This window comes from Mytilus trossulus, chromosome 2 (genome assembly GCF_036588685.1).
Source record: "Mytilus trossulus isolate FHL-02 chromosome 2, PNRI_Mtr1.1.1.hap1, whole genome shotgun sequence".
Classification (NCBI taxonomy): Eukaryota; Metazoa; Mollusca; class Bivalvia; order Mytilida; family Mytilidae; genus Mytilus; species Mytilus trossulus.
In genome coordinates this window covers 84,338,471-84,463,759 of record NC_086374.1, presented here as the reverse complement: position 1 = coordinate 84,463,759, position 125,289 = coordinate 84,338,471, and the positions used below count along the sequence as shown (strand labels likewise).

General features: G+C 33.2%; 5 protein-coding genes across 12 annotated transcripts; 1 reads left to right on the top strand and 4 right to left on the bottom strand.

Moving 5' to 3' along the window:
* Positions 1–23,108: 23,108 nt before the first annotated feature.
* LOC134706039 (monocarboxylate transporter 5-like) lies at positions 23,109–23,882 on the bottom strand. The gene has a single exon (XM_063564748.1). It carries the CDS (start codon positions 23,832–23,834, stop codon positions 23,109–23,111), a length of 726 nt encoding a protein of 241 aa, XP_063420818.1. The 5' UTR covers positions 23,835–23,882.
* Positions 23,883–38,886: 15,004 nt separating this feature from the next.
* On the bottom strand, positions 38,887–45,784 carry LOC134706038 (monocarboxylate transporter 14-like). Its single transcript, XM_063564747.1, has 6 exons — positions 44,695–45,784; positions 43,870–43,986; positions 42,084–42,227; positions 41,505–41,772; positions 40,006–40,763; positions 38,887–39,043 (listed from the first exon to the last, which is right to left on the bottom strand). The coding sequence occupies exons 1-6, from the start codon at positions 45,782–45,784 to the stop codon at positions 38,907–38,909; spliced, it is 2,514 nt and encodes an 837-aa protein (XP_063420817.1). The 3' UTR covers positions 38,887–38,906.
* A 6,383-nt stretch (positions 45,785–52,167) lies between these two features.
* Positions 52,168–93,936, bottom strand: LOC134708198 (L-proline trans-4-hydroxylase-like). 3 transcript variants are annotated; one of them, XM_063568543.1, is made up of 10 exons: positions 93,886–93,936; positions 65,105–65,143; positions 64,510–64,591; positions 58,582–58,663; positions 57,354–57,464; positions 56,688–56,779; positions 54,468–54,558; positions 53,958–54,087; positions 52,968–53,125; positions 52,168–52,626 (listed from the first exon to the last, which is right to left on the bottom strand). In XM_063568543.1, the coding sequence occupies exons 2-10, from the start codon at positions 65,133–65,135 to the stop codon at positions 52,498–52,500; spliced, it is 906 nt and encodes a 301-aa protein (XP_063424613.1). In that variant the 5' UTR covers positions 65,136–65,143; positions 93,886–93,936; the 3' UTR covers positions 52,168–52,497. The 3 variants fall into 3 exon arrangements, with proteins under 3 accessions (XP_063424613.1, XP_063424611.1, XP_063424612.1); XM_063568541.1 differs by lacking the exon at positions 93,886–93,936 and adding an exon at positions 67,055–67,098; XM_063568542.1 differs by lacking the exon at positions 93,886–93,936 and adding an exon at positions 66,989–67,072.
* On the top strand, positions 70,178–108,984 carry LOC134708197 (mucin-2-like). The gene is made up of 22 exons (XM_063568540.1): positions 70,178–70,284; positions 70,860–70,942; positions 71,927–72,208; positions 72,705–73,019; positions 73,961–74,245; positions 74,790–75,104; positions 76,259–76,570; positions 77,053–77,364; positions 77,747–78,058; positions 78,547–78,858; positions 79,245–79,556; positions 80,008–80,319; positions 80,790–81,101; positions 82,399–82,731; positions 83,098–83,409; positions 86,909–87,217; positions 88,070–88,381; positions 89,437–89,751; positions 90,154–90,438; positions 91,452–91,576; positions 99,563–99,699; positions 108,013–108,984. The coding sequence occupies exons 2-22, from the start codon at positions 70,861–70,863 to the stop codon at positions 108,395–108,397; spliced, it is 5,976 nt and encodes a 1,991-aa protein (XP_063424610.1). The 5' UTR covers positions 70,178–70,284; position 70,860; the 3' UTR covers positions 108,398–108,984.
* LOC134708196 (uncharacterized) lies at positions 100,678–107,635 on the bottom strand. 6 transcript variants are annotated; one of them, XR_010105815.1, is made up of 3 exons: positions 107,435–107,635; positions 106,060–106,310; positions 100,678–101,115 (listed from the first exon to the last, which is right to left on the bottom strand). XR_010105815.1 is itself a non-coding variant. In XM_063568538.1 (3 exons), the coding sequence occupies exons 2-3, from the start codon at positions 106,304–106,306 to the stop codon at positions 102,108–102,110; spliced, it is 855 nt and encodes a 284-aa protein (XP_063424608.1). In that variant the 5' UTR covers positions 106,307–106,310; positions 107,435–107,635; the 3' UTR covers positions 102,073–102,107. The 6 variants fall into 6 exon arrangements, 5 of the variants coding, with proteins under 5 accessions (XP_063424608.1, XP_063424609.1, XP_063424605.1 ...); XM_063568538.1 differs by lacking the exon at positions 100,678–101,115 and adding an exon at positions 102,073–102,715; XM_063568539.1 differs by lacking the exon at positions 100,678–101,115 and adding an exon at positions 102,073–102,706.
* Positions 108,985–125,289: the final 16,305 nt, after the last annotated feature.

The following is a 125,289-nucleotide window of genomic DNA, read 5'->3' as shown; positions in this document are numbered from 1 at the left end:
TATACTCTATCCTGATCGTTCCTTCTGTGAACTTCATGCAAATGACCGTAAATGATGATTCGGATAAATGACTTGAAAACGGTTCAAGTTGAGAGAAGCTGTTTATTTTGAATTCTCGTACTTAGAACACCAGACCATTTTCAAGAAACAACATCTCTTGTTCTTAATTTTGCCCGATTGAGACCCATTAATTTACTCTGAAAATTCCGGCGTTGGACGTTTGCGCTTTTTCATAGGACATTTGCGCTTATTTTTAGGACACTTGCGCTTCAAATCATAGGATATTTGCGCTTTTTAAAAAAGGACATTTGCGCTTTTAACATAGGACATTTGCGCTTTTGCAATATTTGATTTTTATGACGATCTTGCTCTTTAAACCGGGCCGAAAATTCTGCATAAACTGAATGCAAAACAATAGATAAATAGTTAGGGGATTTATTTCAAAGCAGATATAAATTTGTCCCATCTTATTTTGTTTCTTGCTAGTCAGAGTTTCTTCAACTTTGTCAGAGGTAAGACAGGATGCTCAGATTGAAACACATCCCAGGATACCTATATTATTTGGTAGAATTAGTATTAAGCTATCATTCCGTTAATCACCAGGTAGTCATTACAAATCATCTACCTTAAGCCTAAAATGTCACTAATAGAAATACAAAAACAATCGCCTTAGCTTTCACTAAGATTTATTATCAGCCAAAAACAAACAACAGGGAAAAGATGTAAACAAATGGAAAGTGGAAGGTAAATAAGTATTGTTATCTATTGTTTTCATAAACTGAACCCAAAACCGGAAACTTTACTCCCGAAACTAAAATATGGAAATATTAACATTTCTTGACATACGGATGCTGTCAAACTGTTGTGGTTTTCCGTTTTTTTATCGTATTTTTAGGAAAGTTGACACTAAAGTGGTTTAAGCAGCTTGCTACATGGTCTTTTTATGGATATTATAAAAATAAAGATGATAAGAAGAAAATTCTATGAACTTCGACATGTCATCCTTAAAAATACTTGACTTGAATATACAGATAATATATATGGAGATTGGCTTTAATTCTCTTGTTTCCTAAATCATTCTATTGGAGATGGTTTTGATAACGGCAAATGAACTGGCGACCTGTATTACTAGTGAAAATAGCAGTCTTTAAGTCATCTCTCTAGATACCAGCTAGTTGTTGTTCTTGTATAGCATTCCCAATATTCGCAATAATCGAAGAAACGATGGATTATTAAATTTTTGCAATTTTTTAGATTGTGCAAAGACTAGTATAGAAAGATAGAAATATAAGTAACTTTCTTTCCCTTTCTGTGTAGTTCAACTCTTATGTCATATTAATCTGACAGCGAGAAAAAGATACTGTTTTTTGAACGAATGTTCTAGTTGTTCGTGTGTTTTCTTATCTTCAAATAGGCTTTGTGGTTTTACACTAGTAATTTTGGGGCCCTTTATAGCTTGTTGTTCGGTGTGAGCCAAGGCTCCGTGTTGAAGGCCGTACTTTAACCTATAATGGTTTACTTTTTAAATTGTTATTTGGATGGAGAGTTGTCTCATTGACACTCACACCACATCTTCCTATATCTATTTGTACCATGCAAAATTAGCGATTTGCAATTTTATGATTTTTTATATTTTAAAAGTCGTAGTCCTATGATTAGAACTACAGAGAACAACCCTTATAATCTCGCCTATCGTAGCAAGACTGAAAAAAATATGTACCAAAAATGGTATCTGCTACTGTATTACAATAGTTATCAAAGGTACCAGGATTATAATTTAGTACGCCATACGCGCGTTTCGTCTACATGAGACTCATCGGTGACGCTCATATCAAAACAGTTATATGTACACATTCCTGTGCAAGATAAAACTATTTGACTGGTACCAATCTTGCGTGACCCTGAAGACTTGACCGACCACTAAGTGTGTATTGAGCAGGAACAATACAAGTTTAGAGGCCATATTGTGTCAAAATTGAAATTTGACACGCGTAACAAGATCATTATGAACTGATAAATAATTTCTGGATTTGTATTTTTCTTCATGATCAACTCATAATTTAACCCAGTCAACAGGTTTGACAACTACATTGACCCTCTGATATTGTGTAAAGATGTGATCTTATTTGACCGGTCTTGCTTACTGACAAATATTTCTCAAAATACCGTATGCTTAACATTGAAAGTTTGAATAGATTGAATATATTATAACAGTAACAATGCCTTTCCACGACAGTCTTCGATATATTTTTTAAATCAGCATGTACGAAATGTTACATGACCTTTTACCCTTTTTGTGAGATGCGTATTTAATTGATTGGTTAATGTCACAATTCAAAAGACTCGAAACTGATATATCATTCATAATTTAAAGTTGATCGTTCAAACAGACAAATGGTTTATAAAAGATATCGCGTATAGATGAAAATACTATAAAAAATACTTTCGACCATCATTTTAACATGCAAATTAGTTAATGTAACAAGTTGGTCACCTTTTGGCATTGGTAAAAAGCAAATACCCTTTATAAATAAATCATAGTTCAAATTATACTGGCATGGAATTTGGTTTCGGCTACTCGCTTGTTTATGCAAACGATCAACTTTGACATGTATGTATGAGGAATAAAACAGAAGCCACATTTTTACAGAATTCAACCATTACAAATTTCAAGACATTATCATTGTTGATTCTCACTTTCAGGGATTTTATTTACAATCACTGGGAATACTAAACAAAGGATTTTATGTTATATAGTGTTAATCCTTTCTTTATTAGTTATTTCAAAGATAACGGAAAAGAAAAGTCCACATATCTTAGTGGACAAACATTACTTTCTCTGCCATGTTTACAAGTAATATCCTCTCATTTATAAACAGTCGTGGCAACGTAAGAAAAATAACAAACAAATAAACATAATTACCTACATTCAAATATTTACACAGTCAACAAATCAAAATGTTCCAAAATTACAAAAAGCTTTTATTATGTAAGTTTCCATACCAATATTTGCATATACGTCTTCAATTCACTACCGATTTTCTAACGTATAGTTGAAGCCATAATTTTGTCTTCTTTGAACCGTTTACCTTAATTTTTGTCTTTGATATTTTATATCTGCATGCTTTCTGTACCAGGGAACACGCTAGCCCATGGCAGTAATCGAATTTTAATTTTATTGCTTGTTTAAAACCAAAATGGACATTAAAAAGCTATAAAATCGTTAACATTACACCATTAAAAGCATATTTGTAATTATAATCTTTAGGGGAAAAGTATGGTTTATCGTATCAAGATAATTTATCTCGAAATAAGTGTAAAACATACATTTTTATTATTATTATAAACTATATAATCTTAATGGATGTTTATGGGAAGGGATTCGGGTGACCGCATTAAATATACTATCTCAAAATAAAATGATCGCACCTAGAATTATATTCAGATTTAAAAAGAAAGCTTGTATATAATCTAAATCTATATATGTAAAACTGTGTATCTGACCCTTTATTACTAGAAAGAATATCCAGTATATTAAACTTGCAATACATTTTAGTCCTACATAGAGCTCTAGTAAATCATTCTGGTGTAAATTGTTTACACATATAAATATAGCATAATTGGCTTTATTGCATCTCCACTAATCACGCGACATACATTTAAGGAGTTAGAGCGCAGACTGGTCAAAGCAGGTGATTTTGTCCTGGCTGCATTTAATTTCCAACTGCATAAACATTTAACACCGACTTAAAAAGTAAAAACAGTAAATGAAAAAAAATATGGAAGTTAATGTACTGACAAAAAGAGCATAATTCCAAAATGACCTTTAACATTTCGACCCATATAAAGATGCGCCACAAGGCCTTCTCTCTATATAATTTTATATGCATGTATATATATATTTACAGTGTATGCACTTATATGTTTACAGTTAGGGTAACATACTTGTGAGAGAGCGGTCTATATGATATTCCATTACTTTAATGTTCTATATATTGGTCTCTCGTGGAGAGTTGTCTCATTGGCAATCATGTGACATCTTTAATATACAATACATACTGTATATTTCCAGAAAGCTTGTATCGTGAATATGCATATGAAACAGGTCCTGAGTATTCTATATTAAATTGTCAGCAGAGGAGAGTTAATATCATATACGCCAAAGCCGCCCTTGATTGAGCTCTTTCTGAATTCAAATTTTGTAAATGGACTCAAAAAAAGAAGAAAAGAGACTTGTAGGATGTCTACGCATTTCTAACAGAACAATCAGCATGCGTGAGAGTTGACAGAAACGAAGTACCCAAAATATGAACATTTGAACACCCGGTTTACGATTTATTAGAAAACACTCAGACACATATAAACGTGTAACATGAGGTCAAATATACAATACAATATATGCAAACAACATGACAGAAGAACGATTAAACATATTTAAATCAAAATATACAGCTCATTAGAACCAAACAGTGTGAATGATTATAAAGAAAAAGATATACAATATATATGGATCGATATGACATAAATCAAAGAAATACATTAACTTTTCTGATGAACAATGATAGCTTTTTGTATAGTTCAGTATTACAATAAGAGAGTAAACCTTCAAACTTGATAATGCTCGGGTGAGCTGTGTAGTACGTAGGTATGTACTTGTTTCTTAATAAAACAATATTTTCATTTTTACATATAAACAAAATATGGAATTCATCTCCAATACCATTTGTACATAAGTTACATGTTCTTTCTTCCCTTGGGATATTGAACCAACGACCAGTTTCTATAGGTAAATGTAAATTAGATGTACGCAGTTTGGTTAACCACGTTCGATTAAACTCACTAAGTCTCAATAAGTAATTTTCCAAACAAAACTGTTTTTTGAATATCGAATAAAAAAGGCCACGGGAGGAATTTTGTATATCACTATACCACTTTTGTATAAACTGATCACATAAAATTTGCTTCACAACAATTTTATCACAAAATGCATACTGGTTTTTAAAAATGTAACTCATCCCAACTTCATCAAAAATAGTTTCTACATATTTAATCCATTTGAAGGTATATTTAGTTTTACTTTGTAAGGATAACATCAGTTGATATAAAATACTACTTAGTTTAGTATCATTCTGTACAAGTCTTGCCCAGAATGATACCATTCTAAGTTTAACTTTAATTTCGAGGGGAAATCTCCCAAGCTCACCTAAAACCATAAAATTTGGCGTAGTGTTCCTTACTTTGAGTACTCTTTTACAAAACTTCAAATGGATTTGCTCAATAGTTTTGAGGTTTTCGTATCCCCAGATTTCTGAACCATACAATAAAATTGGTTCTATCATCGAATCAAAAAGCTTTAATTGGATATCAACAGGTATAGACTCATTTCTGATAAGTTTATAAACACAAAACATTGCCTTTTCTGCTTGTTCTACAAGTTTTTTCTTGGTCTCAATAAATGTACCATTATATTTAAATATAACACCTAGGTAAGGATATGTATCTACAATATCAAGAATTTGACCTTGTAATGTAAAACTTAAATTGTGGTTTACTTTTCTTTTAGAAAAGATGATAACCTTGGTTTTATTTACATTTACTTGTAGTTTCCACAATGAACAATAAGACTGAAATACATCAAGTGCTTTTTGTAAACTATCTTTACTCTCTGCTAAGATAACTGTGTCATCAGCATATAATACAATGAAAATTTTATAAAAAATATGTAATTCACTTTCAAGTTTTTCTTTAACTAATTCTAAGGGAAGTCCATCAAGCTGACAAAAATAGTCTTCAAGATCATTTAAAAAGATCGAGAAGAGAAAAGGCGATAAATTCTCCCCCTGTCTAACACCTGTTAGACATGGAAAGAATTCTGACTGAGAGTCATTAAATTGAACACAAGACTTAATGCCACTGTACATATTATACACAACTTTAAAACATTTCCCTTTGATTTCACTTTTTTGTAATTTTTTCCACAGCCCTGTACGCCAAACAGTATCGAATGCCTTTCTAAAATCCACAAATGTACAAAAGAGTTTCTTCCCAAAAGAAAAATACAGTTCAATAAGTGCATGTAATACAAAAATATTATCTTGTGTAGAATATCCCTTACGGAATCCAGTCTGGTTCTCAGATATAATATTCAGTTCATTAGAAAAAATATTCAGTCTAGTATTAATAATGCATGTGAAGAGTTTCCCAAGGCAACTGATGAGCGTAATTGCTCTATAGTTATCAGGATCAATTTTACAACCCTTGTTTTTGAAAACTGGTTTAATAATACCAGAAGTCCAATTTTCAGGTATAATACCTGTATTCAAAATAATATTGAACAATTTACAATAGATAGATACTAGACTAGGAGGCGAATGTTTCAAATATTCGTTCAAAATTTTGTCCAAGCCCGGTGCTTTATTGTTTTTTAAGCCTTTTATAGCTTCACTAACTTCTAGTTCAGTTATGACTCCGTTTAAGATCTCATCACAAATTGGATTATTACAAACATCGTTTATATCAAAGTCCTCATCTTCAACATCACCGACATGGTCACCAGCGTTTAATTTTTTGAAATATTCATAAAATAGTTCAATATCTATATCTGGATTTTCTTTTCGCCTACTAGAATATTTATGTAATGTTTTCCAGAATGCTTTAGTGTCCGATCTAGATAAAGACCTAAGCTCTCTGGAACATTTCTCAGAGTGATCTTTGAAATTTGTGTTCAGAACCTTTCGGTATTCCTTTGCTATTTTATTCATGGAGTCTTTATTTTCAGTTGTCTTGCGTTTTGAGTAAGAATCCCTGGCTTTGTGAAATTCATTACGTTTTATCTTACAGTCATTATTAAACCACGGTTTAAAATCACTTCGTTTTTCTTGCTTTCTTTTTCTCGAACCAAAGACAGAAGATGCGGTATTCATCAATGAGCTACCAACATCATGCAATATACCGTTAATCTGTTCAGGCGTGACATCGTCGATATTTACATGATCGAGTACACCGTTCACCTGTTGTAATACTTGATCTGTGTCATCACTGAGCATCTGTTCAAAATCGGGTGCCTTTTGAGGGTTCCATTTGATGTAAGTATTACCTTTATTATTATTTTGTTCTGTCTTTAGTGCCACTGTAGGTGCACTGTCAATCGAAAAATGTAATCGACAATGCACATCAGAGAACATGGGATTGAATTCAATTACTTCAAAATCTACAATTTCATCAAATAAATGCGGAGATACAATTAAATAATCAACGAGGCTTGCATCTTTGCAAGTAGTTTTACCAATACATTTGTCTTTACCAATACGACCATTTGCAATACAAATTGAACATCGTTTACATAGTTCCACAAGTTTTTTACCATATTTATTGACACGTGTATTGTCTAAACTAAATCTTTCAGTAGGAATACCTTTTTCTGTCATAAGATTATATAACATAAAATTTTGATCGTTTGTCACTTCATTATCAATGTTTAGAATCTCAAATAAGTGTTCATCTATTTCAACAATGTCACTTAATTTTCTAGTTCTTGAATTAAAATCGCCGACCAAAGCAACTTTTTCAGTATGTTTTGAAAATTTTAACAGTTCTTCTTCCACTTCGGTGAAGGCTTCATCTGATGAATATTTAGAAAATTCAGGTGGAATATATAAACAACCAAGTAAAACAGAAGAATTCAAATTATGCAGTTGTATAGGGTCTTTAAAAATTTCAACCCATAGAACAAATTCTGACTCTGATTTTAAAAATTTCAAAAATGTTGACAAACTTTTTTTATAAATAATTATTATACCACCGGACTTTTTGTTACATTTTTTTCTGTGTTTGGCTACAAAAGTATAATCATCTGGTAAATTCAAATGGTCAAGTTCATCAGTTTTAGACTCTACAAAAATTGAGATATCATATTGTTTGATAAGCAGTTCAAAATCAGGGTTCAACAATTTCGACTTAATTCCACATACATTTAGAAAAGTAACTTTGAGTTGATTACAATTGTCAGTAGAATGACCTTTATTTTTGTCTGATGTGTTGTACTAACTTTCATTATTCGGGCGCACCGGTTGTCCAGGTATTGTGTAATTCTCTTGATGAGGATGAAATTCGTTATAGAGCTGGCCGTCGACATATAGCTTATCATAAACAAGTTTGACTTTCTTCTTCTGACGTTGAAATTCTTTAAGCTTCGGTATGAGTTGCTTACGTCTCTCGTAAATTTCTCGTGGGTACTGTTGATACACTGAAAATTCATGTTTATTTTTCAATTTCTCGACTGCAGCTTTTCTCACTCTTTCGTGGTCATTATAGGATGTGAAACGCGCAATTATACTTCTATGTTTTCCATCCTGTCGTTCACCGAGTCTGTGTACATTTTGAAAGGAGACATTATTTGAATCAGCAATACCCAGCTCGTAATTAAGAAAATCACGTAGTACATTTTCGGTGTTTTCTGCATACCCATGAACATTTGGAATACCAGCAAAAATTAAATTGTATTTCATTGAGTGGGTTTTGAGTTCTAGAAGTCTTTCGGAAATTTCGTAGTTTTCCCTTTCAAGACCCATATTATTTTGTTCTAACTGTCTGACCCTTTCTTCAATATTATGGTGATGCTGTTCTTCATTTTGTAGTATTTTGGATTGGTTTTGTTGAACTGTTTTAATGTTTTCGATTTCTGTTTTCATTGAAGAGATATTTCTTTCGAAATTTCCAAGCCTGGCATCTAACACATCTAACATATCTAACTTTGCTAACCTTTGATTTAATGTCATTTCAAGTCGTTGGATACGTTGGTTGGTGTCATTGATATTATTGAATATCATTTGTTGTGAAAGGTGTGCTGGGATGTCTGATGGTAAAGGTGGAGGTGGAGGTAAAAAGTTTGGCGTCAATATTTGCTGTGGTGGACCGTTTGGTAAACCCGGGAGGGGGGTGCTCTGTAACATCGGCCTGCTCGGACATTGTAGTGGAATGTTTGGACTACATGTAAACGTTTGGTCTTTAGAACTCATTTGAATATTGTTAGTGTTTTCTGGTTGATCAATATATGATCCGTGAAGTGATTCGTGTGCTTGAGTGAGAACATCTGAAATGTTTTGATTTTGAGTCGCCATTTTGGACGCGGCTTTGTTTGGTGGGGTCAAACCTGTTTTCGATGAATTATTCCTATTGCGTTTGTTTCCCATCAAAATGAATTAATGTCAATCATCTGATCATATCTCTGATCGATTTGCACAACTATAATGTCAAGAACCACATTTAAATACACTAATATTACTTTTGTGTCGGAGCAAATTTTCTTACGTCGTGTTCATTCCGTCATGTTTTTTTTTTAAATAAAATAAATTTAATAATACGTACAAACAGAGCTATATCACAAAAAGGGGTATAAAAAACTTAGATTTTTAAAAAAGTTTATTCAGGAAAATGGATATCAATTAAAAAGATATCAGCTTTACAGGCTTGTGCATTTTATGAAAATATAGCAGCTGCTTTCTATATTCTTAAAATGACCAATATGAAAAATAGTTTAAGTTAATGATGGACACCTAATTAAAGCTAATGAGGCGTCAGTAATAATAGGTTGGCAAAGCATGACGCGTGTAAAACATATTTTTATCATCATTAAAATGTGATAAATATTTGTGATAAGAATGATAAGACATATATTTGACTGCCATTGACAAAAGAAAATGTAGCTTTACATTCAAACCTAGGGGTAGGATCAACAGATAGTAACAAGTAAAAGGACATTACCAAACCATGCTGTGTGATTCGCTCATTTAATTATAGTATATGTTTTATGAATAATAGTTCTTGAGTTATCTAATATTTGGGATTGTGATTATGAAAGATACTAGTAGGCATTATATTCATTATTTCCGGGTTTACATACTTTCGGACAAATAAAATGACTAAATATTGTTACTGCTTTTCACAAGTTGAGTTATATCAGTTTTATAAACCTCCCCCTTTATTCTATTCTTTAAACAGAATAATAAGCAACCCTCATATTTTTTTTTATTTCTGATAAATCCTGCTCTCTTTCTCCTACCTCCTGCTGGTTTCACACTTGTTTTATCGCGCCACATATGCATTGGTCAGTAGAAAAGCTTGTCTGGTTGTCGATATTATTATGAGGCCATTTGATAATTTGAAATTGGTTTTGATGGCGTATTTAAAAAAAAAGTAAATTCGGATTTAATCTTAAATGGTTTAGACTGGGGACGATTTAGTGCTCGACATATTTTGAGCTGTCTGTTTGTAATTTTTCAAGCTGATCTCTAGATTATTTTGTCAACATATATTTTTTATGCTGTAAGATCATTCCAAAATCGCCCGAACGAGAGCATTCAGTCGTTAACTTTGTTGTTACAAAGGAGTAAAATATCTTATATATATAACCTTAAATTGTTGTTCTTGAATTAAACCTGGAGTGAACTCTAGTTTATCTTTATTTTATAAGAATTTACTCAAAAAATTAAATGCGTGCAAATGTAACAATTCATGCGCTCAAAAAAGATATTCAAAATTATCAGTGTTTCTTGTTGTAAATTTTAGGTATTTATTATATTTACAGAAATTTTCATACATAAACAAATGTGGTGACAATTCTTGTGGAATGAATGTTGTTGTGCGCGTGTTTATCAAGACACTTCTAATATTCTATTTACATACTTTACAGTTTTATTACTCGACTATATATGAGGGGGGATAGGAGGGGTCTTGATCTCGAAATCCCGGACTTAAAAAAACGAAATCCCGAGGTCCCGAATTTAAATAAAGTAAATCCCGACGTCCCGAAATCCGAAAAAAAAAGGATTCCCGGTTCCCAAAAGCGTACATCCCGAAATCCCGAGCTTAATAACATGTACCCGATCCCGGATTCCCGATAATGGTCCTATATCCCCCCTCATATATGAAGTGCATACTAGATTGAAACTTTAAATTCCCTTTTTCTATTCTCATTTTTATTCTAACTGATTCCAGCTCAGAAGAGTAGAGAGACGACACAGTAAATTGATAAAGAAACTGAAACAGTTGAAGAAAATATATATCTGTAATTGAATAGATGAGAGATACATGTCAGGCCAAAACCGTCTTTAATATGTAACTACATCAATTAGACTGAATCTCTTCAGAACGCATCGAAAGTAGTGCCATGCCTTCAATACCACAGCGTGTCAGATTTTAATATTCATTGAAAAAAACCGCTTGTTTTCAGTGTCTTTAATGATTTTTGTACAAATTGTAAACAAAGGGAGACAAGTCCATGTTTATTTTAATCGAATTTATTTGAGTGGAGTTGTCTTCCTTAAAAAGTCCATTCTATACTTTTTTTGCTTAAATGTATCAAATCGATTAAATACATATCTATTATCAACCAAAGTTTACATTCTTTTATATTACATTAATAAAAGATAATAATACTTAATTTTAAAAGCGATTGAAAAAAGATTTGTGAATATAAAATTATTTAATAACCATGTTTGGAGTTTTTTAAAAATTGAACCCGTGCCATTTCAACCCATTCATTCTTTGGTACTCCGGTTTCCTCCGAAACCAACCAATCTTAATTGACTAATATTTGAAGTTCACTAGTTAAAATTAACTAGTTTCTATGTATCACTAAAGACAAACGCTCCGTTCAACATCATGCACAGCTATCATATCAGAAATGTTCCTAGATAGAATATCCAACATCCACGTAATCTCCGTATTTGGCCCATTTTTTTGGAATTTTGGGTCATCAATGCTCTTCATCTATGTTCGGCTTTCATTACGAATTGGACCTGAGTCACTAATGTGTCCTATGAAGACGAAACACGCGTCTGGCGTATCAAATTATGAGCCTGTTATCTTTAATAAAATTGAGAATTGAAATCTTTAATAACTATTAGCATGTCGTAATGTCCTATTGTTATGTTTATTTGTGTATTTCTGTGTCCTCTCATTTATTAGTAATGTAGTCCTGTCATATAATGTTGTCATTTTAGTGTTATATTTAACATTGCAATACAAGTGGAAGGTTTGGCTACCCCGGCACATAACCAGGTTCAACCCACCAGTTTTACCGGCTTAAAATGTACTGTACCAAATCCGGAAAATGGCAATCATTATCTTATAGTTCGGCATTGTCGTTTTATTTTTGGTTGCACTGTAGTGTTTCTGTTGTTTCGTTGTTTTCCTCTTATATTTGATGTGTTTCCCTCAGTTTTAGTTTGTAACGCGGAATTTTTTCTCTCAATCGGTTTAGGATTTTCGAAAGCGGTATACTATTGTTGCCTTTATACTAATAAAATTGAGAATGGAAATGGGGAATGTATCAAAGAGACAACAACCCGACCATAGAAAAAAACCCAGCGGAAGGTAAGTAGACATACGATGCAAACGTCGAATATTTCTCATCGCATAAATATGCAAATACAAGTCCAATTTATAGCATAACACAATAAACTAGCGATGTAGCATTAAGGATATCTCGCTGTAGAAAGAAGGCTCACAATACTTCTGCCGATAAGCCATTATACTGTGCTACATTCTAAAATGATAAAATCTTATATAAATATAAGAAGATATGGTATGAGTGCCAATGAGAAAAATAGGACTCGCTATTAAGTGTTGTGAAATTTTCATCAAGCATTAATTGTCACTGTTATTATTTCATATTTTCTCGGTATATTCAGAGACATATATACAACGCATTTCCGGTATATTGTAATTACAAATTATATCACTACTGTTTACTGCTGTATACGCGATTATGTCTCCATGCATAATATGATATTCTAGCTGCTAGGGACAATGTTCTTTAATACCACTGTATAATTCTATAAAATTTTTAGTACATCTAACATGTTAGCAAAATTGATGAAATTTCGCCCATTTGCTGCAGATCTGATCAAATTAGAAAGCACTGTTCATTTCCATCATCTTGTTTATCTTGCGTGCATAAACTGTTTGACTCGGAACTTCGAAACCGAATTTATAAAGGAGTAGGTCCAGTAAGACCCCTTTTTGGCGCCAAAATATAGCAGTTTTACAAAATTGTTAAAATGTTAACTTTAAGTTATTTAATTGATTCTGCGACATAAATATGAGCTGTTTTTGCCAATACAATGCACATATTTCCGGTACTAGCACCAACTAGTCATGCTAAATTCCTGAAATCTTCATAATTCTTGCATTTTAGTTAAATTTTAGATGGTTTCTGTGTAAAACGAAAGTGGCCGCATTCGTGTTCATCCTAAATATTGAAATGTAAGTTGTATTTGATGATAATACCTAACATATAAAGGTTAAGGATGAACACGGATGCGGCTACTTTCATTTTTGACGAAAACCATATAAAAAGTGACATTTTTCGAGCATATTTGGTAGAATTTTCATATTTAAGCTTGAATCGGAACGTTTTTAATGACTAAATAAGTTAAAATCTTTCACATAAATTTATTGAATCGAATGTTTATAAAAAGTGGTCAAAATCTTTCGTCGGATGAATCTGACATTTGAGGTCAAAATCGGTTTCTACCGGACCTACTCATTTGGTTTGATGTTTTTTTTTGTGCGTATCAAACTGTAAGTGTAAAAAAAACTCATAAAAAATACCACTATACCAGGCTTGCAATTTAGGACGCCTGACGAGCGCTTCGTTTATATAACACTCATCAGTGGCGCTTAATCAAATAAAAGTGGAAGGCCAACACTTTAGGAGAAAATATGGAATGCAATAAAAGTCAACGTGAAATTTGTTTTAACTCGTTGAAAATGCTCTTTCTTTTAGGTATATTTATAAAGAAAGACGAGTTAAAGTAGCAGGAAAACATTGTATTTTTTTTAACAAAGAAATCTACCTTAAACATTTAATGGTCCAAAGACACATTTTTCATCCTTTGACAAATACATACCCTTGTGTGAACAGTTATAACTTGCTGTTTCGTACACTCAGCTCAATTCATTCGTAACTAGTTCATTAAATAAGAACAAACTGCAGCTCAATTCATTCGTAACTAGTTCATGAAATATGAACAAACTACAGCTAAATTCATTCGTAACTAGTTCAAGAAACAGGAACAAACTGCAGCTCAATTCATTCGTAACTAGTTCCTGAAATAGGAACAAACTACAGCTCAATTCATTCGTAACTAGTTCATGAAATAGGAACAAACTACAGCATAATTCATTCGTAACTAGTTCATGAAATAGGAACAAACTACAGCTCATTTCATTCGTAACTAGTTCATGAAATAGGAACAAACTACAGCTCAATTCATTCGTAACTAGTTCATGAAATAAGAACAAACTACAGCTCAATTCATTCGTAACTAGTTCATGAAATAGGAACAAACTACAGCTCAATTTATTCGTAACTAGTTCATGAAATAGGAACAAACTACAGCTCAATTCATTCGTAACTAGTTCATGAAATAGGAACAAACTACAGCTCAATTCATTCGTAACTAGTTCATGAAATAGGAACTAACTACAGCTAAATTCATTCGTAACTAGTTCATGAAATAGGAACAAACTAAAGCTCAATTTATTCGTAACTAGTTCATGAAATAGGAACAAACTACAGCTCAATTCATTCGTAACTAGTTCATGAAATAGGAACAAACTACAGCTCAATTCATTCGTAACTAGTTCATGAAATAGGAACTAACTACAGCTAAATTCATTCGTAACTAGTTCATGAAATAGGAACAAACTAAAGCTCAATTTATTCGTAACTAGTTCATGAAATAGGAACAAACTAAAGCTCAATTCATTCGTAACTAGTTCATGAAATAAGAACAAACTAAAGCTCAGTTTATTCGTAACTAGTTCATGAAATAGGAACAAACTACAGCTAAATTCATTCGTAACTAGTTCATGAAATAAGAACAAACTACAGCTCAATTCATTCGTAACTAGTTCATGAAATAGGACCAAACTACAGCTCAATTCATTCGTTACTAGTTCATGAAATAAGAACAAACTACAGCTAAATTCATTCGTAACTAGTTCATGAAATAGGAACTAACTACAGCTCAATTCATTCGTAACTAGTTCATGAAATAAGAACAAACTAAAGCTCAATTCATTCGTAACTAGTTCATGAAATATGAACAAACTACAGCTAAATTCATTCGTAACTAGTTCATGAAATAGGAACAAACTAAAGCTCAATTTATTCGTAACTAGTTCATGAAATAGGAACAAACTACAGCTCAATTTATTCGTAACTAGTTCATGAAATAAGAACAAACTAAAGCTCAGTTTATTCGTAACTAGTTCATGAAATAGGAACAAACTACAGCTAAATTCATTCGTAACTAGTTCATGAAATAGGAACTAACTACAGCTCAATTCATTCGTAACTAGTTCATGAAATAAGAACAAACTAAAGCTCAATTTATTCGTAACTAGTTCATGAAATAGGAACAAACTACAGCTCAATTCATTCGTAACTAGTTCATGAAATAAGAACAAACTAAAGCCCAGTTTATTCGTAACTAGTTCATGAAATAGGAACAAACTACAGCTCAATTCATTCGTAACTAGTTCATAAAATAAGAACAAACTACAGCTCAATTCATTCGTAACTAGTTCATGAAATAGGACCAAACTACAGCTCAATTCATTCGTAACTAGTTCATGAAATAGGACCAAACTACAGCTCAATTTATTCGTAACTAGTTCATGAAATAGGAACAAACTACAGCTCAATTCATTCGTAACTAGTTCATGAAATTGGAACAAACTACAGCTCAATTCATTCGTAACTAGTTCATGAAATTGGAACAAACTACAGCTCAATTCATTCGTAACTAGTTCATGAAATAAGAACAAACTACAGCTCAATTCATTCGTAACTAGTTCATGAAATAGGAACAAACTACAGCTCAATTCATTCGTAACTAGTTCATGAAATAGGAACAAACTACAGCTCAATTCATTCGTAACTAGTTCATGAAATTGGAACAAACTACAGCTCAATTCATTCGTAACTAGTTCATGAAATAGGAACAAACTACAGCTCAATTCATTCGTAAATAGTTCATGAAATAGGAACAAACTACAGCTCAATTTATTCGTAACTAGTTCATGAAATAGGAACAAACTACAGCTCAATTTATTCGTAACTAGTTCATGAAATAGGAACAAACTACAGCTCAATTCATTCGTAACTAGTTCATGAAATAGGAACAAACTACAGCTAAATTCATTCGTAACTAGTTCATGAAATAGGAACTAACTACAGCTCAATTCATTCGTAACTAGTTCATGAAATAAGAACAAACTAAAGCTCAATTTATTCGTAACTAGTTCATGAAATAGGAACAAACTACAGCTCAATTCATTCGTAACTAGTTCATGAAATAAGAACAAACTAAAGCCCAGTTTATTCGTAACTAGTTCATGAAATAGGAACAAACTACAGCTCAATTCATTCGTAACTAGTTCATAAAATAAGAACAAACTACAGCTCAATTCATTCGTAACTAGTTCATGAAATAGGACCAAACTACAGCTCAATTCATTCGTAACTAGTTCATGAAATAGGACCAAACTACAGCTCAATTTATTCGTAACTAGTTCATGAAATAGGAACAAACTACAGCTCAATTCATTCGTAACTAGTTCATGAAATTGGAACAAACTACAGCTCAATTCATTCGTAACTAGTTCATGAAATTGGAACAAACTACAGCTCAATTCATTCGTAACTAGTTCATGAAATAAGAACAAACTACAGCTCAATTCATTCGTAACTAGTTCATGAAATAGGAACAAACTACAGCTCAATTCATTCGTAACTAGTTCATGAAATAGGAACAAACTACAGCTCAATTCATTCGTAACTAGTTCATGAAATTGGAACAAACTACAGCTCAATTCATTCGTAACTAGTTCATGAAATAGGACCAAACTACAGCTCAATTCATTCGTAACTAGTTCATGAAATAGGACCAAACTACAGCTCAATTTATTCGTAACTAGTTCATGAAATAGGAACAAACTACAGCTCAATTCATTCGTAACTAGTTCATGAAATTGGAACAAACTACAGCTCAATTCATTCGTAACTAGTTCATGAAATTGGAACAAACTACAGCTCAATTCATTAGTAACTAGTTCATGAAATAAGAACAAACTACAGCTCAATTCATTCGTAACTAGTTCATGAAATAGGAACAAACTACAGCTCAATTCATTCGTAACTAGTTCATGAAATAGGAACAAACTACAGCTCAATTCATTCGTAACTAGTTCATGAAATTGGAACAAACTACAGCTCAATTCATTCGTAACTAGTTCATGAAATAGGAACAAACTACAGCTCAATTCATTCGTAACTAGTTCATGAAATAGGAACAAACTACAGCTCAATTCATTCGTAACTAGTTCATGAAATTGGAACAAACTACAGCTCAATTCATTCGTAACTAGTTCATGAAATTGGAACAAACTACAGCTCAATTCATTCGTTACTAGTTCATGAAATAAGAACAAACCACAGCTTCATATAGGGCATAGACACTTTACATTTTCAATACTGTATGCTGATCTCTTACTGTTATTTGTTTTGTTAGGTTTCTGTCCAATTGAGGCATTTTCTACTTTTTTCCCATATATTCAAGTTTCTTGACACAAACTATTCAGTCTAAAAACATTTTGTTCTTGTAACCCAATCCAACTTAGTAGTATTCAATAACCTATGTTTTGTTTTTTGTATCGTCTTAAACTGTTTTTTTATTTGCTGTGAGACAAAATGTTCTAGTTTTATGGATAGCATCCTAGTATGGTGTCATGATGGTTTTGTATGTTCTTTCCATTCAAAACCAAACAAATCATGACAACAAAAACTGCAACTTCTAAAGACCGCATTTTATTTTCAATTCAAAAATACATAAACAAGGACGTAAACCTTTTGGAAACAATATTTCCGACAATTATTTAGTCATGATAGTATTTTGTAGTATATTGTCGAAGAGGCTGGTACCTATAGTTAGCGTTATATCTGGTATTCCCGTCTTGACTTTAGGAAATGTATAATGTTAGACACAAGAAGAACACACGATCCAAGTAAAACAGCGATTCCACCAAAATAAAATGCATAGTCGTACGTGCCATTCAAATCCTTTAAGAGCCCTGGAAAAAATACAGAATGAAAAGATATATAGATTGTATTCATTGTGTATATGCATTGGTCGATTAACAGTCCTTGCAGCATCGTGAGAAGTTTAAATGATCACAAACGGACAACGGCACCACATTTTATCAAACGTTCACATGGCCATTTCGTCATCTTATATCAAAGGCTAAAATGCGACTTTGTGCAGTTTTTTTCTACGTTGACCGACCGAGAGTTGAACAAGTGAAAGCTTTTAATCTTGTAAAATCATCTTAATGACATCTGTTTAATGACGAAAAAAATGGTATACGATGTATTTCTTAAAAAAACAAGAGGCTCCAAGGAGCCTGTGTCGCTCACCTTGGTCTATGTGAATATTAAACAAAGGACACAGATTGATTTATGACACAATTATGTTTTGGTTATGGGGATATGTTTGTATATTTTACTTTTCTAAACATTCTTGCTGCTTACAATTATCTATATATCTATAATGAACTTGGCCCAATAGATTCAGTGGAAAATGTGAGTGAAAATTTACAAATTTTATGAAAATTGTTAAAAATTGACTAAAAAGGGCAATGATTTCCTAGGGGTCAATTGACCATTTTGGTCATGCTGACTTATTTTTAGGTCTTACTTTGCTGTACATTATTGCTGTTTACAGTTAATCTCTATCTATAGTAATATTCAAGATAGTAACCAAAAACAGCAAAGTTTCCTTAAAATTACCAATTCAGGGACAGAAACCTAACAACAGGGTTTCTGATTCATCTGAAAATTTAAGGGCAGATAGATCTGGACCTGATATACAATTTTACCCCCATGTCAGATTTGCTCTAAATGCTTTGGTTTTTGAGTTTTAAGCCAAAAACTGCATTTTACCCCTATGTTCTATTTTTACACCATGTCAGATTTGCTCTAAATGCTTTGGTTTTTGAGTTATTCAGGGTTTCTGATTCATCTGAAAATTTAAGGGCAGATAGATCTGGACCTGATATACAATTTTACCCCCATGTCAGATTTGCTCTAAATGCTTTGGTTTTTGAGTTTTAAGCCAAAAACTGCATTTTACCCCTATGTGCTATTTTTAGCCGTGGCTGCCATCTTGGTTGGTATGCCCGGTCACCGGACACAATTTTAAAACTAAATACCCCAATGATGATTGTGGCTAAGTTTGTTTTAATTTGTCCCAGTAGTTTCAGAGGAGAAGATTTTGCTAAAAGATTACTAAGATTTACGTGCAATTGTTAAAACATTGACTATAAAGGGCAATAACTCCGTAGGGGATCAATTGACCATTTTGGTAATGTTGAATTATTTGTAAATCTTACTTTGCTGAACATTTTTGCTGTTACAGTTTATCTTTCTATAATGGTATTCAAGATAATAACCAAAAACAGCAAAATTTCCTTAAAATTACCAATTCAGGGGCAGCAACCTAACAACAGAATGTCTGATTTATTTGAAAATTTCAGGGCAGATAGATCTTGACCTGATAAACACCTTTACCGCTGTCAGATTTGCTCTAAATGCTTTATTTTTTTAGTTATTAGCCAAAAACTGCATTTTACCCCCATGTTCTATTTTTAGCCGTGGCGGCCATCTTGATTGATATGCCGGGTCACCGGACGAAATTTTTAAACTAGATACCCCAATGATAATTGTGGCTAAGTTTGGTTAAATTTGGCCCAGTAATTTTAGAGAAGATTTTTGCAAAAGTTTACGGACAACGGACGCCAAGTGATGAGAAAAGCTCACTTGGCCCTTTGGACCAGGTGAGATAAAAACGAGCATTACATTGTTACTGGGCAAAGGGAGTTATTATACTAGTTTAAGATAAGATATTTTGACTGACTAACTAATTTTAGAACAATGTCCATTATGTCCCCTATTTGTTGTCGGACATAATCAAGAACCATCAAAATATTTGTGTAGTTTACATGTCTTGGGTGATCTGTGTCGTTGGGTTAATTAGGAGATAACTGTATTGTATTTTAAGCTCCGACGGCATCAATTGGGGATTTGATGGTCGCAAATTAAGTTTACTGGCGACGCGTTAGCGGAGACAGTAAACGGGTATTTGCGACCATCAAATCCAAAATTGATGCCGTCGGAGCTTAAAATACAATATTGTTATCTCCATTCTAATGAAACTGACAGAAAACAACGTTAAAACATGTATATAAAATCTGTCATATGCCGTCTGCGCTTGCGCGTACGTCCCATAACATCAATTGTCAATTGATGCCATGTAAGAAAGTGACGTTATCCAATCAAAATGAACGTTACAAATGTTGTTGCATTAGAATGTCTTATTGACGCATACAAAATATGTCATCTTGTTCTTATTTAGTCTTAAAAAGTTGAAACACCGTTTCAATATACTTCTATCTGTTTGTGGTGCGACCATGTAAACATTATAACGTTATAGAATAATAAAACTGAGTATACTAGTATATGATAACTTTATTAATAGACTATTTATTTTAGACTTATAAAAAAGGCAGTGGCTTTTCGTCCGGCTAGCCGGACAAATAGTCAACAATGTCTATTCATCCGGCAATCCGGACAAATAGCATTTTTACGGTTTTTCGATATTTGTCCGGCCAAAAATATAATGATGAAGATAGGTATGAACAAGCTGAAGATATAGCATCGTGTTTTGAAGGTTTTAAATAAAGCACGAGTTGTTTTAAAATAATTATATTGTCTAACATCGTTTTATGAAAAAGAACTCATTCTAATAAAAAAAACAAGAGGCTCTCAAGAGCCTGAATCGCTCACCTTAATTTTTTTGGTTTAATCTCTTATCAATGATTATTTTGGCTTTTCAATTTATTTCAATTTTCTTTGAATCGTCCTATTTTCTTTAAAAGCAAAAAAAAATCATGTTCTCCTATGTTCTATTTTAGCCATAGGAGCTATGTTTCTTGACATACAAGGAAATAAAATATAAAATTTATACTAGATACTCTGAAACTCATTTAGCCTAAGTTTGGCTGAAATTGATACAGCAGTTTCAAAGGAGAAGATTTTTTAAAGTAAGTCAACATGATGAACAAATTGTGAAAAAAAGTCGTTAAAGGGCAATTACTCCTTAAGGGGTCAATTGACAATTTTGGTCAATGGACTTATTTGTAGATCTTACTTTGCTTTACATTTTTGCTATTAACAGTTTATCTGTATCTATAATAATATTCAAGATAATAACCAAAAACTGCAAAATTTCTTTAAAATCATCAATTCAGGGGCATTATACCTGAAAAACCAGTTACCCAATTCGGGTGAAAATTTCAGGACAGGTAGACCTTGACCTAATAAAAACTTTAACTTCTTGTCTTATTTGCTCTAAATGCTGGAGTTTTTTTTTTAGATATAAGCCAAAAACTGCATTTTACCCTGTGTTCTATTTTTAGCCATGACGGCCATGTTTTTTGACGAAATAGAAAATAAAACCCAAGTTTTTTTTTTACACCCTACTGATCATTCAGTTGAAGTTTGGTTGAATTTGGTTGAGTAGTTTTAGAGGAGAAGATTTTTTAAAGTTAGCAAATATGATGAACAAATTGTGAAAAATTGTCATTAAAGGACAATAACCCCATAAGGGGTCAATTGACAATTTTAATCATATTAACTTATTTGTAGATCTTACTTTGCTGATCATTTTTGATGTTTACAGTTTATCTTTATCTATAATAATATTCAAGATAATGACCAAAAACTGCAAAATTTCCTAAAAATTACCAATTAAGTGGCAGCAATCCAACAATGGGTAGTTTGATTCATCTGAAAATTTTAGAGCTGATAGATCTTGACCTAATGAACATTTTTACTCCTTGTCAGATTTGCTCTAAATGCTTTCGTTTTTGAGATATAAGCCAAAACTGCATTTGATGTTCTATGTTTAGCAATGGCGACCATGTTTGTTGATAGATCAAAACTTCGGATACAGTTTATTAACTAGATACCCTAAGGAACATTTAGTTAAAGTTGGGAAGTATTTGGCCTAGTAGTGTCAGAGGAGAAGATTCTTGAAATAGTTTACGACGACAGACGACGGACGACGGCGGACGCCAAGTGATGGCATAAGCTCACTTGGCCCTTCGGGCCAGGTGAGCTAAAAACGGACGAGTAGACACTCCGTATAAACAGAGGCTCTAAAGAGCCTGTGTCGCTCACCTTGGTCTAGACTATGTCAATATTCAACAAAGGACGCAAATGGATTCATGACAAAAATGTGTTTTGGTGACGGTGATGTGTTTGTTCTTCTTACTTTACTGAACATTCTTGCTGCTTACAATTATTTCTATCTATAATGAACTTGGCCCAGTAGTTTTAGTGGAAAATGTTAGTAAAAATTAACAAATTTTATGAAAATTGTTATAAATTGACCACAAAGGACAATAACTCCTTGGGGGTCAATTGACCATTTTGGTCATGTTGACTTATTTTTAGGTCTTACTTTGCTGTACATTTAAATATTGCTGTTTACAGTGTATCTCTTTCTATAATAATATTCAAGATAATAACAAAAAACAGCAAAATTTCCTTTAAAATTAGCAATTCAGGGGCAGAAACCTAACAACAGGTTGTCCGATCCATTTACAAATTTCAGGGCAGATAGATCTTGACCTGATTAACAATTTTACTCAGTCAGATTTGCTCTAAATGCTTTGGTTTTTGAGTTATAAGCCAAAAACTGCATTTCACCCCTATGTTCTATTTTTAGCCATGGCGGCCATCTTGGTTTGTTGGCTGGGTCACGCCACACATTTTTAAACTAGATACCCAAAAGATGATTGTGGCAAAGTTTGGTTTACTTTGGCCCAGTAGTTTCAGAGGAGAAGATTTTTGTAAAAGTTAACGACGACGGACGACAGACGACAGACGACGGACGACGGACGACGGACGACAAGTGATGAGAAAAGCTCACTTGGCCCTGTTGGCCAGGTGAGCTAAAAATGAGTAAAGGAAAGAAAAATCATGAAATGTTTGGATACATACCTGAAAGTGGAGGACCAATAAAAACACCAATGCCCTGAAAAAACAGAACTAGACCAAAAGATTTGGACAAATTCTCAACACCAAGAAGATCCACGATGATAACAGACTTCTGGGAGACGTACATCCCTATGATAGATCCGTACACAGCACAAGCTACGGCTAGCTGTGGGAAAGTTGTTACTGATGGAATAATCAATGAAACAACACCCATGAAAATGATTAGAACATTGTATAAGTAAATACGATATGGTTTCATAAACTTCCGGTCAAAGAGGAAACCTGCGAATAGTCTACCAATGCCATCCGATACACCCGTCACAACTAGTGTGTACGCGGCTTCAAATTCACTTGTTCCTATCTGTATAGCAAAGGCAGGAAGGAACACCATACCAGAAGAGAAAGCTAATGTAAATAGTAAAATTGCAACACAAAATGCACTGTATCTTAGATCTTTCAAAAGAGATAAGTCAAATAACTTAGTTTTGGTCTTAGTTTTACAGGAATCGCGCTGAAATAAGAATACAGACGATGCACGGCGAAGCATAGAAACAACAGATTTTCTACTGGTCAGTTTACGTTTGTTTTCTGAAACTGAAATAACAATGTCAACGTCATTAAGAAGTTGTGGTTTTATTGCATTTTGTTGTTTTTGGATAGCATCTGTAGTTAGATCTGTCTTTGTTAACTGCTCTGAATCCGACATGATTCGATTTTGATTTCTAGAGACACTATTGACAGCAATTTTACCTTCTCTTTTCCTGAAATAATAAAATTTCGAATATCATTATGAGCTCGTTTTAACACCAAGCATATACACAGGTCTAAATAACAAAGTACAATAATAAACAAAAAATACCAAGACGTTGCATAAATTTGTATATGGTAACCAAGCTTACTCCGCCACGGTGTCCCGGGTATACAGACGGGCGAATTAACTACGAAATTAAAACGTTAAAGTAGATTAATCAATCCCAGTATTTTGGTGGGGTTAATGTTGCTTACCTCTTTTAGTTTTCTATGTTGTGTCTTGTGTACTATTGTTTGTTTTTCTGTATTTTTTGTAGCAATGGCTTTGTCAGTTTTTTTTCTATCTATGAGTTTGAATATACCTCTAGTATCTTTAACCCCTCTTTGATTACAAATAACTCAGAAATAATTTTGTCTCCTCAATTCATAATTATGCACTGGCTAATGTAAACCAGGAAATTTGACTTATGCATCTATAACACCTTAACACATCATTATCGCGTGAAGCCAAGACTATATAGTTTTAACAATATATAACCTGTTGTTATACTCTGTAATACGTCGGTGAAGAGATATTGGTCTCATCAGAGCTCCACAAACGATTATTTCAACCGATGCTGCTGCTGCCATGATTAAAGCACCTAAATATCCGTAGTATGTAAATGATGCCTCTAGTAAAAGTGGTATGGCAAAAGTTCCAAGACCAACACCTGATGTAGCTAGTCCAAAAGCTGTACCAAGCTTTTTGTGAAAATATGCGCTCACAATAACAACAGCGGGAGAATATGCCATTGCCTGTCCTAAACCTATAGTAGTAATTATAAGCCATTTATTACTATACGTTTTTTTAGAAATATCATTGGCATCTTCATTTTCAGTAGATAAACTGTTTATTTAAGTATAACATTTTGAATTACTAGTATAGAAATCGTATGTTTGTCTGCCCAATGCATATGAGACAATATCTGAAAAAGTATAGTTTTTGGCAATCAGAAAAAACAAAACAAAATTCTTTAGACCCGGTATTTTAAAAGCACAAATCGAAGAACACACATTGGGGATCTAGGAACTGTTGTCTGTAACTCAAACAATTGTTTAAAAGGAAACAATGGCAATTTTAAAAAAGAGTACAAAAAAAATCCAGTTACCAAAGTGAATCAATTTTAAAAAGTTTCTAATGGGAATAAGTTTAAGACACTATTTGTGGTTTACTAGTATATCCTACAATAGTTTATCAAATGCCAATTATTGATTTTAGCATTTGCAATACAAAAGGTTTAGAAATATACTTAAATATAGTCAGATATGTCGGTAACATGAAATAATCTTGGGTAACAGGACAACGGTTACAGGGCAGAGTTGGTAACAGAAAGGATTTTCTGCTTTATTTTAAAGTTTAAGAAACATTTGTCATTTTCGATTGGTCACAATTGGAAGATAACAGCAAAAAATGTCATTTATCCTTTGAAACTGTATTTGCAAGATGAATAATCTACCTAGGTATGAAAAATTCTAAAATAAATTCCTTTCTGTTACTATCTACTATACTAGAATTGCATTGATGTTCTCTGCTGTTATCAAAAGCAAAAAAACTATTTTTTTATTCAATATACTGTGTATTATTTTGAAATGTATTTGATATGGTGGTGATAACTTATATCAAATGAAATGGTTGGCATATAGTAGATTAACTTTTCGATTCTTCAGTGAAATTGTCTTGAACATCCTTCCTGTTACTGATGATGGTTATGCTGTTACTTTTTATCAGGTAACATGACCGAACGTAACAGAAAGGAATTACGGGATAGTTTTTGTCCTTTGTATCACATTAAATGTAAGTGTATTTCCTGTGACATATAAATTTTAAAAAGATGATATAAAAACACACTTAATGTTGTGGTGCACATTTAAAAATATTCTCAGAAAGTGTAAGAAAAGGCCATAACAGGATAGAACACCAATAAGATCAATAAGTATTTTTCTATAAATTCTTACCTTGGATGGGCTTGGATTTTCAAACCTGGCCGCCTTTCCAACTATTTCTTTGTACTAATACATTCAGGAAATGATGCTCTTCACAATACATAATGGGAAAATAACTCTTAGTCTTGTAAACGTTTCCACAGGTAAAAAAAAACACCGTGTGGTAACAGGGTTCATTCAACCTACGCCAACATTTTGAAATTTAGGTATAAAATTGTGTTAAAAAATGTTGGCATAGGTTGAATAATTTTTTACATATTAAGTGTTATAAAAACATAAATTAATTAGGGGCTAATCAATCTACAACCAGTTTAAAGCTAGCGTTAAAGTATACTCAATATATAATTTCTTTTACAAGTACTAGTGCAAATGTAGGTATTTGTGTGTGTTGAGGATCTCTATTTCTTAAAGGATTTAGTTTAAAATTAATATAAAGAAATAATAATTTATATAAAATAGATTCCTTCAAATACTATAAGTTACATAGTGTGCAAGTGACCTAATACGGTATATATGGGTTCAGTAAATTCAATATGCGGTGAGAGTGAAGCTCGAATACTCATATTCAATTTACTGACACCAGAGATTTGTATAATACTATACAAATCTTTGCTGACCCAATATATATCGTATTAGGTCACTAGCACCTTATGTTACGAATTTATCTTACTGACTATCTTAACGTGCGAAATTTAGACCTACCAAAATGAGCAAGTCTTCAATATTGTTACATTAAGAAACTAATTCCATTGAGTCTCTAGGACCAGTTTCATAAAACTATGTCAGAAGTAAGACATGTCTTAGGATTGTTTTACGGCATATGCTAGTCCTTAATGGGTTTCACAAAGCGGTCCTAAATTTTGACATCTTTTAAAGTTGGTCACACAAAGTAAGGACTACACATGAGGTTTATCATGATGGTCTTAGGATAGTCACAAGATATTTTATATGAATTACACTTATTTCGGATGATGGAGTTCCAAATGAGAGACACAAAATTTTACCATAAATTTCACAACTCAATATAATGAATAAAAACAAACACAGAGGACTTTATTTCTAAACTTAATCGAAGTAGATACATGGTGCACTGTCCCACTTGAAAGTTGATGTCTACTAAATGAACCAAAACATCTGTTTGGTTTATATTTATTTTAAATTTTATATTGCCAAAATAATTTGATAAAAGTTTCTGTTGAAGTATTGTATATTTGTAAATTTTGTTGCTTGTTTAAAGTATGATGCTTCATATCAAATACAAAAAAATAAAGAACAAAAATTATCATAAAAATTTGCACAAATGAAATAGCTTTTTCTCTTTTTTCTGAAGTATTGTTATATTTAAGTGTTTAATTTTAGAAATTTAGTCATTTTTTTTATAATAATTTAAAATTTATTTTAACACAATTTTACTAGTATCAAGGGTTCAAATTCTAGCTTACAATTTTTGTCTTATTAGAATTTTATAAATAATTCCAGTTTTAATGACACATGTTTACAAATAATTTATTTCCAAAAAGTAATATTTAATGCTTAAATATACTGACTGTATTTTACCTTTCATTAATTGATAATTGTTATAACAACACCTATTGTATTTTGTTTGTAGGCATAGGTTGAATATATTTTTATCAAATGTTGGCATAGGTTGAAGACACCGGTAACAGTAGGGAAATCACCCCTGGGGACAATTTTTTTTTCTCTTAAAATTTGCAAAATTTTATTACATGCTATAGTTATAATATGAAAAGAAAAATAAGGGGCAAGTTTATTATATAATACATCATATATGTGAGAATCGGACGCCTGTTTAATTAATTTGGATATTATTTGAATGATTTAGTTTTCAAAAAAAACACAGGGGACAACATGATTTTAGGGGGGGGGGTGGGGTAGAACATTTAAATTACAATATTTTATCGGAAGAAATATAAGAATGAGTGTTTAATTGACAGGGGTTGGTGCATTATATAATTTAGTTTACACTGAAACTTAAAATTTTCAAAAAAGATGGTTGAATAGTAAAATAATTGCTGGTGAAGTGGGGGACATGGAAACTAGACTTTTTCAGATATTGTCTCATATATATGTTCCGGACCATATGATTATCTGGACCATACGCGTATGGTCATGACCATATGGGTATATACTCATATAGTCCGACCATACGCGTATGGTCGGGGTAATCAATACTTTTAAATTCTTCATTAGGTGTTACCCTTCTGATGTTACGTCACTAAAATGTCATTTTATTAAACATTAAAAAAACGTATAAAAAAAACAGTTTCACACAGTTAATATTTCTTACTATTTGTAAGTACAATTATAAGAAGATGTCAAAAACAAATGAACATATTGTAAAAGGAATTTAATTGATTAAAGTAAAATATTAAAAGTGTATGTTTCTTTATTTTTTTCTATTCCTTATTTCTATACTTTTGTTTTAGTCTTAAAGATAACATTTAAGAGCCATGAACTAGCTACTACCTTTATCTAATTTGATCTGTAATATTCATTTTACGATATTGGAGATCTAGAGTTTCTCAAAAACATTGTAGACACATCGGAATTGTCCGAGTCGATATCACTGCACGCAGCCAAAACAAGCAATCACAGAAAAGCTACATGTATGGTACCGTGAGAATCTCATTCTAAGTATAAAAAAGCATACACGAATACACTTAGCGATGAAAACTAAGATCAACTGACTGTGGCATCAATATTTAATGTTTATGTAGCTTTTGAAATGTAAAATTAATACGTTTTATTTCTATTGTATATTTGAAAAAATACCTATATGGTCCAAATACTCATATGGTCCGGCCCGTTAATAACCAAACGAGTATAATACTCATATGGTCCGACCATACGCGTACGGTCCGACCATACGCGTACGGTCGGACCATACGCGTATGGTCGGACCATATGCGTATACTCATATGGTCATGACCATACGCGTATGGTCCAAATACTCATATGGTCCGGAACATATATAATGCGGCGTCAGCCTCACTTGACACTGCATTTCTGATCTTAACACTTTTCGACTTCGCATTTGAATTGGCTGTCAAACTATTCTAATTTTAGTGCCTCTGATAAATCTTGTGTCGACGAAGTCTGGTGTACCAAGTCATAAGCCTGTTGTCTTTTATGAGTATTACTAACTGTTTTCTCAAAATATAAGTCATGACTTATTCCGATAATAAAAAGATTTATCATCCTACAGACAAAGTCTAAAATGATCCGAAACTCTAAACAAATAAATACATAAAATGGGAAAATTTCAATCATAATTTTTTAATAAACAATAAAGTCCATTTATGTAAATATCAAATATTACCTCCAATCACACCGTAACTCACAAATAGAAAGTATATGTTTGGTGCAAACCCGGAAATTATTAAGGCAAACGCCAGAATTAGTCCACTCCAAACAACCACGGATCGGAATGAGAATCTATGACACATAACACTTACGACAGGACCTACAACAACAGATATTGAGTGTATTTATTTATATGGGTCAAAACAAGCATGGACAATTTAGATACTAGTATATGGATCAAAACAAGCATTGACAAGTTATTTATATGGTCAAAACAAACATCGACTTGCTAGATAAATGAGTAAAACTCATTGACAATTACATGTATTAGTCAAAGCAAGCATTGCATAGTAAGAGTCTAAGAAAAAATGTCTAACTCTAGATATTCATATGAGTAAAAACCAGCATTGATAATTAGTCATGATATGGGTTAAATCATCATTGATAGGTTAGTAATGTTTGAAACAACTAGGATCGATTAGTTAGTCATATGGATCAAGACAAATTTGACTAGATAGGTGTATTGTTCAAAACAAGAAGTATTTAAGATCAAAATCAAAGCAAACATTGGCTAGTTAGAAATATTGGTTACCAAAACATTGAATACTGTCATATACAGGTAAAACAAGCATTTACTAGCTAGTTATATAAGCCAAAAAACAGTGCATACACTAGTTAGTTTTCTGGGTCAAAACAAGTATTGAATGGTAACAAATAAGAAACAAAACACGCATTGATTAGTAAGTGTCAATGTTCAAAACAAGCATTGACTTCTTTGTAATATGTATCAAAACAAGCATTGGCTTCTTTGTTATATGTATTAAAACAAGCATTGACTTCTTTGTAATATGTATCAAAACAAGCATTGACTTCTTTGTAATATGTATCAAAACAAGCATTGACTTCTTTGTACTATGTATCAAAACAAGCATTGAGAAGTTAAAAAATTCAGGTCAAAACAATCAAGCATTTGGTAGTCATATTTATCAAAACGTTAAAACAAACAATGACTATATAGTATGAGAAAATACAAGTACTGATAAGCAAGAAATAAGCGTCAAAACAAGCATTGACTAGAACGCAATTCGAGTAAAACAGGCATTGAATATTTGGCAGTAAGGATCATAACAAGCATTAACAAGTTAGCAGTAAAACTTCGAATTGAGCGATTTGAAAAAAAGAGAGGAAAATGAAGGTCAACCAGAAACAGTTTGTCTGAAACTTGATTTAAAACGATTCGATTATACAAATTTGACACAAAATAAAAGATATTTCACAAAAAACAAAAGGATATAAGATAATGTAAAAACATACGCACATTTGCATGTTGGAAGTAAAAATATGTAAAACATTGAAAAAGTAATTAATTCAAAATGCTTTTATCAGGCATAGATTACCTTAGCCGTATTTGGCACAACTTTTGGAATTTAGGTCCTCAAAGCTCTTCAACTTTTTACTTGTTTGGCTTTATAAATATCTTGATATGAGCGTCACTGATGAGTCTTATGTAGATTAAACGCACTTCTGGCGTACTAAATTTTATAATCCTGGACTTTTGATAACTATATTCATATCATGTGTCCTTTTTAATATAATAGGTATTTTCGCAAGCTATACATGAAGAATTTGTTGCAATCGGAAAATTTGTATATTCTAGCAATCACAAGAACATCATTTGCAGTTTATTCTACTAAGGTTGCAGGTCTACAAAGTAAGGATACAACTGAAAAATAATGATTCAATTTTTAAAAGAAAAGATGGTACCCAGGCTGTAACTGCAGCTGGTGTCTTGTGGGTAATAAATCTACTAATCTAAAGAAAGTCGTAATCCACTTGATATGGATGGTACCGAGGCTGTAACTACAGCTGGTGTATTGTGGGTAATAAATCTACTAACCTAAAGAAAGTCGTAATCCACTTGATATGGATGGTATCCAGGCTGTAACTGCAGCTGGTGTCTTATGGGTAATAAATCTACTAACCTAAAGAAAGTCATAATCCACTAGATATAGATGGTACCCAGGCTGTAACTACAGCTGGTGTATTGTGGGTAATAAATCTACTAACCTAAAGAAAGTCGTAATCCACTAGATATAGATGGTACCCAGGCTGTAACTGCAGCTGGTGTCTTGAACTTCTCCTCAAATTTTAGATACAGTATACCTCCCGATCTATCAAAGCCTCCTGCCAAACAGATATGGTATAGAACCCATTATTAGTTTCAGAATAAGTCTAGTAATACTTCAAACAAAGTAGTTCTGAAGTATAACTGTAGCTTTGCCAATACATTATATGTGTGTAATTTTGGTATCAAATGACATAAAATATATCAAAGAAAAAAAGTAGGTCATGTTTGTCAAGTTACTGTTATTTTACTACTCAACAACCTGAAACCATGCAGTCAGGAATTATAAGCAATCAAGGGTATGTTATTTTGTTTAAGCACAGACGTCAGGATACGGTATGTATATATGCCTTACACGAAACTACTGTCACTTTATCTGAACAGAAGACAAAATATCTATGAACTGTTGAAATTTCATAATTTACCATAGAAAACTAAGTTTGATAATTTAGTAGTTTTATTCCTTTCACCAAAACAAAAATCTTAAACAATAAAAATGAATCTCGTTAAGAATTGTTAGTTACAGTGTACATGTATTATGCTAACGCTCTGTAGACATTAGTATACTAATAAGCTGTTATTTAACTACACCATCTCTTTTTCGTTTTTAAGTAAATGTGTCGATATACTATAATAGTTATCAAAAGTACCAGGATTATAATTTAGTACGCCAGACGCACGTTTCGTCTACATAAGACTCATCAGTGACGCTCATATCAAAATAGTGATAAAGCCAAACAAGTACAAAGTTGAAGAGCATTGAGAATCCAAACTTCCAAAAGCATCAATAATCACACAATTTAACTTTTTGAGTAGATGGTTGTACCATGTAATCTTTTATACTTCATTCATTATATTGAGGCATTCTACTGCAATTATTGAAATATTATTTACCAATGATAACATGGATCATCAAACTGCTCAAAACAATGAACCAGCCCCAGCCTCCATCCTGAGCCCCATCTACATTTGTGATAGTCTCTTCAAGACCATCATCTGCAAATTTATCTGACTTTTCCTTTAACTCTTGTTCTCTTTTCATTACTGTATTGAAGTATAAGTTACATTCATCCGCTGGAAGTTGAATAACTATATCTTTGTCTTTCCTTTTGGGAACAACCTGTAAAACGTATTCGGTGTTTTCTTCTTTCCCTTCGGGAACAACCTGTAAAACAGATTCTGTGTCTTCTTCTTTCCTTTCGGGAACAACATGTAAAACAGATTCGGTGTCTTCCCCCTTCCTTTTGGAAACAACCTGTAAAACAGATGCGGTGTCTTCTTCTTTCCTTTCGGGGACAACCTGTAAAACAGATTCAGTATCTTTTTCTTCCTTTTCCGGTATAGACGTTTGCACAGATTTAGTTATCTGTAATTCAGTATTCAGTGTATCTTTTTTCTGTGAATCCTGTCCATCTACTTCTGTTTGTTCATGGTAAGCTATGTTGTTGACCTCTCTGGTGTCAGATGTAGTTATAACTCCATGGTTTTCATGTGAGGAGTCGGCACTTTCTGTTACAGAATGGACCACATGCGTTTCAGAACAGTTTACAGATATTTCCGTCATAGAGGTGATCAGATTTGCTTGTCCCTCTCGGTCTACAGTGGTCACTGTGGGTTCCGTCCTAGAAGTGACAGGGTGTGCCTGTCCCTCTTGATGTTCTTGAAGCACTGTTGGTTCCGTCTTAGAATTAACACGGTGTGTCTTTCCCTCTGGGTGTTCTGGAATCACTGTGGGTTCCGTCTTAGAAGTGATCGCATATGTTTGTTCCTCTGAGTCGACAGTGGTCACTGATGTTTCGTTATCTGTAAAGGCTTCATTCACACAACCTTTTGAGTCCTTATTACTCATGTTGACTTTAAGTTGTTGTACTGTTTTATCTGTGATGAAAAAGATTTAAAGGCTAAGGAAATAAAAGCGGTTAAAAAATATGTTGCAACAATTTTGAGTCAAAACACTAATCAGGGATGTTGGATGTTTACACCTCTCAATAAAAAAGGGGGAGGTGGAAGGATAATCAAATCAAAAACCGAAGGACGAAGATAACCAGACATGACTTATATTGATGAAAATGCTGTGAGTTTTCACAATGATTTGGTACACCAAAAGTTTTATTATCATACAATGTACTGTAAACCATACACAACCCTTTAATTCATGGGAAAATACGATGGTTCAAATTTGTATACAGAAACCGAGTCCTTGTGTTACCGATTTGTCATCAACTAAATAGAACGTCAGATGGAGTTTCAGAATATGGAACACTAAGTATTTAATTTTGAGACCTTTTTAGTGAGAAATTCTTAGAAAATCCAGAAAATCGAATGGTGGAAATAACCTCTTCATACTACGAAGAACCATTACATTTCATCATGTTTACTTTTCAAAATTCTGCCCTAATAAAAATCGAACGTTTGTCAAATTTTACAAACTAATATAAAATTAAGTTATAGCAGTGTAGATATTAAAGCAATTATAATACAATGTCGGAAAAATCTTACCTTATTGTTATCGGTTCACCTTAAAACTACCTTATATATTATATGCAAATAATGAAGTCATGTCGTGGTGCTGCATTAAACAGTCTGACGAAATAAACGTTATTAGCTTGACTTTTCCTGATCATATTGTGATACAAGAATGACGTAATACAAAGATAATGACGCTATAATGAATTAACTTAAAAGAGCAAAAACATGACAAACTAGAGGCTCTAAAGAGTCTGTGTCGCTCACCTTGGTCTATGTGAATAATTAACAAAGGATGCAGATGTATTCATGACAAAATTGTGTTTTGGTGATGGTGATGTGTTTGTGCATCTTTCTTTACTGAACATTCTTGATGCTTATAATTATCTCTATCTATAATGAACTTGGCCTAGTAGTTTCAGTGGAAAATGATAGTAAAAATTTTACAAATTTTATGAAAATTGTTAAAAATTGACTATAAAGGACAATAACTCCTTAGGAGGTCAATTACAAATTTTGGTCATGTTGACTTATTTGTAAATCTTACTTTGCTGAACATTATTGCTGTTTACAGTTTATCTTTCTCTATAATTAAAATATTCAAGACAATAACAAAAAAGAGCAAAATTTCCTTAAAACTACCAATTCAGGGGCAGCAATCCAACAACGGGTTGTCCGATCATCTGAAAATCTGAGGGCAGATAGATGTTGACCTGATAAACAATTTAACCCCCTGTCAGATTTGGTCTAAATGCTTTGGTTTTTGAGTTATAAGCCAAAAACTGCATTTTACCCCTATGTTCTATTTTTAGCCGTAGCGGCCATCTTGTAGGTTGGTTGGCCCGATTACGCCACACATTTTTTAAACTAGATACCCTAATGATGATTGTGGCCAAGTTTGGTTTGATTTGATCCAGTAGTTTCAAAGGAGAAGATTTTTGTAAAAGATTACTTATATTTACGAAAAATGGTTTAAAATTGACTATAAACTCCTAAAGGGGGTCAACTGATCATTTTGGTCTTTTTGACTTATTTGGAAATCTTACTGTGCTGAACATTATTGCTGTTAACAGTTGATCTCTATCTCTATTAATATTTAAAATAATAGCCAAAAAACAGTATAATTTCCTTTAAATTACCAATTCAGGGGTAGCAACCCAACAACCAGATGCCGATTCGTCTGAAAATTCCAGGGCAGATAGATCTTTACCTGACAAACAATTTCACACCTGTCAGATTTGCTCTTTTTGCTTTGGTTTCAGAGTTATAAGCCAAAATCTACATTTTACCCCTATGTTCTATTTTTAGCCATGGCGGCCATCTTGGTTGGTTGGCCGGGTCATTTGACTCAGTAGTTTCAGAGGAGAAAATTTTGTAAAAGCTAACGCCGGACGACGACGACGGACGACAAACGACAGACGACGGACGCCGGACGACGGACGGAAAGTGGGCCAGGTGAGCTGAAAAGGGGGAGGACAGCTAGCATACCAACGAAAGGGAATGCAAGATTTATTGTACATGTAATTCAGGTTAACAAGAGTAACTCAAAGAGTCACCAATCATTGGGATAGCCATTTACCAGTTCCAATGTCACTTGATTTGTCTTTATACTCTGTGCTCAGCCAATGTAAAAGTATAAACTTACCTGTAAATCCAATTAAGAAAAATATAAAATCGGCGCAAATGAAAATAAAGGATCTAAAGAGCCTGTGTCGCTCACCTTGGTCTATGTGGATATTAAACAAAGGAAGCAGATGGATTCATGACAAAATTGTGTTTTGGTGATGGTGATGTGTTTGTACATCTTATTTTTCTAAACATTCTTGCTGCTTACAATTATCTCTATCAATATTGAACTTGGCCCAGTAGTTTCAATGGAAAATGTTAGTAAAAATTAATAAATTTTATAAAATTGTTAAAAATTGACTATAAAGGACAATAACTCCTTAGAGGGTCAATTGACCATTTCGATAATTTGACTTATTTGTAAATCTTACTTTTCTGAACATAATTGCTGTTTACAGTTTATCTCTATCTATAATAATATTCAGGATAATAACCAAAAAGAGCAAAATTTCCTTCAAATTACCAATTCAGGGGCAGCAACCCAACAAAGGGTTGTCGGATTCATCTGAAAATTTCAGGGCAGATAGATGTTGACCTGATCAACAATTATCCATCATGTCAGATTTGCTCTAAATGCTTTGGTTTTTGAGTTATAAGCCAAAAAACTGCATTCTACCACTATGTTATATTTTTAGCCGTGGCGGCCATCTTGTTTGATTGGCCGGGTCATCGAACACGTTTTTTTTAAATTAGATACCCCGAATGGTGATGGTGGCCATGTTTGAAATCATTTGGCCCAGTAGTTTCAGAGGAGAAGATTTTTGTAACAGATTACTAAGATATACGAAAAACGGTTACAAATTGACTATAAAGGGCAATAACTCCAAAATCGGTCAACTCACCATTTCGTTCATGTCGACTTATTTATTAGTAAATCTTACTCTGTGGAACCATCGCGGACGTGTCGTTGCTGTATAGTGACCACTCGAAATATTTTTTTGGACATTTTGCGCGACAGTGACACGACAACTATTGTTTATCTTCCAAGACAAATCGTACGATCTGTTGTGACCGGGTCGGATTTCGAAACATGTGTTACAGTAGTAAAAGATATTAAGTAAGGGGATGAAATTGCTAGATTAAAAGGTAATAAAATTTCACATTAAGAAGTGATTTGATCCAGTTAAAAAAGGCAAAAAATTAGTATGTCTGATACTGTTAAACTGAATTATAGGACCATTTACCGTCACATTATTCATACTTTGAGTTAGAGCCAGAAGACTTTTCCATAATTATTTTGATATTATTGGTTTCAAAAGTAGTACACTACACTTTTAACACATTTTTGAGTTAGAGCAGCTTAAATTTGTTTAAATGTCAAGTAATTGTCATAAAAAAATGCGCTCTGAAAAATAATTCTGATCTCGGGTCTACTGCTAGATTATTAGTATAGAAATACTACAGATTAAACATATGATGGAACGGAAGAGGACTTTCAGTTGACTTCAGGATCAGGTCTTTCATTTCAAGGAATACGATAGGTAAGTCCGTAATATAGCTTGACGAATACAAAGGTGATACTATAACTAAACGATTATAGACGAACAACTAGATAATGACATAGGTAAACGGTTATTGTCGAATAACTAGATAATGACATAGGTAAACGGTTATAGACGAACAACTAGATAATGACATAGGTAAACGGTTATTGTCGAAGAACTAAATAATGACATAGGTAAACGATTATAGACAAATAACTAGATAATGACATAGGTAAACGGTTATAGACGAACAACTAGATAATGACATAGGTAAACGGTTATTGTCGAAGAACTAAATAATGACATAGGTAAACGATTATAGACAAATAACTAGATATTGACATATGTAAACGGTTATAGACGAACAACTAGATAATGACATAGGTAAACGGTTATTGTCGAATAACTAAATAATGACATAGGTAAACGATTATAGACAAATAACTAGATAATGACATAGGTAAACGGATATTGTCGAATAAATAGATGATGACATAGGTAAACGATTATAGACGAACAACAATGACAGTTGGTAATGACATAGCTAGACAATTATAGACAAATAACAAGGCAATGCCATAGCTAGACGAATAACAATAAATAAACTCATCATAGATACCAGGACTAAATTTAGTATAAACGCCAGACCTGCGTTTTGTCTACTAAAACTAATCAGTGACGCTCGAATCCAAAACAGTTTAAAATGCCAAATAAAGTACGAAGTTGAAGAGCATTGAGAACCAAAATTTCTATAAGTTTTGCCAAAGACAGCTAAGTTAATCTATGCCTGAGGTAGAAAAGCCTTAGCATTTCAAAAAATTCAAAATTTGTAAACATTAAATTTATAAATATAACCATATCAATGACAATTCATATCAGCACAAAAAGTGCTGACTACTGGGCTTGTGATACCCTCGGGAAAGAAATCTTAACCAGCAGTGGCATCGACCCAGTGGTTGTTAATAAACTCATCATAGATACCAGGACTAAATTTAGTATATATGCCAGACGGGCGTTTCGTCTACTAAAGACTCATCAGTGACGCTCGAATCCAAAAAGGTTTAAAGTGCCAAATAAAGTAAGAATTTGAAGAGCATTAATGGTCACACTTAGACGAATACCATGGTCATAATATAGTTAGACAAATAACAAGGTGATTCTACAGCTAGACAAATAACAAGGCGATACTATATCTAGACGGTTATAGACAAAAAACTGGAAATAATATAACTCGACGAATAACAAGATAATAATAAAGCTAGATTAATACAAATATAGTAATGTAGCCAACAACACGAATAACAATGCAAAGACACAGCTAGTCAATACCAATGTAATGGCATAGCTAGACGAATAACAATCTACTAACTTAGCTATACAAATAACAATGTACTAACTTAGCTATACAAATAACAATGTAAAGACACAACTAGAAAAATGACAATGAAATGTCATAGCTGACAAATAACAATGTAATGAAATAGCTAGACGAACAACAAGATAATGACATAGATAGACAAACAACAAGATAATGAAAAAGCTAGACGAACAACAAGGTAGAAACATAGCAAGACGAACAACAAGGTAAAGACATAGCTAGGCGAACAACAAGATAATGACAAAGCTAGACGAACAACAAGATATTGACATAGCTAGACGAACAACAAGATAATGACATAGCTAGACGAACAACAAGATAATGACATAGCTAGACGAACAACAAGATAATGACATAGCTAGACGAACAACAAGGTAGAAACATAGCAAGACAAATAACTAGAAATAGAATTTCCTAGTTGTATGGATACCATCATAAGGAGTCATTATAATTTTCTCATTTCATTCAAAACAAACCAAAACATGAAAACAGAAACTGCAACATCTGACACATTTTATTCTTCATTTGTTAAAAATACAAAAACTAGGATTTAAGCAAATTTGGAAAAATATTCTGACAATTGTTTAGTCATGATAGTATTTTGTAGTATATTGGTGAAGAGGCTGGTACCCATAGTTAGCGTTATATCTGGTATTCCTGTCTTGACTTTAGGAAATGTATAATGTTAGACACAAGAAGAACACACGATCCAAGTAAAACAGCGATTCCACCAAAATAAAATGCATAGTCGTACGTGCCATTCAAATCTTTTAAGAGCCCTGAAAAACAAATTTAGAATGAAAAAGATCTATAAATTGTGTACACTCCGAGTGTAAATGCATTGTTCAATTAAAAAAAAACGAAATAGATATTAACAGATTCGCAATACATACCCCGAATAACAACCACAGCAGCAATCGCAATAATATTTTGCTTTTCATAGACATAGAAATACAGTTACAACAGGACATACGGTCACTGTTTGACCACCAATTAAGAAAATTGGCGAATGTGATAATCCTGATACGACCTATCGTGGTTAATTTCCGTGTTATTTAGTCTCTTGTGGAGAGTTATTTCATTTTTTTAAATATATATCTAAAGGTATTTTACATGTAAACACACAACAGTAATAAAAAACCTTGGGAACAAAACGTTAATACCCATTAAGGTGGTACCTTACACTTTCACTAAAATTAATTTGGCTCGTTTAATTTTCATAAAAAGTATTTACTTTGACCCTTTGACAAAAATATAAAAATTTCAAAAAATTTGAACCAACCATTTTATCAGAAAACTTACACTGGTTATTTAGCAGTTTGACAAACACTAGTTATGATCATTGAGAAGCTTAATATTGCCCTCACATTGCAACGTACTTACAACGTTTAGCTGATTTTACAGAGTTATCTCCATGTAGTGTTAGGTACCACTTTAAATCCCCAATTTGTTGTCAGACATAACCAAGTAGTTCTAGCAAACTATTCGTGTGGTTTATATGTATTGGGTTAGTGTCTTAATGACTCATACCAAATATATCATCTTGATCGTATTTAGTCTAAAAAATTGGAAACTGCGGTTCAATAAACTTTCATCCCGAGTGATGCGACCATGTATACATTATATCGTTATATAATTGTAAAACTAAAAGTATGATAACTAAGCCTTAATAGATTATTCGTTTTAGACTTATCAAATATGAGTAAAGGAAAGAGAAATTATGAAATGTTTGGATACATACCTGAAAGTGGAGGACCAATAAAATCACCAATACCCTGAAAGAACAGAACTAAACCAAAAGATTTGGACAAATTCTCAATACCAAGAAGATCCACGATGATAACAGACTTCTGGGAGACGTACATCCCTATGGTAAATCCATATATAGCACAAGCTACAGCGAGCTGTTGGAAAGTTGTTACTGACGGTATAATCAATGATACAACACCCATGAAAGCGATTAGAACATTGTATATGTAAATGCGATATGGTTTCATAAACTTCCGGTCAAAGAGGAAACCTGCTAATAGTCTACCAATTCCATCCGATACACCCGACACAACTACTGTGTACGCGGCTTCAAATTCACTTGTTCCTATCTGTAGAGCAAAGGCAGGAAGAAACACCATACCAGAAGAGAACGCTAATGTAAATAGTAAAATTGCAACACAAAATGCGCTATATCTTAGATCTTTCAAAAGAGAAAAGTCAAAGAACTTAGTTTTGGTCTTTGTTTTACTGGAATCACGCTGAAATAAGAATAAAGACGATGCACGGCGAAGCATAGAAACAACGGATTTTCTACTGGTCAGTTTACGTTTGTTTTCTGAAACTGAAATAACAATGTCGACGTCATTAAGAAGTTGTGGTTTTATTGCATTTTGACGTTTTCGGCTAGCATCTGTAGTTAGCTCTGTCTTTGTTGACTGCTCTGAATCCGACATGATTCGATTCTGATTTGCAGAGAAACTGCTGACCGATATTATATCTTGCCTTTTCCTGAAATAGTAAAACACTCGAATAACACTAAATAACGGAGACAGTTATAAACAAAAAATACATTTTGACATCAGACTCGGACTTCTTTTGAACTGAATTTTGATGTGCGTATTGTTATGCGTTTACTTTTCTACATTGGCTAGAGATATATGGGGAGGGTTGATATCTCATAAACATGGTTAAACCCACCGCATTTTTGCGCCTGTCCCAAGTAAGGAGCCTCTAGCCTTTGTTAGTCTTGTTTTATTTTTATTTTTAGTTTTTTTTTGTACAATTTGGAGTTTAATAAGGCGCTCATTATCACTGAACTAGTATATATATTTGTTATGGGACCAGCTTAAGGACGCCTTAAGGTGCTGGCATTTCTCGCTGCATTGAAGACTTGTTGTTGACCTTCTGCTGTTGTCTGTTCTATGGTAGGGTTGTTGTCCCTTTGATACATTCCCATTTTATTCTCAATTTTTTTGCATAAAGTTGTATATGGTAGCCAATCTTACGTCGAGATAGTGTCCCTGGTATACAGACGGGCGTATACAGATAGTGTTGAAAGTCTAACTAACCTTAGTCATATGCAACTACGAAATTCAAATGCAAAAGACAATTGATTATTTCAGAAAGAATGATGTTTCCTCAATTCATATTTATGTAGGGCAAATGTAAGACACAGGACTTATACATCTTTAACACCTAAACACACCATTATCGCGTGAAGCCAAGACTATGTAGTAAACAATATATTACTTGTTGTTATACTCTGTAATGCGTCTGTGAAGAGATATTGGTCTCATCAGAGCTCCACAAACAATTATTTCAAACGATGCTGCTGCTGCCATAATTAAAGCTCCTAAATATCCATAGTACGTGAAAGAGGCCTCTAGTAAAAGTGGTATGGCAAAAGTTCCAAGACCAACACCTGATGTAGCTAGTCCAATAGCTGTACCAAGCTTTTTGTGAAAATATGCACTTACAATAACAACAGCGGGAGAATATGCCATTGCCTGTCCTAAACCTATAGTAATAATGAGACATTTATTATAACATGTATTTATAGAAATATCATTGGCATGTTCATTTTCAGTAAATAAACATAGTATTTTGAATTACTAGTATAAAAGAAATCGTTTAAAATATTTTATTAGTATTGTCAACTGTTTTCTCAATATATAAGTTATGAATAATTCCGATATTAAAAGATTGATCATAATACGGACAAAGTCTAAAATGACTCGAAACTATAAACAAATACATAAAATAGGGAAATTTCAATCATATTTTTTTTTATCATCAATAAAGCCCATTTCTTATAAATGTTAATATTACCTCCAATCACACCGTAACTCACAAATAGAACGTATATGTTTGGTGCAAATCCTGAAATTATTAAGGCAAAAGTCAGAATAAGTCCACTCCAAATAACCACGGATCGGAATGAGAATCTATGACACATAACACTTACGACAGGACCTACAACAACATATATTGAGTGGTTAGTATATATAGTTGATGGAAAGAAGTAATACGTTTTAAAAGTTTTAAAACAAGCAATGACAAGTAAATTATTAGTTTGTGGGTCATAACAAACATTAGCAAGTTACTTATATAATCCAAAACAGGCATTGACATGAAAGTTATATGGACCAAAACATGCATTTACAAGTAAGTTATACGAATCAAAACACACATTAGCAAGTTACTTATACGGTTCAAAACAATCATTGACTTGTAAGTTAATGGGTTAAAACAAGCATTGACAATTAAGATATATGGATCAAAACAAGCGTTGAAAAGTAAGTTATATGGATTAAAACAAGCATTGACTTGATAGTTTTATGGGTCAAAGCAATTTTTGACTTGTTCCTTATGTATCAAAACAGGCATTTCAAAATTAGTTATGTGGATCGAACAAGTCTTGACTTATTAATTATATGCATAAAACAAGCATTGATAAGTAAGTTATATTGGTGAAAACAAGCATTGTCATGTTAGTTACATGGATCAAAACAAACATTAACTTGTTAGTTATATGGGTAAAAACATTGACAATTTATTTATATGGGTAAAAACAAGCATGCACAATTTAGATATATGGATCAAAACAAGCATTGGCAGGTTATTTATATGGTCAAAACAAACATCAACTTGCTAGTTATATGGGTAAAAAATCATTGAAAATTAGGTATATGAGATAAAGCAAGCATTGACTAGCAAAAGTCTAAGAAAAAATGTCTTACTCTAGATATTCATATGAGTCAAACAGTCAAAACCAGCATTGATAATTAGTCATGATATGGGTCAAATCATCATTGATAAGTTAGTAATGTTTGTCAAAACTAGGATCGATTAGTTAGTCATATGGATGAATACAAATTTGAATAGTTATTTTTATGGTTCAAAACAAGCAGTGATTATGAAGTATTTAAGATCAAAATCAAAGCACGCATTGACTATATAGCTAGTTGATCAAACTAAACATGAAGAATTTGTTGCAAACGGAAAACTTGTATATTCTAGCAATCAAAAGAACATCATTTGTAGTTTATTCTATTATACCCTACAGTTGTATGTATATATAGTAAGGATACAACTGTTATATCAGTAAAATATAGTCAAGATTTTACGTTTATCAATAGACAACAAAATGGAAAAATAATGATTCAATTTTAAAACGAAATGAATGGGCACATTCATTGATAACTCTCTAGTTATCAACCACATGTTGTATTGTGATCATATGATTATACGATATTATTTGGTGAGTTTACCAACCTAAGGTAAGTCGTAATCCCCTTGATATGGATGGTACCCAGGCTGTAACTATAGCTGGTGTCTTGTGGGTAATGATTCTACTAACCTAGAATAAGTCGTAATCCACTTGATATGGATGGTACACAGGCTGTAACTACAGCTGGTGTCTTGTGGGTAATAATTCTATCAACATAAGGTAATTCGTAATCGACTTGATATGGATGGTACACAGGCTGTAACTACAGCTGGTGTCTTGTTGGTTATAAGTCTACCAACCTAAGGTAATTCGTAACCCACTTGATATGGATGGTACCCAGGCTGTAACTACAGCTGGTGTCTTGTGGGTAATAATTTAACTTACCTAAAGAAAGTCGTAATCCACCAGATATAGATGGTACCCAGGCTGTAACTGCAGCTGGTGTCTTGAACTTCTCCTCAAATTTTAGATACAGTATACCTCCCGATCTATCTAAGCCTCCTGCCAAACAGATATGGTATAGAACCCATTATTAGTGCTCAGAATATAAGTATATTAATACTTCAAACAAAGGAGTTCTGAAGCATAGCTATAGCTTTGCCAATAAATTAAGTGTGTGTAATTTTGGTATCAAATGACATAAAATATATCAAAGAAAAAAAGGAGGTCATATTTGTCAAGTTACTTTTATCAGAAGTTCCTGTTATTGTACTACTCAACAACCTGGAACCATGCAGTCAGGAATTATAAGCAATCAAGGGTATGTTAATTTTATTTTAGCACAGAAGCCAGGATACGATATATATATATATATATATAGGTCTGACACGAAACTACTGTCACTTTATCTGAACTGAAGACAAAATATCTATGAACTTTTGAAATTTCATAATTAACCATAGAAAACTACGTTTGATGATTCAGTAGATTTATTCCTTATACCAAAACAAAAATGTTAAACAATAAAAATGCACCTCGTTCAGAATTGTAAGTTAAATGTATTATGATAACGCTATGTAGACATTAGTATACTAATAAGCTGTTATTCAACTACACCATCTCTTTTTAAGTAGATTTGTCGATGTAATATAAAAGCATCAATAACCACACAGTTTAACTTTTTGAGTAGATTGCTGTCCCATGTAATCTCTTGTATTTCCTTTTCAAAAAGAAGAGGCATTCTACTGCAGTTATTGAAATATTACTTACCAATGATAACATGGATCATCAAACTGCTCAAAACAATGAACCAGCCCCATCCCCCATCCTGAGCCCCGTCTACATTTGTGACAGTCTCTTCAAGACCATCATCTGCAAATTTATCTGACTTTTCCTTTAACTCTTGTTCTCTTTTCATTTCTGTATTGAAGTATAAGTTACATTCATCCGCTGGAAGTTGAATAACTATATCTTTGTCTTTCCATTTGGGAACAACATGTAAAACATATTCGGTGTCTTCTTCTTTCCTTTCGGGAACAACCTGTAAAACAGATTCGGCGTCTTCTCCCTTCCTTTCGGAAACAACCTGTAAAACAGATTCGGTGTCTTCTTCTTTCCTTTCGGGGATAACCTGTAAAACAGATTCAGTATCTTTTTTTTCCTTTTCCGGTATAGACGTTTGCACAGATTTAGTTATCTGCAATTCAGCATTCAGTGTATCTTTTTTCTGTGAATCCTGTCCATCTACCTCTGTTTGTTCATGGTAAGCTATGTTGTTGACCTCTCTGGTGTCAGATGTAGTTATAACTCCACGGTTTTCATGTGACGAGTCGGTACTTTCTGTTACAGAATGAACCACAGGCGTTTCAGAACAGTTTACAGATATATCCGTCATAGAAGTGATCTGATTTGTTTGTCCCTCTCGGTCTAAAGTTATCACTGTGGGTTCCGTCCTAGAACTGACTGGATGTGCCTGTCCCTCTGAGTGTTCTGGAATCACTGTTGGTTCCGTCTGAGAAACGACAGGGTGTGCCTGTCCCTCTGAGTGTTCTTGAATCACTGTGGGTTCCGTCTGAGAAGTGACAGGGTGTGCCTGTCCCTCTGAGTGTTCTTGAATCACTGTGGGTTCCGTCTGGGAAATGACAGGGTGTGCCTGTCCCTCTGGGTGTTCTGGAATCACTGTGGGTTCCATATTAAAAATGACAGGGTGTGCCTGTCCCTCTGAGTGTTCTGGAATCACTGTGGGTTCCGTCTTAGAAGTGATCGGATATGTTGGTTCCTCTGAGTCTACAGTGGTCATTGCTGTTTTGTTATCTGTAAATGCTTCATTCACACAACCTTCTGAGTCCTTATTAGTCATGTTGACTTTAAGTTGTTGCACTGTTTGATCTGTGATATTAAAAGGCTAAGGAAATAAAGCGGTTAAAAAATACAAATAATTTTGAGTCAAAACACTAATCAGGGATGTTATATGTTTACTCCTCTCAATAAAACAAAAAAAGGAGGGTGGGGGTGGAAGGATAATCAAATTAAAAACGAAAGTCGACGATAACCATACATGACTTATACTGAGGAAAATCCTGTGCGTATTCATAAACATTTGGTACACCAAAAGTTTTATTATCATGCAATGTATTGTAAAAAGTAAAATCACAAAATTACTAAACTTAGAGGAAAATCAATTTGGAAAGTCCATAATCACACGGCAAAATCAGATAACAAAACGCACCAAAATCGAATGGACAAGAACTGTCATATTCCTGACTTGATTAACCATATACAACCCTTTAATTCATGGGAAAATACGATGGTTAAAATTTGTATGCAGAAACCGAGTCATTGTGCCACCGATTTCTCATCAACTAAATAGAACGTCCGGTGGAGTTTCAAAATATGGAGTACAAAGTATTTAATTTTGAGTACTGTTTAGTGAGAAATTTTTAGAAAATCCAGAAAATCGAATGGTGGAAATCACCTCGTCATACTACGAAAAACCATTACATTTCATCATGTTTACTTTTCAAAATTCTGGCTAATAAAAATTGAACGATTGTCAAATTTCACAAACTAATATAAAATTTAGTTATAAATATGGAAGTAATTAAAATACAATGTCAGAAAGATCTTACCTATTGTAATCGGTTCACCTTAAAACTACCTTATATATATATATGCAAATGATAAAGTCATGTCGTGGTGCTGCATTAAACAGTCTTGCAAAATACACATTATTAGATCATAGTGTGATACAAGAATGATGTAATACAAAGATAATGACACTATAATGAATTAACTAAAAAGAGCAAGAAGATGACAAAAAGGGGGAGGATAGCTAACATACCAACGAAAGGGAATGGAAGATGTATTGTACATGTTATTCAAGTTAACAGGAGTAACTCAAAGAGTCACCATGCAATCACTTCATCATTAATCACAAAAAGTATGTGCACAAAAAAGGAAGGAACAGCGCATATGTAACTTTATGAAAGATATATAATTTGAGATGGGACGTAGAAGAGTAGACGGCCCCTTGAAACTTCTGGTTTTAAACTCATAATGTAAAAAAACAACAGGCACAACCTTTTTGCGATGTCTGTTGTGTAAAAGGGTATAATATATTTGCGATCATTTGTTTGACACATCTTTTGTTTTGCCTGTTTTTATGGGTTCGCGATATATTTGTGATCTTTTTTTATTTGACAAATCTTTCGTTGTGTTGGTGTTTATATGTTCACGATAAATTTGTGATATTTTTGTTTGACACATCTTTTGTTTTGTTTGTTGTTTATATGCCACGATATATGTGTGATCTTTTTTGTTTTGAACATCTTTTGTTGTGTCTGTTGTTTATATGCCACGATATGTTTGTGATCTTTTTTGTTTGACACATCTTTTGTTGTGTCTGTTGTTTATATGTCCACGATATGTTGGTTGTCATGTATATGTGGTTGACAAATCTTTTGTACTATCTGTTATTTTAATGTGGTTGGCAAATCGTTTGTACTATCTGTAGTTTTATGTATTTGACATGTCTTTTGCAGGATCTGTTGTCTGTATGTGTAATGACACATCTTTTGTACTATCTGTTGTTTCAAGTGGTTGACTCATCTTTTGTACTATCTGTTGTTTATTGTGTTAAACACATCTTTTGTATCATTTGTTGTTTCAAGTGGTTGACTCATCTTTTGTACTATCTGTTGTTTTAAGTGATTGACCCATCTTTTGTTCTAGCTGTTTATTTACGTGTTTGACACATCTTTAATCTATTCAATTGTTGATATTTTATTTGTTTGACACATCATTGTATTATCTGTTGTTTTTGGATGTTGACAAATCTTTTGTCATATCTGTTGTTGTTATGTGTTTGATATCTTTTATATTATATGTTGTGTTTTATGTGTTTGACACATCTTCTGTACTTTATATTGTTATATGTGGTAGACACAGCGTTTATACTATCTCTTGTTTATTGTGTTTAACACATATTTTGTATTATCTGTTGTTTCATGCAGTTGACACATCTTTGGTGTTATGTGTTGTTTTTATGTGGTTGACACATCCTTTGTAGTTGTACTATCTGGTGTTCATTGAGGTTGACACATATTTTGTATTATTATTGTTTTATGTGATTGACACATGTTTGTAGTATCTGTTGTTCATTGAGGTTGACACATCTTTTATACTATGTTGTTTTATGTGTTTGACATATCTTTTGCTGGATCTGTTATCTGTATGTGTTTGACACATTTTTAGCTCACCTGGCCCGAAGGGCCAAGTGAGCTATTCTCATCACTTGGCGTCCGGCGTCCGGCGTCGTCCGTCGTCGTCGTCGTCCGTCGTCGTCCTGCGTTAACTTTTACAAAAATCTTCTCCTCTGAAACTACTAGGCCAAATTTAACCAAACTTGGCCACAATCATCTTTGGGGTATCTAGTTTAAAAATTGTGTCCGGTGACCCCGCCAACTAACCAAGATGGCCGCCATGGCTATAAATAGAACATAGGGGTAAAATGCAGTTTTTGGCTTATAACTCAAAAACCAAAGCATTTAGGGCAAATCTGACATTGGGTAATATTGTAAATCAGATTAAGATCTATCTGCCCTGAAATTTTCAGATGAATCTGACATTCCGTTGTTAGGTTGCTGCCCCTGAATTGGTAATTTTAAGGAAATTTTGTTGTTTTTGGTTATTATCTTGAATATTATTTCAGATAGAGATAAACTGTAAAAGCAATAATGTTCAGCAAAGTAAGATCTACAAATAAGTCAACATGACCAAAATGATCAGTTGACCACTTTAGGAGTTATTGCCCTTTATAGTCAATTTTTAACCATTTTTCGTAAATCTTAGTAATCTTTTAGAAAAATCTTCTCCTCTGAAACTGCTGGGCCAAATTATTTGAAACTTGGCCACAATCATCATTGGGGTATCTAGTTTAAAAATTGTGTCCGGTGACCCCGCCAACTAACCAAGATGACCGCCATGGCTATAAATAGAACATAGGGGTAAAATGCAGTTTTTGGCTTATAACTAAAAAACCAAAGCATTTAGAGCAAATCTAACATTGGGTAAAATTGTTAATCAGGTGAAGATTTATCTGCCCTGAAATTATCAGATGAATTGGACAACCTGTTTTTGGGTTGCGGCCCCTGAATTGGTAATTTTAAGGAAATTTTGCTGTTTTTGGTTATTATATTGAATATTATTATAGATATAGGTAAACTGTAAACAGCAATAATGTTCAGCAAGGTCAGATTTACAAATAAGTCAACATGACCAAAATGGTCAGTTGACCTCTTTAGGAGTTATTGCCCTTTAAAGTAAATTTTTAACCATTTTTCGTAAATTTTATATATCTTTTACTAAAATCTTCTTCTCTGAAACTGCTGTGCCAAATTGATCCAAACTTGGCCACAATCATCTTTGGGGTTTCTTGTTTAAAAAATGTGTCTGGTGACCTGGCCATCAAACCAAGATGGCCGCCACGGCTAAAAATAGAACATAGGGGTAAAATGCAGTTTTGGCTTATAACTCAAAAACCAAATAATTTAGAGAAAATCTGACATGAAGTAAAATTGTTAATCAGGTCAAGATCTATCTGCCCTGAAATTTTCAGATGAATTGGACAACCTGTTTTTGGGTTGCAGCCCCTGAATTGGTAATTTTAAGGAAATTTTGCTGTTTTTGGTTATTATATTGAATATTATTATAGATATAGGTAAACTCTAAACAGCAATAATGTTCAGCAAAGTAAGATCTACAAATAAGTCAACATGAACGAAATGGTCAATTGACCCCTGTAGGAGTTATTGACCTTTGTAGTCAATTTTCAATCTGCTTCCTTTGTTTAATATTCACATAGACCAAGGTGAGCGACACAGGCTCTTTAGAGTCTCTAGTTTGTATTATCTGTTGTTAAATGTGGTTGGCACATCTTTTGTATTATGCTTTTTATGTGATTGACACGTTTGTAGTGTGTGTTGTTCATTGAGGTTGACACATCCTTTATAATATGTTGTTTTATGTGTTTGATACGTCTTTTGCAAGATCTGTTGTCTGTATGCTTTTGAAATATCTTTTGTAGTATCTGTTGTTTTATGTGTTGGGCACATCTTTTTTTTTATTATATGTCGTTTACATGTGTTTGACACATTTTTGGTATTATCTGTTGATTTTATGCAATTGACATACCTTTTGTAGTATCTGTTGTTTTATGTTTGACATCTCTTTTGTAATTTCTATTATTTTATATTTGTTTGACACTAACATATTTTGTACTAACTGTTGTTTTATTTGTATGACACATCTTTTGTACTATCTGTTGTCTTAAACGGTTGACACGTCTTTTGTTTTTGCTGTTGTTTTTTGTGTTTGACACATCTTTTGTATTATCTGTTGTGTTTTATGTGGTTGACACATCTTGTGTATTATCTGTTGTTTTTATGTGGTTGATAATCTTTTGTAATATCTGTTTTATTATAAGGTTGACACATCTTTGTACCATGTTGTTTTTATGTGATCCACTATATGTTGCTTTTATGTGGTTGATACTTCTTTTGTATTATGTTGTTTAATGTGATTGACACATGTTTGGTAGTATCTGTTGTTCGTTGAGGTTGACACATCTTTTATACTTTGTTGTTATATGTGTTTGACATGTCTTTTGCAGGATCTATTGTCTGTATATGGTTGACACATCTTTTGTACTATCTTGTGTGTAAGTGTTTGACACATGATTTGTATTATCTGTTGTTTTTAAGAGTGGTTGACACATCTTTTGTTCTATGTTGTTTTTATGTGTTTGACACAATTTTGGTATTATCTGTTGTTTAATGTGGTTGATACATTGTTCTGTACTATCTGTTGTTTATTGTGATTGACATATCTTTTGTTTTATATGTGTTTCTGTTGACACACCTTTTGTACTATCTGTTTTTTCAAATGTTTTTGCGGTTTTGATGTGGTTGACAGTACCAGGTATTTAGATAGAGCAAAATTGTTTCAATTTTTAGCACATTGACTTGTGAAACAATTTTGTTTCTCAATAAATTCATAGAACCACATCATTAATAAAGAAAAACTTATAAAAATATTATCACTATAAATTTATTGCACATAACATTATGACACATTGTATCTTTATAAAATCACTAACAATATAAAACACATTAAAAATTAAGAAAGTATCAAATATATAATAAAATAAGAATCATATTTTGACTCATAATTACTTGTTTGTTTTAATATTTAAGGCAAATATACTCATCCTATTGAAAAAGTTAGCATATAAATCAAACCCTGTTCTCTCAGTTTTCTTTATATGGCTAAGTCTGTTTTTGCAATAGCAAACCCATATACCTATTTATAATAATATAGGAGTCCCATAAAGCCATCACATACTAAATACATTTTGATAAAATATTCTCTTTTGAGACATTATTGATTTAAAATATATACATATGATTGAATGAAAAAAGTCTAAACAAATGACAGCACAAATATGATCCAGTCCAAATTCGCTAAACAGGATTTTATGTGTAAAATGACACTCTGGTTTTTTTAGAATTAACAGTGCACTGCCCAGTAATTTTAAATAGCACCTTGGAATTCGAAAAAGTACTGTTTCCCTGAACATTTTAGCACTAAATTTATTAAACAGTCTATAAAAAAACTATATTCTTAAAAGTTCAATCGACTTGGAAAGTATACATTAGAATTGTTAAAAAAATAAATGATGAATTTATTGAAATTTGATTGCTAGTGTTTGAGAAGCATCCATTTATTTTATTGCGACTGTCCTCAGTATAAATAGGATACCATCATTCAGAGTACAATTTTTTTCTGAACACCATTGTAATGCATGTATTAGCTGTGAACTTCATTCATAACATTGATGACAATGAACAATATTGTGAAAATTGTATTGGAATAATGCAGAAGGAAAAGAAGATATGGTCCACATAATGTTTAAGTACATGTATCAGGTGTGAGACTAGCTTTCACCTAAAATTTATGGATTAATGTGTTTATGAGCATGGAATGTCATTACCCAGACAGACATACAATCTTATTCCTATTTACATGTTGTATTCCTACAAAACTTGTTCGAAAGGATACAAAAAAAGTAAAAATTCAAGTTTATATATAATTAAGGAATGACGGTCAAATTTTTTCTGTCTATAAAGAAATAACAAAAAAAAATGTGGTGCACACTGAATAACGCGCGTAGCAGGTTATTTCACAGTGTGCACCACATTTTGTATGTTATTTCGAATAGACTGACAAAATATTACAGTTATTTCTTATAATTCAATTCTAAATTCCATTTTAAACTGGCGTAATTCATGAAAAAACATTGATGACAAAATTGTGTCTATGATATGATAAACAAAACGACGTCAGCCAATCAGAAGACGCATTACATCCAAAATTAAAATTATATATTTATGTACAAAAACAGTTACCTCTATGTTAAAAGATTTATTACCACTTTTGTCAAATTAAACTTATTAACCCCTACAGTACAACCTTAATGTCTATGTCCCACTATTTAATTAAACAATCAGCACATTTCTATGCCTTTGTAGCATTGGTTGGTCTAGATAAGTCAGCTTTCACAGTTTTATCTTCTGTTGGATCTAAGAAATCTTTTCCACTAAAGTCTGTTTCATTTGTACATTCCAAGATAGCAGAGTTAGGTACCTACATAAAACAAAAAGGAAATTTTAAAATTTAATATGAATTTATTTTAATTGGTGTGATACCATTTTTTTTGTGGATTTTCTACAGGCTCTGTTGAACCACAAAATCAAATATCTACAAAAAGACAATTTTTCACCAATCCATTATGTAAAACGAATCCACATTGAATTATGATTCTCTGATGTTTACTAATTGATATTGCTTATGGTATCCCAACTGCTCAATATCAATAATCCATGATAAATTCAGTTTATAGAAATTACATATCTTGGAGTTCAATTCCAGAATATGTATTAGAAGCCAGACTATTAAATTATGTACCAGACTTAATTTTTACTTACTTTTTCCAGTTTTGTGTATCTCGGGAATGGAGCTGCTAAACTTTCTACCGGATCATTGGTGGCCATGTTGTAGGCCATTATAAAGGCCCAGCGTCTGTTTGGACTATCATTTGGATCACTGCAGTGGAGAACATTTGAATGAAAAAATAAGGCATCACCTAAAACCAAATAACAACATAAAAATGTGATCTTCATAATTTGAATATATCCGTTTTATTTTTAGCAATTCAACATTTCATTGTTCAATATGATGTTCATCCTGTATTTATATTTAAATTCGGATTTAAAACTTCAATTAAAGTTTATTCATTTTTGGGGTTAAAAGATGATTGCCAGCAGCATGTGGGTATGTGTCATGTGTGTGTCTCTTTAACATGAATACACATATACTCACTGTTTACAAAAATTATACACAACAAATATTTCAGTTTATGACAAGATGATATCGACAATGCATTATATTTTGCTCTTTTTACTTTTCATGGTAAAATCTATAAAATTGAGAATGGAAATGGGGAATGTGTCAAAGAGACAACAACCCGACCAAATAAAAAAACCTTTAAGTAACAAGACAACCAAAAACAATATGTGCAAACCCATGCATTATCTGGATTTCTTCTATTAAATTCAATGACTGAATTCATCAATGAAGTAAATTTAAAATGAAATTAGGTTCATGTTTTTGTACAAGTTTCATTTTGACATCATAAATGTAAGATTCATGCAAAACCAATTTAAGATACCGTATAGGGGGTTATTTTCGCGGGGTGTAAATTTTCGCTTATTTTCGCGGATAGAACAAAATCGCCAAAATAAATTCCGCCAATTTAAAAGTGTACATGCAAAGGTAAAAATAAATGTTAAAAATGTTGAATCCGCTAAAATAATAACCGCCAAAATATTTCGTAAACCTTAATCAATGAAAATCGCGAAATTTTACACCCGTGAAAATAACCCGCTATACGGTAAGCTTTTAAAAAGACATCAAACCTGCTTCCATTTCCACATAGTGTTTTGGCAGTTTTTGTTCTAGTTGTTTGACACGTTCTAAATCAGCCCCAGTTTGACCAGCAACCATACCATGTTCTATACGCCCACAGACATGAGATCCTGGTAAAATCTTAAATAAAAACCATACTATTTAAAAATATGCAAGATACCAAATCATGGTAAAACCTAGTACAAAGATTATACTTATAAATCATACAGCAACAGACATGGGCAATCATGCTAATCTAAAATGAGACTATTAAATTAGGCTGTTCAATGACTTATCCATTGATGCCCTATATCAAAAAGTAATGACTTTTATTTTTGAAAAATTGCTCTAAGTTAAGATGAATCAATTTTTTTACAGTTTATTTGTGCTTATGTTCACAGACAGGAAACTATGTGTCATTGTGTATAGATTCAGACTTGGAAGCTACTATGTCTCCTTTAGTTTGAGAGCCAAGTGCTTAAGGAAAGTAATTCAAATATTTCTAAAACATCAATTGGTACCTGAAGACAGCCATTTGATTTATTACATCTGTCAACTGGAATAAATACACTGAGAGCATCTGGATATAGTAGTCCATTCTTGTACCAGTATCTATAAAATTAATAGGTATAGAATAAATACACTGAGAGCATCCTGATACAGTAATCCATTCTTGTACCAGTATCTACAAAATAAATAGGTATAGAATAAATACACTGAGAGCATCCTGATACAGTAATCCATTCTTGTACCAGTATCTATAAAATAAATAGGTATAGAATAAATACACTGAGAGCATCCTGATACAGTAATCCATTCTTGTACCAGTATCTATAAAATAAATAGGTATAGAATAAATACACTGAGAGCATCTGGATACAGTAGTCCATTCTTGTACCAGTATCTATAGAATAAATAGTTATAGAATAAATACACTGAGAGCATCTGGATACAGTAGTCCATTCTTGTACCAGTATCTATAAAATAAATAGGTATAGAATAAATACACTGAGAGCATCTGGATACAGTGGTCCATTCTTGTACCAGTATCTATAAAATAAATAGGTATAGAATAAATACACTGAGAGCATCCAGATATAGTAGTCCATTCTTGTACCAGTATCTACAAAATAAATAGGCATGGAATAAATACACTGAGAGCATCTGGATTCAGTAGTCCATTCTTGTACCAGTATCTACAAAATAAATAGGTATAGAATAAATACACTGTGAGCATCTGGATACAGTAATCCTTTCTTGTACCAGTATCTACAAAATAAATAGGTATAGAATAAATACACTGTGAGCATCTGGATACAGTAATCCTTTCTTGTGCCAGTATCTATAAAATAAATAGGTATAGAATAAATACACTGAGAGCATCTGGATACAGTAGTCCATTCTTGTACCAGTATCTACAAAATAAATAGGCATGGAATAAATACACTGAGAGCATCTGGATACAGTAGTCCATTCTTGTACCAGTATCTACAAAATAAATAGGTATAGAATAAATACACTGAAAGCATCTGGATACAGTAGTCCATTCTTGTACCAGTATCTACAAAATAAATAGGTATAGAATAAATACACTGAGAGCATCCTGATACAGTAGTCCATTCTTGTACCAGTATCTATAAAATAAATAGGTATAGAATAAATACACTGAGAGCATCTGGATACAGTGGTCCATTCTTGTACCAGTATCTATAAAATAAATAGGTATAGAATAAATACACTGAGAGCATCCAGATATAGTAGTCCATTCTTGTACCAGTATCTACAAAATAAATAGGCATGGAATAAATACACTGAGAGCATCTGGATTCAGTAGTCCATTCTTGTACCAGTATCTACAAAATAAATAGGTATAGAATAAATACACTGTGAGCATCTGGATACAGTAATCCTTTCTTGTACCAGTATCTACAAAATAAATAGGTATAGAATAAATACACTGAGAGCATCCTGATACAGTAGTCCATTCTTGTACCAGTATCTATAAAATAAATAGATATAGAATAAATACACTGAGAGCATCTGGATACAGTGGTCCATTCTTGTACCAGTATCTATAAAATAAATAGGTATAGAATAAATACACTGAGAGCATCCTGATACAGTGGTCCATTCTTGTACCAGTATCTATAAAATAAATAGATATAGAATAAATACACTGAGAGCATCTGGATACAGTGGTCCATTCTTGTACCAGTATCTATAAAATAAATAGATATAGAATAAATACACTGAGAGCATCCTGATACAGTAGTCCATTCTTGTACCAGTATCTATAAAATAAATAGGTATAGAATAAATACACTGAGAGCATCCTGATACAGTAATCCATTCTTGTACCAGTATCTATAAAATAAATAGGTATAGAATAAATACACTGAGAGCATCCGGATACAGTAGTCCATTCTGGACCAGTATCTACAAAATAAAATACATTGAGAGGATCTAATACTTGAAAATGTAAAGACAATGATGTCACACATCAACAAAGTATCATTGTGAGTGATGTCCATATTTTATGTGTAAATATAGTTTTACTAATTCTCTCATTTTATTTCATTTTCTCAACAACAACAACAAAAACATATGGGGAAGAAAAATTGATGATATATAACAAAATTTTGTTTTACTGACTTCATCAGCTCAAATAGCAGGACGTTTGATATTCTTTCTTATAATGTCAGTATTTACAACAAATATGATATAATTCTATATAAATTCACCCGTAATCCTGATGCCACTCTTGTCTGCCTCCAACCATTGGATCTTTCATCACTACTTTAGAACTATAGTGGTAAACCTCTCCTCCTAAAAGCTGTCAATATAAATACATTTATACTGTGGATTCATTATTATTCGTTGGATACCAATTTTTGTGGATTTCGTGGGCACAGTTAAACCACGAAATTTAATGTTCAACGAATGATAAATTTTCTATAGGTTTGTATGCAGACTTCAGCAAAACCACGAAATTAAATATCCCAAATATGCAAGTTTTCCTTAATCCACGAAAATTGGTACCCACGAAAAATAAATGAATCCACAGTAATATAAAATAAAATACCAACGAACAGACCAAATGACACAACTTTAGGCCACTGTACAGACTTCAACAATGAGATAAAATTTAAAAGTTGTAGTACCAATTTAGATGTTGCTTTCAGCACATACTGTAATTAAATCATCAGATAGAATTTCCTATATATTTATAAGAATTAAGTTTAAGATTAAGAAATATGAATTGCAGGTGATCACAAAAGCACTTATAGGAAAAGTTCCCTTGAAGCATTTAAGGATATGTTGTTTCACTTAGGGGTCTATTTTCATTATACACTGAAAAGATATAACAATTGATTCCAACAATTTTACATCCATATTTGAGGTCTTACTTTTTCTGAAGTAGTAACAACTTTTTCACATCGACAGATCATTCCTGTAACATCACTCCCTGGGGCTCGCCACAAAACCATTCTGGGCATTCTACCAGAAGCATCAGGTATCTGAAATATAAGTTCAATGCAAATTGATAAACAAATTGTTTTTCTTGTTGAGGATAGACAACCATAATACATCTGGTCTAAGATTGACTTCTTTAAAAAGTGTAATCAAAGCATCATCCTTAATGAGGGGGGATAGTACCTTTATCAGGACTCCGGGATCGGGTGTTTTCAAGCTCAGGATTTCGGGATTGACCCTTTCGGGATCCGGGAATAATTTTTTTCTGATTTCGGGACATCTGGATTTACTTTATTTAAATTCGGGACCTCGGGATTTCGTGTTTTTAAGCCTGGGATTTCGGGATCAGGACCCTTCCTTTCCTCCCTCCTTAATGTGAGCAAGTCAATCTTACTTGATCAAAGCACAAGAATGGAAATTTTTACATTAAATCTTTTTTTTAAAAGGCCTTTGATCCAATTTGTTGTTGGAAGCTATCTTTTCCAGTATTGAAAGGGATATGCATGCAACTTGGTTAAAAAGTCTCTTACTTTGAAGAACTTATTCTGCAGACTGATATTTAAATGAAGAAAGAATTGTAAATGACATACCACTAGATGTTAAGCAACCAACAATCAATCAGTCATGTAAAGGTCATTAATTGCTATTGAATTGTCACCTAAAGTATATGTGTTGAAAAAGAGTCTTCAAGCAGGCTGAATTATTTATCAATAAACCAAGTTTTATTGTTGTGTTTGCGTTTTGTTATTTGATTTTGCCATGTGATTATGGACTTTCCGAAATTGATTTTCCTCTAAGTTCAGTATTTTTGTGATTTTACTTTTTGCATGTTCTTCATATAGTTTTTTTTTAATTTTTAAAGTTAATAGTCAGCAATGCATAGATTGTATTCATGTTAATTTATCAATATATTGTTAGAACTCTTGTCGTGCTTTGTTAAAAAAAAAAACCTTGATTATAGGGAGATAACTCCAAATAATTATAAGGATTCCATTATATACAATTATATATGATTGTCTTTTGATAACTTAAATATATGGTGTCATTTAATTTTGAAAAACTTATATGGACCTCCCCTAGCTGGTGAGTAAATATAAGTTTTTGTATATTAGTGTTTATGACTGAAACCATCAGTTTTTATATTCAAAATTCAGAACCTACCCCATATCCATGCTTCTTTATCATGTCTGTATTCTCCAGGACATTTCTTACTTTTTTAAGTTCTTCTGGACTTAGCAAACCTCTGTAATTATAGAATAACGCAACATTTATCAATTTCTAAAATTTTATCCTCACTTTTTTCGTTTTATATTAATATAACTTTTGTTTAAAACATCAGGAAAATACATAGTAATTTTAGTGAAAACCAAGTTATCTGCCTACCATTAGGAAGAAAGAAATATCCCCCAAAAAGTCAATTTCATATAATTTAATGTATAAAAATGTGAGTTTAGTCCAAGCCAATCATACAGACCTTCTTTTTCTTTACAGAATTACATGAATTTGAGCAAAAGTTGTCATATGAAAACAATAAAATTAATTCATAGGGTCATCAATTGAAAAAATTAAAGAGCAAACAAGAATACATTGAGTTATTTCCCCTTTCCTTCAGTTTGTAATTTTCCCCTGACAAGGCTTCTAATAAAGATTGCCTGTCTATTTTGTGCAAAGATTTGAATTTTAAACATTGATATGATTACAAATTACTCTATGATATTGGTATATGAGGTCAGAAAAACAATAGTTCAAAATAAATACTACTAAATATTGTTTCAAAGAATTTTTGCAAGTAGTAAAAGTAATACCTTAATAATTTATCTTTACAACAGAATAAAGAAAACTATATAGATATAGGAAGATGTGGTGTGAGTGCCAATGAGACAACTCTCCATCCAAATAACAATTTATAAAAGTAAACCATTATAGGTCAATGTATGGCCTTCAACACTGAGCATTTGCTCACACCGAACAACAAGCTATAAAGGGACCCAAAACTACTAGTGAACCAGATGCTCCGCAGGGCGTAGCTTTATACGACCGCAGATGTTGAACCCTGAACGGTTGGGGCAAGTATGGACACAACATTCAAGCTGGATTCCGCTCTTAATTTGGATTGTGATTAAATAGTTGACACAGCATAGGTTTCTGACACAGAATGAATGTATTCAAATGAACTTAATTTTTTTGTTTTCTCTTAGAGCAATTCACTATGCTGTTGAATTTTAATCCTCTCAAAAAAATGTTTGAAGAAATTTTCTTTTTATTTATGAAATTTCAAATGAGAAAAATTTAACCCAATTTTTTATTCACATCCCCCTTTCCCTTATTCCAAAACTAATTTCAATTAAAATATTCTAATGGAGTTTGCAACAATTACTACTCATTTAAATACATGATGTAAAAAAACTGCTTGTTATCACTGAATGGTAAAGATTATTTAAATTTATCAGTTGGTAGTAAAAAGTGAATATACATTGTATATTGTATATAACAAAGATTTAAGTTGATTCTGGACAAAGAAAGATAACTCCAATTAAAAAAAATTCTTGCAGATATTTCTTGCTTACTATACTGGACAAAGAAAGATAACTCTTAATTAAAAAAAAATTTGCTATTTCACAATATTGTGAAATTAGATATTTCTTGCCATTGCACAATACTGTGCAATTGAAAAGACTTGCTATTGCACAATACTTAATATAATAATTTTAGATCCTGATTTGGACCAACTTGAAAACTGGGCCCATAATCAAAAATCTAAGTACATGTTTAGATTCAGCATATCAAAGAGGCCCAAGAATTTAATTTTTGTTAAAATCAAACTTAGTTTAATTTTGGACCCTTTACACTTTAATTTAGACCAATTTTAAAACTGGACCAAAAATTAAGAATCTACATACACAGTTAGATTTGGCATATCAAAGAACCCCAATTATTCAATTTTTGATGAAATCAAACAATGTTTAATTTTGGACCCCGATTTGGGCCAACTTGAAAACTGGGCCTATAATCAAAAATCTAAGTACATTTTTAGATTCAGCATATCAAAGAACCCCAAGGTTTCAATTTTTGTTAAAATCAAACTAAGTTTAATTTTGGACCCTTTGGACCTTAATGTAGACCAATTTGAAAACGGGACCAAAAATTAAGAATCTACATACACAGTTAGATTCGGCATATTAAAGAACCCCAATTATTCAATTTTGATGAAATCAAACAAAGTTTAATTTTGGACCCTTTGGGCCCCTTTTTCCTTAACTGTTGGGACCAAAACTTCCAAAATCAATACCAACCTTCCTTTTATAGTCATAAACCTTGTGTTTAAATTTCATAGATTTCTATTTACTTATACTAACGCTATGGTGCGAAAACCAAGAAAAATGCTTATTTGGGTCCCTTTTTGGCCCCTAATTCCTAAACTGTTTGGACCGAAACTCCCAAAATCAATACCAACCTTCCTTTTGTGGTCATAAACATTGTGTTTAAATTTCATTGATTTCTATTTACTTTAACTAAAGTTATTGTGCGAAAACCAAGAATAATGCTTATTTGGGCCCTTTTTTGGCCCCTTATTCCTAAATTGTTGAAAATAAAACTCCCAAAATCAATCCCAACCTTTATTTTGTGGTTATAAACCTTGTGTCAAAATTTCATAGATTTCTATTAACTTAAACTAAAGTTATAGTGCGAAAACCAAGAAAATGCTTATTTGGGCCCTTTTTGGCCCCTAATTCCTAAAATGTTGGGACCAAAACTCCTAAAATCAATACCAGCCTTCCTTTTATGGTCATAAACCTTGTGTTAAAATTTCATAGATTTCTATTCACTTTTACTAAAGTTAGAGTGCGAAAACTAAAAGTATTCGGACGACGACGACGACGACGACGACGCCAACGTGATAGCAATATACGACGAAAATTTTTTCAAAATTTGCGGTCGTATAAAAATAATTCACCAAAGTTCTTTTCATATTGGTTAAAGCGTTTTTAAGTTAATGTCAAACATTTTAAAGACGAACAGAACAAACATAAAAACAAACTTTTAACAATATACCATAATATGTCAGTTGAGTTATCATGGTCATGTCCCTTAAACATTAAGATATTTTTACTTGTAAAAGAAAAAAAGTCATCCTATCTTCTGTATTGAATTCTTATGATTTCTTTGCTCTAATAGAATTTTAAATTATCTGCCCTTTACAAATGTCTTTATTAATCATTTAAGTGTAATTTCATAGACAATTAAAATCCCATTTGTCTGTTATCTTCAAAACACTGCTCATTTACAAGCCCCCAAGGAGCAATTTTTTAGGCCTTGCCCAAATACTTTTAAAAGATCTTTGCCCAATCAGTTTCTTTTTTCAATTAATTAAACTCTAATAAAAAAAAATCAGCAGCCTGGAAAAAATCATAAAAGGCATGAATTTACATCACAAAACTTAATAACTTTTGTGGGATTGTAAGAAAAATTTGCTTATACAAGTAAATTTTAAAGAAAATTAAGGGGAGATTATTCAAACATTATTTATTTACTTATATGTGTATATACACCTTATCGCTATTAACCTACTCGGCCGGCCTTTTGACGCATACAACAATCACTTTTCCATTGTGGCGTCAGATATCTTTAAGTAAATAAAGATAACTTGTACAAGTAGCACCCCTGACTGTACGTCGTCCCATAAATGGGCGTAAAACAAGCATTCTGTGAGTATTGCATGGCAATGCAAAATCCCCTACCATTTAAAAAAATAATTGTACTGAAACAAAATTGTAACTTGATTTATAACTTGTCATTGTAAACCTTATAACAACCAGATGCTCCGCAGGGCGTAGCTTTATACGACCGCAGAGGTTGAACCCTGAACGGTTGGGGCAAGTATGGACACAACATTCAAGCTGGATTCCGCTCTAAATTTGGATTGTGGTTAAATAGTTGACACAGCATAGGTTTCTGACACAGAATGAATGTATTCAAATGAACTTAAAATTTTTGTTTTCTCTTAGAGCAATTCACTATGCTGTTGAATATTAATCCTCTCAAAAAAATGTTTGAAGAAATTTTCTTTTTATTTATGAAATTTCAAATGAGAAAAATTGAACCCAAATTTTTAATCACATCCACCCTTTCCCTAATCCCAAAACTAATTTCAATTAAAATATTCTAATGGAGTTTGCAACAATTACTACTCATTTAAATACATCATAAAATATTAAGATGTAAAAAAACTGCTTGTTATCACTGAATGGTAAAGATTATTTAAATTTATCAGTTGGTAGTAAAAAGTGACATTGTTTATTGTATATAACAAAGATTTAAGTTGATTCTGGACAAAGAAAGATAACTCCAATTAAAAAAAATTCTTGCAGATATTTCTTGCTTACTATACTGGACAAAGAAAGATAACTCTTAATTAAAAAAAAATTTGCTATTTCACAATATTGTGAAATTAGATATTTCTTGCCATTGCACAATACTGTGCAATTGAAAAGACTTGCTATTGCACAATACTTAATATGATAATTTTAGATCCTGATTTGGACCAACTTGAAAACTGGGCCCATAATCAAAAATCTAAGTACATGTTTAGATTCAGCATATCAAAGAGGCCCAAGAATTTATTTTTTGTTAAAATCAAACTTAGTTTAATTTTGGACCCTTTGCACTTTAATTTAGACCAATTTTAAAACTGGACCAAAAATTAAGAATCTACATACACAGTTAGATTTGGCATATCAAAGAACCCCAATTATTCAATTTTTAATGAAATCAAACAATGTTTAATTTTGGACCTCGATTTGGGCCAACTTGAAAACTGGGCCAATAATCAAAAATCTAAGTACATTTTTAGATTCAGCATATCAAAGAACCCAAAGGTTTCAATTTTTGTTAAAATCAAACTAAGTTTAATTTTGGACCCTTTGGACCTTAATGTAGACCAATTTGAAAACGGGACCAAAAATTAAGAATCTACATACACAGTTAGATTCGGCATATTAAAGAACCCCAATTATTCAATTTTGATGAAATCATACAAAATTTAATTTTGGACCCTTTGGGCCCCTTTTTCCTTAACTGTTGGGACCAAAACTCCCAAAATCAATACCAACCTTCCTTTAATAGTCATAAACCTTGTGTTTAAATTTCATAGATTTCTATTTACTTATACTAAAGCTATGGTGCGAAAACCAAGAAAAATGCTTATTTGGGTCCCTTTTTGGCCCCTAATTCCCAAACTGTTTGGACCGAAACTCCCAAAATCAATACCAACCTTCCTTTTGTGGTCATAAACATTGTGTTTAAATTTCATTGATTTCTATTTACTTTAACTATAGTTATTGTGCGAAAACCAAGAATAATGCTTATTTGGGCCCTTTTTTGGCCCCTAATTCCTAAACTGTCGAAACCAAAACTCCCAAAATCAATCCCAACCTTTCTTTTGTGGTCATAAACCTTGTGTCAAAATTTCATAGATTTCTATTAACTTAAACTAAAGTTATAGTGCGAAAACCAAGAAAATGCTTATTTGGGCCCTTTTTGGCCCCTAATTCCTAAAATGTTGGGACCAAAACTCCCAAAATCAATACCAGCCTTCCTTTTATGGTCATAAACCTTGTGTTAAAATTTCATAGATTTCTATTCACTTTTACTAAAGTTAGAGTGCGAAAACTAAAAGTATTCGGACGACGACGACGACGACGACGACGACGCCGACGACGACGCCAACGTGATAGCAATATACGACGAAATTTTTTTCAAAATTTGCGGTCGTATAAAAACCATTCAAAAGGGAAAACCAACCGTCTTTAAATCTATATAAAAATAGCTCTTCAATCAGTCCTCTACTTCCATAAAACTTTAAATGATTTTTATGTTAATAACAATGATCTATGGGCTGCTTGAGTTAAACGACTTAGTAAACTGCATTGTATTTGGAAACCAACTTTTGTAAATTAACTAAAAATAAAATTACTAACATCTAAGACAAATGGCATCTTACATTTTCAGGAATCATCACCATTATGTTTTCCTATTTAATAGGAGAATTTGTACAGTGCTTTACTAATTCAGTATACAAAATGTATTTACCTCAACAATAAATATCCTTGCTCATCAAAACATTTCTTCATCTCATCCGTCACCTCAAACTTTTTATCATCAAACGGAAAGTCTGCCAAAAATATATATGTTTCATCATTTAACATGTACATGTACAGAACATGTACACACAAAGGTGTGTGATTTGGCAGTGAATATTGTTCATTGAGGGACATTAATCCACTCTGAAATATCTCTTTGTGAGCATGTATAGTAATGCATCAAAGGAGGATCTCTTGATGGAGCTATATACATGTATATAGTTAATGCATTACAATTCCCACTCTTTTAATATTCAAGGCTAGTTTTTCAAAACATTATACATGTACATGTACATGTGTTTTTTTGTCTTGTTCATAAATCAGGATGTTACTTTTATCTTTTGATTTTTTTTTATATTTGTCTTTTTAGACCTTCCTGCTGTATGGGTTTTTCTCATTGTTAAATGCTATACAGTGACTTGCTAACCTTCTTCATCTTTTGGTATCTGCAGGTAGAGAGTTCTCTGATGGAAAGTTGTCTCTGGTGAAGAGTTGTCTCATTGCCAATCATACCACATCTTCCTATTTTTATATATACTAGTTACCTATTAAAGTATCCATCTGAGGAGTTTTCATAAGTTTTTCTGAAAGATAGAAAACAATTTAAAACATAAAAAGAAGGTTTTCCCATTATAATGCAAACAAAATGTTCATCATTCTTAAAAAGAGTGTTGACATATCCATCTATCCATCAGAATAATAATGAGCAGGGTACTTTGCGAGAAACACTGAGGAACACACACCTGGCATATTACGGCTTACATTAAAAAAATCTTTGTTTGATGTTGCCTTCCAATGCTTTGAAGGTTAAGTAGAAAGGTAGGAATTTTAACTTTTTTACATGTGTTATATGTTTTGAGGATTAGTTTGACATGTATTTTCGTTGGAACTAGTTCATATATTTGTTTAGGGACCAACTGAAGTCCATCTCCTGTTTATGGATTTTCTCGCTGTGTTGAAGACCCATTGGTGGCCTTCTGATCTTTGGTCGGGTTGTTGTCTCTTTGACACATTTCCAATTTTCATTCTTAATTTTTATTAGACAAGAAATTAAGCAATGTCATGAATGTGGGTCTCATTGGGGTCTAAGCATGACATGGGATTGCCAATTTTTTGTAAGTGGGACATGTGAAAGTCAATTATTGTGTCCTGAAAAAAGGGAAGTGAGGTCTTGCGGGACCAGGGAAACGACAAAAAAATGAGAATTGCTTACGTACATAGAGTAAGCGGGATATGGGAATCTGATAAAATAGTAAGCGGGATCTGGGATCGCAACCCCCCAATGAGACCCACATGAATGTCAGCCGGAATAATTCATTTAAAAAAGATTTGAACAAATTTAGGGCATAACATTATCGGTACATGTAGGCAAAACCATTAATTCAAATAACATTTTTGGCTTAAGCTTGATTATTTGGTTTGTCAGAAGAATGATCTTAGTTACATGTATTATGCCATTGTAATGTTCTTATCAATATTTTTTAAGATACCAAGATGGGCAGTTTTTTTACATTATTGTCTCTGATGATATTTATACATGTACATACATGTATGAATTACCAAAAGTTTGTTTGAAATTTTCTTTTAGTATCAATCCTATAATTTTAAGATTTACGTCTGTTTTTTAAACATCCAGTGGCAAATATTTCATAAAAAAAATCAGTTAATTTATAATTAATGTTGTAGACATGGAGGTATAAAGGTAGTCTAACTAGTTTTGTTAGGAAAGATTTTCTTTGGCTCAATTGGTTAGAGAGCTGGCTTTAAAATTAAAAAAGTTATGTCTTTCTTTCAAAAAGGAAAATACGGCCACAAATCTGAATTTAGAGCAAATATACAAAATTTCAACCTCATTTTACACAAAAAGTACCACATGAAGATATATTTTTTATTACATATTTAATTTAAGCAGTTAACAAATAGTCTATATAGTATAGAAATTTTTAACAAAATGTATATATACATGTATACAGGATCAACACTGTATCGTATGCCCTTAATGAGGGGGGATAGGACCTTTATCGGGAATCCGGGATCGGGTGTTTTTAAGCTAGGGATTTCAGGATTGACCCTTTCGGGATCAGGGAATTCTTTTTTTCGGATTTCGGGTCCCCAGGATTTAATTTATTTAAATTCGAGACCACAGGAAATCGAGTTTTTAAGCCCGGGATTTCGGGATCAGGACCCCTCCTATTCCCCCTCCTTAATGGCAAAGGGCATTGGACATATTCTTTACATATTCTTGATAACAATGACACCTTGGGTTGGTGCACACATTTTGCTGATAAACGGACTCAAAAATAAACAACAAATTCAACATAAATAAATAATGAAAAGGGATCGTTTCAAAAGTAAATTACTCAAAGTTACCACCCTACAGTAAAATTAAAAGGTGTTTTAATTTCTCGTCCTTATTTCAGGATTGTTACCTAGTTTATTTAAAGTATTTTAAATAAAACGATGAAGTAAAACTGTACAGGTGAGAAAAAAGAGACCTTTGTTTTTATCTTTGGGGCTCCTATGTATCGGGGACATAAACACCATTCTGTATCTGTATCAATATAAATTCTGCCAATGTAGGCACACCTCCAATGGAGTTGAATATGTAATCCTCCACCACACAATGTTATAATACACAATGAATGTCAAATCCAATTACGAATACACAGTAAAAATATCGGTAAAAAGTGACTTTACTATAATGCCACCGTTATGTACATTTAATATATAATTTGACAAATAAAAAGATAAAAATTTATCTTAATTTTGATCTGTATGCACCCATATATAATAACCAAAATTTATTACGGTTTATTTACCATTATAATGTAGATATGTTATAGTAATATTTCTCCTATAAATAGGAGCACCGTAATAGCTAAACTGAAAAACACGAGCAAAAATAAAACGAACGAACAGCATTAATGTAAATGAAAACATGATTGATATTCTTCATTGAACTGTGCATCATCAATATTTCAGGTGTTTTTTTTTAATTTATTAAACCTGGGAATATTAAACTAAGTATAATATTCCCAGATTAAACATATGGTCTCTGCGCAGTGCTAGGCGGTGATGTCACAGAAGTTAGAAAACAACTACAGGTTCCAGCCCCGGCGCCGGGGAGGAAGTTACAAATCAAATCTACTCTAACATCGTTAGGTTGCTTTTCTAGGCACTTTATATATATTATAATATATATCTCTCAGCTTAAAAAAGTAAAATATCACCGAACTCCAAGGAAAATTTTAAACGGAAAATCATAAGTTAACAAGTGATTGCAAAATCAACATTAAATTCATCAAATGAATGACAAAAACTGTCATCATTCCTGTCTTGTTGTCGCCAAAGCTTATCATATAATGGTATTATCGCTTTAAACAATTACTATTCCAGCAGACGATATAACTTGGAAAACGAAATGGGGTTGCTGCTTTAAAAAAAATGTTCTTAATAAATTTGTATATTTATCTATTTATAAACAATCTATTTTTTCTAGGGTGTAAATGGGTATACAAATACTGTAAGAACTATTATTCGAAAACTGAGAAAATCTAAAGTATATATGTATCACAGGTCAAATCTGGTCTTTCTTTGCAGATTATTCCTTCTAGAATAAAATACTTAGAATTAAATAATCGAAAAGACCTATTTTATCAAACCACACAGTCCTGATTTTGAGATCAGACATGTCCAAATAATCACAATTTTACATGAGCCTATACTAATTACTTAACAAGTAAAATTTAATGAAACTCTACAATCATATTTAATCTAAAACCAATACATATGACTGTATCAGTCCAATGATTGTATCATGAGTAAAATAGTACAATATCAGTCACAGATTCCAACAAGTAAATTGTATATATATTAATACATAGATTTTTACCAAACCAAATAATAGTTTACAAGTATTCTAAACATCATTATCAAACTGTGTGTTTTGAAAATCCGTAGACTAGAAGATTTAGCTGTTCGGTTGACTTTTTGGGGTTTAAATGCTTCACAATTTATAGTTTGTATCGGACACTTCTTTAACACGGGCTTACCTAGTGGCCTATTAATACGTTCTAGGATGATGTCACTAGTGGAGCACTAACACCTGACATAGCTCCTGTTTTGGCGGGATTTGTGCTACTCAATTTTTTGTTTTCTTTGCAGTGAATAAAAACTTGTAAAAGGTTATTTTTTTGTCTTTTGTTTTTTTGCCTTGGCTTTGTAAGTTTCTAACCGACTTATGAGTTCTGAATGTTACATTAGTATCTCAGACCGATTCGGATTAGCTATCTACATTATGTTTCGTGACTGCTAATATTTAATGACGAGAAATCATTATAAAAGACGTACGACAAACCATGCACTTTAGTAATTGTCCCAACCACATAGTCAAAATCATATACTTGTTCAAACTTATTGGAAATCGAAAACGAAAGAGTATGTAAAATATGAAAAAGAAAATGTGGTATGATTGCCAATCACGGAGACAAATCTCCACATGAGAAAAAAATGACACAGAAAATAACAGCTATGGGTCACCGTTCGGTCTTCAACAATGAGAAAAGCACATACCGCACAGTCAACTATAAAAGACCATTTATAAAAAAAAAAATCAACAATTTAATATATTACCGTGTATACAATTGTAGTATCAAAATGGTATACAAGTATTCGGCGCTTCGTATACAATATACATAATTGCTTTCAACACAATTCTTGTTTTGTTGAAGAGTGATTTTTTTGTCCAGGTTTGGCTTTATATTTTTGGTTAATCCATTTTTAAACATTCATATTTGGATTTAAAGTTTTATAAAAGCCAGCATCGGGATCAATGAAGATACATTTATTGTCGAAATCCGAACGCAAATGGTGCAATAAAATGGGTACCGTTAATACTACATAATATCTTTCTTAAACTTGTTTGAAAATTTACTCAATGTTTGCATAATTCTAACTAATTAAAACTGCAGTTTTTGAGTCATCGTAGGCATATTTAAGGTTTTAAGTCGGTATACCATGATAACAACTTCTGATTGTTTAAAATGACTTTTATGTGTCATACTTTGTTTTGTCTTTAGGTTGCTGTCAAATTTACGTAAGCCACGTATATACTATCATCATGCGTCCTAAACAAGCATGACACATATGATATATGACATTTCAATAATTTATTCAGTTGCCAAACAAACATGTGAATTGACCAAACCAGAGATATATAATGCAATTGGAGGTATACGCACAGAATGTATATGATATACTACAATTGTAGATATCTGTACAAACATAGTTGTTTTTGGTAACCCTGCTAAATCCCATCAACATAAACTGTACTGAATCAGATATATTGTTGTCTTAAAAGATTAATGAAACAAAGGATAATATGAATATGAAAATACATACATGTCTCTGCTTATTCCATAGATACTACATGTAGTGTACTTATAATGGGATCACTTTATGTCCTTTAATTTTGTATACAAATTTAAATATTAATAAAGTATTAACAAGCTATTAACTTTTTGTAGACAACAATAAACGATTAATTAGCTTTCATTTCGGTATATGTTTTTTTATGATAAATACCATAATTAATATTTAATCCTATTGTCCGTAGTTTTACACATGACCTGTTGTACAGACGCATATTTTCATTGACCAGTCCTGTCTTGAAAGAGCACCTGTTATACCAGTCTTTAGAGGTCTGGATTAAGAAATCAAGAAACAGGTATGTACTTTTTTCGAGAATTATTTGTAAATTTAGGGATTCTGTAAACCGTATAATGGACTTTTCAGTCTGACTGAAACAAAAAATAAACTATTTATAGGTGACTTCAGTTTAATTTTGCGCTTCTTCATGCAATCTCATAATACCCGTACTTTGTATTTTATTTCTGGAAACTAATAATGTTCTGGTAAGTCTTATGTTTTTCATCATGGTTTGAATACGTTCATCATACAGAATCTCTGAAAGTTAACTTGCTTTAAATCCAAATCCGTTTTTCTACCTAAACTATTTCTGACATGATTTATGTTTGCTTAATAACCACTGGCAAATATTTCATCATTGATGATATTCAGGACGGAACAAAATCGTACAAGACGTAAAAAGTGGGTTTTGCAAAGTTGGGAAACTTTGAGGGTTTGTTCGATAGGGACAACTAAAAGTCTTGTAACAGACCCCCGAAGGAATCTTTAAACCTGTTGTCAAAGAGAAAAACCATTGACTGTAATATATTTCCCTTTTTATACAAAAATTACACAAACTGCGAAGTTATTATAATATATTACGTTATTTTGCAGGATGAATGAAAGAGTAATGAAGAAGGTTGTAAATTATTGTATAGTACCTTTACTTGTACTGATTGTCCCAACTCTCACACAGAGTAAGTAGATTATATAGTAACCTTAGTACATATTACAAAGGACTGTAATGCATTTGGTTATAACAAGTTATTGTATATTATGAGTAACTTGCACTAATTAGTTAGATATAACAATAAGTTTTATGACAAATAGCACTGCATGTGTCACCGAGAATTATGATTTAATATCATAAATATTTAAACGCTAATGGTTTAAAATCAGTACAATCATTTAAATTTTAAAAACTATAAATAAATACCATATGCGTTAACTTCCTCTATTGATTCGAAGAGGACAAAAATTGAAAAAGAGACACTGATATCAAGTAATTTAATGGAAGAAGGACAATTAAAGAAATAAAACTCTCCTTCGAAAATTAATTTTCCATCTTATCAAACTTATCTAAAACTTTGAAAATCTAAATTATTCTTATATGATTTACATCTGTTTATATCTATTTCCCTGCATTATTTCCGGGTAGAAACCATTGTTTCAATATTTGTGTCTACTGTCGCAGCATTTCTATATATTCCTTATGGATGGAAAAATATTATGAATTCTTTACCCATTGAACAATCAGATACATATTGAATAGATATCGTCTAGTATTAGCCGCTCGACAATCGTTGTACAGCGCCCACGTACCAAAAAGGTTCGGATTTTGGAACATTCGCCGCTGATATTTTACGATATAGATGCGTATAAAAAAACAGTCATCTAAAACATTAATTTGCTTAGGCTCTTTGAAATAAAAAGAGTTTCAAAAACAGGTTGCATTAAAGATATTTAAGCAATATCGAATTTTTTCCTGTATGGTATTATAAAAAAAAAGTGGATAATAAAAGTATGTACTCAGTAAAGATCTTAATGATCTAATAAGAGGTTGCAAGTGTCTAAGTTGTTTAAACTACATTTCTATAAAAAAAAAAAAGGTTTTGTGGATTATAAATGCTTATACTAGCTTTTACAAAACCAATTGCTTATGAAGAAGTTTTCTTTTATAGTTCCTCCAGGGGTGCCTATGATCAGTGGGCCACAGGTCATCATAATGGGTGACAAAGTGACTCTGACCTGTACAGTGAATAGTGGCAAGCCTGACCCATCAGTCAGATGGTTGAGGGACGACCAAGTCATAGATGAGACGTATAGCATAGTCAGCGGTATCACTACAAACAACTACACATTTACTGCTTCCGCTAATGAACAGTTTGCTGTGTTTGAATGTCAATCAGAGAACGGACTCCTCCAAAATCCACTGTCCAGAACTATATTTGTGGAAGTGTACAGTAAGTAAAGAGTCTCTTGAAAACTTTTAATTACAGAACTATTTCATTAAAAAAGTTGTAAAAAGCAAATGACTAGTTCATGCGGTTAAATTTAAAGATATTTATAAAAGAGGTGTTTTAATTTGTCTAATTTTGTATGAAAGAATGGAAATATGGCGGTTCTGTTTGCTTCTGTTGACAATGATTTCGTTAAAGCGCACCAAAGTTTACTTTCTTCGTTAATATATGGAAAATAAAGTTTTATAAAGTTTCGATTGACGAAAATTAAAAGATAACATATGGTGCAACCATTCACCATCGCCGAGTAAAACATAGAAACACAACATTCTCATTTTCATTGACCTTACCACAGTAGTCTCACTTAAAAATTACGGCTTGGCCTGTTGTTTAGATCTCCCTCTTCATATAGAATACATGTGATGTTTGAAATCCACAGTTGAAACTTATTTTCGAGGACTTTTATGTTCATTTGTTATTTTTATCTTGTGTTTTACAGAAACTCCACAGACACCAGTCCTAACAGGTCCTACAGAAATGATATCTGGGACACCGACAACTTGGACATGTATCTCTGATGGTGGATATCCTGTACAAAAACTGTTCATGAGGGTCGGAAATTCAGCATTTTCCACAGAACTTGATACAAAAACAGCATTTGATCGAAATTCACAAACATACACTGTAACTGGAACCCTTTCTTGGGCCCCAACAACAGCTAATGACGGACAAACACTCTACTGTGATGTTACTCATCCGGAAACTATAGGACCTAACAACCCCCAAACAGTCAGCCTACCATTAACTGTAAAATGTAAGTATTACTCAATAGAGACACATAGTATATTATTTATTGGTTTGAACTAGCTGTCATGACAGTTACTGGGAGTACTCTCAGATCTGTTCTTATTGTATTTTTGTTTAAGGGATGTATAATTAAATACTCTGTCACGTCCTGTCTGTGTTATTGTGATCAAATGTGTTTAGACTTTATCATCTGAATTTTATAGTTTGTTCGTATGTTAAATTGTTACACCGCTGTCCAAATGTTCAACCCAGTCATATTCTGTATGTGCCTGTCCCAAGTCGGGAGTATGTGTTTCAGTGGTTGTCTTCTGTTTCTGTATGTCATATTTGTATTTCTTTCATTTTTTTTTAATAAATAAGACCGTTATTTTCCTCGTGTGAATGGGTTTTAATTTGTCAACTTTTTATATACTAAGAGCTGAATATGAGCTATGGGTTAAACTTTTGCTAATTGTTAAAGGCCGTTCTGGGACCTTTAATTGTTAACTTCTATGTCATTTGGTCTCTAGTGAAGAGTTGTCTCATTGACAATAATACCTCATCTTCTTATTTTTATATCAAATGGTAGTTTGTTCATATAAAACACTTGTTATAAAAAGCTATCTACTATGTGTCAAATGTTTTTGATTCATACTAAGAGTTGAATGGGGTATGGAAAATCTTCGCCACCGGCAATAACACCAATACTAAGTACGTGCGTCCTTTTGGTTGTGTGCGAAGTATGAATACACAGCCACGTCTGATCGATATGGGGATATTAAGTCAGATGGCTTATGTATAGAAGTATAACATATACACATTAAAAAATAGTCGGCAGTAGTTGTTTAATGTTTGTCTGTACATTTTATAATTAACATTAGAACAATACGAATTTAATGTTCGTAGTTAAATTTGTTTTTGTGCTTTTTCAAGTAATGGTTTCAAGATGATCATATTCGACCATTTCAGCTCCATTGGATGTAAATGCACCACAGACGCAGTATAACCCCACAACAGGGGAGACGATCTCGTTAACGTGTGTTATTACTTCTGGAACAGCAACTCAAGTCAGATGGTACAAAAACAATAAGATTGTTATTATGGCGGCAAATCTAAGACTTTCTGGTGGTAACGCTAACACGCCGTCTCTAACAATTACTCAGGTCCAGCTCACTGATGCTGGTAGTTACATATGTGAGGCCACTGATGGCACTGCCACGAGGAATACGACTATAATTACAGTATCTCCAAAAGGTATGATATATTTTTTTTGTACTGTTGATGTTTGGTTATCTTTAAAAAAAAATTGTGGTACTACGTTCTCGGAATACATTACGTTGAATCGTTGGCTGTTGAGACGTACATTAATTCATGTCTGGCTGCTTCAATTTCGTTGAATAGCCTTTACATCGACAGCGTCTGTTTGAAAATGAAGAAAATTTCGTCGATCTTTAAAAACTAAAATTGAGCAAGGCGAATGTTTATATTCCATGCAATGGTCCATTGCCTACTACATTTTTTGAAATGGTTTAATCAGCTTTGAAATGCAACAGCGATTTGACAGTAGAACCTGTCTATAGTTTAATATGAATAAAAGGAGATGACAGGACACCAAATTAACGGTACAATCCATCCAGAGGGCAGCACTAAGACCAAACAACAGACATCCACATAATACGTCAAGACCCAATGTTTGTTTGTTAATTCAATTATGCACACTGAGCTAAATACCCCCAAACGGCTAAAGAAATAAAAAAAAACACAACGCAGAAGATTTAATTTTCCTCTTCGTTTACAGCTACACCACAACCACCAACACTGACCGGTCCGTCAACTGTAACACCAGGAACACCCTTTACGTGGACATGTGTATCGTTGGGTGGATTCCCAGAGCAGACTATGTCCATCAGGGTAGATAACTCTGTGTTTACCAATGAAGCCACATTTAAGTCAGAGTATGATGATAGTACAAAGGCCTATAGAGTTACCGGAACGCTTGTTTGGAGCCCAGATACCAGTTACAATGGACAAAAGTTATACTGCGAGGTGACGCACACTGAAACGTTAGGACCTAACAACCCACAGACAGCTAGTCTATCACTGACTGTTCAATGTAAGAATAAACGAAATACGGAATATTCTTTATCTAGCTCTACTCAATCTTAAAAATAGAAATGCATCTATTTGTAGATATAATACAATACAATACAAAGTTTTTTATTGTCAATTATGACGCCCAATAATTTGAGCAGTACAATTAAGTTCAATTTCATACAAGTGATTACATATTGATTACATTGATTATTTAACAATTAAACAAAGTCAAGTCTTTTTCACCCAAATAATATCTGCAAAATAGATGAATATGAATATATATATATATATATATAGTTTTACAATATAATATAGATGGACAAACTACCGGTGACTAAACTGTATCTAGAATTGATTTTCTCTCTTTGAATAAAGTACACAATAATAAACTTACTTTTTTAATTATAACATTATCCTCAGATGACATTAACCATATTAATTTTGATTTATTTGGGAGGCTTTTAAAGTTTTTGTTAACCTTATTTAAGTAATCTATATATTCAGATCTTTTATTGTCTAAAACAGGACACTGAAGAAGAAAATGAATTTCATCTTCAACTTCAGTGTTACATAATTTACATATTCTATCCTCCACTCGAAGCCCCACATATCTGCCTCTTTCAATTTCTAGATATAAGAAGATGTGATATGAGTGTCAATGAGACAACTCACAGTAGGCTTTGTCACAATTTATATTAAAAAGTAAACCATTATAGGTCAAAATATGGTCTCCAACACAGAGAAATATGACCTATATGATCACAATGAAAAAAATGTTATTACTATCATAATATAGTGGAATCAAAAAGGCAAATAGGTTGATTCGCGTCATTGTATAGGCACTATTCGACCGTTATATGATCGTCTCACCAATAAACCATTATATTGGTGTCTCATTCACTAGGCATTGAATTTTCTTCATTTGTATTTTCCCAGAAAACAATGACTTTTTTTAATAAGCTTGAACGAGGTAACAAATAAGGCATTCCTTCACTTGGTCCAGGCAGTGCTTATGATATCTTTAAAAATATGTTTATGTTTTAAAAACAAACATACATCAACGCACTACCTTCATCCATGCTACTCCTAATATTCAAGAATGGGAACCTTGACATTTGTTTAGAAGAATCTACCACCCGAATAGTAATTTGCTTTCAATCATTTATTGTACAGCCACACCACAAACCCCAGTACTGACCGGTCCAGTCTCAGTTATCTCTGGATCATCTCATACATGGACTTGTGTATCCTCCGGTGGTAATCCAGAACAAACTATGTCAATCAGGGTCGGTAACTCTGTGTTTAGTAATGAAGTGACGTTTAATACAGTATACGATGAAAGTTCTAAGACCTACAGAGTTACAGGAACACTTATATGGAGCCCTACAACCACTTACAACGGAGAAACACTTTACTGCGATGTTTTACATCCTGACACATTAGGAAATAGTCCACAGACAGTCAGCTTGTCACTCACTGTACAGGGTAAGACAATCCTCTCAATTTTACAAACCTTAATTGATATACGGCGACGGGAGCCACATATGGAGCAGGATTTGATTACCATTCCGAAACCCACATTTTCATCCCGGGTTTTCCTAATGTTCTTGTGGCTCAATCTTTAGATTTTTATGTTGTGTTTTGTGCCCTGTTGTTTGTCTTTTCGAAGTTTTTCGTTTGTCGCTGAGGAATTGACAGTTTTCGTTGATTATCAATTTGGTATAATTTGCATCTCTTTTAAACATCAAATTCATTTTATCTTTTAATAGTGAAGTAAAAATATTTCACTTCTGGACCTGAGTTTATATGTTTACACGTTATGGGCTTTGATCATTGCTGAAGGCCGTGTGGTGACCTATAAGTGTTAATTAGTGTGTCATTAGGTCTCTTGAGAATAGTTGTGTCATTGGCAATCCCATCATATCTTCTTTTCATAATTAGTCAATATTCCTTTTGCTCTATTACAGCCACACCACAAACACCAGTACTGACCGGTCCACTCTCAGTTATCTCCGGAACATCTAACACATGGACGTGTGTATCCTCCGGTGGTAATCCAGAGCAAACTATGTCAATCAGGGTCGGTAACTCTGTGTTTGGTAATGAGGTGACCTTTAATACAGTGTACGATGACAGTTCTAAGACCTACAGAGTTACAGGAACACTTGTATGGAGCCCTACAACCACTTACAACGATGAAACACTTTACTGTGATGTTTTACATCCTGACACCTTAGGAAATAGTCCACAGACAGTCAGCTTGTCACTTACTGTACAGGGTAAGACAATCCTCTCAGTATTTTACAAACCTTTACATACTAGGATACATAAGACGACGGGTGTCACATATGCATTAGGATCTGCTAACCATCCCGAAACACACGTTGTCTCCCCCGTTTATTTCTGGTGTTCTTGTTATTAAATTTTAGTTTTCTATGTTGTGTTTTGTTAACTGTTGTTTCTCTATTTGTTGTTTTTCGTTAGTCGCCAAAAAATTGGCAGTTAGCTTCGACTTGCTTGATCGATTACCATTTTGATATATCTTGCATCTCTTTTCAAACTGAATCATTTTATCTTTTTATCAAATAGTATAGTAAATAGTATCGAACACCTGGACCTGTGTATATATGTTTGGTCAATATCCCTTTCCCTTTATTACAGCCACACCACAAACCCCAGTACTGACCGGTCCAGTCTCAGTTATCTCTGGTACATCTAACACATGGACTTGTGTATCCTCCGGTGGTAATCCAGAGCAAACTATGTCAATCAGGGTCGGTAACTCTGTGTTTGGTAATAAGGTGACCTTTAATACAGTATACGATGAAAGTTCTAAGACCTACCGAGTAACAGGAACACTTGTATGGAGCCCTACAACCACTTACAATGGAGAAACACTTTACTGTGATGTTTTACATCCCGACACCTTAGGACAAGCTCCCCAGACAGTCAGCTTGCCACTCACTGTACAGGGTAAGACAATCCTCTATGCATTTGATAATCCTTCAAATACACGACGGGTGTCACATATGGAGCAGAATCTGCTTTCCATTCTGAAACACACGTTGTCAATCCTGTGTTTTTTCTTGTGTTATTATTGCTTAACTTTTAGTTTTCTATGTTATGTTTCGTTTCCTGTTGTTTGTCCTTTGTCGTTTCGTTGGTCGCCAAGGAACTGACAGTTTGTCTTCGACTCGTTTGATTTCTTATCAAGTTGGAATATTTTGCATTTCGTTTAAGATTTTATTTATGTGATCTTCTAATAGTAAAGTAAACAGTATCTAACGCATGAACATGTGTATATATATTTAACCGGTACTGATTGGATGTGCTTATTTTGAAGACCGTGCGGTGATCTTTAGTTTTTGTGTCATTTGGGCTCTTGTGAATTGTTGTCTCATTAGCAATCCCATTACAATTTCTTTTTATAAATAGTCAATATACCTTTCCCTTTATTCCAGCAACACCACAAACCCCAGTACTGACCGGTCCAGCCTCAGTTATCTCTGTTACATCTAACTCATGGACTTGTATATCCTCCGGGGGTAATCCAGAACAAACTATGTCAATCAGGGTCGGTAACTCTGTGTTTAGTAATGAAGTGACGTTTAATACAGTATACGATGAAAGTTCTAAGACCTACCGCGTAACAGGAACACTTGTATGGAGCCCTACAACCACTTACAACGGAGAAACACTTTACTGCGATGTTTTACATCCTGACACATTAGGAAATAGTCCACAGACAGTCAGCTTGTCACTCACTGTACAGGGTAAGACAATCCTTTCTGAATTTAACAAACCTTTACATACTAGGATACATAAGACGACGGGTGCCACATATGGAGTAGGATCTGCTTACCATCCCGAGACACATGTTGTCACACCTGTTTATTTCTTGTGTTTTTGTTATTGAATCTCCAGTTTTCTATGTTGTGTATTGTTTACTGTTGTGTCCTTTTATTTGTTTTTCGTAACTTGCCAAACACAAAAATGACAGTAGGTTTCGACTTGCTTGATTGATTACCACTTTAATATATTTTGCATTTCATTGCAAACTGAATCATTTTATCTTTTCATAAAATAGTATAGTAAATAGTATCGAACACCTGGATCTGTGTATATATGTTTGGTCAATATCCCTTTCCCTTTATTACAGCCACACCACAAACCCCAGTATTGACCGGTCCAGTCACAGTTATCTCTGGTACATCTAACACATGGACTTGTGTATCCTCCGGTGGTAATCCAGAACAAACTATGTCAATCAGGGTCGGTAACTCTGTGTTCAGTAATGAAGTGACGTTTAATACAGTATACGATGAAAGTTCTAAGACCTACAGAGTAACAGGGACACTTGTATGGAGTCCTACAACCACTTACAACGGAGAAACACTTTACTGCGATGTTTTACATCCTGACACCTTAGGAAATAGTCCACAGACAGTCAGCTTGTCACTCACTGTACAGGGTAAGACAATCCTTTAAGCATTTTACAAACTTTAAAATACATGACGGGTGTCACATATGGAACAGGACCTGCTTACCTTTCCGATGTTCATGTCATCAACCCCACGTTTTGTTTGTGTTCTTGTTTCATTGTCAATGGTTTTGCTAGTTGTGATTTATGTCCTGTTGTTTGTCTTATCGTTGTTTTTCGTTTGTTGTGAAGTATCTGTAGCGGGATTGCTTCCCCTCCTTAATACGGGTAGAACATATAAAGCCAGTCTTAATCAACTGAGCTAGGGAATCGATTCTTTGGCTCAGTGGGTTAACGCACTGACTGCCACACAGGCGACCGGGGTTCGAATCCAGGTGATAACGATACAAATTTGTAGAGTAGATACATGCTTTCCGGTCACATATCAAACGTCGGATCTTGTGTGTAAATGTTTTAGCAATATTCCTTTTCTATATTACAGCCACACCACAAACCCCAGTACTGACCGGTCCAGTCTCAGTTATCTCTGGTACATCTAACACGTGGACTTGTGTTTCCACCGGTGGTAATCCAGAACAAACTATGTCAATCAGGGTCGGTAACTCTGTGTTTGGTAATGAGGTGACGTTTAATACAGTATACGATGAAAGTTCTAAGACCTACCGAGTAACAGGAACACTTGTATGGAGTCCTACAACCACGTACAATGGAGAAACACTTAACTGCGATGTTTTACATCCTGACACCTTAGGAAAGAGTCCACAGACAGTCAGCTTGTCACTCACTGTGCAGGGTAAGACAATCCTTTGGATTTAACAAACCTGTATAAATTTATACAACGACGGGTGCCACATATGGAGCAGAATTTGATAACCCTCCCAGGGTACATATCATCCCCGGGTTTTTATTGTGTTCGTGTTGCATAATCCTTGGTTTCAATGTTGTGTTTTATGCCTTGTTGTTTGTCTTTTTGTCGCTTTGTCGTCAAGGAATTGACAGTTTGTCTTCGACTTGTTTATCAATTTGGTATATTTTGCATAATTATAAATAATTCAATATCTTTTTAATAGCAAGGGTAAATAGTATCTAACTCCTAGACCTGTGAATATATGTTTACACGGTATCGGATTTGCCTATTATTGAAGGCCGTATGGTGACCTATAGTTGTTAATTTCTGTGTCATTTGGTTTCTTGTGAATAGTTGTCTCATTGGCACCACATCTTCTTTTTATAATAAGTAAATATTCCCTTGCTCTATTACAGCCACACCACAAACCCCAGTACTGACCGGTCCAGTCTCAGTTATCTCTGGTACATCTCACACATGGACTTGTGTTTCCACCGGTGGTTTTCCAGAACAAACTATGTCAATCAGGGTTGGTAACTCTGTGTTTGGTAATGAGGTGACGTTGAATACAGTATATGATGAAAGTTCTAAGACCTACAGGGTAACAGGAACACTTGTATGGAGCCCTACAACAACTTACAACGGAGAAACACTTTACTGTGATGTTTTACACCCCGACACCTTAGGACAAGCTCCTCAGACAGTTACTTTACCGTTAACTGTTTATAGTAAGATAATTAGTCTAACAGTTTTGTGTTTTCAGGAAAACATAAAGTATAAAAAAAAATACAGTTTTAGAAATAAATGACAACAACATATACTTTGAAACCTTATTTGACAAAGTATGGTATGTGTTGATACGTGCTAATAATCATAATTTATGTGAAACAACAATCAGAAATTGAAAAGTCGGCTTTGGAATTCGATCGCGGATATATCCTTTATTTCCCGCCCGTTTTGTAATTTAAATCATATCAAGAAAACTGTGAGGTTCATACTTTCCTCTAGAGTAATTAACATTTATAATTAGGATATATAAGAATGACTCGCAATCCATTTCAAGGTGAACAATTATTCAACATTTCTCTCCCTTTGACTGTCACTGAAATTTGAGTGATTGTTTTAAATTATATATAAAAAGAATTCTAATAGGAGTATTTTTCAAAAACCAACGCATAAAAAAGCGTACGATAAGAAAAGTTATTTTAAATGAACGGGTTCTATGTTGTTGAACAGATTGAACTAAAGTTTCATCGATGTTCACGTAATTAAGAATAAATCTATCACAAACAAGTGTGTGTTTCAACCTCCCTAAACTCTATGTCAATTAGGAGATAACTGTATTGTATTTTAAGCTCCGACGGCATCAATTGGGGATTTGATGGTCGCAAATTAAGTTTACTGGCGACGCGTAAGCGGAGACAGTAAACTGGTATTTGCGACCATCAAATCCCCAATTGATGCCGTCGGAGCTTAAAATACAATATTGTTATCTCCATTCTAATGAAACTGACAGAAAACAACGTTAAAACATGTATTTAAAATCTGTCATATGCCGTCTGCGCTTGCGCGTAGGTCCCATAGCATCAATTGTCAATTGATGCCATGTAAGAAAGTGACGTTATCCAATCAAAATGAACGTTACAAACGTTGTTGCATTAGAATGAATAATATTCATAATGCACACACTTCTACAGAGACGATCTTTTAAAATGGGCGTTATAGTATAAAATAGAATGTATACCGCTAAAACAATAGGATGATTTTATGATTATTAGTTTTCAGTCAAAAGAGGTGGTGGCGTTAAATATCTTCAAATCGTAGTTATCTACTAGAGAATTCCACACATTTCTAAGATATGTGATGTTAAAAAGCCGTCATGGTGTTTTCATTGTTATTATTCCGAATAGCCCTTCTTACACACGAAACTCCAGCTCAGCATACTTTTCAGTTTAGATAAGGTTATCATTACAAACACAAAAAAGTATTTAAAAGGAAAAGTATACACTGTTATTCAATTTACAGCAACCCCACAGCCACCAACATTAACTGGTCCGACAACAGTTTCACCAAGAACAGGAGTTGCAAACAGAACACCAGAAACGTGGACATGTGTATCTTTGGGTGGTTTCCCAGAGCAGACGATGTCTATCAGATTAGAGAACTCTGTTTTCACGTCTGAAGTCACAACCAAATCAGAGTATGATCAAACATCAAAGACGTATAAAGTTACCGGTACACTTGTTTGGAGCCCAGACACCAGTAATAACGGTCAAAGTTTATATTGCGATGTAACTCACCCAGAAACGTTAGGACCAAACAACCCACAGACAGTTAGTCTTCAGCTGACAGTGCAAGGTAAGAATCGTAGAAATTCAAGAGTTATCTCTCTTAGTTTAACCAAAGAATGTCATCAATAAACTTTTGATGGAACACACATTAATACAAAAGTATTTTCTTGATCACAGATTAAACAGTCACATCGTATGCTAAATAATTGACTGGACCAATACCAGTTTACTATGGTGCATATACATCTTACATCTGAACCTGTCAGTGTGAATCTAGTATGTTTATATTATAGCCTTAAGCTTTTCTCTTATAACAGTCACACCATAAACCCCAGTAAATCGAATGGTTCTGTCTCAGTTCTCTCTAGTACACATCACCTATGGAACTATGTACTACCTTTATTTAGTCCATAGTCTTTTCTCTATATTACAGCAACACCACAAACCCCAGAACTGACCGGTCCAGTCTCAGTTATCTCCGGCACATCTCACACGTGGACTTGTGTTTCCACCGGTGGTTTTCCAGAACAAACTATGTCAATCAGGGTCGGTAACTCTGTGTTTGGTAATGAGGTGACCTTTAATACAGTATACGATGAAAGTTCTAAGACCTACCGAGTAACAGGAACACTTGTATGGAGCCCTACAACCACGTACAATGGAGAAACACTTTACTGTGATGTTTTACATCCTGCAACCTTAGGAAATAGTCCACAAACAGTCAGCTTGTCACTCACTGTACAGGGTAAGAAATCAACAACGCATTTTACAAACACTTGTTTTATCTTGTAACGAACCAAGTTTACAAGTTTACAAAAATAACAAACGTCAAAGTCAATAATCAAGAAGCCTACACTTTCGATACAATAGAAAAGGTTAGTAAGGCAAGAGTTGCAAAACAATATAATTTTTTTTTCGCCCTACTATGATATAAAAAAAACCATCTTGATACAGACTTTCATTGACTGTTTTATAATAAAGACATTAAAGCATACATTCCCAGCTGTGCGATTAGTATGAAAATAAGGAAATTTTGTATTATTATCAGTAAGACAGCCTATTGTTATGCGTTTACTTTTCTACATTGGCTAGAGGTATAGGGGGAGGGTTGAGATCTCATAAACATGTTTAACCCCGCCGGATTTTTGCGCCTGTCCCAAGTCAGGAGCCTCTGGTCTTTGTTAGTCTTGTATTTTTTTAATTTTAGTTTCTTGTACAATTTGGAAATTAGTATGGCGTTCATTATCACTGAACTAGTATATATTTGTTTAGGGGCCAGCTGAAGGGCGCCTCCAGGAGCGGGAATTTCTCGTTACATTGAAGACCTGTTGGTGACCTTCTGCTGTTGTTTTTTTTTTCTATGGTCGGGTTGTTGTCTCTTTGATACATTAACCATTTCCATTCTCAATTTTATTATCTATCTCAGACTTATTTATTTAAAAATTTGTAAGAATTGTTATAATTTCATCTACTAGTTGTGTATGGATTGTTTCCCTTTCACCCTTTTGGTTATAGGCTTGCAAGCAATTTATAATGAGACCTTAATTCTCACTATACAAATCCTTGGTATAAAGAATTTTATATATATTGTAGTTTTTAACTACCTTGGCTGGTTAGTGTTTAACAATACTATTAGGTTTTTACATGTATAATTATCATTTTTACACGATGCAATAATTTCGTCACAGAAAAAATGTTTGTTAAGGAACAATAGTAAGACATATTGGATTTACTTTCACATGTGCCACAGAAAAAAATGCATAATAATTTACACCATTGAGCACCTGTCAAAATACAAATTTAAATGATTTAAATCCATTTAACTCCAGGCATTATTAAACATCAAATTCTTTCAACTTATATAATTGTGTATTTAATCATGCATCTCGTTTTAATAGATCTTAATATTTGTGTTAGACTAGCCCTTGCTAAAGATTCTATGTAAGATAATGTCAGTTGAAGGCGGATCTCCATTTAATATAAGCTCAAACAGTGCATGCGTACTTCTCAGTATACGCAATGTTGTACTTTATATAACATATTACGTATTTTTTAGAATTTAATATCGGAAATTGGGCGTATCTGAACGACCAATGTTAAACTATGTTCTCATGGATCGTTGAAATTTTCTGTATTATTTCAGTTGAAATTAAGAATCATTACGTAGGTGAGGTTTTGCAATTTGTGTCAGATGTTCTGACTCCTCGTTATTTATTCCTCCGATACTGGGTAAAATATTTTCACAATACCATCTTTGTTTTGGTTTTATATAAGACTTCAATAGCTAATAAAAGGTCATTTATCAAAATTTTATCAGATTAAAATTTCTTTTCTTTCAACTTGAAACCTACATATTACCAATGCAAATCCGAGTCCGTCTTTTCCCGCTTTTTTTCAAAACACAAATATCTCGAAAAGGAGTCCCATAACCTACGCAGCTACTCAAGTTTAGTGCATGTAATATTGATGTACAGTTCTAAAGATGTATATAATCAACATCTGTAAAATGTATATGTTCCGGACCATATGAGTATTTGGACCATACGCGTATGGTCATGACCATATGGGTATATACTCATATGGTCCGACCATACGCGTATGGTCGGACCGTACGCGTATGGTCGGGGTAATTAACAGGTTCATTTATGCTTACCTCTTTATGTAACTCGTCTAGTTGTCACGTCATTAAAAAGACACTACCAAAGGTCATTTTTTCATTTAAAATTAGTAATAACAAGATTAACAAAATGAAATAAGCAGTTTCACACAGTAAATTTTATCACTAGTCAAAACTATAGTAAACACATTTTTTTTTCATTACCGATATGTTATTACGAGTGAATGCATGGCAAAATGTCGACCTGGGAAGATAGCTTTCAAAAATATTTTAATGAACTATTACACAAGAAGTCAACTGTTTTACTATAACCTGACGTAAAAGTCGACATGATAAAGAGTCTAATAAATTGCTTACTTTTGAAACTTAATTAATATGATTAGCATTAGCAATGCAGTATTCATAATTTTTTATATTTATACGTGGTTTTTTTTTAAATGACTGACGGCACCGGCAAGGATTTTTTTTAAAGTTGTCTGGTGATATGATGTACTTCTGTCATGATGATATTACGATATTATAGACCTAGAGCTTTTTCACCGTAGACACATCGGAATGAACCAGGACCCAAGAAAAGCTATGGTACCGTGTGGGTGTAAAGGGTAACCGATTACGCATCCATGCAAGAATACAATTAGCGATGAAAACTAACTTTGGCATCAATATTTAATGTTATTTGAATTGTAAATAATACAATTGCATGTAGCAATCATACGCGTATGGTCCAAATACTCAGGTGGTCCGGAACATATATACACTGTATATTTTTAAAGCTGTATATAAACTGCAACTCTGTAAAAATGACATTAACTCTAAATCTATATAAGCTAAACATAAAGATTCTACCACTGCATCTTGTGTGATACGATATCAATCCACAGTTTATATACAGTTTTACAGCTGTACAGTTTATATACAGCTTTACGGATGTACATTTGATATGCATCTATAGAACTGTACATCAAGATTACTAAAGTAGCTGTGTATCAATTATTTTTTTAGCTTATTTCGTTCAATAACTTATGATATTTCGACTAATAGTGTCAATTTTTAAATTCTTGATTTCTTAAATTTCACTTAAGCACATTCTTAACGTAATTATGAATAAGCACATATCATAAAAATAACTCTTTAAACAAACTAAAAACAATCGGAGAAAGCAGGCGTTCTGTTGATTTCAAGCATTCCTTATTTCGTTACTTTAGAATAAGTTTTGTTGACTGAAGATCATGATAATTAGAACAATGCTAGTAACACATATGTTTCTTGATCGTTATTGGAACTGAAACATTATAGCCATTATTGCAGTGCAAATAAAAATAGTAGCACTAAGCACGGTTTTTCGAGACTATTCGACACATTTTGACCCTTGATAATTACATTTCGACTAAAGAATAGAATAAAACCTAATTTTTGGTATCGTGCTTTAAAAATATTGCATTACGCTTTATCATTAGTACTGTTGGCGCCTTTTCATCTGACAACTTCTGTTCACTCTATTAAAGACTTAATTTGTGCATATAGTTTTTAAAAAAGTGACTATTTGTTTACAGTTACCATTAATACAAAGGGACCAAAAATACATCGTCACATAATCACATTATTGTATCTTATTCTTAATTTACAGCAATTCCCCAACCACCAACATTAACAGGTCCAACAACAGCGACATCTGGCATCCAAGAAACGTGGATATGTATATCAATGGGAGGTAACCCAGAACAGAAGATGTCCATGAGAATAGGAAACACTTTATTACCCAACGAGTTGACAACCAACTCAGAGTTTGATCAAAATTCAAAGACATACAAAGTAACCGGTACTCTTGTATGGAGCCCCAAAACCAGCAATAACGGAGAGATAGTTTACTGTGATGTTACACATGAAGCATTAGGCAACAGTCCACAAACCGTCAGCTTACCTTTGACTGTTAAAAGTAAGAATTACATTAATATTGTTTTCAATTTATCATGTTTTTTTTTAATTTTAAGGTAAGTTTTGCCTAATGACTTGCAATTCTGATTTTATTCCATAGCGTTCCGTCGTGTAGAAATAAGTTTTTATGCCCCACCTACGATAGTAGAGGGGCATATCGTAGGTGGGGCATTATGTTTTCTGGTCTGTGCGTCTGTCCGTCCTTCCGTCCGTTTGTTTGTTCGTTCGTTCGTTCGTTCGTTCAGGTTAAAGTTTTGGTCAAGGTAGTTTTTGATGAAGTTGAAGTCCAATCAACTTCAAACTATGTACACATGTTCCCTATGATATGATCTTTCTAATTTAATTGCCAAATTAGACTTTTGACCCCAATTTCACGGTCCACTGAACAAAGAAAATGATAGTGCAAGTTTCAGGTTAAAGTTTTTGGTCAAGGTAGTTTTTAATTTAGTTCAATCAACTTGAAACTTTGTACACATGTTACTTAGGTTATGATCTTTCTAATCTAAATGCCAAATTATATTTTTATCCCAATATTTCACGGTCAACTGAACATAGAAAATGATAATAGGAGTGGGGCATTCGTGTACTATGGACACATTCTTGTTTATTCAAAGATTTCTAAGAATGTGCTAAATTTGTCTGACAGAACACCTTGATCCTACATTCAAGAGAAGACTTGTTCTACATAATCATTGATCTACATATAGTCTATGCATATAGGCAAATGTCCTCACTCATGTCTTTGATCGGTAGTATGGGGGTGCATCTTCTACTTGTTATATATGTTGATTTTACTGCAGAGTGCAGAGTTATTTAATCGAAAAGTGACGAATAACTCCTGTTTTTATTACAGCGACACCAGAGACCCCATTATTGACTGGTCCCACGACGATGCTTTCTGGTACTTCAAATACGTGGACATGTCTGTCCCTAGGTGGCAATCCTAAACAAACCATGAGTATGAGGATTGGTACAACACTTCTAAATAGCCAAGTAGCCATTAGCTCAGAATATGACGAAAAGACAAAGCTAAACAGAGTCACTGGTACACTGGTATGGAGTCCAGAATCCAAACATAACGGAGAAATCATGTCATGTGATGTTTTCCATCCGGACACTTTAGGTCAAAGTCCACAGACAGTTATTTTGACATTAACAGTGAACTGTAAGTATACTTTACATATCAATGTACATTTACAACAAATTAACAAACAGGCTGTGAACCTTTAGCCGATGCCACAGCTTGAGAACCTTTAGCATATGCTGGAAGTTGTGAACCTTTATTCGGTGTCACAGCTTGTGAAACTATAGCATATGCTAGAAGTTGTGAACCTTTATTCGATGTCACAGCTTGTGAAACTTTAGCATATGCTTGAAGTTGTGAAACTGCGAACAATTAGGCAATGTCACATGTTTTAAACTTTAATAGTTGATGTTACATCTTGTTTACCTTTAGCATATGCTTCAAGTTGTGAACCTTTATTCGATGTCACAGCTTGTGAACCTTTAGCATATACTTCAAGTTGTGAGTCTTTATTTTATGTCACAGCTTGAGAACCTTTAGCATATGCTTCAAGTTGTGAACCTTTATTCGATGTCACAGCTTGTGAACCTTTAGCATATGCTACAAGTTGTGAACCTTTAGCATATGCTACAAGTTGTGAACCTTTATTCGATGTCACAGCTTGTGAACCTTTAGCATATGCTTCAAGTTGTGAACCTTTATTCGACGTCACAGCTTGTGAACCTTTAGCATATGCTTCAAGCTGTGAGTCTTTATTCGATGTCACAGCTTGAGAACCTTTAGCATATGCTACAAGTTGTGATCCTTTATTCGATGTCACAGCTTGTAAACATTTAGTCAATACCATGGCGAGACCTTAGCTAGTGAACCTATATAGATATCACAACTTTTCACGGTATTGGTAGGTCATAGGAAGAATAGCGAATTACAAACTTATTTTACCTTAAAGGAATATTTACAAAAAAAGTTTTTATACACATGTACACTAGTCATCTTTTGAAATAACCTTTTTTTTCAAACGACATTTGCATCAGAAATAATTTGATACAAAGTTTGGACAGTCAAGTACAGAACTGAAAGTAATAATATTCACAATGTACAAATGTATAAACTTATGATGATAATACATATAACTGTAGATATTTATCAGAACAAATCTTCATTTAAAGAGTAATTATGCCAATTTGTACTTTTAGCGACACCAACGAAACCAACTCTAACAGGTCCAACAAAAATAACGACAGGAGTACCAAAATCTTGGACTTGTACGTCACGTGGCGCTTTTCCAGAGCAATCAATGACTATCAGGATCGGTAACTCTGTGTTTGGTAACGAAGTGACAGTTAACTCAGTGTATGATGAAAACAGTAAGACGTATGAAATGACTGGTACCCTATTGTGGACTCCTACTACCAGTAGTGACAGGGAAGTGCTGTATTGTGATGTCTTCCATCCAGAAACATTGGGCAGCAACAACCCACAAACAGCCAGTTTATCACTCACTATTAAAGGTAAGGCTAGTTAATATGTCGAACTCATCAATAGCTGGACTATCGGTTACTCATAGGTAAGGTACACAACCAGAAACATTAAGCAACAGAAACCAACTAACATATAGCTATAACTCACTATTTAAGGTTACCAGTAAAATAAGATATCTTCATCCCAGAAACTTATTTCTCAGTACTCACTATTAAAAATAAGAACAACACAAGCTAAAACTAGACTTCCACCATCACCAAATGTCTTTTTTATCTGTGAGAATCACTTACCGCATGCAAACGAAACCAGAACAAAATTGTAACAGTGAATTATTTGACTAACACATTTCATTTTAAACAATATAAATGTGTTGATATTATTGTACCTTATTATATGAAGTTGTTTTTATAACTTTGCTTTTCTTTTGACAGATGCACTGGCGATTTTAGCACCTAAAACATTATACGATCCATTTACTGAAGATGCAGTAACTTTAGATTGTGTGATAACATCCGGGACTCCAACAGAAATAAAATGGTACAGAAACAGTGAGCGAATTTTTGTGTCTGTTGATCCTAGATTATCGGGTGGAAATACCGATAATCCAGCTTTAAAGATATCTGAGATCGAGATGTCTGATGGAGGAAGTTATGTCTGTGAAGCGACCAATGAATTCTCTACAGTTGACACCAATACTATATCACTGTCTCCAATTGGTAAGTTACACTTTAGATTGGCCAATAACAAAAGTTTTATGCCCCATTTATGTGCATTATGTTTTCTGGTCAGTGTATCCGTTAGTCTGTTCGTTCGTCCGTTCGTCCGTCTGTCCCGCTTCAGGTTAAAGGTTTTGGTCAAGGTAGTTTTTGATGTAGTTGAAGTCCTATCAACCTTTAAGTTAGTACACATGTTCCTTATCGTATGACCTTTCTAATTTTAATGCCAAACTAGAGTTTTTACCCCAATTTCACTGAACATATAGAAAATGATACTGCTATTAGGCACCCGTGTACTATAGACAGATTCTTGTTTTATTCGTTATGTTTCGAATCAAATTCTCAAAACCTACCATTGAACCAGTAAGAAAAATACAATTATAACTTAAACATGTAAAGGATGTGTACAATACAGTTTGCCAATTTGGGAGATTTGTTTTAGAGGGTTTTTTTAAATCTCAAGACTTGTCGACAATCGAATACAAAACAACGCAAAACATGTGGCCTTAACTGAAACACAACACTTTCGATTTCGAGATAATCATTAAATGAATAATGTCTTGCTCAAATATATTTACTTCAGGCGTGTTAAATTAACGACAAAGTGTTTGTTTTCACTTTAGTGTGAAATGATATGATGGAAATACACTTTGTACAAATAGATATTAAATCACAATCACGGGTATATATCAGTAAGGCGCGAAATTTAAAATTAATAAAGTAAATGCTGGTCAGATGAGTATGAATAAAACATTTTTAGGTGTGAGTGAGGTGACACGGGGGAACTCATTTCCAAAATCCAGTTTTTTTATGTAATCTTTTCTCACTTCCAACATTTCTTGCTTTCCTTTTTCCCAGAACCACATTGTTATCCCCTATTTCCCGAATCCTACTTTACCCTTATATCCTGCGTCCCTATTAAAGGCTCTATTACAAAAGAGCAACAACTTCGAATTACTATATGATATCTACAGCAAATGAAACTGATTGCCGCATGATTTTTTTTATTTCAGAAAAACCTGCTACAGAACATTACATCATAACAAAGATTCTCAACGGTTACAACAAACTTGTACGCCCAACAGACCCAACTGTTAATATTACGCATTTCATTATTCCGAGGGAACTTGTACATTTTGTAAGTATCATCTTAAAATGATTTGTGTGTGTGGTTGTGTTACATTCAAAATATCGCAGAAGGATAGTATTATTGCGAATCTTTTCTATAGATTCCTAATTTTTTTTTAATTGGCCCATTGTTTTGGAATCAGTTATCGATTTTGATAGAACTTGTGACAGTTTGTTCGAAAAACAGTGTTTGATTATGTTATAACTTGAACAGTTTGTTGATGAAGCAGTGTTTGATTTTGATAGAACTTGTAGTTTGTACGAGAAACAGTACTTGATTTTGATAGAACTTGTACAGTTTGTTAAAGAAACAGTGTTTGATTTTGATAGAACTTGTACAGTTTATTTAAGAAACAGTGTTTGATTTTGATAGAACTTGTACAGTTTGTTCGAGAAACAGTATGATTTTGTTATAGATTTTTTACACTTTTGTTGAATTCATTTGATAGAGCTATACTTCCTTTTAATTTACAAAAGAAATAATGAAGCATTATAAGATCACAAACATTACAAATTATTGTGTTTTTGACCAGAGTAAATTGCTTTATTGTTTTACAGTGTCCGATTCTGATAAATCTATAAACACTGTACGCGTATTCGTTTTATACTAAAATACCAGCATAGCACGTATACAGTTTGTTAACTGCATGCTATAAATGGAAAAACCTACGTACCTAGCTTAAAAAATTATCAGTAGCCAAGCGAACTGGATTTACTTTTATGTACTGGCAATTGGCCTTAGTCAAAACGCAGGGCTAATAACAACTCTGTATCATTCATAGGTCACGTATGGGTTAAATATGTGGATCTTATTGTGCCTCTTAAGTTGATAAAACTGTTACTTTCCGCCAAGATGATAATTGTTTTCATTGAAAGTGACACTAGGTCAGGGTCAACTTGTGAAAAGTCCACCTGACCAGAAGAAACTTTTTTTTATAATTATTTACGGATAGAATGAAACAGATAGAATGGAACGTTAAATGAACAATAAAATGTGCTTCTTTCCAATTTTGTGTACTGTAATTTGCCTAGGGCGTTTCATATTAACTGTTATAACATTGGAGTAGATTTATAACCTCCACCCATTAACAGCGCTATTGAATACTTCTATCGCTTAGTTAGTAGAGCGGTCACTAATTTATTAGATTCCCAGGTGCGAATCTCGGCTGAACGAGTGGTAAATTTGGAAAGATGTTCATTTTTGTAACAACAAATATAAACATTTTTCAGTGTATTGAAGAATATTCAATTACAATTACATGCCACTGTTTAGAGATCCTCATTAATTAAGCGCCGTTTCGTTCGACGCTGAAACGGTCCAGCATGTACAGTGTTAATTTTGGAAGGGTGGTCATCTTTCCAAATTGAAAACTATTTTGATATCATAAAAAAAATATTTACCTGTTTCTTTTCTTGAATAAGTAGACAAATATCTTTTAAATTGAGAAGGGGCAATGGAACTTAATTAAAATGGTATTTTACCTTGTTTACATTGGTTAACAGACTGGACTTAACTTATTGTTTATTCAGGACAGTACACTTGTGAAGTACCAGTATTGAATAACACTTATTTATTTTTCTAGTAAAGTGTGTCCATGTGGACTTGACAAGTGTGTCCATGTGGACTGGACAAGACAATATTTTTTTCAACTTAATTTCTTTTTCGCAAATCAGACAGGTTCATATGAGAAATCATATGAAATAAACCCCATTGCATCTATTTAAGGAATGCATGTAATAATGTTTCAGTCTATGAAAAAAAATAACATAAAAAAATGTGAAGACACTGACTATCTATCCCTCGTAGTGGGTTATTGAAAAGTGTGTACCAAATTATCTTTGTAAGAAACGCTAAAACCATTGGTATATCATACTTTTCTTGTTGTTCAGATCATTGTCTATTTATTTTCGACTGATGAGTATCAATGTCTCTTTCGTATCTTCCTTCTCTTCTTTACAAGAGACAGACCATACTTGATCTGAAGGGTACGTCAGCTACTTGCCACTATACATTATGTATTGTGTTACAAGCCTAGATAAAATCCGACTGGTAATTTAAAGAAAATTCTCAACTATTAAATGAAAGCTTAAATTTATAGCATAGTAAGTTGAGTCGTTTTAATAGGCGCTGGACATAGACAGCGTTGTCACGACGTAGAAAGAAAGCAGGGTTTCGAATCCCGCTAAGGGGAGAACAAAATTTGGTGAGGGTAATGCGAGGATCTATTAACATTGTTGAAATGTATAAATATATATAGTTACTTTGGTGATTCTTAGAAGTACAGTACATTTTTTTTATGTTTCATTTAATTAACTTACATGCACTTATGTATACACTGTACATATAATAACAATACAATTTCCGATTAAGGAGGCTCCTGGGTACAAAAATTTTAGCAAAAAACCTTTACTTTTTAATTACAAATTTAATTTATTACACTATTAGTTGTTACTTTATGATATGGTACAAAAAACAACCCACAAAAATTATTTGGTTTGGCCCCAGATGACTTTAAAACTTGAAAAAGCTACAAATTATCTCCCTTTGGTGCGAAAATGCCATTTATTGGCCTTAAATTTGAAATATCTTTTTTATCTCATCGGTGACCTATATTTTTTATTATTGTTTTCAAATAAGCTGTACATAAACTAAATTATTGTAAAATTTAAGCGATTTCTTATATTAGGTTATTTTTTTATTTCGATATTTCCTCTTTTTCTCCTATTAGTTCAGCAGAAAAAAGGACATTAACAAAAATGTATGCTTTTTCCAGAGGCAGATTTTAGCTTAAATGAACGGTGACCCCATTTTTTTATTTAATTTTTCTTTTAAGTATATGATAAAGTTCATTTATGAAAAAATATAGCGAAATCCTATATTAGAAAAAAAATCATTCATACCCAGGAGCCCCCTTAATAGGTCGTTAGGAATCACACCTACACTTTCCACAACTATTTACTTTGACCCAGTATGGATCCATATAGGGATTTAACGTCCTACTCAGCAATACACGTAATGATCTTTTAAGTCGGACTGACCCATACGAATCCAAATGTCAATATATAAGTACAAGTGTTGAGTAATTCAGTTTTAAGTATGTTTTTGTTACTACATATAGATTGTTGTGATTGAATTGTGAAAGACCTGTTAATAGTCCCGGGTTAATAGTATAAAAATATTGAATTGTGTAATAATCTTGGTATGTTTACACAAAATAAAGAAAGTTTTTCACCAATATTATTTTATTTAAGTATTAAGTGATAGACGAGCCAAGCATTGCTAATCAACAAAAACCTCAAAGGGTATAGTAGTACCATTCCAGAAAACAGATGAATACGAACTACTTTTTTTTTTGATTTTTCAAAAACAAAACTTAAAAAATAATTCCTTTCCTACTCCGATTCATTTGGTTGATCCCTTACGCTGTTGTTTCTGACATTTGTTTGTAATCTGCTCTAAAACTTTTACTCAATGAATTTCCAAACAACTTCCAATTTCCAACAAATTCTTGGGAAGACTCAGTGTAAATTTGTTATAATCATTATTTTGCGAAAAAGGGGTATACGCCCTCTATACTCTCTGGAATCCATCCTTATTTAAAATTAAGCAATATAACGTTAAATATGACGAGACACGAATCTCCGAAATGATTATGTCTATTCAGTCTTGTGATAAGTGTCTTCTTTTATATCCTCAACATAATTGAAATAGTTACAGCCAGGTGATAGCCCTTTTAAATTTGTTTTGCTATAATTCATTACAATTTATATTTTTGTTAAAAAAATTTGAAATTTTGTCATATTAAATATATTTGAAGATTGTATCATGATAGGTACATTCGTATATCGCGACGGCAGTTTATATTCATCAGCTTCAGTCTGAACACGGAAGTTTTTTTTCAGCCAATCAGAATATTTTTTTATAGTTATAAAATGCCCGGTATATAAATAAACTCTTTTATATATCTTATATCATGGACGACGATAGACTATAGGCATAAGTAGTAACACTAAATCAAAGACCAGTATGAAAATATCACATGGACCAAGGATTTGAATATAGTTCTCTTGTATGGACCAAGGCCACATCTCCATTTGACGTAGTTTTATATACTCATACAATCAAGAGGCTTAGATGCACTCGAGCCATGTAGTTACCCCTCAAATACAGAGTCCGACTCGTAAATGGGATTATCAAGAAAAAGCAAGCACAATCCTTTTAAAAATACTCTTTTTTGCGATTTTGTACTTTTACAGGTCTTTAATTACTCATAGATTGTTCTGTCTCTTACATTTCCTCCTTTGTTTTGTACACACATCGTTGCCTATATGATGGAATTTTATGCGACTGTCATAGAAGTGAGAGGTTTAGCTAGCTATAAAACCAGGTTACATAAGAAAATGCGTGTACCGAGTCAGGAATATGACGTTTGTTATCCATTCGTTTGATGTGTTTGAGCTTTTGATTTCGCCATTTTATAGAGGACTTCCCGTCAAAGTATAAATTTTCGTCGGAGTTTAGCAATTTTGTTAGTTTACTGTTTTTCGTAAGATGTGAACTCTTTTATTCACCTTTCTTTCAATGATGTTTCTTGATTTTAAAATGTTTTCATGACCTAACTTTATTCCCTTTGTTGAAAATAATTGTCAATTTGGATCTGTGTGCATCATACATGTGGCACAACGTTTGTTTGAGGGACGCTGAGCTGCTCAATAATGAACTTTTTTTTTTCTTTTTTTTTTTTTTTTATCTTGACCCGAAATGAAAACACGAAAGACTCTGATAACGGAACGTGAAACCATAAATAGAAAATAAGCGAAATGAAGAACGGTTAACTCGATACTTTATTATTATAGTGTGTACTACGTAGAGAACAAATCTGCATATTACATATCTTCCGAGATAATTAAAATGAGTAGGCGGCGTTATATCTATTTTATTTAATAATTAAAACGTCTTTCAAAAGAATGCATATTTTGTAAGATAAACTACTAAGTTTATAGTATATAAATCGAACTATGTGAACTGGGACATTATGTTGTGTATTTAACCACCTTGACAAATCTATTACTGAAGGCGATTTTTTATCCTTTGTAAATCCTTGTTGGGATTTGTTATTTTCATTCCAAAATATTTAACTATTAGATAGATCTTTAAGATTTAAAGGCAATTGTACTGAATGAATAGAATTCTTCCTCTGACAAATTTAAACAACTTAGTAGTATTTGTGGCAATCAATTTTTGGTGTGTGAACGTTCCTGGTGAAGGTTAATTTAGAAAAGTACTTGAAACGAACCACATTTCTAAAGAGCTTATTTGCATTACATAATAACAAACTTTATAAAATTACTGAATTACCACATCGTAAAATAAAAAATAATTCCTTTCTGAATGCATGCAACCGAAAAACCTGTTATTGCACTCATAAATTGTATCACATTTTTAAGAGTTCTATATAATATGTTCAGATAAGTATTTATAATTATTTAGTTTGACCTTATGTTATTGATAATTGAATTGTTTATGTTCATGCCTAGCAGTCATTTAGTTAGAAAGTCTCTTCATTTCTTTGCCATGTCGGTAAACACATCCTTTAAGATAGTCTAAGAATATTTCATGTCCGCATTTTTTTTTAATTCACACCCGTTGAAAAGCAGTACTTTGACCTATGATGGCTTACTTCTACAAATTCTGTATGGTGTGGCTGTCCTAAGTCAGTAGTCTCTAATTCAGTGGTTGTCGTTTGTTGCTGTGTTAAATATTTGTTTTTCGTTATTTTGTGCATAAATTAGGCCGTTAGTTTTTTTCGTTTGAAATGTTTTACATTTAACATTTCGCTTTGCTCATTATTGAAAGCCGTACGATGACATATATCTATTAATTTATGTGTCATTCGGTCTCTTGTGGAACGTTGACTCGTTGGCAATTATACCACATCTTCTTTTTTTATATGATTAAGGCACTCAATACCTTAGACAAATAAAAAACAAAACAAGCACACACCCTCTAAAAAAGTTCATAAATAAACAGGTGATATCATTTGATATTTAAGACCAATAATAAAAGTGAATACATCATTTACACAGACTTCAAACATTTGGTACTTCAAGTGCCCTTGTTTTCAGACAGAGTTTTTTTTTATATGAATAAGAAACAAATGTTTGAGTAATTTCTCATTCCTACTTTACCCCTATAGTCATACAAATAATATTGTCCCTTTAAATCTGGCAATTAACCTCGCCTGCGTTTCACAAAAATAGTCTTTTAAAACGGATCGCAGGTATACTGAATAGTTCATGACTGGCTACAAATCTAGGTTATACGATTTTTTTTTGTGAAGAGTTGGCAATGTAATGATACTGATATAAATGAACTGTGTTACAAAAAAATTTCACGATTAGGCAAAACAAAAAATATGTTGGTTTATGGTTTCCATGTGGTAGGTACTAGTTATAGGTCAGATTTATTTTTTCATTTTTGATCAATTGTTTTTCCATGGACCTATGGGGAGTGACAACCTATTTTGAAACGATATACTACAGAATTGCAAATTCAATGTCAGAGAATGGCATTTTGAGGCATATACTAAAACAAGGGTTTAGTGGAAACCCTTAACACATATATATTTCATTTTTATAATGGCCTAAGCACCTTCCATTTTTTCATTTTTATATTGGCCTAAGTACCTTCTATTATTTTCATTTTTATATTGGCCTAAGCACCTTCTATTTTTTCATTTTTATAAGGCCTAAGCACCTTCTATTTTTTTCATTTTTATAATGGCCTAAGCACCTTGTATTATTTTCATTTTCATATTGGCCTAAGCACCTTCTATTATTTTTATATTGACCTAAGCACCTTCTATTTTTCATTTTTATAATGGTCTAAGCACCTTCTATTTTTTCATTTTTATAATGGCCTAAGCACCTTCTATTTTTTTCATTTTTATAATGGTCTAAGCACCTTCTATTTTTTCATTTTTATAATGCTCTAAGCACCTTCTATTTTTTCATTTTTATATTGGCCTAAGCACCTTCTATTATTTTCAATTTTTATATTGGCCTAAGCACTTTTTAAATCTTTATATAATTACAGTATTTAGCTGAGATTCCGAACAATCTTTTTAAAACTTTAAACAAACTTTGACATTTTTTAAATGATTAAATACCCACGTAGTAGATTAAACATTGCTTTTTATATACATGTATGATTAATATAGAAATTAAGGTGTGACCCTTGAACATACCACTTGGTGGTTTTGTGTTTGTGTAAAAGGTTTTGAATGAAATATGTATTTGATAGGAAGATTTGTCTCTTTCACACGATTTAATACTTATTAAATGAGCCATAACATTCACGTTATGATTCATGCATCAGATTTAATATTATATAAACTTGTAACAAACTAGCATGTAACGATGTCTTCTCCTTTCCAATATTGTTCCCTGATGATTTTTTTTGTGTCATAGCTTTGCTGCGTAAAAAGAACCAAAATAGTGAAAACAAGTTTCAAAACCATGTGAAAATGATTAAAAAAAGAATAAAAAGTCCATCCCTTTTTACTCTCATAATGCGCCAGAAATATCCATATAAATATAAGATGTGGTATCGGATTGCCGATGAAACAATTCACCATCAGAGAGAGACCGATGGTGTATACTAAGTAAGTATAACCCATTGCACTTCCAGCCTCGACACAGAAAAAAACCCATATTATATAGTAAGCTGTAACACTGAGTTCATTATTTTTATATTTAAGAATACAGATATTACATGTAACCCCCAATACTGAAAGTGTACCCTGTGAACATTAATCGTATAATCAAAATAAGAAAAGCCTATAGATGGACATGTCAAATTGACATATAGAGAACAATAAGCTGACACAATATTGTTCGCCTCGGTTTAGAGTACATGTTTTCCTAGATATATGCGAACAAACCATAAATGATGCATTTAAATGAACGTTTTATCAATCGATTTTTATGTTTTCAGGAAGCTGGAAAGGTAGTACTGGAGTCGATGCAATGTATAAGTTGGATTGACCCTAGATTGTCCTGGAATAGAGGTCAAAACAGAGTTAGTCTTCCATCATCAGAAATCTGGATCCCGGACATTGTATTGTTAGGACAGTAAGTACAATATGCATATATTTCACATACTCGTCCAGGTATCAACTAAATAAAGATAACTTAAAACAATGCAAAATTCTACGAACGAATTATTTTCCGATGTTCCTCATCGTCTATTTTCCGTACAAGTGAAAATTTAAGTAAACTTAAAGCTCATTTTGATCATCTAAGAAAAAAAAAAAAAAACCAAACTTGCCTATGAAGACATTTTTGGAATGACCATAGAACAATAAACTAAACGAAAACTAGACCATGAAGATGTGTGGTGTGAGCCAAGGTTCCGTATTTAAATCCGTACTTTGACCAATATTTTGTTTTACTTTCTACACGATGTGACTTTGATGGAGAGTTGTCTAATTGACACTCATACCACATCTTCTTATTTCTAAATATAAAATAGTAAATAATTCAAGCGTGAACGTTGTACCATAGAAAGAAAAGAAAAAAAGGTCATTAGAACCGGAAGTAATGTCTGGAAGGATAAGCGGATTAAAAATGGTTCGAAATGATCAGGTGTGCTGGAATGGTGTATAAAATTTAGTTACGAAACGTCTCGTGCAATTTTAACATGTAAGAAAATTGAGAAGGGATGATTCATTTAATGTAACCAATTAAAATCATGCACAGGCCTACACATTTCAATACCTAACAGCTATTTTTTAATTGACTAAAAAACGTGATACAGATTACTTACTTAATATTGAAATTTTTCGATGCATTACATGGTATACCGTTTTGAAATGATGTAATTTTTGTTTAAAGTGCAGATAGAGGATGAGCCAATTTCATCACAGAATTTATTAAACATTAGGGCCTTCTAATTGTATGCCCATATATGTTTTCTGGTCTGTGCGTCCGTTCGTTCGTCCGTCTGCCCCGCTTCAGGTTAAAGGTTTTTGGTGAAGTTTCTTGTGTATAATTCGGAGTTAAGTATGACGTTCATTATCTCAGATGGTGCCATTAAAAACAAAATGCATATATGGATTGGCGATATCTGGCCACAGCTTTTATTCATAATATAGATCAATATAATATATATATATATATAGGTAGATAGATGTATTGTAGATAGATGTATTGTAAATAGATGTATTGTAGATAGATAAATGATTGGTTACCCGAAGATAATATGGCAACCTTGTAGATAGATAGATAGATATATTAAAATGTGAAGGTGCACCGTGGGATACACGGGTGCTTCAAATTTAGAAAACACCGTGGGATACACAAGTGTAGTCTGTATTATCCAAAAACCTAAAATGTCATAGTTAAAATTAAGATTCTATGCAGCGAATTCTGCCATTTACGGGCATCTATTTATGATGATTAAAGTTCAAATAAAGTCTTTAGTCTGAACAGCAAACGAGTCAAGATCATCCGAGTCTAATCTGGATTACCACTGCCACGGACAGAAATCTGAAAAATAAATGCAAAAGAGCAGTATCTCGAACAAAAAGGAGTGGGAGGGTGGGTTACAAATTTTCCGCTAACAATAAAATTCAAACAGCTTGCTTCCAGGAATTTCTGTAAAAGACTTAATTACGTCACAGAATATTACGTCATACATATTGGTAAAGCTAAAAGATGAAACACTATCTGACAAGAGGCCCCAGCGATAACTGAATTTAAGTCTATTAACTTAAATTCCATTATCTCAGATGGTGCCATTAAAAACAAAATGCATATATGGATTGGCGATATCTGGCCACAGCTTTTATTCATAATATAGATCAATATAATATATATATATATATAGGTAGATAGATGTATTGTAGATAGATGTATTGTAAATAGATGTATTGTAGATAGATAAATGATTGGTTACCCGAAGATAATATGGCAACCTTGTAGATAGATAGATAGATATATTAAAATGTGAAGGTGCACCGTGGGATACACGGGTGCTTCAAATTTAGAAAACACCGTGGGATACACAATTGTAAGCTGTATTATCCAAAAACCTAAAATGTCATAGTTAAAATTAAGATTCTATGCAGCGAATTCTGCCACATTGACGGAGGAAAACAGAGACTCTGTCAACCGCCATAAAAAAGGCGGTTCGCTGCAAAGCTGTGAACCAGATAATTAGATAGATAATCTCTTGATTTATCGAACAATTGTCGTAAAATATATACAAACCTAAGTAAAAAGAAACATACAAAATTACCAAAACAACAAGTCCTATATACACATAGCTGATTGCATCTGTATTATTATATCATATATAGATTGTAACGTATTTGTATATCAAATATTGATAGTTTTGTATTAGTATATCCTAAACTAATAGTATCTGTAATTTTATATCATATATGATTGTAACTATAATTGTATTTTATTCATAATATATATATATATATATAGATAGATAAATGTCAGATAGGTGACGTATGTCATAAAATATATAACTAACAAGGAAAAGTGGAAGCACAGTTCTTGAATTGTATAAAGTGTTCCATTGCACCTTGTAAGATATTCAACCACAATTCGTTTCCTAAGGATGACAAGTGAACACCATCTGATTCAAAAAAAATTTGATCTGCATGAATATCTGGATGTTTAATGTAGTAACCCCCGCAGCTAACTATAAAGGCGGCAATAGAGTTGTTAATCCTATAGCGACACAAGTCCATTGCTTTGTGATCATCAGAATGACGCCATTTCAACCTTGTCAAAATTTGAGACCATATCAACTTAGATTTGGGAAATTCCTTCATTATCCAACGAATTATGTTCTTTATTTCATTACGCAAAAAACCCACCTTGGAACTACCCAAGTCATTTCCAGCTACATGTAATACTAAATAATGTGGAGGATCCTCATATTTTTTCATTGTCCTGAGCTGACCTTTAACATGTCTGACTAGCATGCCACCCTTGCCTTGCCACCAAAATGAGGCATTCAAACGACCTAAACCTAAGTTTACCCCACCTGGCCGATCCCGAGCTGTCACAAAGGCGTGCTTGACTATAGATGATCCTACTATCCAGACATTTACAGGATCACCTACAATACCTATATATAATACAAATACAATCAACTACTTAAAGCAAATAAATGATACTAAATTCTTATGTACCCCTTGTAAGCATTTGAACTCCAACGACCCAACCTCATTATTTCACTATCCGATACCCCATCCATTGACAAGGTGGTTGCTGCACCAATACGAAAAGAATGGGAACTATATCTGGTTTTATCAATACCAGACAAATCGATAGCGTTCTTTAATAAAGTCACGAACTGATACCTAGATAAAGGACTACCGTCAAAATGACAAAAAAGGGGACCTAAAACGGGGGGTCTCAACTTAATAAACTCACTGACCAAATTAACAGGACAAATGTTCAAATCTGACTGAGGATAAATCCAAATGTTTGAACCTTTCCCCAACTGATCTGTTTTGGACGAAGTAATGCACACTTGAAGCAGACCACTTACAATATGTATGTCTGATATCTGTAATGTATGGCCCTGTAAACTATTAGTAACAACCAATTCTCCTACCCTAAATAAACCATGAAAAGCAAGTGAAAAGGCCGCTTTAAACAAACTTAATTCATAGCGAGTTTTACAAACACGCGCTAAAGAAAAAATAATAGATTTCAGCATGTCTCTGGTTATAGGTAAACGTAAATCATTTTTCTTAGGCCTTGAGCGTTTTATACCTTCTAAAAGCTTCCGAACTACAAATTTTTGTGTGACATCCTCATAATTGTTTGCCTTACTAAAAAATCCCAGTCCAGTAACGTAACAATTAATTGTTGAATGTGATAATTCTTTCTTGAACAAGTAAGCAATAAAACTTAACAACTCACAAAGAGGAATAGGCCAAGTATTCATTAAACCATAGAGAGATCTGAACTCGTAAAAAAGTGCTTGCCCTCTTTGGTATATCTGCAATGTACTGGGCGCTATGGAACTTTCAATCAAACTGGTTACTAAAGGTCTAAAATGACAGTCATAAATTCTAGTGGAATTGGAGCAGGGTAAGTATCTGCTGTTGGGGCCAAACATCTGAAACGATCCATCTGAAAACGAGAAATGGCATCGGCTATTTTATTTTCAGAACCTTTTATATGCACAGCAGCAAACTGAATGTTATTAAGCATGGTTAACAACACCAGGGGGCGAATAAGTTTCATTATTTGCTTGTCCTTAGAAGTTCTCTTGTTAACTATACTCACTAGAGCTAAATTGTCTATATTAAAGCGAATTTTCTTATTACGTAACAAATCTCCCCATAAATACAAAGCAAGAATAACAGGAATCAACTCAAGCAAAGCCAAATTCATCAATATGGGTGATGAACACCAAATTTGAGGCCACTGTAACTGAGACCACTTACCATTAAAGAAAGCTCCACAACCTAAAAATTGATTGCCAGAACTATCTGTGAAAAGCTGTAGAATATTATTTGATAACCAAACTCTTTCAGGGAAAAAACACTGACCATTGAAATCGTTTAAAAATTGCAACCAAAGCGTCGCGTCAGCTTTAACCTCTTTATTTATTCTAACCTTATAGTGATGCTTATTACACTTAACTGATGCAATTAGATCATAAAACCTACGTATAAAAGCTCGAGAAGAAGGAATAGCCCTTGAACAAAAAGACATTAAACCAGTGATAGATTCCAACTCTCTCAACATCATCTTTTTCTTCTGTAATAAAGAACTCAACTCATACTGCAGTTTTTCCAATTTCTCTTTAGGAATAATAACCATCATACGAACAGTATCAATGAGAAAACCCAAAAAGGGAATGACTGTAGCAGGCCCAATTGTTTTGTTTTGTGCAATAGGAACCCCCAATTCATTACAAACCTTGCTAAAAGCCTCCATTAAAATACCACAATGGCCAGTTGATTTGGCACCAATAAAAATAAAGTCATCTAAGTAATGGTCAACTGTATGTAACTTACTACGCTCTTCAACAAGCCACTGCAGGAACGTTGCAAACTTTTCGAATAAATTACACGATATCGAACACCCAAAAGGAAGAGCTTTGTCAATGTAAAAGTGGTCATTGAATTTAATTCCAAGCAAATCAAAATCAGCAGGATTCACTATCAAATTCCGAAAAGCCGACTTAACATCAATTCTAGCCAGTTCTGATGACATTCCGCATTCATAAATTTTTTCCAAAATAGTGTCTAATGACGTGTAATTCACCTTGCAATATACTTGATCAATATACGAATTTACACTTTCACCAGGCGGGAACGATAAATTTGTTATAAGTCTCCAACTACTGTCTGATTTAGGCACAAGACCTATAGGATTTATACGGAGGGTTGAAATGGGCATAACTTTGAAAGGTCCTAACATTCTACCACGATTTACCTCATCTTGCAACTTGTGTAAAACTGCATCACTATTTTGTACAGCTGAAATTAAATTTTTTGAAAAAGAATGAATGCGAGGGCCTGTATACTGAAGTCTGAAACCATGAGAAAAACCAAATAAAATTTCAGCAGCAACCACTTTGTCAGGGTAACTTACCAAACAAGCTTCCAAACATTTAATTCTTATGGGGGTATGCCCCATGTCCCATAAAAGTGTTAGCAGGTCTCTGTCGAGGGTATGAACCAGGTTGCCTAAATGAAAAATTATATCTGCTTTGAGTTTGAGGTCTAGGTGACCTGAATCTTGGATTAACATAAGTAGGTCTTTGATTATGCAAAGCCAAAGTCTGCCCATTATGACAGTTTATAACAGCATGACCTGCACCACAACGCATACAAACATGCCTATAAAAACAAGGTTGTTTAGAACAACTACCCTCATAATTAAAAGTATAGCATTTCAAGTTAGAAGCAGTGTACAAATTGGTTGAAGTACTACCGTTCTTGCTCTCTGTACTATCATTCATATATATTAACCATAATTCCGAATCAATGACAGCCCAGGAACCAGTAGGGTCAAAGGCTTTACGCAAACGAAATTGTTCGTCGTAAAGCTTCCAACCTAAATTATTACAACGTTTGGCACCTAAACGTATTACACTCATGTATTTTAGCAACTCCTGAAATCTTCCAGGATGAAGAGTACAATAAATGCTTGTAAAGATAATAAACGCAGTAGTCCACACCTCAATGCCAAATATTTTAGACAAGTTTGGAGTGGACTGCATGACAATTTGCCCATTTTTTACCACTAACTTTTGTGTGTTAGCATCTGCTTGCATGTTTTGTGCTAATAAAACAGCCATATCGATGTATTCACTTTTATAAATTTTATCTTTTATATTTTGTGGTACATTCATTGCAATGTCATTATTAACTCCTTCTATTTGCTGTGGTATATACATTTGTGGTGTACTAGTAGATACCGGTGTCAAGTTAATAAACTGATTACCTGCATTTTGCATTGGTATGTTATTGTCTGGGATGTATGTGTGACTTGACACAGTATGGGTATCTGCTGATGCGGTGCTCTGTTGGCTAGCAGTTGCACTAGTGGGAGCTAAAAGTAGTGATGGCCTTGACATGGATGTTTGCGTCTGGTATCCAGTAGTTAGTATCTCTGCCCTTGTAGTGGCGTTCCTCGGGAGTGCTATTTCCTGACCCTTGGCTTTACGCTTTCTTGCTGTTCTTCTCAACATTGTGCTACAACTCAAAAGAGTAAATGTTAACAAGTGTTTCTTAATCACATTTTAGTAATAGCTTTACAAAATCAATACACAATCGAGTGTTAACGCACATAATAATCACATTTACAAGATAGTTTAGCTGTGACCGTTTTGAGACATTATAGTAGGTTTTGATATTGATCTCAACCATATATTGTATATTTTATGACTACCGAATCCCCCTCGGCTTAGTTTAAGATCTGCGTAAAACAACCAGCAATCAATCAATCAGCAGATCAGTTTTAAGATCAAGTGACCTGAAGGTGTCGAAAAGTATTCGTGTGGGTACTTAACAATATTTGATATACTCTAGACCCATTCTTTATCATTAAACGTAACGATTTGGGCATCTATCTGTCGACTCCGTGTAAGATTTCCAAGTTTCGAACTAAGTTTGATGATTGTAACAAAAGCTTCACTTCCGGTTCAAAATAAGGTGCATTCGCCCTAAAGTGTGAACGTCCTTACGCCCCATAGCGGTGTACGCCCCGCGCACATGGTCCGTTAATATCTTTTCTAGTGATATTTGTTTTATTTATAAGATCTAGACACATATCACCATGGCTACCTTTTAAAGAAAACTTGATGAATATGCAAGGGCCAAACAAAACGCATGCCTCCTGCTATATATAATGCCGAATTTACTTCACTGATCTAGCCGAGCCGTGAAAACTATAACCGTTACTTATCTGTAACAGCGTAATACATCACACAGCCGTTCTTTACCAGCTTAACATATAATCCAAACAACTATCTTAACTCATTGTCAACAATGTGCAACACGCACACACGGTATCAAGCCAGTCTATATAACTACGTAAATTGTAATTTAACTAACTAAGAAATAAGGACGATATCATTACTATACATCTGAAAAACTTTGAACAATATCCTAACTCATAAGTTCTATTGTTAAATTAAAATAACGATGTAAGACGAAGAATATATTATATCATGCTTTAGTCGCATGTGTTCGCCACGTGGCGATATAAATTTGGAATATCCAAAATTGGTAAAAAAACAAACTTTAAAATGAAATTCCTTCCTAAGAATGCTAAACGATATCAGATGCATGAAACACGTCAACAATACCATACTAACCCTACTTTAGAATTAAAGATAGCTTTTTACAAATTTTCCGCTAACAATAAAATTCAAACAGCTTGCTTCCAGGAATTTCTGTAAAAGACTTAATTACGTCACAGAATATTACGTCATACATATTGGTAAAGCTAAAAGATGAAACACTATCTGACAAGAGGCCCCAGCGATAACTGAATTTAAGTCTATTAACTTAAATTCCATTATCACTGTACTAGTATACATATGTTTTAAGGGGCCAGCTGAAGGACGCCTCCGGATGTGGGAGTTTCTCGCTACATTGAAGACCCATTGGTGGCCTTCGGCTGTTGTCTGCTCTATGGTCGGGTTGTTGTCGCTTTGACACATTCCCCATTTCCTTTCTCAATTTTATTGAAGTCCAATCAACTTGTTTGAATAAAACTAAGTACACATGTTCCCTATGATATGATCTTGTAATTTTAATACCATAATCAGAGTTATTATCCCATTTTCACGATCCACTTAACATATGAAATGATAGTGTCGATAGGGCATCCGCGTACTATGGATACATTCTTGTTAACACTAGTATTTGTATCTATATTTTTTCATTGCAGAAAATATGAACCTGATTTTGAGACGAAAGTTATCGTAACCCAGGGTGGTAACGTTGTATATTGTCCCCAGGGACAGATCACATCTACGACCTGTCAAGAAAAAGCAGGAGAAGTTTATGAATGTGACTTCCGGTTCTTGTCGTGGTCCTACGACAAAGTAATGTTAGACATTATGCTACCAGCGACACAATCTGTTGATTCACACATTGACATGTCGGTGTTCATGGAACATGATAAATATGAAGTTGTAAGCAGATGTGCAACAAGAGAGGAAGTGAGATATCCTTGTCGAGAAGGTACTTACCCAGAACTTAAATATAGCATTGTGTTCAGTCGAAGAAAGACATTTTGCAGAGACTATAATCAAAGTCCTACTTGTAATTAAGATACGCATTTTGATTTCATGGGAGAAAAAAACACGAAACTTACTTTAGCTATCAAAGTCGACACGAGCCAACGCTTACGGGAAAGCATATAGAAATATCTATGTTACATGGTGCCACTTTCGAGATATTTCACATCTTGGATATAGCTTCACTTGGTCTTTCAGAAGCGTCCAGCATGTGCATGTACTCCTATTTATCTACAATTGATAGGTTTTAATTCGTAATTCAAGACTAAGAAAGACTTAGTTTCATGAAAATCAATCATTGTGTTGTTATTAGAATACATTTGTATAAAGCATTAAAGCCGCTTACATTGGACCTCATACTTGCATATATTACTTCAACAAATTACGTGAAATATTACACATGTATGCAATAACAAATAAATACACATGTATTACAACTTTATATATATATATATATGCATGTATATATCTTTTCTAAATATATTTTTATTATTTATTTTATATGTTTCATAAACTGTATACTTGTACCATGATTTGTATATATATGCTATAAATTTATTTGTAATGTTTTGATATGGATCATCCTTGCTATTTATTATTAAACATTTATAACATGTGAATATTGTGTATATTGCAAATCAATTTGCCAATCTACTAATTGAAATCAGTCCATGTGTTCTACGTTTCGCATTTTTATACGCCCGTCAAAATTTTGACGGGACGTATTATGATATACAAATGTCCGGTATCCGTCCGTCTGTCTGTCCGGCGTAAACATGTCGCACCGTTACTTGAGAACGACTTATCCAAATTTCATGAAACTTAACATAGTTTTTTCTTATGATGGTCAAATGATCTGTATACGTTTTGGTGAAAATCAGATTAAAACTTTTTCAGTTACGGCACTTTGTAACTAAAACAGGGAGGTGTTTTTTTCACATGTCGCATCGTATCTCAAAAACGATTCTTGTTTATGGCTTAAAACTTTAAATATTTCTAAGTTATATTAATCTTAATATCTGTATACTTTTTGGTGATGATTCAAAATTTTATTTTTGAGTTATTGAGTAATTTGTAAAAAAAGAAGGAGTTTTTTTTTACATGTCGCATGTAATACATGTACACATGTACTGCACGATGAAACTATATATATAATATATCTCAAAAACGATTTATGATCATTGCTTAAAACTTTACACATGTCTTTTTTATATTAATCTAAAGATCTGTATACTTTTTGGTGATGATTCAAAATTTCATTTTTGAGTTATTGAGTATTTTGTAAAAAAGGGTGAGGTTTTTTTTTACATGTTGTGCCGTATCTCAAAAACAATTTTAAGATTATTGCTTAAAACTTTACACATTTCTTTGTTATATTAATCTAAAGATCTGTATACTTTTTGGTTTTGATTCAAAAATTTTAATTTAGTGATATTTAGTTTTTTGTAAAAATAAAACAGGGTTGGGGGTTCACATGTCCCGCCGTGTCTCAAAAACAACATATGGTTATTGCTTAAAACTTTCTCAGATACTATTTATGATTATTGCATAAAATTTCCACACAAGACGTCGGGCGTATCATGCGCTCATGGCGCAGCTGTTTATTAATAATAGTGCCAATAAAAAATTGCTATTATCAACATACAACAGAACAATCCCATTTTTTTCTACAATACATACTGGTTAAATAAACAGCATGAAATAAGATAAATAAAATATATCTTTAATATTATAGCCGGGCGAAATGGCTATTCGACTAAATGTAAAATTGAAAATTATAGTCCAAACTGTCACAGAGAATGAATAATGAAATAAATAGAGTAAATGCATTTAAGATCTTTGTCCAAGATTATGACACATAATCCGTGTAAAACACTTGTGCCTAAATTTTCGACAAAGTCTAGAATAATTAAATACATGCAAAACCTAAATATATTAAAACAATTGAATTACTAAAATGTTGTTTAAAAACTAATTTCATTGCACTGTCCAAATAGTCCGGTCATAAAATCATGCTTTGAAAGTTTCATAAAATCATATGAATGTTTTTCATACTAGTATGTCGTAAATGAATTAAGGATTGAAAGATTTCGATGAAATTAAATTATATTGTTAATAGTTTACATATCATTTTATTATCGTTCGATTTTATCCATGTATATTCATCAGGGATGTAGGGCCATGGTTATCAAAGAGCAAGAATATGCCCCCTCAGTTTAGGAGGGATTACAGTAAATAAATATTTGTTTTGGTTGATTGATTGTTGGTTGCTTCACGCGAGTCTCGCTTTTCATCCTGTTTCTGAAGCTCGTACAAGTAAGTTTTATATTTCCGACAATGCACATAAATGTATTTTTATTTATCTGTGCAAAAAAAATCAAAGTACTGAAGTACTGAACATCGGATGACCGCAGGTTCTTGTGGATGGTCAAAAGCACATGTCACAGAAACAGACCACATCTCTATACCTGAAACTTGGGTTAATTTACAGAGATATTTTTTTCTGATACAAGTTCGTGCTTGGATGATGAATAAATGACAGGAAATTCAACCTCACCGTAATAACTATTATATTGTAGTGCAAGAAATCAGTATACCTTGGACTACCGGTATTATACTTGTATAATAATAGTCGTAGAGAATACACTGGTTTGTTGTTATATATATTATTAATATTAAAATTGCATGTATGTACCAATTATCAGGTTGTCTGCATGTTGATATCGTAAAATATCAGCTGCGAGACATAATATTAAGCTTTTTGTCGAGAAAGCGCAGCGAACGAGATCAAAAAGCCTTCATATTATTTCGAGCAGCTGATATTTTACAATATTAATATGCCGATAACCTGATAATCGATTTATCGGGCTGCATTTGCGTCTTTTGGAAGTATTGTCTTAGTTTCATCAGCAACCGGAAGTTGACTTGATAAGTTCGGGGCAAACTTATCAACGTCGGTTCAAACAATATGACGTCGCTGATATGTCCGGGTCAATGTTATTAAGGCCAGGTCAACGTATTTGACGTCACAAAGCCGTGATGTGGAGTTTTATTAAGAGCTGAGCAGATTGATATAGACAGTTGGACGACCGATAAATGTCATTTTCATCTATTTGTATATATGATAATTCTATTCTACTATTATTATAGTGCAATGCAAGTGCATGGTGGACACTCTTCTGTAAAAAAATCAAAGTCTAATAGGCTGTAAAAGCAATTGCCATGTTAATGTTTTGGGACACTTTTATTTTTCGTCTACATATATAAGAATTAAACCTGACAGGACATGGTTGTCTAGTGAAAAGCAAGAAGGTTTTGACTTTATATCAATTAAAGACTTAAGCAGGAAATCATTTTTAATATGTTTTATATTTCACAAGGAGACAACAAGTTTACCAGGCTAAAGTTGGGGGTAATTATGGATTATCTCCTGGTAGTGTTTGTAACTGGGCAATAATTACTTTTATTTATTTAATTTTAACAATTTTCATAATTAATTTAAATGAACCATTCAGTTAAAACACTTCACCTTTCGAGACGCTAATGTTGAAAATGGGACAGAAATAAAATAACTTACAAGACATAAACATGTAAAAAATAAATATATATTTCAGCTTACTAAAAATATTTTCATGGTGTTACTTTGACATCATTTCTTAAAACTAAGTCCCACACATAATTGTTCATTTGATATGGGTCATCCTCATGCGGTACGAGAAGTTTTCATGTCGCTAAATAGTCTTCTTGTCGCTTAATTTATTCTTCTTGTCCGTTCTTGACGCTTCTTGTCGCTAAAAGTTCTTCTTGATGTTATTAGTGAGACCGCTATTTTTAGATTACAGGTGGTCATTTACACTACACGTATAACCTGTGTAGTGATTTTTATTTTACGATAAATTTATGAATGAACGATAATTTTATGAATGAACAAGAGCACCTGACCTCTTTCTGAAAGACCAATTAAACATATAAAATCGTATTTATTAAGATATAATTCAGTCAAATTTTCACCACTAAATCAACAACTGAAATGATTCCATATTTTGTTGAAACATCGTACAACCGGAGAACAGAAATCGCAGGTATGAAAATGCACTTTTTTCACTGGTGTTGAAAACCCAAAACTAATTTCACTAGAATTTATGAATGACGGAAATTTAAGCGATAACAATACATCGGAGTGACCTCAAGGTCATCCTCTGTAAAAATGAAGTGTATAGATTGTTACAAATTTAGTCTTAAAAATGTGATACAATATCGTGCAGTACATGTGTGCTATGGTATTTATTCCAAGTGATAAGTGTAGGACTCGAATAATTGTAAATAGAAGCAATTACAATATGGAATTTAGAAGGAACTTTACTGAGTTTGACCAGAATATTTGATTAATAACAATTCAGAAATAAAAAAATGCTAAAAAAGGGGCTAAGTTTTTGATGCCCATAGGAAGGCTAACAGCTTGTCGATTAATTTGATTGGGGAAAAGTGTAAGATATTCAGCTTTAAACATACCAAAATGAGATAATGTGTTAATATCTCATGTGGAGTGTTACATTGTCAGTTTGCTCAGATTGGCAGCCTATAATAACGCAGGTATATTAGTTCAAATCTCACCAATATATTATACGTCCACGATTTGCATGTTATATTAGCCGCTGGACGTGAAGCTATCAATTAATACATAATGAAATGGTCGTTCATAAAAGTATATATATTTCAAAACTTTTACAGACACGTGTTGTGTTACTTTAAAAATGTGGAGATCTTGTAAACATGTTTAACACCGCCGCAATTTTGCGCCTTTCCTAAGTCGGGAGCCTCTGGCTTTTGTTAGTCTTGTATGAATTTTAGTTTTAGTTTCTTGTGTATAGTTCGGAGTTTAGTATGACGTCCATTATTACTGTACTCGTATACATATTTTTTAAGGGGCATGCTAAGGATGCCTAAGGGTGCGGGAGTTTCACGCTACATTGAAGACCCATTGGTGGCCTTCGACTGTTGTCTGCTCTATGGTCGGGTTGTTGTCGCTTTGACACATTCCCCATTTCCTTTCTCAATTTTATGAATAAAAACCTAAACTTGTCAGATCATAGAAAATATCAAGATTGCAATGTTTCTGTATGCATTAACATTTAGCATCAATTCCTTCGCGTTTTTAACATCTTCGCTTTGACTTGAGAAATAAATCCTCTCAAACACGGACTATGTATACATAATAAAGCACTTGTTAAAAATACACCAAATGAAACACGCATGTTGGATTAATAGATGAAAAACATTAATATTGTTCAGATATCTAAAACTGAATAATTGATATTCATAAGGAGACAAATCAATGAAAAATGATAAAATTGTAGCTTATATAGACACCATTTGACGAGTCATCAGAATGAGGCGGGTTTTTTTCTACAACAAAAAATATACATAAAAATAAACTAAAATAAAATAGAATAAAATAAAATACGATTTTGATACATTCAACGGTTTCATTTAAGTAATGAATGTAGACACTAACGAATGTTCTGATGTTAATGAAGATTTAGTTTCTGATATATTATCTTTCAATGAATTGTACTTCGTGTACATAACTCGGGTGAATTGTTCCATTTTCCTTTTTCGATTTCTGCGGGGTATTATTGTTAAAGTATAGTGAATAGAATTAGTTACACTATCACAATGTCGGAGGCTTTAAATGTGTTGTAAGTGCTGTAGCCTGTCTTAACCTAGGACAAACATGCAATTAAAATGTGACAAACTGTAATAGAGTGTAAAGATAAACTAACTTTGACCTTTCATGCAAGAAGGATAGGACAAAAATCATATCAAAATACATATTAAAATACCACACATCACGATGGAAAGTATTCATTGGAAATTTACGCGAATTCAAGACCGACTTGAGATTCAACTAAAACACTGTTACTTTACGAATTCAGTCTAAATAGATATGATATAGTGTAACTTCATCATTTCAGAAAGAGAAGAAATACTCGTGTGAAAAAAAAATACTAGCAAAGTTGGAAAAATAAATAGAAGATTACGTTTCAAGATTCATTCACATACTGTGACACAATCAAGAATAATGTCAAATATTCCAGAACTAATACCATATATATAGTATTTACTTTTCATGTGAACCAATCCATAACCATATTCAATATTTACTGTTTATGTGAAACAGGTCATAACCATATATATTACTCACTTTTCATGTGAAAAATGAAAAACTAATTATCAAAATCAATTATACTATTCAAGTGAAAAAAGGTGACAAATTTAATTTCAACGCAATATGAATAAAATCACAAATTTCATTACATTTTTTATCAAGTAATCATTTAACATTGCTTCCTGTTTTTTATTTAAATAAATTCAATTCCTTTGATTTGTGACAAACGATTTCATTTTGAATATGCGAATTGTGACGTATTTAAATAAAAAAAAACAGTCATCTGCGATGAGAGAGGGTTTTATTAAATAGCAGCTCTCCTTTCACAAAAAAGTCTGACGATTAAAATCTAATTAAAATTGATCGTCAGTTATACTTAAGTGTGTATGTGTATGACTTACGAATATTTTTACTTTTTTTATGGGGGGGGGGGGATAGAGCCGATATCATTCATATGCACTACATACAAGCAAAGTTCGATAACAGTAACCAACATTATGACTTTCATATTTCTTTTGTCAAGAAGAAATAACACAAAAGTGTGGTGCAAACTTTATAATAACCCTCGTAGCGGGTTACCTAAAAGTGTGCACCACATCTTTAGAATAGACAGAAAAATATCACAATTATTTCTTAAATTCAATCGTTCAAAATTAGTGTTTGCAAAGGCAATGATTATATTCCCCTCTGAAAGCAGGTGTATTTAACTTATAATAAGTTGAATAATACATCTTTGTACTACCCTTTTACTATGAGATTAGCATGATTACAAACATCATAATAGTTATACATCGTTTTTCATAAATTTCTATACCCTCCTTGATACACATTAGGTCAATACGGGGATTTTTTAAATGTTGAACTCGGTAGACGTAATGTAATACAATTCAATTAATAAGATTATTGTGTAAAATTACGAAACTGCCTAACAGTGAGAACGATAAATTGAAACCATTCAAATGGAATATTTAAAACGATTTAAAAAAAAAAAAAAAAAGCAATTATTTACATTCCATAACTATCACGTGATTAGTATTTAGTAGATGTGCTTTTAAAGTCATAACTATCTTTACGCAATCGTTCAAATTTTGGTTTGTTTATACGTAAATTAAATTTACAAACTGCATTAGAGTAAGAACGATAAATTGATGCCATTCAAAGAAAATAGAAGCGCCATTAAGAAAAAGAGAGAAAAAAGACCATTTACATTGCATAACTATCCTTGTTTATAAGATGCAATCGCTTTTTTTTGTGTGTAATAAAATACATGTGAACATTAATCCAAACCAATTTTAGGGATAATAATTTTCATAATTGATGGCAATGACTGGCAGTTTAAAAATTGTATAAATTTCACCCTCTACATTATTACTAAAAAACTTTAAATAACACATTCCAAGATGAGGAGCTACATTATATATGTCCGGCCAAATTAAAGTTTGAGATTATAAACATGATTGCATCACTGTACTCTTTGCTAAATTTTGGAAATTGAAAGTGTGGATGTATAAAGCAACTTCATCCTCGGTTATTAGTTTTAAACAGTTACACTTGCATCAAATGATTTTATAATGTTCGCATGTATTTTTCAATCATTTTTAAATATACTATTATGATGGTTACAAATTCCTAGCTTTACAGGGTACGGATTTTTTTTTAAATGGGGTGTAATTACATGCAACTGCATGAATATTGCCGAGCGTTTTTTTCTTTTAAACAAATGATCAATTTTCAAACAAAGAGGGGAATCATACGTCATCTATAGCTATGCCACCACTTCTTAAAGTCATGTGAAACGAGTTTCGAGGGATGATAATGTTTAGGAAATTATTGAACTAATGCATGCATATTTTCTTAACTTAAGTCATTCATGACGAATGTATCACTCATACTCGACAGCAAAATATCCGTTCCGTGAATATTGATCGAAAAATGGTGCTCATTCATATATAAAAGCTTTCGTGTTTTGTAGGCGAAGTTATCGATCTGGCGAAGTTATCGATCAGGCACGAAATGACCTATAGTTGTTAATGTTTGTGTCATTTTAGTCTTTTGTGGATAGTTGTCTCATTGGCAATCATACCACATCTTTTTTTATAAGCAAAGGTACATAGAATGCCATGCCAAAAGAAATGCAAGCAATACAACGGTGGCAAAGATATAGTTCAAATTGGTGTAGTAACATATAAAATGTGTCGACAACAGGGTAACATATATATCATATAAAGATAAAGAGATGTGGTTTGATTGCTAATGTAGACAAACATTCAATAAGTTGAATAGAAAATGATATACTAGTAAGCTATCATGGGCATCCGTACAGGCTTCAAAAACGAGAAAACTTTGAAAAACCTCATATCGTATAGTCGGCTGTAAAAGGCACACAAGTGAATAATATGAAACAATTCAATTGAGAAAACTAAACGGCCTAATTTATAACAAAACAATTTACGAAAAGCAAATAGGACAGACATAAACCAACAACAACCACTAGACTACATGCTCCTGACATAGGACACATACTGCAAACTAACTTATTTTCGCGGATACTGTATTTCTTTGAATTGTGTTAATTATTCAATTATTAAAGTGCAAATTGAAATATAAATAAAAATAAAAATTTGAAAGTTATATAGAATTTTTTTGAGATACAAGAAAAATTTGACAAGGTCAACACTAGACAATATATATTGAATAGAAATTACATTCACTACATAGGATTGTGTTTTCCCCTCTCTTCACAGTTGGCTCAAATGCACAGCCCTGCCATCATACATTCCAATGGACCACTTTTTAGTTTGAAGCTATTTTTATATGAAACAATGAACTGTTATATGTGGGTCTTATTGGGGTCTAAGCGTGACACGATATTGTCGATTTTTTGTAAGCGTGACACGTTAAAGTCAACTTATTGTGCCGTGAAAACGGGAAATGAGGTCTAGCGGTACCCGGGAAATGACAAAAAAAATGAGAATTGCTTAAGTATATAGTGTAAGCGGGATACGGAAATCTGACAAAACAGTAAGCGGGATACGGGATCGGAACCCCCTAATGAGACCCCCTTATATATTCATTTCAGAAAAGAAACTAAAACAATCAAAACCATAAACCCACTATTTATCCATGGGCGGGTGATAAATGCAAAAGCCATGCTTACTGTAGTCTTTATAAAATTAAGATTTAACAATGCTTACTAAAAATTCACATAACTTTTTTTCCAATATTTTTTTAAAAGTGACGTCCAAGTCAATATACAGAACAAACATATAGTGTTGAGGAAAACAGGACCCATGATAATAATATGCGCTGATAACATATGGCCATATTGGTCAATCAATTTGTCCCATATTAAGTTAAAAAGGGGGGCAGTGAAAACACTATATGAATTAAGTTTTTTATACTACATTGAACTTTTGATGTCGTCCCTAAATCTAATATTATGTGAACCGTTTAAAAATAACACTAGTTTACCTACATGTAGCTACATACCGGAAGTACCCGATTATTGTATACTAGTATCAAGTTACGACAATAGTGTTCGTTTCCTGGCAGAAAATATCGTCCGCATGAAAATCTACACCAAACGTTTTTTTCATAAGAATTTAAAAAAAAAATCTTATGTTTATTGTCAATTTTAGTTAAAATCAACCTGTCAGTGAGGTAAACACCATCTACTATTATATATTATTTATGTGCTTGTTATTTTTTCATATATTAGAGTAATGTCTTTCCCCTTGTGTGACCTTGATCAGGATGAAGGATTTTTATTTCATAATAATGAGATAGGAAAAATTACACTGTATTTATGTACTAACAGTCAATTCTGGTAAATTTATAACACCCAGTGAATTCAATATTAAAGAGTCAAAATAATATGCTTCAAAGCTTTTCAATCATTTCAACCCTTGTCCATTAATTCAACGCGTAACTTAACCCTTAACATTATTGTTGGGGGCAGTTTTTTGACAGAACATTTAAAATTTTACATGCTACATATAGCGGATGATGTCGAGTGGTCTTCAGCGCTTGATATGAGGCTAAGCGATTGGTGCTGTAATGTACTGAAAGTGTGAGTTTAAATGTAGTTGAGGGACAAACATTTGTATAACACTGCTTGGTTTAATTTTCAGACTTATATGGATATATTTTATAATAGTTATATTTTTCCTCGGAAAAATCTTCTTTTACAACTTTTAGTATAACGTATACCAACTACATGTAACAAGAAAGTTGATTTCACAATGCATCCGTCATGGATGATTTGGACACAAGTCATCCACGACTGATGCATTGTGAAATCAACTTTCTTGTTAGTTGGATTTATACTTTATGCTAGTCACTTTCATCCTTATTTGTTTTAAGTACATAAATATCGTCTCTAAATACATATGGATTAATCATACATATCTTATTTTGAAGATAAGTTAGTTCCAGCTCTGACAATTATAGATCCCCAAAGAAATGAGAATTTGCACTTTCTTCTAGATTTTTGTTGTTTACTGAATATATATAAGTGATATATTAATAATGGCCAATGACCATACCTGTCAAAATTTGAAAGCCAAGTTCATGTGAGGAATATTATAAAATGTTAGTCATGGAACTTTGAGAAAGCGAGATACCAACGATATAATCAAATGTATTACTATACCGTATATCTATACATTTTTCTGCCGATTAAAAATAAAGCAAATGGGGTTACGATTCATTCAATTATGTTATAACTGAAAGCATTGAAATATATAATATGTGTTCTAATCTCATACAAAACAAGAGGTAATTACACAAGATTGCCACACTTCTAACCTCAAATGAACCACTTTAATGAAGTCAAGATTTAATTCACTTCTCTTTGAGTCTCGTTCAAGCCGATCAGAAATAAAACTTTAAGCAGATTATTTTAAGTTCGTTATACAAAAGGTCTAATTATAAGATCCCAGATCCGAAAATTTTTTTACTTATTATGATATTTTTTTTTTTTATAGTTTACCAATTGAAGTGAAAATTTGTAAAATTAATATCTATGTAAGAGCTAGTCTATAGTTACATGTTCAATTTTCAAAATCTACGTAGCTGCTAAGATATTGAACGCAGCCCTATGCACTTCATTGTGGAACCTCGTGTCATCGTAAATGATAAATTTTATTGTGTAATGCAATTGAATAAGGAATTCGAATAACGCGAGATGTGCAGTTAGCCAATCATAATAACGTATTATAATGAAACATACATCTAATGTAATTATTTCAGTATGTTCTGATCTTTTCTGTACGTATACCTGCAGGGCCGTAACTAGCCTCTTCAAATAGTGAGGAAAAATATATCGCCGAGCGGAGCAAGGCGAAAAAAAATTGGCGAGGGGACTTGGGGCCGCTCAAGGCCCCCAGAAGCTTTGACGTAAAATCGTGCATTCTGAGCGTTTTCCGTACTCTTTCTGACATTGAAACGTACTTAACTTTTAGAATTTTTTTCGACAATATTCTGGTCTAAAAGCAAAAACCTAGTTTCATTGTAATTTAAGACTTTAAGGTTTTATGGACAACATTAAAAGACCGATATGTAGGACAAAGCAAAATTCGTAATTCTCATGATCATTAGTACCGGATCTGTCTGTCTGTTTCAGTCTTGCATTGTCCTTAGACTTTGGTGATTTTTTTATGACTAGATTGAAATAAAGTGACAGTGCAGTATTATGCTTTAAATACTAGTACTGCTTAAGTCGACACTAGGGACCATCTTGACCCTGTTTTACGGTATTAATGATTCTTTTATTGTTGAAGACCAATTGATTGATCATTAGTATTTCTTGTATGCATTGACTTTGTGTGCGATTAGGTTTCGTGCACATTTACTCCATATTCCTTTATTTTCTGTAAAAGGGTGAACATGACCTAATGCAAGTTTAACCCATCAATCAAAATGGTCATATGGCAATACATTTTTACTTTTTTTCAACTTATTTGATACCGGAAAATAGGTGACATTACTTTAATTTAAACCATGTCAGCTATCTAGCTTTATCAACCAAAATTAAGAAGCCAGTTGTGAATTCTTTGATATTAAATTCAATTCTCCATGCAGAAACGACCATTTTTTTCTGTGTCTTGTAGTATCGTATATTCTTAAAATATTTTCTCGCACAATATCTTGACAGCGGGGGGCATGCAACATTGCAAAACCACACGTTTACAAATGAAATTCAACACTCAGACTATTTTCATAAAGTAGGGCAATAAATGAGCAAAAGACAAACCCGGGACACAGAAGTTCAAACAATAGACCATCATCTCTGAAAACTAAAAGTAAAAAAGAAAAATGGATCACGAAAAACATGCAGGGGCGACATCAGAGAGTGAAGAGAACTTGCTTCTTGTTAGACACTTTCCGTGAAAACAATTTCATATTAAGACAATCTTTTGTTTCATTTTTTTTTTTTTTTTGAAATTTCTAACATGAGGCATTTGCCTCATTTGCCTCAATGTAGTTACGGCCCTGACCTGCATGTTAAATATCAGGCGTCGGTGTTATTCAGTATTGTTTTTGAACCCAAGTACAAGTTTGTTATATCCTATTGTCTTTTCTGCTTGTCTTGTTGCGTTGCGTTAACTTAGAAATTAACACTACAACATTGTGCACAATGTATGAAAATATGCATTGTAAATATAAACTGTAAAACATATTTCATAATCTTTATTCATTTTTATTTTCGAATCTCGGATATTATAATTAGACCTTTATGTTTTTGTCAACTAGCAGAAGAAACGAATGGGTCCGAAATTTGAATTTTTTTCTTCCACGTGTTTATTAGACATACACAATTTTGTAACTACTCATATTATTTGATATGTTGTTCTATTTAAAAGCTGAAATAGCACAATATCAGATCGGTTTCTAAACTGCAATTTGGGTCTTTCTTTCGTATTTGCTATTATATATCTGTTGGTGGTCTCGTAGTAACAAACTCGAGACGAATCGGATCAAAACAAGGAGTTTAAATATTTTGCACACACAAGATCAAATACTTATCGGCTCGGAGTCAAAATGATGTGTCTCATTATTGTGATATATCTTCCTGTAGACTGTTTGTTACCTTGAAGAACAGGACTGTCTCATTGTTTCGGCCTTTTACAAAACAAGGTTTATATATAATTTCTTAATACATACTACAACAAAACGGAGGATTCCTTAAACATACACGACACTTACTGTCAGACAGACGATTCAAACATGTCACTTTCTGTAAGACAGACGATTCCAACATGCCACTTACTGTCAGACAGATGATTCCAACATGCCACTTACTGTCAGACAGACGATTCCAACATGCCATTTACTGTCAGACGGACGATTCCAACATGCCACTAACTATCAGACGGACTATTCAGATATGTCATTTACTGTCAGACGGACGATTCCAAAATGTCACTTACTGTCAGACGGACGATTCCAACATGCCACTTACTGTCAGACGGACGATTCCAACATGCCACTTACTGTCAGACGGACGATTCCAACATGCCACTTACTGTTAGATAGACGATTCAAATATGTCATTTACTGTCAGACGGACGATTCCAACATGTCACTTACTGTCAGACGGACGATTCCAACATGCCACTTACTGTCAGACGGAAGAATCCAACATGCCACTTACTGTCAGACGGACGATTCCAACATGTCACTTACTGTCAGACGGACGATTCCAACATGTCACTTTTTCATTAACATGTCACTTTCTGTCGGATGGACGATTCCAATATGCCATTTACAGTCAGACGGACGATTCAAATATGCCACTTACAGTCAGACGGACGATTCCAATATGTCACTTTCTGTCAGACGGACGATTCCAATATGTCATTTACTGTCAGACGGATGATTCCTTAAACATGTCACTTACTGTCAGACGGACGATTCCAACATGTCATTTACTGTCAGATGGACGATTCCAACATGTCACTTTCTGTCAGATCACCGATTCCAACATGTCTCTCTCTGTCAGATAGACGAATCCAACATGTCAATTACTGTCAGACTGACTATTCAAACATGTAACTAACTGTTAGATGGACGATTCCAATATTTCATTTTCTGTCAAACAAACAATTCCAATTTTCATTTTCTGTCAAACAAACAATTCCAATATGTCACTTACTGTCAGACGGACGATTCCAACATGCCACTTACTGTCAGACGGACGATTCAAATATGTCATTTACTGTCAGACAGACGATTCCAACATGTCACTTACTGTCAGATGGACGATTCCAACATGCCACTTACTGTCAGACGGACGATTCCAACATGCCACTTACTGTCAAACGGACGATTCAAATATGTCATTTCCTGTCAGACGGACGATTCCAATATGTCACTTACTGTCAGACGGACGATTCCAACATGCCACTCACTGTCAGTCAGACGATTCCAACATACCACTTACTGTCAGACGGACGATTCCAACATGCCACTTACTGTCAGACGGTCGATACCAACATGCCACTTACTGCCAGACGGACGATTCAAATAAGTCATTTACTCTCAGACGGACGATTCCACCATGTCACTTTTTCATTAACATGTCACATTCTGTCGGATGGACGATTCAAATATGCCACTTACAGTCGGACGGACGATTCCAATATGCCACTTACAGTCAGACGGACGATTCCAATATGTCACTTACTGTTAGACGGACGATTCTAATATGTCATTTACTGTCAGACGGACAATTCTAATATGTCATTTACTGTCAGATGGACGATTCCAACATGCCACTTACTGTCAGACGGACGATTCCAACATGCCACTTACTGTCAGACGGACGATTCAAATATGTCATTTATTGTCAGACGGACGATTCCAACATGCCACTTACTGTCAGACGGACGATTCAAATATGTCATTTATTGTCAGACGGACGATTCCAACATGTCACTTACTGTCAGACGGACGATTCCAACATGCCACTCACTGTCAGACAGACGATTCCAAAATACCACTAACTGTCAGACGGACGATTCCATCATGCCACTTACTGTCAGACGGACGAATCAAATATGTCATTTACTGTCAGACGGACGATTCCAACATGTCACTTTTTCATTACCATGTCACTTTCTGTCGGATGGACGATTCCAATATGCCACTTACAGTCAGACGGACGATTCCAATATGCCACTTACAGTCAAACGGACGATTCCAATATGTCACTTACTGTCAGACGGACGATTCCAATATGTCATTTACTGTCAGGCGGATGATTCCTTAAACATGTCACTTACTGTCAGACGGACGATTCCAATATGCCACTTACAGTCAGACGGACGATTCCAATATGTCACTTACTGTCGGACGGACGATTCCAATATGTCATTTACTGTCAGGCGGATGATTCCTTAAACATGTCACTTACTGTCAGACGGACGATTCCAACATGTTATTTACTGTCAGATTGACGGTTCCAACATGTGACTTTCTGTCAGATGCACGATTCTAACATGTCTCTCCCTGTCAGATGGACGATTCCAACATGTCATTTACTGTCAGACTGACTATTTAAACATGTCACTAACTGTCAGATGGACGATTCCAATATTTCATTTTCTGTCAGACAAACAATTCCAACATGTCACTTACTGTCAGACGGACGATTCAAACACGTCACTTTCTATCAGATGGACGAATCCAACATGTCATTTACGGTCAGACGGACGATTCTAATATGCCACTTTCTGTCAGACGGACGATTCCAACATGTCACTAACTGTCAGATGAACGATTCCGTTATTTCATTTTCTGTCAGACAAACATTTCCAACATGTCATTTTCTGTCAGATGGACGATTCCAATATTTAATTTTCTGTCAGACAAACAATTCCAACATGTCACTTACTGTCAGACGGACGGTTCAAACACGTCACTTTCTATCAGATGGACGATTCCAACATCTAACTTACTGTCGGACGGACGAATCCAACATGTCATTTACTGTCAGACGGACTATTCCAATATGCCAGTTTTTGTCAGACGGACGACTCAAACATCTCACTTACTGTCGGACGGACGAATCAAACGTGTTACTTACTGTCAGATGGACGACTCCAACATGTCATTTACTGTCAGACGGACTATTCCAATTACCAGTTTCTGTCAGACGGACGACTCCAACATCTCACTTACTGTCGGACGGACGAATCAAACGTGTTACTTACTGTCAGACGGACGACTCCAACATGTCACTTACTGTCAGACGGAAGAATCCAACATGACACTTACTGTCAGACGAGCGATTCCAATTCAAACATCTTACTGTCAGACGGAAGAATCCAACATGACACTTACTGTCAGACGAGCGATTCCAATTCAAACATGTCACTTACTATCAGACGGACGATTCCAATTACAACATGTCACATAATGTCAGACGGACGAATCCAACTCCAACATGTCACTAACTGTCAGACGAACGATTCCAATTTCAACATGTCACTTACTGTCAGAAGGAATAATCTAACATGTCACTTACTGTCAGACGAACGATTCCAATTCCAACATGTCACTTACTGTCAGACAGACGATTCAAATTCCAACATGTCACTTACTGTCAGACGGAAGAATCCAATTCCAACATGTCACTTACTGTCAGACAAACGATTCAATTTCAACATGTCACTTACTGTAAGACGGGAGAATCCAACATGTCACTTACTGTCAGACGGAAGAATCCAACATTTCACTTACTGTCAGACGAACG

Coding starts and splice junctions, on each gene's coding strand:
- LOC134706039 (XM_063564748.1), bottom strand. CDS start 23,834: ATGTCGGATTCAGAGCAGTTAACAAAGACAGATCTAACTACAGATGCT.
- LOC134706038 (XM_063564747.1), bottom strand. CDS start 45,784: ATGACTAATAAGGACTCAGAAGGTTGTGTGAATGAAGCATTTACAGAT. Junction 43,987..44,694: donor GATGATCCATGTTATCATTG/GTAAGTAATATT, acceptor TCTGTTTGGCAG/GAGGCTTAGATAGATCGGGA. Junction 41,773..42,083: donor GAGTTACGGTGTGATTGGAG/GTAATATTAACA, acceptor TTATTACTATAG/GTTTAGGACAGGCAATGGCA.
- LOC134708198 (XM_063568541.1), bottom strand. CDS start 67,094: ATGTCCCCGATACATAGGAGCCCCAAAGATAAAAACAAAG. Junction 65,144..67,054: donor CCCCAAAGATAAAAACAAAG/GTCTCTTTTTTC, acceptor TCTATCTTTCAG/AAAAACTTATGAAAACTCCT. Junction 58,664..64,509: donor CAAGGATATTTATTGTTGAG/GTAAATACATTT, acceptor CTATAATTACAG/AGGTTTGCTAAGTCCAGAAG.
- LOC134708197 (XM_063568540.1), top strand. CDS start 70,861: ATGAATGAAAGAGTAATGAAGAAGGTTGTAAATTATTGTATAGTACCT. Junction 77,365..77,746: donor CTTGTCACTTACTGTACAGG/GTAAGACAATCC, acceptor CCTTTATTACAG/CCACACCACAAACCCCAGTA. Junction 99,700..108,012: donor GACATTGTATTGTTAGGACA/GTAAGTACAATA, acceptor TTTTCATTGCAG/AAAATATGAACCTGATTTTG.
- LOC134708196 (XM_063568535.1), bottom strand. CDS start 106,306: ATGTTGAGAAGAACAGCAAGAAAGCGTAAAGCCAAGGGTCAGGAAATA.